Raw genomic sequence first — 144,179 nt, forward strand, 5'->3', positions numbered from 1 at the left:
AGCGTGCGGTCGCTGGCTTAACAGTGCCCGGAGGAGGGAGAAGGAGGAGCCGCCAGAGGCCCCAGCAATACCTCCGCCTACCCCCTTTAAGATGAACAGGTGACACAGCAAGAGACGTCATAAATGGTGAAAGCGCGCGGGAAGCTATCTTCTACCTCCATGATTGGCCAAAAGAATAAGACAACAACAGCGCCCGCCAAACTCAGCAACCCGCCCGGCCACTTTATAGCCCACCATAACGCCACGATGGTCCCGCCTCCTTCCTTCAGCGGCCCAATCAGCATCCGACCAGCTCCGTCGGAGCGACGCCCCTAGTGCAGGGCGGAGCATTGCCGCCGCTGGCCCGCGATCCCAAGAAGTTTCGAATTCTGTTGGCCGGAGAGCTCTCCCGCCAATGGCGGGGCCTGGATGTGACCGAGCTCCCCCCACATCCCGCCCCCGGGGGCGCGGCCGGCCATTTTCTCACAGGTGATTGCCTGAACTTGGCTGTCACTCCATTATATATCAACTGGATTCGGTGATTGGTTCCGCCCAGGCGCGAAATGTAACGCGGGAAAATCTTGGGCTCGGCAGGGGCCGGGCTGCCTGCAGGCTCGGAGGGGTTGCGGCGGCGGCTCGGGCTCTGTTGTGACCGAGGCCAGGTTGGGGAGCCGACGCCGCTGCAAACGAGAGAAGCACAGGTGTGGCCCCTTCTCCGCGGGCTGCTGCCATGGCCGGCGGCCGCCGCTGACACTGCGGCTCAGCAGGTCCGCGGCCGGAGCGGAAGGGGAGACCCGGAGAGGACCGGCCGGCGATGAGTGGCTGAGGCGGATCGGGCGGTGACAGGCGGCCGTAGGGTGAGATCTCGGCGCCCGGGAGAGCGGGCCTGAGCCGCCACAGAGATTCCCCGCCCCGCTGTCTGCGAGGGGCTCGCGATGGCGGAGAGGCCGCCCCCGGTGATCTTCTGCCAGGACTCCCCGAAGCGGGTCCTGGTCTCCGTTATTAAAACCACCCCGATTAAACCGTCCCGGGGGGGTGAGGAGCCGGCGCCCCCACCGCCCGTCCCCACCAGCCCCGGCTTCAGTGACTTCATGGTGTATCCCTGGCGCTGGGGGGAAAACGCGCACAACGTGACCCTCAGCCCCAGTAGCGCCGCCGCTCCCTCCTCCGTCCAGCAGCCTCGAGGGGGGGTGGTCAGAGCCTCCAGCGGGGAGGATGAGGAGGCGGGCAGCCCAGATAGCGGCGGCGGCGGCAGCCACCTGAAGGTGAGTTCGAAGGGAGCATGCCAGGGAGCTGGGCACGATGGGGTTAAACCCTCGCCGGGCCCATAGGATGGGGGAGGCGCTGCCGCCGCGGGGCGCTTGCGGGCATTGGTGAGGGCGGGCGCCGGGCGTCTGTCCGGTTTAAAGGGTGAATCTGTGGCCACCACCCCCGATTTAAAGTGAAGTCACTTCCGGGTGCAGCTCGTGCGCCGGTGACGACACATTCGCGCGCCAAAATTATACCCGCCAGACGCTCGCTCGCCGTTTGCCTGTGTCATATGCTGGCTGGGGAGGGCTCGACAGCGCTCCGGCTCCACTTTTGTGCGCAGGCGCGGTGCGGTATGTCAGCCTATAAGCCTAGGGTTCTGCTGGGGGCGGGGCTGCCTGCAGTCTGGGCATTCGGGGTCTGGGACGCGGAGGTCGGGGCTGGGATCCAGCTGCGGGGAGCGTGGCCCAGTGACTTGACACCCCTCTCAGTAAACTCTCGGGCATGGGGGTCGTTACAGTGGTAGAATTTCACCTGTTCGCAACTCGTGGCCCTTTGCAGCCTCTGCAGTGCAGCCCCACCCCGCACAGTGCTTCTGTACAAATGCTCCGTGAGACGCCAGCTGTGTCTCGCCGATTCTAAACCACGTGCTCAGCTTCCAAGTAAAAATGCTTCTCCAAACTGACAACCCAGCAAAGCCAGCCTGGCCCTGAGAGTCCAGCTGTGCTCTTACTTCCCACCCTCAGCCTTAGTAACAACTGAATCTGTATGGAAGGTAATGATCTCTGTTTTACCGCAACCCCAGCCAAGGTGTAGAGTGTGAGGAGGTAATTTGGTCGTTCAAACTTCCTCTAAACTCCTGGTTGCAGTTGAGGAAATGTAGATATTTAAATACACGATCCTTCTGCACATTGGCTAGCTGGCTGAGTTCTTTCAAGATTCAGGCCCCTCTAAAACAATCTTTTACTTCATTTATATCCCAGTGTTAAAATAGGAACCCTCCAAAAAGGGCATTACTAAAAATATTAGTGATAAGAATCAGAGGGGTAGCCGTGTTAGTCTGGATCTGTAAAAGCAGCAGAGTCCTGTGGCACCTTATAGACTAACAGACACATTGGAGCATAAGCTTTCATGGGTGAATACCCCCTTTGTCAGATGCATGTAGTGGAAATTTCCAGAGGCAGGTATAAATATGCAAGCAAGAATCAGGCTAGGGATAACGAGGTTAGTTCAATCAGGGAGGATAAGGCTCTCTTCTAGCAGTTGAGGTGTGAACACCAAGGGAGGAGAAACTGCTTTTGTAGTTGGCTAGCCATTCATAGTCTTTGATTACAGCGACTCTTTGCTGCCTTTAGTGATAAAAATGTAAATAGCAACTTAGCTGAGTTGTATAAGTCTCAGAACAATGCATTCCAAGACTTCTTGTGTATTACTTACATTCATACAAATGCTATTGCCATGTCTTTTCTGGACCTGAAGTTTAAAAATGTGCTCAAATCAATCTGTTAGCTGACAGAGGACTATGCATGATGTGGTAGTTCTCTTTCCTTTTCACAAGTAGAGCTGTTCAGTCCTGATAAATGTTGCCTCTTGTTCTGTTATGCGCAGTCTAACTGATCCAAAGTTGGAATGGCCTTTATACTTTCAATTATAACTTCATGGTGTCAGTAGTAGGGAAAGGGAGAAGTTTAGCGGGAGGAGACTCTCAATCCTGACACTCCATGAGCTAGGTGACTTAGTCTAACATATTTTAAAAGTTACAAAAAAAAAGTTTGGCTCTTTCCAAAATATTCTAGAATATCGTATAATAGTCTTCCCTCTGCCAAGATGATAGTGCTGTGCAAGTAGGTTTTATCATGGGAGGTGAAATCAGTGATGTTCTTATTTACACTGTATTCCTCAATCCTTGAACAAGAGTACTCAAGCAGCACACAGGTTTCAGAGTAGCAGACGTGTTAGTCTGTATTCGTAAAAAGAAAAGGAGTACTAGTGGCACCTTAGAGACTAACCAGTTTTTGAGCATAAGCTTTCGTGAGCTACAGCTCACTTCATCAGATGCATTCAGTGGCAGCACAAAGGCAATCCTCTTTTTCAGGAATCTAAGCCCAAACACCAATGCCTGGGACAGAGTTGCTCCCTGGAAACCAAGAATTCTCTTTCTTTAAAGAGATTAAGGCAGAGAGCAAATTGTGCTGCTGCTTGCAGTGGCTACCCCAAAAAGAAATTACATCACCAAATTAAGAACAATGTAACGTTTATTTGAAGATTGAACAGAGCTCATATGCTGAGAACATTTTTTTTTTTTTAAACTATGTAATAGGGCCATCTGGTGACTCCTACCATAAAATAATTTAGAGTGCCAGATATACCCTGACTTTGTATTTGTTGTGCTTTCATGATATACTTATTTTTAAACAATAAACTGGTTCAAGAGTTAATGTTAAATCGAGGTAATCCCTGGGTCCAGCTCTTTCACTCTTACGTGTGTGTGTGTGTGTATATATAACTTGAATGCTGTTGTTGTGTTTATGCAATGACATCATGTTTCTAGTATCTAATTACTTGTGTTCTTTAAAAATGACATTTAAGCTGGAGCTTTGTGATTAACTTGTTTTCAGGGAAGAATAGTTGCTATGGATTTAAATCTCTTGATGTGGTTCTTTTAATGTTTGAATAATTACGATGGAGGAAAATAAAAGCTATTAAACAACTGTATTTTCCTGATGTGTTGGTACATACTTTCGAGAAACAGAAAGTTCCTGTTTAGAAAAGGTTCCCTTGGACTGAATAATTTGTCTGCAAGTACTATATTGATATTTTTTAAACAAACTGCACAGTTTCTTAATAGTGTGGGTTTTTTGATAGGATGGTATTAGACGTGGCCGACCAAGAGCAGACACAGTGCGAGATCTAATAAGTGAAGGAGAGCATTCATCCAGCCGAATCCGTTGTAACATCTGCAACAGGGTGTTTCCACGAGAGAAATCTTTACAGGCACACAAAAGAACTCACACTGGTAAGTGAAAGGAATGTAATGTTGTGCATAGAAAAAATATTTATCAAGTAGTTAAGATTTTAGCTTGGAAGTTCTTCCATTCTTACAATTAGTATTCTGGTCTAGTTATTGAATGGACTACTTTTTTCCCTGAGGTCTGTTAGTGTGGTCAAGACATTGTTTAAATTTATCTTTGTGTAACTGCTTGTGTTTATACTGTAGTAATTGTGGCAGAGCAACCAGCATTGCTGCGATAAAAGGAAACATTTAGAGATTGTTTCCCTCTGCTTTAGTTACATGTTACACTTAGTAACTGAAAAAAAGGAGGATTTTTTTTCTTGGTTTTACTCTATATATGATGGTACTTTTCACTTTCTTTTCTCTGTTTCCCTCTTGTGTGGGTCTTTCACACAACAATGGAAGGGTGAGTGCAGAGAATGAAAATGTTAATAAATCCATAAAAATTGTCAGGGGAGCTTTAGGCCAGGTATTATATTTTGAGCTTTAAAAAAAAAAATTGACTAGATTTAAATAGACCTTGCCCTCTCTCATTTTCTTCATTACCACCCCTTCTTTTTGTGTTTATTATTTTGATGTAATATGTTTCTGGGTTAAATTTAAGGATAAAATTTCTTCCTAGGAGTAGTTATTTAATAATTATGTAGCTAAGATGCATTTAGATTAGGGGAGATCAGATTTTTTTTTTTAACTTTATCTGGATGCTCCGTTTTGCTCAGCTCTTGGCTGTTAGGGGGGAAAAAACTGCTGACTATTTTAACACAGACCTTTGACCACCTAACTGCATCTTTCTGGGGAAAAATAATGTAAGAGTGTTACAGAAAAATGGTTAATTCTTTGCTAAAACATTATGCATTGACAAACTGGACCCATCTTGCTTTTGAAAAGCGAGATTCATTGTTCCCTTATACTAAGCATAATTGAACAGATTTTTCGTATGTACATGACATTGTATTCTGCAATAAAATGTCACAATACTTGATAATACCTTCAAAATAACTTGCCTCCTGTGGTTTATTTTTCTGGATCAAATAAGGCAAGTCTGCCTGTCTGCCAGTATTAAACGCCAGTTTCTCTATTCTTTTTTGGTCACGCACAAGATGTCTTTGTATTTCATTTTCCTCGGTAACGTTAAACTTCCATCCCTGAAGTGCTAACCGATTCAGATTGTCTTAATGGAAAACTCGTTGGGTCAGATACATCCTTGGTGATGATACTCCATTGACTTATATAGATTTACTACGGTACTAGATTTGGCCAGTTAGATCTCACGAAAAGACTATTTGCCCATTTCATTTACTTTTGAAATTTCCCTGTAGAATAGGAAGGCAGAAATTATTAGCTCAATTTATTATTTGCAGATTTGTCTTCAGCTGACCTAATATTCTGCCTCTAAATCCTGATGTCCTTTCTTAGGCAAACTCCCATTGACTTTAGTGGTAGTTTGCCTGTATAACTGAAGGTCTTAACACATTTCTGTGGACAGCAGGCAGCAAATAGCTGGGAAGAGAAGAAAATCTGAAGTTCTTTTTGCAGCCTTCCTGGAACTGCCCCTCCTAGCCCTAGCTATTAGGGCTCTGTAAAGGACAGAAGCCTTCTTGGAGACATTCTACCATTGGTTGGGTCGCATATGACTGCTTAGTAGCTGCCAGAGGCTTTGGAGAGGCAGGAAATACAGCTTCACGCTGTAGTATTGCTTCCCCTAAACCTTCACAGTGAAATCTGAAGCAGGGCAAGGGTCATCACCATAATGAGTAGCATATTGCCAACCCCATTCACAAGTCACTATGATTCTCCATCCAAATCCATATCAAGCTCTTGCTTCTGTGCAAGTCCAGGAAATGCTAACAGTGTTGTGGAGGCAACAACCCCATTTTCTCTTGGAAAGGGTAGGATCTGTGGATTTCTGTGCATGGATCAAGGGTGAACTGGCTCCATTTATGGACCTCAGGATTTGGCCATAGGCTAAGGACTTAGGCCCAGATCCCCAAAGGTATTTAGACTCTTAACTTCCATTGTAATCAGAGCTTTATTTCTGAAATGTTAGCAATCCTGTTTCTTTTGGCCAGTATTCTTTTGGCCAAACAGTATTTGTTTAGTATCACCTAGTGGTGGAATTGTGAACAGTGCTACAGATTTTGAACATAACTTCAGCCAAGTGCCGTCCTTCATGTACTAGACAAGAGTGGCGGCTCCAGCCTCTTTCCAGTGGAGGGCTGAGGTTGGCTAGAATGAAAATTGAGAGGGTGGGGGCACTATACATGCTGTGGGCACACATGCTTGCTTATTTTTTAACAATATGCACTTAAATGTGTGTTTTTATCTGCTATCCTCAGAAGGGGAATAAAAATATAAACAGATTGATTTGGTTTTAAACTTCATCTGTAGCAGCTCACTTGTGCAACATTTATTTACAGAAAACCAATAGGAAAAATAATTAAGCCAATAAACTAATAACAAATGCAAACTTCTGGGGAAAAAAATCACTGGATAAATAATATTAATAGCTAATTACTTTAAATTGGAGAAAGTACTGTGTTACATTTTAAAATTCTGCCATTTGCACATGGCAAAGTAAGATATTTGGAGACTCAGAGCCATAATACAACTCACGCTGCAGTCAATCTGGAGCAGGGGGCCTCAGTGCAAGAAAGAGAGAACTGAACACACAGGTGCTATAGAAGGCATTACCTGGACACCTTCTGCTCTGTGCTCAGTCTTTAGCAACGGGAAGAGGCAGTGGGTGGGAAAGAGAATGGATGCTGGGTCTATGTGGCTCCTGAGCCCAAGCCAGATTGCAAACCGAAACGTTGTCGGCCTAAGCCAGAGCATGTGCAGCTGCAGCAGGCATGTGGCAGGGAGCCACACTGGGGATGTGAACCATGTAGGGAGGAAGCAGGGGTGGCATTTCAGATGGGGGGCAGACTTTTACTGTGATTCCAGGGGCTACTTAAGTACCCGAAAACTCCAGGGTTGTGTTTTTTTGCAGATAACTTAAAAATGAACTGATAGGAGCAGTGTATCTAATTCCTATATAAAGAAAGAAAAACATATTTAAAAGCCCCTATTAAAGCCATATTTTAAGTTTAGAAAAATCAGGAGATAATACAGCAAGATAATTCCAAACCTTGAGGTATAAATTTTGGAGCCTTAAGACAGATATCAGAAACACAAGTTAGATGCTTTGTACGCATCTATAGTAGAGATAAATAAAATCTGCTTATTTTCTCTAAAGACCTACTGTGTTACTGCCATTATTTACTCTATTTTAATCAATTATTTTTTTACTCCACTAAAAACATATTTAATTTTTAACGTGATTGTTTTTTTCCTTTTATTAAGGACAGGAATTTATTCTAATTATTTTGGCATTTATGTTTACTGATCACAATCATGTATGTGACTCACTAACATTAGACTCCATTACTATTAGTATCAGACTTGGAACTGCATTTATTTTCGTACACATTTTAAGTTATGTTATAAATATAATTAAAAATAAAAATTGAAAAAAGTGACCATCTGCACAATGTTTAAAGTTGAGTTCAGCTCATTTTTTTAAAACTTGTACTGCTAAAGTGAGTACAAGCTAAATTTGCTTTCTAGAAGGACACTATTTGATTGTACCATTTTAAATAATTAATGACAAAGCACAATACGGTAAAAGTAATAATTACTCCAGCCAGGGCAGGTTAGGTATTTTAGAACTCACTACTCAAAGGATTAAATTTAAGCATAAGAGAAATAAAATTATGAAATGCACAGTCCAGTCAAAAAACTAATTTAACAATACTGTAATCTTTAATGAACTTTGAAAGAATGAAATTACGGAGAATATATGTGCATTGTGCATTTTGACAGAAAGTACCAAGAAATAATAATAGTGTGTGTGTGTTGGGGGGAGTATATGAGAGACTGTGTGCCTGTGAGTGTGTCAGTGCACTGTCTCTTTAAGCTGAGCACTCAAGAGCCTGAACGATTGTTCAGTGCAGCAGCTGCAACTCCCACTCCTGAGCCAGAGGCACCAGCACAGACAGGCTCCCTGTCCCCCCAGCTCAGCGGAGATCTACTCAGGCACAGCCACCTCTAACATTGGGCAAGCTCCCACAGCATCCTGCCAGCCATGAATCAGCTTCCCAAAGAAGGGGAGACTGTCAAGACAGCAGCTGGGTGGCTGGAGATTGTCAGCTGCTGGCCAGGTGCCCAGTTCTGGGGGGAGGGGCTAAGCCAAATTTTGGAGTGGCTGTACCTCTGCAAGCCCCCCAAGCCCTCCTCCTGCTAGACAAAGATTAAATCAGTCACCCCATAATATAAACATTTGTGCTTATGCACAAGGATTTCTACATTTTACCACAACATAATCACTTCTGCTGTGTTAGGGACACTCAAATCTCTGTTTTGTTTGAAAATTACTTCTCTGTTATAAGTAACACCTAAGATTGTTGCAACTGAAAGTTACTAGAGAATATTTTTTTCTGTAGTCGCTGTTTACTTTGTGTTAGCTCAGTTTATTATTCCTTTATATTGTCACTTTTTCTCATTTGTGTGGGTCTTTTTACATAGTAACATGGGAAAGGCTGTGTAAATTGCAAAATATCATTGTAAAATCACAACTGTCAAGAGAATTAGGGCAAGTGTAGCACCTAAGACTACTTAAACACTAACTCAGTTGACTAAATTTCAATTTGATCTCCACGTGGAAGTGGATTTTTACAGTTTCTGGGCTACCATTATCTTTCCACAAAGGAATTGTTTTTTCATCATTGATTTAGGGGATCCTCAGCAGAAACACTGAGCCATGGACCATCACCAGATGGTGTCCAGACTTTCTGAATTTATAACTCTTAAAATTCTACTCAACTTTTTTTAGGTGAAAGGCCTTATTTGTGTGACTATCCAGATTGTGGGAAAGCCTTTGTTCAGAGTGGGCAGCTCAAAACACACCAACGTCTTCACACAGGAGAAAAGCCTTTTGTCTGCTCAGAAAATGGTAAGCCATCAGAAAATAACTGGCAGTATTTAGAGCATGGGCAAGTTTGGCAGTAATATTAGTACTACCATCTACATGTGCCCTGGATCTCCATTTTAGATAATCTTTTAAAAGGGGGGGAAATAAATCTGTGTGCAACCACATAAACATTTGTCAGTTTAAAAGCAAAGTTCTTAAAAGTATAAGCAGGTTGTTTAAAAAATTACTTAATTTTTTGATTATGGGGCATTCTATGGTGAATTGAATCCAGATTTTAGAGCAGGAAGAAAGTTAATTTAATAATGACTTAGTTTCTTAAATTTTGGGCTTACATGTTGGACAACTGCTTTTCTTGATTATTGTCCTTGCTTTTTTATTAAGGATGTTTAAGCAGATTCACACATGCAAACCGTCATTGCCCCAAGCATCCCTATGCAAGACTGAAGAGAGAAGAACCCACAGGCAGACTGAGTAAAAAACAAACCGCTGACAATAAAGCTGTTGCTGAGTGGCTAGCAAAGTAAGTTCTCTTAATAAATAATTCTAGATGGTCACAGTTTAAGATGCTGAGAGCACTGAGGTTTGAAATGTCAGTAGAAGCCAAAAACTTTTACACTCATGGTGTTTTTTGTCATCTCAGACTATTTTTAAATTCCTGTTGAATTATAATACTTTTTATACAACCTTTATGTGAAACAATTTTTAAAGACTCATTATTATTTCTCTGGGTCTTATTCACCTTGGCAGTTCTCGAATGTATCGATTCCTTCACACCTATGCCACGAGAGACTTAATCTAGCAAAGGGCGTATCCATAGAGCCTATAAGAGAATTAAAATTGTCATCAGTATCAAATACGGACTTTTCACTGGCACAACCACCCCAAGTCAGACTTCTTCTTTTAGGCATTTCTTGTGACATAGTTTCTCAGGAAGTTCTTAATATTCCCTCCGTGGTTACACAGATGTCTCATTTTGATGAATGTGCTACTGCATGCTGTATAAAAGCATTGTACTCCGAAGATGATACAACACACTTCCTCTGTTCTTCATTTTCTCTTCAGGTTGAATGATTCAGCTGTTCCCTAGTGTGCTATTTGTTTAAATTCCAGAGGTTAGAATTAACTTCTCTAGTGGTAGTTGCTTCTGTTTTTTTTCTCATTGAGATGGATTTTTGATTTTTTCCTTATCTGTTTTCCCTTCTCTATACAATTCTCCCTTTGAGTGGCTCTTTGCTTATTACAGCAGCTGTTAATACAGTGCTTTCCTTTGGTGCTGCAGTGTTCATGGTGTTGAATACGCATGTATGAGGGAAGGTGGTGGTAGGTGTATTAAGAGCTGACTGACTCTTTGGGGGGGGAGAGAGAGAGTGGTCTTGTAGTGGACTGGGACTTGAGATTTGAATTCAGTTTCTGACTGCCACAGACTTCTAGTCTTTTTTAATCTTAGTTTGAGACATTAAAATTTCTATCTGTAAAATGTGAATAACAATACTCCCTATCTTCCTGTCTTTGGAACAGTGTACATAGGGTTGTGGTGGATCCTCCATCACTAGCAACTTTTAAATCAAGATTGAGTGTTTTCTAAAAGATATACTCTAGTTCAAACAGGAACTATTTCAGGGAAATTCTCTGGTCTGTGTTTATTAAGGAGATCAGACTAAATTATCACAGTGGTCCTTCCAGGCCTTAGAATCTATGATGGAGGTGTGGGAACAACATATAAAAAGGATTGGGGTGGGGGGGGGTTGAAAAGGGAGCTGAATACTGCATCATCTTCCTGAGGTGGAAAGCTTTCTGTTTGTTTAAATACCACAAAATAGGGGCTGAGAAATTAGCAACTGGAATGAAATGAATGATCCAATCGTGTTTTAAGATACTGGTTTGGAAGATTCTTGTCAGCTTTCAATGAAACTTGTTGGTCAAGTTGGATGATGCTTATAAACTATGTAAAACTTTGACTTCACAGGTATTGGGAGACAAGAGAACAGCGCACTCCTACTCTGAAAAGCAAAACAGCTCAGAAAGCTGACCAGGAACAGCAAGATCCCATGGAATATCTTCAGTCTGATGAAGAGGATGATGAGGAAAAAAATAGTGCTCCCTCAGCTGCCCGCCGTCGTCTTCAGGAGCAGCGTGAACGCCTGCATGGTGCACTGGCTCTTATTGAGCTTGCAAACCTGGCTGGAGCACCACTGCGACAGTAGCATAGGAACTGAATCTGCCAGTATATAAAATGTACTGCCTGGTGGTACTTAAACAGTTAGATCCTGGGCATAAGCTAAGCACCTTATTTGCTTGTCATAGGCTGCTATTCTGTAGAATTTATGAAGAATGTTGTTGCCTCACAAGATGGGGTGAGAGAATTGCACTTTTTTGTATGGTAAAAGACAGATGTAAAGTTTTTAAGTATTTTGTAAATATGGGACTGCACAATGCAGGGTCGACAAATTGCATATTGTGGAAAGTTAGATTTTTTTGCAAGGTTAATTCATTCATTTGAAGCAGTTCTCACAGGAAGCACTTTCTGAACATAATGCTTGTATGAATAGGAGAATTGTACAGTTAACAAGAGGAGGATTATTTATCTGACTATTTAAACAAAATTACATTTAGTACGTTTGATGATACTGTAAGCGGTGATGCAACCAAGTCTTTAATGGCAATATATTTTATCTAGTATCACTGAGAAGAGGGCAAAGGTTCTAACTTGTGGCGGCGAAGAAAGTAGTTACATAGAAACTGTAAGAGTTCAGGATCTTCACTGTGACTGCCGACTGCCCAAAGTATGAGACTGACTTCGCTATCTATTTTAGACTTAAGATTTCAGTAGAATCTCTTGGTCTGAGTAGCACTTGTTATTCCTAGCACATGATGTTGGGAACTTTTGCACATTGTCAGGCTTATTTGAAAATGAATGATTAGTCTTGCAAAGTCTAGACATAAAGGTAACAATTGGTAATATTTCTCAGATATTTTGGACCCTGTAATGAGATTTGGCACTTGTTTTGTTAATAAAGTGGGTATTTACAGGGTGGTATTGATTTGTAGTAAACTATTTAGACCTCTTATTAGCTAACACTAAGTTTTAAAGTTCTGCTTTTATATGACTATTAGCAAATAGAAGCCTCCATATTCTTTTGTTTTAAGTGCATAAAGCCACCTTATTGCTTTACTTCAGGATAAGATGTCAAGTTTGTGTTCACTAAGTGTAGTACAGCTATCAGTTAAACACTGCAGAAGAATATTTGCTGTTCAACTAGAAAATAGGCTTCCAGAGATAGTTGCAAGTGTGTTTAAATTGTGTGGTTTCATATATCTTTCCCAAATAAATGAAGTTATAGAGCACTGCTTAGTGATCTCAAGCACAAACTGAAAAGTAAGGTTAGCAGTACATCCTCATCACCTCATGTTTTGTATTGGTTTTATCTGACTCACAATACAACAGGCTTGTCTCATGGTCTTATTTTGCCTTTCTTTTGAGCAGCATATAACCAGAGATGTGTAATATGCTAACAGATGATAAAAAATTTGTTGAATTGAGCATGCCCAATTCACCACATTTTTTATATATAAATATTTTAATGTTGGGCTGCTGGTTTAGTGGATAACAACTGGATTTTTTTGTTAATATCTTCCAAATTTATTGACCTACTGCTTCTGTAGTTCATAACATTACCCAGGCTATAGACTCTTCCCTCTTAATTTTTTTTTTTAAACTGATTAGATGAGGACAGATGTTTCACAAATATAACATGATTATAGTAGAGAATGCAACTCTTGAATTCAGTTTTTCTAATAACTAATTCCTATAATGGCATGAATTTTATTAACCTGGTACATGTCTACAATTGTGTTGGTGCACTTAACTAAACAGTGGTCAGAGAGATTCTAACTTTTAAGTGATGGTGATTTTTAGATTTACCAATGCAGTTCTTAATTTCTTGTGTTCATTTCCTTGTTAATTTATTTGGCCTCAAGCTTTTTTTAAAAAAAACATTAAATAAAGCAAAATACTCTTCTGTGGCCACCTGGGATATTCTAACTACATACAACTACTTGGCAATTCAAAGGCAGTAGCTGTAAAACCTCTAAGACTAACAGTGTTGGGCCCTAATCCTTCAAGTGGCTGGACATGGGCAGACCCCCTGTGCATGCCCACACAGAGCACTGCTGACTTTATAGGCACTCCATGTGGGCACAGGGATCTGTTAGTAGCCAGTTGCAGAAATCAGGACCATGTTTTGGGGTTGGGGAGGAGAACCTGTTTCCCCAATCAATCAATTGTAATAGGTTCGACACATTTATAGTACTGGAAGAAACTTTATACAAATTATTCAGTACATTGAATTTGGTCTAACTAAACATGTTCACGCAGCTTAATCTGTTTTGTATATGTTATACATTTTGGGAAAATACCAACTAGAATTGTTTGAGGTGTTGAAGACTGCTTTTGGAGTATTTCTTAACATAATTTTGAAATGTTCTGTGCTGCATAAGTGTCAGTTGTAGTTTGGCATGATTTAACAGCAAAAGAGTAAAAGTGCTGTAATTTTCATAGGTGCTCCAAATAAAAGTTCGTTTAATTTTAAGTTTAAAATCCAAGTGTTAGCAGTGGTAATTTTTGATGATGTTTTTAACTGTATTGTGTCAAGCTAGTTGCTCTTGACTCCCACAGTTCAATCACTTTATAACTGTTCCTTGACTCTTTAAGGGTTTATTGGCCTCACCAATACATTCTTGTTGTAGGAAAAAAAATTACTCTTGCTGTTTACTTCCTAATCTCCTAACCTGAAATTGGTTTCTGAACCTTATTACTGTACTTGATGAGTTCAAGATAATTCACTTGAATGAGAATCCTGTTTGGAGTAATTATGGTAGCCCAAAATGAATAAACATGGCAAGAACACATTTTTTTGAAGTAGTCCAAGCTAGTGAAGTGTCCTACTTCATGACCAACAATTCAGTTTGCAGTTGATCTGTTAATTTTTAAGTTCTTATTTTTTGTCAGACATGGTATGTGTGAAAGAGCTTATCAGCAGGGTGGATATGATTTAAATCAAATCTATTTAAATCACTAGGCAGGAAGACTCAATTGAATCATGGATTTCTACATAAAAGTGCATTCGTGTTGGTTGTTATAACCTAGAGAGAGATGTAGGTTTCATTTTTAGGAGGTACACACTATACATTTTTAAGTGATTTATTTTGAAAACTTTTTAGACTAGTTTTACAGCTATATCAGAAAATGAATGATTGTTTGGTTATTTCATTTACCAAAGGTAATTGAAGATATCTATGAAGTCATTGGGAGGTGAACTATCTCCAACAGGTTAATCAATATTTGGAGGATTTTCTTGCCATCCTGTATTAGGAGGAGAACATCACCAGACAGACCTTTTAATTTGTTTTATTTAACTAAAACAACAATATTATGTATTCAACAGCAAGCACAGAATTTTAACAAAACAAGCATGTGAATTTTTGAATTTAAACATTCAAGTTTTTTTAAATCGGGTTTGTTTTTGTTTAACTAAAATAGTTAAATGAAATATTAAAAAAAACAAACAAATTAAATGGACTGTCAGCTAAGTCAACATAAGAAACTTAAAATATTGGCTTCTGCAGCTAACTCAGTCACCTTCACCTTCATTTTCCTGTTCATAGTCTGGAAAAGAAAAAAAGAGCTTTCCTGCTTTTTCGGGTCCCAACCGATTTCTCAATTTGGAATGAATTAGTCCAAAGGAAGAAAATATTCTTTCTATACTGGTAGAAGAAGCAACTGCTGTTAAAAGTGAGACTTCAACAGTCTCTGAATCCAAATGCTTAAGTGACTTCCACTAGTTCACTGGTGAGACTTTCTCTAAAACATCAGCAAACAAATTTCCTGAATGGTTCTTATTCCCAAACTCTCTTTTACGGCCTGCTGCTATTATAGGTTTTCCCTTCTAGTGAGAGAACGGTATGCTAGATCTCAAATCAATGAAGGCTACACTCAGAAAGACCTCAAGACTCCTGGAACATGCTGCTCAAACGGTTTCACTTTTGTTTCTACTGCCTGTCCCTCCCTTCTCACGTTTTATCCCCCGACTTCTTCTCCTTGTCCAGATCTATTCTGCCCCAACAATCTTCTATTCATTGAACTCTTTGAAATTTTGCATTTTTAGAGAGAGGTAAGGGATTGATTGTGTACATAAATTTGCAGAGGGACAATAGAGTTGAGGTCTGTTATTTCTCACCTCTATATATTTTAAAACATTTTTGCTGTTAAAAAACATGTTATCTCTGGAGACACAAATCCAGTTTCAGAACTGCAAAACTAAGCATCTCTGATGGTATCTTCTAGACTGAGCACTGAGTCCCATTTGGTAGATAGAAAGATTAACCTAAATACAATCTATACAGAAGCCCCTGGAATCCCATAAAATTGGGTCCCTAATCCATGAACTATTGAAGCTCATTTACAAACCTTTTCTTAAAAACATTACATGGATATATTGTGTCATACTATAGAATTAGAATTTATAATCCCTATTCCATGATGAGATACATTATAGCTCAAATATTGCTAGATAGGTTTTTTCCTCAAAAAGCATTTTATCAAAAAAATCTGATTTAAATTAAAAAATCTTTTTTTTTTTTAAATTTAAAAAAAAACATTGATTTTTATCCACCCTGCTTATTAGTATTTTAGATTAAGGTAAACTATGGACACTAGAAAACTAATGATATACAACTGGAATTGTCCTGCAACATTGTCCAGAATACTTAAGTGGCAAGACTGGTTAATAACACAAACTATCATTTCATCAGACTTCTATACTTGGTTCTCTGAGGGGACAAAATTGGTAAATAAAAGCACTGTTAAGGAAAATGAAATATTTTATAAAGATGATTTCCTCTCCTGAATGAGCAGGAGGAAAGTTCATGGTACCTTGAAATGACTTTTTGTAGGTTATTAACAAGAGTGGCAATTGGCATGTGGCCTACCCACAAGAAACTGAATGGAGATCACTGAAGAATCTGATAGTAACCACTCCTATGCCCTACTGATCAAATCCATAGCTGAAACAATTACCTAAAATGAGCAATCTGTTTAGCTTTCTTACGAGGGGGCAGAACCTACCTAAAAGTCTAACCCTGGAATTTGTGTACGCTGTCTCTTTCTAACAGGTGCTCTTTTGTGAGAATCTTGCATTCCCATACAACAGGCTGTACAAATAGTGTACAGGAAATTGCAGAATTGAGTCTTATTTGCATGACAGTACCACCTGAAGAAGAGCTCTGTGTAAGCTCAAAAGCTTGTCTCTTACTCACAAAAATTGGTTTAATAAAAGATATTCGCTCACACGCTTTGTCTCTCTAGTACCACTTAATCACATTTGTGAAGGTACTGATACAATTTAGCATTATCAAATGCTTTAAGTGGACAAGAGAGTGCATGTAGATGAGCAGAGCAGTATATGAATGTCATCAGCATATTAGTATTCATATACCAGCAGCCCAATAGACAAGATTTCTTTCATATCTAATTAGCAAGAATGAAAGCCAAGAAGACTTGGAGATTTTGATTAAGTGTAATATACATGTTACACAATGAAAGTGGCCTATGCAGTTATACTGGGGATCAGTTTGGTAATGCAGAACGATGGCCTTCTGAAATAAAAGGGCTTTAGAACAAAGACCAGAGTAGCCCGCTGAAGCAGCATGTAAAGAAAGTCTGTTTCTGCAGACCTGGCCTCTATTCACGCTGTACTTTGAGGCAGCTGGTGGTATCACTGCTTTATTACATTAAGAATTATAAATGTTTACAATTTTGGTTTACCTCAATCTGTGCTCAGGGTAGTGAAAAGACTACCAGTGAGATGACCTGTTTTTAAAAAAGTTGAAATTGCTCATTAAACATATCAAAAAGTAATGGTAAGTGTAATTACTTTTTTGGAAACTTAAAGTATCTTTGACCTTCGAGAAGTATGACCTTATCTACCATGAGAAAGTTGCACTGATTTATCTTCAGAATGTTTTTAAACTGATTTAGTTAATGTGGTGCAAAGCCCCATGTTGATATTCTTATTTCAGTCTGAGTAGTTCATTCTGATTTAACTTAAAACAGATATTAAATAAACTTTCGCTAAACTGAAATAAGTGTCCCACACGCCGCCTTGGTTTAACTAAGGGCATGGCTACACTTGCAGATGTAGAGCGCTTTGAGTTAAACCCGCCTTTGGAGAGCACAGTAGGGAAAGTGCTGCAGTCTGTTCACACTGACAGGAATAAGCGCACTGGAATGGCCACATTTGCAGCACTTGCAGCAGCATTGGGAGCTGTGCATTATGGGCAGCTATCCCACAGAGCACCTTTTCCCATTCTGGTGCTGTGGCTTGTGGGAAAGGGTTGGGGGGTGCGGGGCATTCTGGGTCCTGTCCCAACACCCCGTGATCCATCGGTTCGCATCCCAGCAATCCCTGTGCTTCTGTCCACATTTGGCACCATCTTTCAACGGTTTTTGTACTGCATGCTCTGTCTTCCCTTTCACTCTGCGGGAATGGAGCCCGAACTGCTGAGGAATATGCTGACTAATCTCGCCAGCACTTCACGTTTGGCAGTTGAGTTATTCCTTATGATCCAAAGTGACAGTGAGGGCTCTGACGATATCGACTTGAGTAATGCATATGACACGAGTTTGCTTGTGGCATTCACAGACATTTTCACCACCGTGGAATGCCGCTTTCGGGCTCCGGAAACAAGCACTGAGTGGTGGGATCACGATGTCATGCAAATCTGGGATGACGAGCAGTGGCTGCAGAACTTTCGGATGAGAAAAACCACTTTCATGGGACTGTGTGAGGAGCTCACCCCCACCCTGCGGTGCAAGGACACGAGATTGAGAGCTTCCCTGACGGTGGAGAAGTGGGTGCAATCTGGAAGCTGACAACACCAGACAGCTAACGATTGGTCGCTAACCAGTTTGGAATGGGAAAGTCGACTGTTGGAATCGTGTTGATGCAAGTTTGGAGGGCCATTAATTGCATCCTGCTCAGAAGAACTGTGACTCTGGGTAACATGCATGACGTTGTGGCTGGCTTTGCACAAATGGGTTTCCCTAACTGCGGAGGGGCAATAGATGGCACACATATTCCAATTCTGGCACCAGCCCACCTAGCCTCCGAGTACGTTAATCAGAAGGGGTATTCCTCTATGGTTCTCCAGGCGTTTGTGGATCACCGTGGGCACTTCATTGATATTAACGCAGGGTGGCCCGGAAAGGTGCATGAGGCACGCATCTTTTGGAACACTGGGCTGTTCAGGAAGCTGCAAGCCGGGACTTTTTTCCCAGACCAGAAGATCACCGTAGGGGAAGTCGAAATGCCCATTGTGATCCTTGGAGACCCTGCTTACCCTTTAATTAAACCCTACACAGGGAGCCTTGACAGCAGCAAGGAGCGGTTCAACAACAGGCTGAGCCAGTGCAGAATGACTGTGGAGTGTGCTTTTGGCCGTTTAAAGGGCCACTGGCGCTCTCTGTATGGGAAGCTGGACCTGGCCAATGACAGCATCCCTGCAGTTATATCCACGTGCTGTACCTTCCATAACATTTGTGAAGGGAAGGGTGAATGATTCACTCAGGCATGGAATTCGGAGGTTCAACACCTGCAGGCTGAATTTGAACAGCCAGAGAGCAGGGCTATTAGAGGGGCCCAGCATGGGGCTGCAAGGATTAGGGATGCCTTGAGGGAGCAATTTGAGGCTGAAAGCCACCAGTAATGTCTGGTGCCCTGCACGTGAGTGAAGTGCAGCGGTTCCAATGTTAGTAGGAATCTGTGTTTGCTACGCTGACTTGCAGTGCCTGTTTCTTTCCTGGGCTAATGTATCTTTTACTTTATGCAATAATAAAGAATGTTTTCAAAGCCAAAAAATCCATTTATTGAAAAGAAACACAACTGCTTGAGAAACAGAAAGGGCAAGGGGGTGGGGTGGGGAACAGTACAATCACAGATTTGCATATGTCCTGTTATCATACTCAGCCTTCCGGTCTGGAGTGCTGTGCAATGAGTGCTGCACTTCAGGATGGCTATACTGCATGGTGATGGGGGTTGACTACAGCGGGTAAGGGTCATAGTTCTCAGGGCTGGGTGGTGAAGCTACAGGTGTTGGAGGCAGCTGGTGGCAGTAAGAACCCAGATGTTGGGGAAAGTGGGTTGGAGGTGACATGGGGGCACAAGGGAAAGAGTTTTGGGACAAGGGCTGCGGGTGGGGTGGGGGGGGGGGGTCAGGCACAGTAGTGCTCCGCCTGCATGGCTATCGAGTCCACTTGACGCTCCATTATGCTTATCAGCCGATCCGTGCTTTGCTGCCAGAGCACCGTGCTTTTGTGCCAGGGCACCTCATTCTGCTGGCGAATCCTCCTTTCACTGTCCCGCCACTCCTGCACTTTTCGATTTTCATTACTTGAATGCTGCATTACTCCATGAAACATGTCTTCCTTGCTTCTACGTGGCCTCTTTCTGATTCTTTGGAGTCTTTTGGCCGGTGATAACACGGGCTGAGATCTCAAGGTTGCATCTGTAAAGGCAGAACGCAACACTTAACAGAGGCAGCATTGTTCACACCAGACAGAGCAATGATTCCCCCGTACTTAAGGGCAAGCACAGTCTACACAATAGCATAATTTACCCATCCCAAAGCGAGCGCAAATAACCCATGGGAGCCCCAAAATGGTGAGTAAGCACAGGGTCAAGCGTGACTGATAGTTTCACAGCTGTACTGTCCTCTGGGTTTCTGTGCCTAGGGGAGAGCCAATAGCAGGGGGCCCCTATACTGAACACTGTCCCCACATTTTCCACAGGAGTTCGTCCTGGAAGATATCTCGCTGCTGAGGGTGACCTGGGAAGCAAGAGAGGGTCTTCTACAATGTGGATTCTGCCCTGGCCCATATACAGCTTGCCTGTGTGCAGCAATAGTCCCCCCGCCCCTCAAGGCACAGTGGCGACGACAAGTTACCCTTACTGGGACAAGGAACACAGTGGCTCTCCCGAGAAACCTGCGCAAGTGCATTGCCCAAGTTCTGGATGAGACCTTTGAAGAGATCACTGAGGCCAATTACTGCGATATGAGAGAGCACATCAACGCCCTATTCTGCTTCTAGGCATGCATGCAGCCCTAACCCTCCTTGCCCCAAGAGCCTGCACCGAATAACTTCCTTCCCAAAATAAAAGCCGCTTACCGGGAACCTCCTCTGGTGTTTGTCCTTCCCCAAGCACTGGCCGCAATGACTGGCTGCCTTCCTCCTGGCTTGAGAGCAGCTCCTGGCTGCATGCATCTAGGGATTCCGGGGTGTCTTCCTCTGCCGGAGCACCCTCGCTCCCGCTTTGCTCCTCCTCCTTCTCCTCCTGCCTTGATGCACTGGGCTCTGAGGTGTCCATGGTGGTACTCGGCATGGAGGTGGGGTCGCCCCCAAGTATCGCGTCCAGCTCTTTGTAGAAATGGCAGGTCACAGGGGCAGCACCGGAACGGCTATTTGCCTCACGGGCTTTGCAATAGGCATTCCACAGCTCCTTCACTTTAATCCTGCACTGCAGTGCATCCCAGTCGTGGCCCCTTTCCATCATGTCCCTTGATATCTGCCCGAAGGTATCATAATTCCTACAGCTGGAGCACAGCTGGGACTGGACAGCTTCCTCCCCCAAACACTGATGAGGTCCAGCACCTCGCTATTGTTCCATACTGGGGCTTGCCTGGCGCATGGAGGCCTGGTCACCTGGAAAGATTCACTGAGAGCACTTCACGCCTGGCTGAGCAAACAGGAAGGGGATTTTCAAAATTCCCAGAGAATTTAAAGGGCGGATCTGATGGTTGGTCACCTGAGGGCAGGGCAGTAGAGTTCAAAGTGATGACCAGAGTGGCTAGCACAGGCATTGTGGGATACTTCTGGAGGCCGATCACAGCGCACTATAGGACCAGGGCATCCACACTGGTGCCGCGGACGCTCCAGCGGGGGTGCAGCAAATGTTATTGCACTCGCCGAGGTGGAGTACCAGCGTCAGAGCGCTCTACGTACCTTGTCAATGTGGACGGGTACTGAGCTAGTGCGCCAGGGGCTCCTTTATTGCGCTGTCACTCGCAAGTATAGCAAAAATAAGTTTCAGAAACACACCTTAAGTTAAATGGGTGCAATTCTTGTGTAGAGAAAGCTTAAATATTCAATCATTGCTTTTCAAATTCTTTATATTTAATTCATGTTTAACACTGGTGAGTATGTACATAGTATATATTTCTAGCCACTCAATTCATCCTCAGAAACAAAAATTGCCGCAAATGTAAATAATAACAATCACTAAACTCTAGTTTTGCACGTCCTTTTCCATTGTGGGGTTTTGGGGTTTGTTTTTTTTAAATCATACCTACAGGCCCCATGCTTACATGCACCTTTATTTGCATCTCCCACAGACATAGGAGTGAACACGTATCTTCGAGAGAGAGGAACAAATTCGGAAGGCAAAGAAGCCCACCTGGCTGGGACGCGGGAGGAAACCACTCAGCTTGCGTCTCTCTCCAGTGCTGGGCCGGGACTGCTGAGGTGCGAGTCTACCCAACTTTTCCAGGCTACAGCCTACGAGCTGGCGCTGCTGTTCTCGGCACCTCCCTGCTGCTTGGCTCCCTCCACTCCGGGGCTCAGCCTGAATCGGTGCAGCGGGCATGGCTGGCATCCGGCAGCGCACCTGAACGATGGGACCGTGAGCCCGGGCGCGCCCTGCCCCAGCCACACGCCTCCGAGGCGTCAGCAGGAGCGAGACAGGGGCAGCAGCGAGCCGCCCGCCTGCTGAGGGAGGGGACTGGCTGGGCGCGAGCTCTTCCTGTCTCGCTGCCCTGGTGCTGAGGAAGGAGGGGCTGGGGCGGCGGCTCTTGCCCTGGGTGCTGCTGTGGGACTCTGCCCCCGGGCCGCGGGCATGTCCGGCGGCGCGCCTCGCCGCTCTCCAGGGGCTGGGTTTTGTTGTCCGCGTCCCAGACACGTTGCACGTACGAGGAGATGAGCGCCCAGCAGGCCGAGGAGAAGCCGGCTGGTGCCGCCCACCCGCCGCTGCCCAGGCTGCTTTCCGCCTTCTTCTATGGAACCTGCTCTTTCCTGATCGTCCTGGTGAACAAGACCGTGCTGACCACTTACCGGTGAGACGAGGGGCCAGGGCTCCCGTCCCTCTGTCCGGCTCCTCCCCAGCTTCACTTCCTCCGCCCCCCCTCGGAAAACGCCGCTCACGCACACGCGCAATTTGCCGGCTGCAAAAGGAATATTTATGCTGGGGCTGGCCCTGAATCCTCCAAAGTGGGCGCGGGAGCCAACCCCAATCCTAGCTGCTGCCCCCCCCGGCTTTCTTAGTTCTTCGTGCTGTCTGCAAATCCGTGGGTAGGAATAGCCAGCTTTTGGAGGGGCCCTGAAAAAAGACATTTTGCATTGGCCAATCACTACGACGCTGTCATTCTTAGGATTTAGACTGCAACTCATTTGTGTTATATGCTTGCTTGCTTGCTTTAACCTGTAAATAACTCTAATTTCTTTTTCTTAATAACCCTTCAGTTAGTTTATTACTGAATTGTCTACAAGGGTTGTCTTGGTGTGAGATCTAAGATACCAATTGACCTGGGATAAGTGACCTGTCTCTTGGGACTGGGAGCAACCTGAATGTTTTGTGCTTTTTGGTGTAAGTGACCATTTATCACTAAATCCAGCTTGCCTGGGTGGCAAGATAGACTGGAGTGCCTAAGGGGACTGTCTGTGACTCCATGGTAAGACAGTTATAGTGATTCAGGAGTTCAAATTATTTACCAGGTTGGTAAGAACTAATTATAGAACATACCACCAGTTTGGAGTGTCTGCCCAGTTTTTGACAGTCTGCCCTGAGGTAGGCACTCACAGTTGTGAGCCACTCCAGACAGCTTGACAATAGTAATAGACTTACAAATGGTCAAGCATTCCCTGAAACTGACATTTACAAAGATCCAGGCGGTGAGTGATTAATCCATTTAATTTTAGAGTAGATTTAGTTCCAATATGCACAAATAATTAAAGGAGTGCAGTAAAAAATAAGGGTTTTTTATTGCTTTTTCCCCCTCAAAATTTTATCATAATGTTTTTTCAGAAATGTCGACCATCTCCATAGCTGGTCAAAACCCACCTGAAACCGTCAGGCAAAATTTAGGCTCTTTTGAAAATTTCTGCTTAAGTGACTTATTTGAGGTCACAGAGGGAGTCTGAACCCAGATCTCCTGAATTCCAAAGCAGATCCTTACACATAAGATCATTCTTCTACCTACATGCTCACAAAAAACCTCAGGGCAAATTGAAGGCCTATGTCCTACATTGTGGCTCACTAACACAGATCACTGTGACCAATGGAATCCCATTGATTTGATTAGAAAACAAAATCAAATACAGAATTAAGCCCAGTTCAAGTAATAGAACAAGTCTAATAAAAAATTAGTAAAAAAAGTGAATAAAGTCAGCAAGTGAATATGATTATTAGTGTTGTAATCCCATCACCAGTAGCAGCACAGAAGTGAAACAACTACTGTTGTTAAATCTTTCCCTCTTAGGTATGGGGGGAAAATAAAGAAGCACTTTCCTGATTTGAAGATTCTTGACAGTTCAGCAGCAAAACCACTGTTCCGTCAGATACAAAAGATTGGTATTCCCCTAAACACCCATTTAGCGCCTAATTATCTGTATACCTGAAAGTCCAGCTATTTGTAGGAATCATTGTCTCTCACAGACTGATAGATAAATTCTGCAATCGAGAATCACAACAATATACAAAACTTTAAGTGTTTTGAACTAGGGATGGAAGAATTTTTTTTTATGTCCTGCATTTTAAGGTATACAAAGGAAAACAATTGTAAAACTAAAAACAGACTTCTTTAAATTAATAATAAACAAAAGATATTACATCTTTTGGCTTGAAACAATAATCACATTCAGTCACAGTCCTCTTGGCCAGATGTTACTTCCGGGATTCCTCACCCTTAGCTAAAGAATATTGCCGTCTTTACAGAGCCCAGTCTCTCTCTTTTAACTTTTTTATTCCAGTATTTATCAGAAGCTGAGGAAAAAAAGGTACACAATTTCTCCTGCATTTGCTAAAAGTTAGTGCTCTTTGAAACATACAACTACGGTCTCCCAGATCTTCATATAATACAAGCTTTCATTTGTTGTATATATGAATACAGACCATGTACTCATATAGTGATGAACAGAATATGTAATACATCTATCAGTAAATATCCTGTCTCTTCCTTTCTGTATTTCCTGAATCTCATCTCTATTTCCCAGAAGTTTTATCTCTTCTGGACCTTCTTGACCCTCTCTTTATATTATGATTTGAGTATAGTTATGACGTTCTTCCTGCTCTGTTCAGATTGTTTCTATTGCTAACACTACAGTCCTGGTCTGAGGTCACTCAGCTGAGAAGGGTGCTTCCTCGTACTTGCTCAGTGGTGCTTTAACAGTTTTTAGCAACCTCTGTGATTCATAATCACACTGTCATGGAGTGCTGGACACTGGATACCTGCACAGTTAGAAAGCTTGCCAAGAAATCAGATGCTTGCTTTCTTAAGCTACATGCAGACTTGCACCAAAATAGGGTCTAATTAAAATGTTTTGCTATTGTGGTGAAAGTTTGAGTGCAAACCAACCCTGGTGCTGACCAGACCTGCAAGATGCTAAGTGCCTCCTGGGAAGCAGTGCCCTATTAAATTCATGGAAAGTTGAGGTCTTTCAGCACTTAACAAGTTGGCACCCACAGATTCCAGCCTGTGTTGCTATGGGATAAGAAGCATCTGTAGGAACTTGTTGCTAGACCCATCTCCTAACATCAAGATACCCATGGAGAATTAGTGCCTTAATTTTTTTTTAAATTAATTTATTATGGATTAAAAAAAGATCCTTGGGGGCTTTATGATTCTACAAATATCCTACTCAAACTGCATCCCTTCCTTTGAAGTATCTTTGCTTTGGGCTGAAGCCAATCCAGAGGGTAGAGAAATAGGCTTTTTTTTAAGCAGCCAATGTATGTTTCTGCAACATTTATACAGCCTGTGATATATTGCATTTTGGGAGGTGGGGAGGAGGGAATTGCCTTTGACTAGAATAGTGCAAGATTACCTGTGACAGCTGCCAGTTGCTCAGCACTTTTGAAAATTTGGCCAGTCATGTAGGTATCTAACATGGACTTAGACACCCATTTTTCGTAAGCTTGGCTTAAGGGAATAGGAACCCTATTGCTTCCTCACACTTTTGTTGTTGTGATATGTATGTTTATAATTCTCTTTTCTTTTCAGATTCCCATCTCCAATGGTTCTTGGAATTGGACAGGTATGTTCAACAATAAAACTTAATATACTGCAGTTAAGATTGATAATAAAATTAAGTGCTTTCATCTTACAGTGCAATACTACTGTTATGGAAGAAATCACTCTTCCTCACAGTTTATCTGTTTTAATGCCCTGGAGGAAATTAGGATCCAATTCAACCCTTATGTGGGAAAACCCATGTAGAGGACTGGAAATGCCACAAACTTTTCGCTTGCAAAATTCAGTGAACAAGATGCTCAGCCCTCAAAATCTGCTAGTTCCCCAGATCCATATGGATCCCAGGGGATCCACTGAAGACCTGGAATGTATGTGTGGTGGCACTGTCTCTGCATTCCCTCACAGTTCTTTCTAATTCCCTTGCAGTTTGCTAATAGGGATCCACATAATTTTTATTCTTTGCCTACAGAGGCTGAGGGGACAATAAAGCTGAGGACAATGGTGTAGCAGGAGAAAGGGAGAAATCTTTGTTGAAACTGGTAAAAGAGATATCTAACCATTTGTCTACACTGGGAATGAAAAGAGTTGATTACTCAAAGAAGGAATGGGTGGGGAGAATAGAGCCCTAGAGGGAAGTCTTATTTGTTGTTAATTTAAACAATTTAAGAGAGAGCTGTGATTTTTAAATGAGGGCAAGAAGATGCTGAGCTCAGAGAACAAAAGGGAAACAGTGGGCCACAAGCACCTCTCTGCAAAGTGATATAGAGGGAAGCAAAATGGCCAGAAAAGAGCTCAGTTATGTGAAAGAAAAGAGCAGGACTGCAGTGGGATGCTCTCTACCTCCAGAGACTGTGGAAACATCTCCATACAACAAATGCATCTTTGGGGCTCCTCAGCCTTGAAATGGGAGTAGGGAACTCTTGTTCTCCATGGTATATTCTCCTCTGTACCATGCAGATTTCAGCTGGAAAGTTGGTGAGGTGATAATTTTTCCTATGTACGTAGCATAGTGGCTGATCTCCATGACCTCATTGAGGAGGTTGAAATGTAGAGGTGTCGGTGAAGTTCCAGTGATGCCATGGCTCCTAAGGGAGCCATGTTGCTGTTAAAGAGTAAAGAGCAGAAAAACCAGGGGAGCACTTCAGAGTGGGCCAAGTCCTGCACGGATGTAGCCAGATTTCCTCACAGAACCTAAGAATCCAGGGGGTTTCCATGCTTTCTCTCCATACATTCTCATTCTGACCATACATACATGGATTACTAGTTGCTTTGCCAATATACTGGTCCACTCACAGCCCTCTCTCTCACACATCATTAGGAAAGCTGTAGGACTGGGTCTTCTTCTATTCATCTGCATTCTGATTGGTTGAGAGAATCCACTAGTAATAAGAAATTTGCATGAATAGCATGGAACATTGATCATCTGTTTTATTTGCGCAGTTACCCAATGAGCATATACATATGTTAAGGTGTCCCGCATGTTCTCATGCCAGTAAAGCATGTCATATTTGTATTGTAGTTTCAACCAATATGGTTGGTAAAAAAGAAAAATATCCCAGCTGTTTCTTTGTATTCTGTTACTGTCCTTTGAAAGTAACACTTAATTGATATGCTGTCTAGTGTTGTACTTGTCTAATATGTGTAATGAACTTGTCTTGAAAACAGTTATTATATGTAAGTTTAAAATAGCTTTTGGCTCTTACATTGTGTCTTGCTTCTTTTCTTTTCTTTTCTTAGATGGCAACCACCATACTTATTCTGTATGTGTCAAAATTAAATAAGATTATTCACTTCCCTGATTTTGACAAAAGTATCCCTGTGAAGGTATGAAATGTCTGGATTTTGATTTAGAAGGAAATTGTACCTTTGTCAATAGTCTTCTTACTGTGGTTTTTCAAAAATGTTTTCTTTGGACAGAAGGTACAATGGAAAAATTGCAAACATTCTGATTTTTCCAGATGTTCCATGAAATTTTGATTTTGTGTCTTTATTTTATTAATTTGTTGTAAATAGATAATTTAATTTCACTATAACAATCTTGCATTTTATAGAGACAGAATTAAATTGCAGTTTGATTATGTAATTTGTGTTTGGCATGAGAGAGGATGCATTTGAGATGGTAGTGTCTAACAATAAAATTATCTTCTCAGATCAGCCCCACAGTTTGACTCCAGTATTCTGCAGTGGGAAAACACTATTATCATTATTATTTTATTTTATTTATTAATTATGTGCAAACAGGACCCATTGTACTACATTTTGCTACATACACATAGTAAGAGTGCTTATAGTCTGAAAAGGCAAGACAAAGAATAGGAGAAAGGATCTATTATCTCAATTTGTCATACTGGGAACTGAGACACAGACTGAATAAGGCACGGATCCTGCAGTGAAATGCACATATGCAGACTCTTGCACCACTGCAGAACTCCATGGAAGTCACTGGGACTTTGGATGGGTGCAGAGGTCTGCCCGTGTGCATCTTGAAGCAGGATCAGGGCCTAAGTGCTTTGCCCAAAGTCACACAAGAAGTCTGGGTTCAGTTCCCAGTTCTTCCATTGATCTCTTCTGTCCCAGCCTGGCACCTTAATTACAGAACCATCCTTCCTATAGGGCCTAAGAAGTTTTACCATGAACACACCTTACAACTAAAGAGCCTGATCCCATGAGCCCTATTTAGATGGAATTTCCATTGAAATCAATGGCCCTTCTATGTATAGAAGTCTTGCAGGAACAGCTATGACCATGGGGGACACCTGTTTTTCTCCTTAATGTGGTCAGGGAAGAAGTCTCAGTGGTTAGGTTGGTACTAAGGGGCAGTAGCGCAAATATCACAAACGTATCGGATCCTTGAGACCACCTTGTTCCCCATGCATACTGCTCCCCACATACATTCTTTCCTTGCTGTATCCTTGGTGCCAGGCGTTTCTTTTATATTTTTCAGTATTAATGCTTTGAAGGTTTTCTGGAACTATATCTTGAGCAATCAGTGTTGCAACATTTCAGCAGTTATGTACCAGCCATAATACCGGATTTTCCTAGTTTCAGCACATCAGTTGCGTTTATATTTGTTGATTCTTTTACTTTGTAAAGTGTATTTAGGCTGTAATTAACTGTAGCACAGTTAGATTCCCTTTCACTTTCAAGATCTCTTACGTCACTGTGGCTTCTCATTCCCAGTATAGAGTACTCTAGCATTGGTCTTATCCATCATGCTGAAGGAGAACCAGAGACCACAAAATGAAACAAAAAGGCCTCCTGCTAGATGCCAAGCACTCTCAGCTCCTCTAGAGTTGAGGGTGCTCAGCAGCTGGCATGACTGGACCCGCATTTGAGATGGAGAATCTTCAAATTACAGATAAATTTAATCTGAACTTTGAATTTGAGACCTGTACCTGCAAACTGCTGATTTCAGTGGGAGAAGCTCTTGGTATTTGGCTATTGTTCGGCAAATTTTTCACTGCCCTCTGGGATTGTGCTAGGTGAGCTGCAGTTGTCTGTGTTTTTTCACCATTACAATAAGTGAAAATATATTCTCTTTTCCATTGCACTCAGTTCCATTTTCACCCCATATCTAAAGTTCTCTTTCTGGATAAAATGCTGCAGCAGGGGGTTGTTATTGCTAAATGTTTGCAGGGTCATTTTATGAGAGATATATAGGCTGTAAATATACTGTCGCTCCATTCCGCCTGCATCTCCTTTGTTCTTCCCTTCCACTTGAGAGCAAATATGGCATACTTTTAAAAATAAATAAAATGTTCATGTCTATATGCTTTTGTCACATAGAGTTTTAAAAGCACATAATTCAATGTCTCTTGGGGAACACACACAGCAACACCAGGCATGGTTGTGGCATGTCCCTCCCCCATGCCGGTCCAGCTCTGCTAGCTCATGTAGAGCCAGGCCAGAGCTATGGCTCCTCTCTGTCCCCTCTGGTTACCTCAGTTGGCTTTAGACTCCCATGGTCTTTCTGTGTCAGGGATACATAGCTCCTTGCATGCTCTGTTTGGGCTAGATGCAATCTGTTGTTGTTATTTGTTTGTATTGTGGTAGGGCCCAAAGGCTCCTGTCAGAGTCATAGGGTTGTCAACTTTCTAATCACAGAAAACTGAACACTCCAGCCCCAAGGCCCCGCGTCCTGACCCGTCACTTCTCTGAGGCCCTGTCCCCACTCACTCCATCCCCCTCCCTCCTTCGCTTGCTCTCCCCCCTACCCCTCACACACTTTCACCGGGCTGGGGCTGGGGGTTGGGCTGTGCGTGGGGTCGGGTTTGAGGACTCTGGCTGGGGGGGTAGGCTCTGGGGTGGGGCCAGGCATAAGAGTTTTGGGGTGTAGGAGGGGGCTCAGGGCTGGGGCAGGATGTTGGGGTGTGCAGAGTGCAGGCTCCAGGAGGGAGTTTGGGTGCGGGAGGGGACTCCGACCTGGGATGGGGTTGGGGTGCGGGAGGGGCTTGGGATGCACAGTCCTGGCAGTGCTTACCGTGGCTCTCAGGAAGCGGCCACCAGGTCCCTGCTGTGCAGCCCCTAGGCACATGCGTGGTGAGGGAGGCTCCGTGCGCTGCCCTCGCACTCACAGGTGCTGCCTCCGCAGCTCCCATTGGTCGTGGTTCCTGGCCAGTGGGCACTGCAGAGCTGACACAAGGGGAGGGGGCAGCACCCGGAGTCTCCCTGGCTGCCCATGCGCCTAGGAGCCACAAGGACCTGGTGGCAACTTCTGGGAGCCGCGCGGAGCTAAGGCCAAAAACCAGACGTCTGGCAATCCTACAGTGTCAGGACCGCATTGTTATAGGTGCTGCCCTAAAGGGCCTACAGTCTAACCTAGCCCTAAACATCTAAATTTTCTTTTCAGCAGTCTGTATAATTTATATGATTGTTCACTAGGACTCCTCAATAGCTGTACTTAAAATAATCTCATTTTCCTATACATAGTAGTATATGCTCTTCTTTGTACTCTACTGTGTCCTTACAGAAGATCAGTCATGCTTTCATTCCACCTGCTCAATTGCTTTCTGTTTTAAATCTAAATAAAAACAGTAGGTCTAAGCTAATCAAGTATTAATTTTACAAAAGTGAAACCAGTCAAGTGCTGAGTATTTCTTTTTTAATCTATGTTGGGCCAGATCCTCAGCTAATGTAATTTAGTGTTGCTGTATTGGAGTCAATGGAGTTATGCCAATGAACACCAGTCGAGGATATTGTTTAATAAATTCAATGGATGTGGGGTTCTTTCCCCCCCCCTAAGAAAAATAATCTCTTTTAGGAATGAAGGAATTTTACACTAGTAAAATAACTCAAAGTTCCTCAACAGTAATTTAAAGCATAGGTCTAATCTGACTTGTGCTCTGACTTTATTGCAGTTGTTTCCTCTGCCTCTGCTTTATGTTGGAAATCACATAAGTGGATTAACAAGCACCAGCAAACTAAGGTACAGTAAGCACAGGTCATAGTAGACCATTTGGTTTTTATTATTTTATTCTTGTAGGTACAAAGTATAAGGTTAAAGGTTAAGATTTTCAAAGTAGTGCTGGGGATTTAGCTGCACATTAATTTTAATAGATGATGTATGACAAAACCCCCTGCACTGCTTTGAAAATCTCAACCAAAGCAGCTGATTAGTTTACAATCTCTGTGCTGCCTTTAGGAGGGATTAGCACAGTCTGTACCAACACAGAGTGTGAACGCAGTTTCACTGCAATAATAAATGTGTTTGTTAAATGTTTTCTTCTCTTCATGTGAATGGCCAGCATTCCATGGGTAGCCCAACAAGAGGGGTGAAACCTGTAAGAAAAATGCCTTTACATGCATATGAATAGTTTTGAAATCTATGGTGAAAAGTCCTATATAAGAGCTAGGTATTATTATTATTATTTATTTTTTTATTTATTTATTATTTTTCTTTGTATACAAAAGTCTTGCATGAGTTACGTAGACTGGTACAGGGGATGGATGGAATTCACATGTAGTGGAACCAGCTTGGTTTCACTGGATAGGAAGGACAGGCTGTGGAGAGGACATACAGAAGGCATACATACTTACATTTTCTGTATGCCCCTGAACACTACTCCATGGTGGTTGCCTTCACACCAGGGCTGCAGGTATAAGGATTATTGACAGGACTGAAATGACCTAGGATCTGCTATATGAATTGAGGGACCAAGCTCCCTGTGGAAAGGGATCATAGGCAGCATGGTAGTAGTAGCACCTGAGGCTGTAGTAGTGCCCATGGAGCAATTTCCAATGGTGTTATACTGGAGGGTCCCAAACTGTAGTCTGTGGAACTGGGGCTGATGGTCCTTGTTTCCAGCTGAGAGAAACAGAGTACATGTGAGAGGGAGATGAAGGAAAAAAGCAGGGGTTAAATTTTCTCCAATAGAACTAAATGCTTAATGCATAGAAGACAACTAAAAACCACAAATACTTTCCTTAATTAACTTTTCCTTGTGTAAGCAGTAGGTTTGTTTACCCGTAAATGGTATTCAGTTGTCATTGGAAGGGGAAGTGGTCTGTGTGAACATAAATGGGCAGGGCAAGTGCTCTGTGAGAGAACCTCTGGTAAAATGTGGACCACACTTTGAAAAAAACATGAAAACCCCCATCATAAACCTTTCTGTATTTTACAGTGTTTTAATGGTAAATTAAAATAGATTAAAATTAGGAATTAAAAATTAAAAAGGAATTAAATTTGGATGTGTGTTTTATATGTTTGAGAGGCTTTGGTGGCGTATATATCTTGTTTTTTTCTTTTTAAGATAACAAATTAATTTTCTATAATTTAAAGAGACTGAGGACCTGATTCTGAAACCCTTTACCCATGGTGTGTAGCATGTAATCACCAACAGTCCAATTAAAGTCACATGGCAATTTTCCAATGTGACTGATCCTTTTATAACTGATGTACGGCCGGCAACAATATGATAGTTAATAATTCATTTGCTCCTGTGAATTTGGAATTGCTTTCAGCTCAACAAAATCTAACAGTGAGTATTGTTGTAGTTTGGTTCACAAATTATTTTGAAATACAAAGGTATCGGTTTATTATAATTCCAAATGCAAGACACCCATCTTCCACTGCAAAAATATACTTTTAGATTTACTCATCACAATTTTTCTCCATGATTTCATATAATAAATTAAGGAATACTGCAGTGTTTTAATTGTTAATATGTAATTCACCACATGGAATTTTCCACTTCACATCTGGTTTTTGAAAGAATTTGTCCTGAAGACAAGATATAGATGTATAAATCCAAGATTTCAGTGAGTTGTAAGCCTGAAACTAGGATTTGTATAATTTTTTAACATGATCACTAGTCATCACCTTGTAAAAGGGCTTAATTGGTCCAGATGGCGGAGGTGTCTCATTTCAAAACATCAGCTGCAAAGGCATTATCATTAAACACACAAGACCCCAGAATGCATCATTCTGTGTATCCTAACAATCTGTTATTCAAATGCCACAATTTTTTTTAATAGATAGGGTTACTACCGACTTACATGTTTCTAGTTCCATCTTTTTGGTTATGTTTCATTTTTTAAACACAAAACCTGTTTGATGTTAAACACAATCCCTTTAATTATATTTCTTTTATTCATGTACAGAGCCACATTCACTGGTCATCTTTAAACTTTATAATAAAGGCCCTCATTATTTCTTATAACCAGGATTTCTACAGAAAACATCAGTTCATATGGGCTTCATTAGGTAGAATTTGAAAATAACGATTTCTATTCTTTTTCCTCTTTTCAAACTCTGAGGAGGTTTGTAACAGGTAGCCAGGTTTGGGGTTTTTTTGAAAAATTGGCAGGCCTCTTTATTTGCAGTGATTATGTTATCTAATCTGACTCTGGTGTCAGACTGACATTTTTATGTATGGTAACAGGCTGAGAATTTGTTTTGCTAACTTCTTAATGCTAGTCTGTTTAGTTCATCTTCTGCTTAGTGAAGTTAGGTAAGAATTAAACCAATAAAAATGCTTTGCATTTGACACAGTGCTTGGATCATTTTTTTCTTTTTTTCTTTTTTCCTTTTTTTGGACAGTTTGCCGATGTTTACAGTGCTCAGGAAGTTTACCATTCCACTTACATTACTGCTGGAAATCATCATACTTGGGTGATTTTTGTTTATTTGTTTGTTTGTTTCATTTGCAAAATACCTTTTATTTGATGTCATTACCAAGTGGAGGATTTGTCGTACTCAGTCAGGCTGTTGCATGGCTGATTTTCACTGATTAGAGAAACTCAGAGGAAAAAGTATAGAAACTAGTTAGAATTTATTTGTGAAAATAAAAAATATATACATTTTTGTGGATCTAGGACAAAATCCGCTCACTTTAATTCATATGAGTGAGTCTAGTGACTTCACTTCGCCTGAGTAAGATAAGCAGGGTTTGGTCCAAATTGTTGTTTGTTTGGTTAAGGTCTGCTCTTTTTAGACACCAATCCTGCAAACTGCTCCAAACAGGCAGAGCCTTGTGCCCACATGGAGCCCTGTTGAAATCAGTGGAGCTATGCAGGAGTTCTGTTCATGCAGAGCAGCTTGCTGGGTTGGGCCTTAAAATGTATCTGCTCAATAAGGCAAAGTGGGCATCTACCAATCTGTGTAAACAGCATTCTTTGGCCAAATTAATTAAAAATATATCATTAGCATTTTGTTACAATAACAATATCTGAAGAAAAACTATACTTAAATTATGACAAGATTAGCAAGTAAAACATTAATAAGAATCCTGTCAGACTGCAGATTTTATTACTTACTGGTTTTATATTTTCACAGGGTCAAATCCTGAAGGCCTTACAGGCAGAACTCTCCTTGATGTCAGAAAGAACTTTGCTTGCTTAGGGCCACCAAGATTTGTCCTTCTGTTAGCTATTTTCCAAATACTAATTGTTTCTGAAGCCTTTTAAATGGACTGGAAGCCAATTAGTTTCTCTTCTAATATTCTAAATATGAACTTGTCCGATTTTTGTTTACAGGAAACGATATTCACTGGGTATTATAGTCAGTGTATTTGCCATCATTCTTGGGGCTTTCATAGCCGCTGGGTAAGACTTTCACTTGATCTCATTAAGTAATGTTTAAAGTTTATTTTTTTCTTTGTTATTCAGGGGCTAATCTGCCCCTAGATGAATACAAATCCTAAATTAGAGAAGAGATCTACTTAAAGTGGATGGGGGTGGGGCGGAGTGGTGGTGGTGACAATCATATAAGGGCAAAATCTAGTTCTAACTGAACAATGTTTCTGTTAGCTACATTTTTACTAAGTTTTGCATATACATGCTAATATAAATAACACAGCAAGCCAAGAATACACAAGGGCAACTGTTTTTCCTTGATAAAATTCTAAATATAACATAATCAAACATAAGAACCCTTCCACCCCAATCCTTGATAGAAAGGGGGTGGTCTGTTGGTTGTCATGTAATTAGAGTAGACAGTGTACATAGTTCATATAATTTTGTACAAGTTTAAATTTGAGATGGATCACTTGGGCGGGGGGGAGCTGTATTCTGCTGTCTCCTCTGCCTTTCCTGTTAGAAAATTATTTTATTAGGATGGAATTCCATGAGAAATGTAGCATATTTTGGTTAGCTACATACAAAGTATAAAGCAGTTTGGTATAGTTGAGTGAATGATTTCCATCTGGCATGAATTTAATGGCTCCACCATCATTTAAACAAATTGCCCTATTTGAGAATAGTAACCAAACAAAACAGAAGAGACAGTTATTTCCTGTCGGATTCTACTTATAAAAATTGGTTAGATTCTAATCTGTAGTTACTGCTTGTGTGAAAAAGTTCAGTAAGTATTGACTTACGTGGAGAGGCTGAGGGAACTGGGATTATTTAGTCTACAGAAGAGAAGAATGAGAGGAGATTTGATAGCTGCTTTCAACTACCTGAAAGGTGGTTCCAAAGAGGATGGATCTAGACTATTCTCAGTGGTAGCGGATGACAGGACAAGGAGTAATGGTCTCAAGTTGCAGTGCGGGAGATTTAGGTTGGATATTAGGAAAAACTTTTTCACTAGGAGGGTGGTGAAACACTGGAATGTGTTACCTAGGGAGGTGGTAGAATCTCCTTCCTTAGAAGTTTTTAAGGTCAGGCTTGACAAAGCCCTGGCTGGGATGATTTAATTGGGGATCGGTCCTGCTTTGAGCAGGAGGTTGGACTAGATGACCTCCTGAGGTCCCCTCCGACCCTGATATTCTATGATCCTATGATTCTATGATTCTATGGTGTCAGAACTGAGCTAGATGGAAAAACAGGGCAAAAGTAGAATGGAATAGGACTGATAGTCCTTTATTGTATGAATTTCTGTGAAGAGCTGACTTGTTTGTAATATTGACATGTTTGTGGAAATGTAAAATAGTTCAGCATACAAAAAAGACTTAAGACAAAACCCTGAATTTGCTGGGGTTTTCAAGGTTTATATTCTTTTGTGTGTGCATGTATATGTGTGCGTGCGTGTGTGTGTGTATATATATATATATATTTATATATATATATATATATATATTTTTTTTTTCCAGATCAGATCTCTCTTTTAATTTGGAAGGCTACACCTTTGTGTTGCTAAACGATATCTTCACAGCAGCAAATGGAGTATACACTAAACAGAAAATGGATCCAAAGGTAATTTTGTGGTGATCAGGTTGCACTTAGTCATTTTGTGCATGTGATAATGGAAAGTCATCTACTGTTATGTGACTTCTTGCGTACGAGTGAGGTAACACCAAATTTAACAAATAGAGTTAATTTCATTTGCCTTCATGTTCCAGTTGACTTACATACTCTTAACATAGATTGGCTTAGGGAGAAGCTGTTAGGAATTTCTCAGCCTACGCATGGGTGAGTAACATATTTGATTTTCACCCAATTTAGCCTTTGAGGCAGAGAGTAACATAACCTTGTTTTACTAAAGAAGGAAAAAATAAACTTCGCTTTCTCAAAAAGTAATTATATCCAGAAACTAGAGTAAAAGCAAAATGTGTTTATGATACTATGCGTATCTAGAAGAGAACAGCTTTTTGGCCACAAATGATCTTTATCAAAGCAAAAGATTATATAAAATGAGCTGGGAATGATGTTAATCTCAATCCAGTTTTTAGTAGCCAAGTGTTTTATATCAGTAAATGTGCCAGCTGTTGTGGTGATGCTGGTATAATAGGTGGCATTGGAGAGCCCCAGAACTGAATGTGCATGAAAAATGAACCATCTTGCCCCAATGGGTGGTTCCACAATATCATGTTTGAAGCATATAAGTAAGGACTTTGTGGAAGGTTGCCTCTTTCCATGCTGTACCCACCTGGGTGGTATTGTGACTACATTAAGCAATTTAATCTCACAATCATTTTATACTTTTTTTCCCAAACTAACAAAATCTTTGAATTTTACTCTGTTACTTTTAAAAAGAAGCCATTTTGGAGTTATAATTCTTGTTTTCTTCAGTTTTTCTTGCTTTTTTCTAATGCAGAAATGACCAAAACAAAATGGTGCAAGAATAAACTAACACAAAAAGAAAAGATTATGCACTAATCCCTTGTAATTCAAGAAGCAATTTGCTCTTCAAAACAAGAAGTGCTATAAAACTGGCAGGTTATATAGCCTTAAACGCCAAGCATTAAACACCTTGGGTGAAATCCTGGCCCTACTGAAGTCGATGGGAGTTTTACCATTGACTTCACTGGGGCCAGGATTTCATCCCTACACTGATGATATGTCCTTTAGTAAACACAGAGGTCGAACTGAACTTATTCTGTGCATTGTACTCCATCTATTTCTGCAGAATTTAGGCTTTCATTTTAAACCAAAAATTAAAACCCAGATATTTGGCTACAGTCAGGGACCACACAGTGTAGCTAAAAGGTGACCTTTGGACTCCCCTGATTCTTGACTTCCCCTGTACCAGGCAAATCCGCCAACAAAATATACAGCAGCCCCAGGATTGCTCTAGGTTACATCAGTTGCCAGTGACTCAAAGCGCTCCATATTACCACCATGGGATCATCCCTTTTGTCCTTGTCATACCCACTACACTGGGACTCGGGAGGTAATATAGGAGCCACTGTGTCAGCCCTACACTACTGAAGATTTCCCCTATGGTAGATGTGGTGAGTTCTCTCATGGACAGCTATGTCAGGCTAAATTCTTCAGCTGTGTAACACAAAGCAGTTAAAGATTTAGGCCTAACTGAGTTTCTAACTATATGGTTATGGATATGTACGTTTGAATGTGAACTAGTACAGTGTTGCTTTACTGAGTCTGCAGACAGGCTAACTGAAATGGTAGGTCAGCTCAGTGTTTAGTTTTGAAACCTAGTGATAACAAATTTGTCAGTTAAATTGTATTGCATGAAGTTTTGCACATTCATAAATAGATTGCCTGAAGGGACATTACAGGGATGCTGGTTGTTATCAAATGGTCCAGGTTTCCAAAAGGTGCGTTTCATTTTTCACAGGAGCTGGGAACATATGGAGTCCTTTTCTATAATGCTTATTTTATGGTGATACCCACAATGATTCTTAGCTTCTCCACTGGAGACCTTCAGCAGGTGAGCAGCACCGTTAGACATCTTACACTAGTACACTACCCTAATTATTTCACCCCTTTTAGTTATTTTGCTGTATCTAGAGTTCCTTGAAACAAAATGCTCTAGCCCCGTTCTCCAAATTTAGGGCCACCTTCTGCCCAGAACTACATCCCTGGTCAATCCTGTTAATTTCATTCGGATTGCACATGATGTTAGTCCAGCTATGTTCTGGCCATGAATTTTTCAGCCAGCTAGGAAGATTTTTTTTTCAATGTAGTGAAGTTCAACGACATAAAGTGATGAGTAATCACATGGTAAATTCACTTTCTCATTTTTTCTCCATGATAAAGAACAAATAAAGCTACCCTAATTAGCACAACAGTCTTTCCTTTTGACCTTTTCCCATTACAGTTAGAATTATGAGATTACTGCTCTCAGTATCTCTCATTTTGACTCTCTGCTTCATGGGTTTTTACAAGGCACCTTCCCCTCTGTATCTGGAGGCCAGCATTTGGATTCCATATAGCTTGGGCTTTCTCTTCACCAGAAAGATCCTGCAAACCCTTACTATAATTAGTGGTCCTTAGCCATATTACTAGTCCTCTTCCAGTCAGTGTGTAAAACTTACTAATGACTAATGAATAGCAGCTGGAATTAGTGTGCCCAAAATAAGGTCCCAGCTGTGTCATGTGATTTATATGAGCTTTCAGTTTTGCCAAATGCTCGAAAATGAGGTTGAGAGTAGCCAAAGCAAGCAACTTCCCTGCCATCTAGTCTTCTATCAAAGAGAGAATATTCAGAGTTAGCTAGACCCCATTTCCACTTGTGACCTACATATAACTTAGTTATAAACCCATGATAGCTCAGTGGCCTTTCATAGATAATTATAGCACATCAGTGGAGGCAGTGTTGCACAGTGGATAGAATACTGGAGACCCACATTCTATTCCTGGCTCTGCCACTGGCCTGCTGGATGACCTTGGGTAAGTCACATTGTCACTGCTCTGTGCCTCAGTTTCCCCATCTGTAAAATGGGTTAATGATACTGACCTCCTTTGTAACGTGCTTTGCGATCTACAGCTGGAAAGTGCTATATAAGAGTTTATGTATTATCATTAATATTTATTATTATTCATTATATTGTTCTTTGCTGCATGTTGGACACTTAGTTCTTTGTGTCATTCATACTGGTGTGTTCTTAAAATTCTGCAGTTACCTGGAACATTGTCACCCACTACAAATATATTATGGCTTAGTTCAGTCCTCTGTGCAAAACATCATCTTGTGGCTTCAGTCCAGTGAACCTGTGTCCCCATCACAAAAAACACAACTTACCAGGGCCCTGGTTGGCAGTCTTAGTGGAGCCTAAGCTTATGTGGTTATAGGGATTGAACTGCTCTCTCACACTTAGATGTGATCCCTGTAAGCAGGGTTGAGGCATTTTGATGGGAATGCATGAGGAAGTCTGCTCTGCTGAAGTCTGCGCTATGCTTATTCTGTGACTAAATCAAGGATTTCATTGTCCTAGGCTGTTGCTCTGGCACCTTTCACGAGCAATTTCATGCACAGTTTGTTTTTAAAAAGACCCCACCCCACAAATATATCATGGCTATTGAGAACACATATTTGTACCTATTAGAATTAAGTTCTGTTACTATGAATAAGAGACACTTGTATAGCTGACCCAGCATGATGAATATACTTCAAATAATGGAAAATGCCATGGTAATGTAGAAACATTGATGAATGATCTGTAGATCAAGGGAGATACCTGTTTTTACCTGGTTGTCATGTAACAGAAATTTTTGTTGCTTTGGTGCTACATTACAAGGTTTTCTGCTGTAATCCAACATGGGCACTGTGCAGTCTGTGCCCTGTAATGAGAAGAAACAACCACATGCCAACCAAAATATTTGTGTTCAATCTGTGTGGAATGGAAACTGTTCCCACTCCTGCTGACTCATACAGATCTGGTAGAGTAAAGCATCCCGTAGGCTGCTGTGAGGAAGAGGTAATCTAGGAGTGTCTGTTATTAATTTGTCCTTTACACAGCTGGCTGATTAATTGTTAGTGGAGTATGAACTAACAAAACAGAAATGAAGTCTCTTCAGTAACTGTAACAATCATGATTCCAGTTTATCATCAAAATTAATGCAAATGAATCTTATTGACACATTTAGTAGAGACTGATATGTGAATTTTGTGTTTAGTTGTGTTTCTTCCCAAGGAACAACCTTCAGAGTGATATATGAGCCTTTTGTTTGACTAGATAAATGAAATTTTTGAGATATAGAGTAGTCCTGCCCCTGCACACTGGGAACAAATCTTGTTAACATAAGCAAGTGTTTTGATCTCCCCACACAACACACAATTGCATCTTTTTAGGGAGCAGAGTCAGGGCTTCTTTTCACCTCAAAGGCAAAAACGTGCACTTCCAAGAAAATATTGCCCAACACCCATATGTGAAAATGGTAGAAAAATGAGTGTTCAGTATAGCTAGCCCTCCCTTTTATACAGCTGTGCATAATGGGTGTTGAAAGGACAGAAGATCAAACAAATTATTGTTAATTCTCAAAGCAGCTACAGCTAAGAATCCAAACAAGTCACTTGCGGGGTCTGATTTTCAAAATATAGAGAGGCTAAACTGCAGTCCCTCTTTGCATGCACATTTACCATCCGTGCCCAGTAACTGGAGAACTGCATGTAAACAAGGCTAGCAGGTGCCTGCCTGCTTGTATGTGAGTAAATTCCTGCTTTGTATGCAACATGCAGTAAGTATGCCTGTAAAAGAAGGTGTGGATCTTAACTCCACTTATGAAAACCAATCCCTGGTTTACATCTGTAAAAGGTAGCATAAAAGAGGGTGGGGTATTTTAATTGTTGAGGAAGTTTCCAAAGGTTAAGATTTTCTCCCCCTCTAAATTATATTGTATCTGCATGCTGAATCCAGCAAACACTTCTTCATATGAGTAGTCCCATTGAATTGTCAATAGTCCTTATGTGGGTTGAGTAGAATGGGTCTAATTACGTGAATAAGGATGATTTGCACGATTGGGTCTATATAGTCCCTTCTGTCCAAGGATCTCCTCTAGTGCTTTACAAATATTTACATATTTTAGTCACAAAACACCCCTGTAAGATTAAGAATTATCATGTCCAGCTGTACAGGCAGAAATTGAGGCCCAGGCAGGTTAAGTGACTTGCCTTGGGTCACATCAGAAGCCTGTGGCAGAGAGGGGACTAGATCCCAGAGCTGTTTATATCTAATCTCATGCTTGAAAACCTTCTAAAAGACACACTAGTTTGTAAAATCTCACTGAAAAGAAGGATTAGGGTCTGATCCTGTATCCAGTAATACCTGTAGCAATGATCCCTTTGCTTTCAGTAGGTGCAGAATTAGGCCCTAAAAGCTGTAAATATGCAATACATTGATATAGAATAGGTGTCTTTTCTGGAGAAGGTTTAATTCTTTATCCTTTCACTAGTTTAGTGTAAATTCTAGTTTGTTGCATATTAATGATATGCACTATTAGGCAAGAGCATCCGTGAATGAGAGTTCAAACCAAGATTCTGTATAAAGAATTATTCATTTGTTGCATAGTATTTGCAACATGCAGTCTAATGTGACTGCTCTGTAAAGATTGCTATAACAGACAAAATTAAAGAATACGTTACAAATCAATTGGGCTGTTAGCCGGCTAAATGTATAAAACTATCTCCCATGTGAATATAAACCCTCCATAATACTAGCGTGATTTGTAATCCGTTGTTTTTCTTATTTTGAACATTTTCATTTTTAACAATGTTTCCATGAAAGTATATATTTAATTATACCGTATTTAATTGCATATTTCTTTCTTTTTAATAGGTTACAGATTTCAAGCACTGGACAAACTTTTTATTTCTCTTTCAGTTTCTTCTCTCCTGCTTCTTGGGGTAAGAAGGGCCGTGATAAATGAAGAGGTTTTGGCAGCAATTTTATTTCATCTCTCAGAAATTGTAGTTAGTTAGGCAGAAAACAGTAAATCCTCAAGATAGTTCTCTGGGAATTTCTAGGAGAAAGTACTTCATTGAAATGTAAGATGGTAAAGCTCAGGAGGTTTCTAAGAACATGGACTATTATCAGAACACTTGCTGGCATTTTTATCTTTTATTTTAACTGTGGTGGTCAGAAACATGAATCTAAAATGTCACCTCTCTCCAAATTATGAGTTTATTTCACTGAGTTTTATAGATTGTATACTCTTTAGGGCAGGAACCATGTTTGTTTATTCTTTAAAGCACCTAGCACAATCTGGGTGCTATAAAAATTCTGAATGTGAATAAAACATGAGCCTTTGCTACAGTTATCAGAGCAAATAAAAATATAGGAAAGTGAGCTGGATTCTATTATGTCTTACCTCATCACTAACCAGCATCAAGTAAGCACACGTAACAAAATTGGTACTACGGGTGGTGATTTAAGAGGCAGAGAAGATACAGCCTGATGCGTATTTCGGGTGGGGCTTGTACAGCTGACATTTATAAAAATCAATTTTAGACTTGTAATCTGAAAAAATTTGGTATGGGAGTCATTAAAAGAAACTAAACCATAACCCTACCATGTCTTCTTTTAGAGCTGTTTTTTCAGAATGTTAAATGCACTTTTAAGGAACTGATAAGTTTGAGGATTTCAGTAGGGATTTGATCATGCAAGGTCCTGAGCACTTCAAAGTGCTCAGGAGCATCCTAGACCCCCATTAATGTTAATAAGAGATAAGGATGCTTAGCATCTCTTAGAAGCTGTCAGTGCCTTGAAGGATCATTTAGGGGTCTAGGTCAGTTTAGGGGTAGTTCACAAACCTATGGACAGAGCTAGAAACACAATCTCTATAAAAGGAGCTATAGCACAATTTAGCACTAGAAGTGCTAATGTAAACCTCACTATCCTGGGTCACACTGAAGTGGGGCTATTCTGTATTGTATTTAACGTAACCCAGTGTCAGTCATATGTTTTTTTACTTTAAAAGTCATAAACCTTTTACTTTTGATTAACTGGAATACCATTGTGTAATGCTGAATTGTTTAATAGATTCATGTGGAATGAATTTACTAAGATTTGTTTCTTCGCCTTAGGTTTCTCTTAATGTATTCTACGGTCCTGTGCAGCCATTACAATTCTGCACTTACGACATCAGTGGTTGGTGCAATCAAGGTAAGTGGTAGCAGGAAAAAAGAGTGAGAACATTGAAATAGTGAAGAATATTCAGATGGTGAAGAGTATTCAGTCACCAAGTGTCTTGCTGATGTTGTGAGTGTCTGTATGAGCTGGAAACTCAACAAATGGCTAATCCATGTCTTGGTGGCAGTGCTACATTTTGTCAGTACAGGAGATCCACATTAGGAGAATGAGTATAATTTCTCCCAGAACGAAGTGAAGCTCAGATGTATTGTAGAAATGAACATGACTCAGGCCTTGGCTGCTTGATAAAGCTGCACCAGTGTAACTAAAGGCCTGATTTTAAACTGATTTAGTTATTCTGATGCAAGCTCCTGTGTGAACACATTTATTTCAGTTTGAGTGACTTATTTTGGTTTATCTTAAACTGATTCCTAATTGACTTAGGATAATACAAACAAAGCATTGTTTAACTAAACCAATTTAAAATAACAAAAATGCAACTCCCTCATGTAGATAAGGCCTGAGTGTCCATGTGAGAAGGTCACTGACTTCAGAAGCACCTCTTACCAGCCAATTCATGGAGGAGAACACAAGAGTTGTCAAATGAAAGAAGAGTACTGGTAAAAAAAAAAAAAAGCCTGTTAAAATGGTTCTCAGTCTCAACAAAGGAGAGAACACCCTAAGCATCTCCTTTAGAATGGCCTTGGTCGGACTGGCTGCAAAAGCTTAGAGAAGCCCCAGTTGGATGGCTCCAACATGTTTAAATTTGTCAGAGGAAGATTGAAGTCGCTGTCTTCTGAATGTTTTCTTTTCTAATTCTGGCAAGCATTGAAGTGGAAACCTTATCTCTCAGATATGATCCATGCATTGTTGTTTTAAATTTTGTACTTGTGCCCTGAGACATCTGGGTAGGGCACCTTACAAATCAGAAAATAACTAAATAAATGCAAATCATTATAGGCACAGTAAAATCAAAGCCACAGCCATGGCTTTCTGTACTGATTCACATATACCCACCCCAAATTTGCAGTGACATAAGAATCCTTTATGCATTCCATCATATTCAAGGGAACAAGGATCTTCCAATACATGAAGATGCAAATAACATACCAAAATTCTGGCTCAAATCTACTAAATCTTTTTGGCTTGCACTGCAAGAGCTCCGAAGACTTAGATTTTCCCTGGAAAATCACTGGTGAGCAAGGTGGAAGGATGCCAAAGTCCTGAACAAACACTTCATCAAGGACCCAGTGGTTTTTCACTCCCCTAGGAAATATGGTCCACTTTGAATGACATCCACACATCACAAGGCAGATGCTCCTACCTTCCCCATAAATGGGGACTGAGATGCAATCTTATTTGTGACTATGGAAACGGACTTCAAATTAGGGAACACATCATCAATTAATGTCCCAAATGATCTGATCCTATCTCTGCCATCCATTCCATGTCACGTGAAGCAATTAATTGGATTGCCAGTTGAGACTTGGATAGCTAACATTTCTGTTTTAAGCCACACGAAAGAAGACAACGACTAAATAAAAATAGCATAACTAATTTCTGAAAGGTTTTTTGAATTTTGAAAGGCACTTAATGACTCTAACTCCCGAGAGAAACAAGGTCATTGACCGTACTAGATGCCAAAACTTGTGAAACAAAAGTGTTGGCAAAATGAGCACAGTGCATAATACCTTTCCGTCTCCAGGAAAAAAATTCATTTTTTGAAACTTAAATTTTTTTTTATTAAAAGATGTGTTCATATTGACCTACAGCCAAATGGTCTGACTGCCTTTTAATTCTGCAGAGCAAAACACTGAACCTTGTAGAACAACAATAAATCATTTTTATTTTATTTTCCAACATTCCTCTCCCCCCCACCACCCTTTTTTGGAGGACATGAGACCTATTTTCAGGAAATTGGAGGTGAAATGAATCCTAGAGTATGTCTTCACTGCAAGAAAGAATGTGTGCTTAGCCTACCTAATCCATGTTAGCGAACTTGACTTAAAATGGCAGTGAAAACATGGCGATTTAGCTTTTAACTCAGGTTAGCAGTGCGAGTTAGAGCCTAAAGGGGAGGCTAGCATTGAACTTGAGCTTCTAGCCCAAATTAAAGGCTGAGTTGCTGCTGCATCTTCACTGCTATTTTAACCTGAGTTAAGAATACACCATTTTGTTGTGAAGAGGAACCCTCCTTATATCGCAAAAAGTAGCATCCATTTTTTTTGGGGGGGGGGGGGGGGGGGGGACAATTTGTGCCTACAGTTGAATAGCCAGTGCAAATCTGAATACCTGCACTTCTACACAATTGCAGACATAAATCAAGAAGCTATAGACACAGATGCTGAGATTTTCACCTGAAAAAGAGAGGTTGGGCTCAGCTGAAAATGCTCCTGCAAAAAAGGGACATAGCAAAGTATTAAAGAAATAGTCTTTGGAATTTCCAGTCCTTCAAAAACATTCTACCCGAATCAGCTTGTAGTGAATTGTCCCATATTTGGGAAAATGATGAATGTTTATTATATATTGTTTTTACATTATCAGTAAACTTGCCACACTGTGAAACTGATTTTAGTAATAGTTTTTGAAGTGAGAACAGCTAAATGTGTTCAAAAGCCAATTGACTTGATGACATTTAAGATCTCAGAGGCTAAAATTGTTTAGTAAATGCATGGCTTTTGATTTCTTTTCAGAATATATCCATCGCTTATATTGGAATGTTGGTTGGTGGAGACTACATATTCTCTATATTAAACTTTATAGGGCTAAATATTTGGTAAGTGGAATCTGAATGGTCTTCATTGGGTAAAACTGAGAAACTATTCCTTAATGAGGACCAGTGTGTTTTTGTTTCAGCTGGCCAATTTGGCTGAGGTAATTGTGAAACCTGTGACTGGGCAAGTGCTATATATTGCCTCAGGATGTAAAATTCATTAGGATCAGTTCTAATTTTTGTCTATTTATGTTTGTTTCTGTATATTTATTTTGTCATGTTAAGATTGTAATTATGTAGATATGCCTACCATTTTACTACTGGGAGCTGTAGCTCATTAGTTTTTATGAGCAGAGGTGGGTCTTGTCAGTTTGGGGAGAAGCCATCTAAGGAAACTCCAAGTATTGCAGGAAATGGGAATGTTGATTCAATGAGATGTGCTCATTCCTGTGACTTGTTACTGAATCTGTTTGCCAGGATGGTGTACTTTCAGTAGGAGTAATCATTCTTCATTTCCAGTTCTTAAAATCTGTTGTGTTACCTGCATCCCACCCCATATGGGTGCTATAGAGTGGTTGTTTATTGAGTTTCCCCCATATAGTCAAGGCCAGATTCTCTGCTCATGTAAATCAGTGTAGCTCTACACTATATAAATTTACACCAGCTGAGAATCTGGCTCTCTGTCTGTAAAGCACTTTGAAATCTTTTGGAAGGAAAGTTGTTATACATATATGATTTTTGTCAGCAAGTATCCCTGATCCTGTGTCTGCTCTCTCTTCTTTAGCATGGCAGGAGGACTGAGATATTCATTTTTAACATTACAAGACCACAACAAACCTAAGAAGCCTACAGATGAAGAAAACATGTCATGATTCAAAGAGCTAGCAAAAATGAATAATGTGAAAGGCAGTGAAGATGCAAGCCCACTAAACAGCACTGCCACAAAGTTAATCAAGCACCTGCAGCAGGAATGTATCTGAAATGAGAAAAATCTACCTCAGTTACCATTGTGCACACACATCTTATAGGCTCAGAAGTGTTCTTACACACAGTGTCACAACTTATTTTTGTTTTATAACCAAGCTTCACTTATAATATGGGAACATCTATCCAAAGTAATTGGCTAGTTGTGACCGTCTTTATTCTTGCTATTGACAATATTTGTACTCAGCCAAACCTTAAATTTCTTGCTCAGTTTTCATCAATCCTTGTGAGGCAAAACTCCCACAAAGACAATGGGGGCTTGATTCATTTCTGTCCAGTACTGTAGCAGATCACCAGCGTGGCGCCTCTTGCTGGTCGTCCAGGAATTAGCTCTCTCAGGACTGGAGCACTATCTATGGGCCGGTGGCTCGCCCTCTGTTACCTATTCTCTGCAGTCCCTTTATCTCCACCACATATAGGCCTCACGTCCCTCTCAGACCACAGTGCCCCTTATCTTGGGGTGCTGCCCCTCATCCAGAGAACCCCACTCCCCTGAGCCCACCTCGCCTCAGTGACCCACTGCCAGTCTTCATCTAGCCCCTTTACGCAGGGGCAAACTGCAGTGTGCAATGGCCACTCATCATTGGCTATGGGGCTGGACCTGCTCTCTTTTCCTGCAGCCCCTGTACCTCAGGCCTTCCTGTCAGGCCTCAGCCTAGGAGGTCACCAGGCCTGAGCTTCCCAGCTCAGCCTGCCCCTTCCCCAGCACTGCTCTGTTGAAGGTACCTTGTGCTTCCAGGCAGCCCAGTCCTTCCCACCCCAAGGCTGGAGTGAGACTGCCTGCCTCCTAGATCACAGTCCTTTTTATACCAGCCCTACGGGGCCCTGACAACAAGGCCTCTGCCTGGGGATTTGCCAGGCTGGAACTCCCCCAGCTCCTCCTGCCCTTCCCCAGCACTACACTGTCTAGGGTACCCTTTTCCTCTTTCAGGCAGCCAGATCCATCTCTCTCCAAGGCTGGAGAAAGACTGACTGCCTTCTGGCCCTGCAGCCCTTTTATAGGGCCCAGCCTGGCCCTGATTAGCTGCCTCGTAGCTACTCCTGGTTGGCTCTCAGCCCCAGCCCTCTCCAAGGGCTGGTTTTTAACCCTTTCAGGCCTGGAGCGGTGTGACCACCCTGCTACATGCACCTTGTGGACTTATTTACACCTACAAAGAGGGTGTACAATGCTACCAAATCAAAATGGTTTTACACCCACTTTGCACTAGTGTAAATGACTGCACAACTGGATCCTGGCTCACTACAAAAGCAATTTTTCCTCTCTTGGTATTGACACCTCCTCATCAATTATTGGGAGTGGACCAACCTGACTAAATTGGCCTTGTCAGCACCGGTTCTCCACTTGTAAGGTAACTCCCTTCTCTTCATATGCCAGTATACTGTATTTATGCCTGTATCTGCAATTTTCACTCCATGCATCTGAAGAAGTAGGGTTTTTTACCCAGAAAAGCTTATGCCCAAATAAATCTGTTAGTCTTTAAGGTGCCACCGGACTCCTCATTGTTTTTGTGGATACAGACTAACACAGCTACCCCTCTGATACTTGAATCCTGGGTGTTCCTGTATAAGGAGTGATTGAAAACTGAATAAGGAACTCAGGGTACAGTCCAGTATGTTTTGAAAAAGGAGTTCTCTCTTATCCTACCAATTCTCTGCTTCATTCTTCCAAAGAAGCTATCATCCTCGGTGGTATCACAGTCTTTTGCCACAATCATGATTGTTTTGTCATAAGTGGATTATTCTGACTTTCTGCTGGATCAAATGAAAGGAAGAGAAGGGCAGCGAGAGAAATATTTATTGTTTAAAGAGAAATACCTTGGCTGATTAGCCAGTACTGCATGGAAAAATCTGAGAGAGACCAGATCATTTCTGTTCAGGTATGCATACTTAGATATCAAAGGTTCCCCTCTGCACATTGTTTGTCAGCACGTAGCTTGGAACACTACACAGCAAATGCAATTACTGTGCACTGACTGGAGCAGAAAAAAATCAATGGCACACTGAAGACTGACTTTAAGCAATAATGTTTCATTGATGCAGAATTGTTGATGTTCCACGGTGTGCCATGTACATAATAATAGTTGAAATCACCTAGAATATCTGGTTTTGTTCTGTATTCTAAACTCAGACTGTGTTCCCAAAGATTCACTAAGGAGGGGAAGATAGTCCAGTAGTTGAAGTACAGAACTTGAAATTGGGTGAGCTGAGGTCTGTTCTTGCTTCTGTCATAGATGTTGGACAATAACATAACTGCTGTCTGTCTTTTCTTATCTGAAAAGGCAGAAAATATATATTTACCTACATCATATAGTTAAGTTCATCAATTTTTACAGAGCATTTGAGATCCTCAGATGGTGCCATAGGGTGTACAGTGATTATTAGGGTTCTCAATTTCAGATACGCATGAGCCAAGTTATGATTTTCTGTTGAAATCATGAGAAGTGTTGAAGTTTCACAAGATTTTGACATGGAACCAGGTAGATCTGGATAGTATTGATTGACTGAGTTTCAGTTTGAGATTTGAGGTTCAAACTCAGCAAAACTTGGGGAGTGCAAACCCATGTGGACCATAGGAAGTGGCATTCTGAGTCAGCAGCAGTCCAGTAGCCTCTCTGACAGTGGCCAGTACCAAATGTTTCAGAGGAAGTTGTCAGAATCCCACAGTCTGCAAATGTGGGATATCTGCCGGTCTCACCCTGATCTCTAATAGATAGAGGTTGGCTTAAGCACTGAAGCACAAAGTTCCTAAATGTTTGTTTGTCATTAATTATAACTCTGGATATTCTTGATAGCCATGTAATTATCCACTCTCTTTTTGAATCTTAAGTTCTTAGCCACAATGACTTCCTGCGGCAAGAAGTTCCACAGCTTAAATCAGGTGTTGTGTGAAAAAAGTATTTCCTTTTATTGGTTTGAATTTCCCACCTTTTTAGTTTCATTCACTGTCCCCTTGTTCTCGTGTCGTGAGATAGGGAGAACAGAAGCCCCCGTCTACCTTCTCTATACAACTTGCTCTTTTATACAGTATAATTCCAGTTATCCAAATACCGTTTTTCAAAAAATCCTAGTTTATCCGAATCCACAGTGTGGCCCCCCCATGTAGCCCTATCTTAGTGAATCACCCACTGATAAGTTCTCAATTAGCCTCTTAACACCCGCTAGCACTACTCAACAGCTTTATATCTGTATAGTGGTTCTTAGTGGTTATTGCAGCTAGTGAGATCTAATCTTGTTTGCACAGTTTGGCAGGACAATGTAAAAAAAAAATATGTGTGTGTGTTAGGATCTCAAGCAGCAAGTACACATTCTCAAGGTCCTAGGCCTGGCCTACACCTAAAACTTGGTCAACCTAGCAACATTGCCCAGGGCTGTGAAAATTTTCATGCCTTCAGCACCGTAGTTAGGTCAGCCTACCCCCCTATGTGGACGTGGCTAGGTCAACAGAAGGATTCTTCCATCCATCTACCTACTGCCTCTCGGAGGGGTGGATAACTACATAGATGGAAAAATCCATTCTGTTGATGTAGGAAGCATCCACACTATGGCACTACAGTGGCACAGCTGCAGCATTTCTACCCCTAGAAATATCAGCATTACTCCCTGTGTTCCCTGTATTTCTGTATCTGTGAAACTGCAGCTCAGAATAGCATTTCTGTTAATCTGAATGCCCAGTTATCTGAAAATTTTGGATGTACCCCAGGCCATTCAAATAAACGGGAGTGTATCGTATGCTTCATGCCCCCATTTATCCATTTCCTTTCTAAGGTCTGTGTGGATCAAACCAAAACTAGTGTTTGTGTGAAGCTTTGTAAAGTGAAACCACTGCATTTTGAACAGTTCAAAGAACGGCTTAAGAGCTAGTCTACTCAGTTAAGTCAATAAGTTTCACTATACTGGTATTATTATATTGGCATAGCTATCCCAGCAAATTTCCCTGTGCAGACAAGCCCTAATCCAGAAACCAGTATGTGATCTTTCCATCTCCATTCTGTGAACTATTAAAGAAAAGCAGAACAGGTATTGAAATGCCATTTTATCATTATAATGTTCAAACAACACCCTGGTATTTTGTTAGTATTAGAGAACCACGTATTATGAATGTAGATTTAAAACATCCTGAAGTTTGGGGGGCATTTGTTTCCATGGTTATGTTTCAGCCTAGAAAAACGGAGGCCATTTGCAAAAACCAAAGCCAGGTTTGGATTTTAAACCCCAGAGGTTGGGGGTGTCAGATGCAGCATTTGGACTCTGGTCCATCTCTAGTCAGTGTGTTTGCTAACTTAATTTAAAATATAAGCCATGCTGCTTGATTGTTGAAATCTTTTTTGCAGGGTATTTAACCTGCTGATGAATAGTTTTTAGCATGAAACTGAAAATTACCTCAAATTCTCACAGGTACTGTATAACCCTTTTCTGCCAGCCCTACATCTAGACTGGAGAGCAAAGAGCCTCTCCCCGCTCAAGATCAAACACATCCTTGCATTCCCAGGACCTGTACTGTCGTTAGGGCAAAATGAGGAGAGCAGAGACACTGCACCTTCTCCAAACGTGGCACAGTTGGTCTCTTTCTAGCTGTGGAAGGTATTTTGCCTGTTAGAGATACAATATCATTCATCACTGCTGCTGGGTGATGCAGCCCTGCACTTCCACTGTCTGCAGTTGAGGCTGCATGCCATGACCAAGCCCATATTGTAATTCTGCCTTTCATATCCCAATCCAGAAAGCAGCTATGACTAGATTGTTTTCTGGTTAAACTAATTTCCCTTAGGGCTTGTCGACCTGGTAGGTTACTGTGCAGAAACCAGGGTGTGGATCCACAGTTTCCAAGTTGATTGCACAGTAATGTCCCACATGGACACTCCTACAGTGCACGGAGGTTAAAATTAAAAGCCTGCGCCTGGCCCATGCCAGCTGACCTGGGCTCGGGCAAAGGAACTGTTTAACTGCAGTGTAGACCTTCGGGCTCAGGCTGGAGCCTGTGCTCTAGGCCTTGTGAGTGAAGAGGGTCCTAGAGCTCGGGCTGCAGCCCAAGCCTGAATGTCTACTTCACAATTAAATAGCCCCTTAGCCTGAGCCCTGTGAGCCCGAGTCAGTTGACCCAGGCAGCCACAGGTTTTCAGTTGCAGTGTAGACATACCCCAAAAGTCCCAGAGTGTGACTTGGTATACTACTACTTGAAAGCATGTTCATCACTTTCACTTTTACTTTCTGGCTATTATGATCTAGTACAATTCTGCCAATTCAGGGAAATACTTTAATTTTTAAAAATGTTTTCTTTTATATTTTAAAAAATTCTTGAACATTTTTCTGTTCTTGGTGTCTAGTAAAACTTCCTTTGCCCCATCACGACCACCAGAATTTTGGGGCCTAAACTACCTGACAATTCAACTTTAAGTAGGTGGCAGGATGGCTTTCACCGATAATCAGAGGGTTAGCACAGAAGTGGGATTACAGCAGTGCTTGATGTTTAGCAATTGCACCTACTGTAATGAGGCACACTTAGAAAGAGACCCTCAAGGAAAACAGCTATGTTCAACTTAGTATGTGGCTTAATTCTGCAATATTGTTTGCTGTATGCTTGTAAATAAATAAATGAAATTATTGTTACAATTTTTGTATTTTTATTATTGGGTGCAGAGGGAAGATACTTCTAAGTCACAAGTGAACCCTAGGTCAAATACATTACAGTAAAAAAACCCATCATCATAGCTGAAGTAATTTTAATTAGCCAATTATGCATACCAGGCTTTTGATAAAGGCTTTGAATTTTGGGTTGCTTAGCTAAAGTACAAACCTTGATCATTCTTATACATATATATGTTTTATTAATCAAAGTAGATGTAAAAGATTATTAAGAAATTAAGACAATAATGTAGGATGTCAAAACTTATCAAGAAGAAATCAAATCCCAAATCCAAAGTCTAATCACACAGTGGCAAACAATAATCTACTATTTTCTTTCTATATAGAAAATTTTTATCCCTAATTCTAGTGCTTATCCATTTGCCAGTCAAGTTTTAGATCAGTGAAAGCTACAGGAATGTCAGGGACTGTTCAATCAAATGTAATTCTTAAGTTAGAAATGTAAACAAATATTGAATTATTGAAATGCTAATTAAATTCAGAATTATTTTGACAGATATTGGTAACTTTACATACCTCACCCCAAAGTATCCATTTACGATATCAAAACTAATTCTAATGTCTCTTGCCACACACTAGTAGATAACCCTACTCTTAGTTTTATACAAACTCATAGGTTGTTTTAACCAAGCATTAAGGTGTTTTGTAAACTTTTAGAACTCACTGCTCTAATCTTTCTCTTTTTGTGGATAGGCCAAGATTTTAAAAAATAGGTGCCCAATTTTAGGCTTCTAAGTCCATATTTAGGTAGCTAAACAAATGGCCTGATTTTTCCAAAGTGCTAAGCAGCTGTATGCTTAGCACTTCTGAAAATCAGGCCACATGTTTAGGTAACTGTAGGAAAAGATTCTGTACACAGAGCTTGGATAAGCAGTGACTGGGTAAGGAAGGACATTATAATTGGACAAATATTTATAGGTTGTAAAGATCAAGGATGGATAAGAATTGATTGTCATAGTATTAGCAGTAATTGGATGAGAGCAAGAAAAGGAAAACTGATGCTGAATATCAGGAGACACTTTCTGACAGTACAACCTGTAAATAGTTGTTGTAAATTGAGTCCCAGAAAAGGGAAATCCCCAAGGTCACTGTCAGTCATTGGCAGAGCTGGAACTAGACCCTAAGAGTCCTGAGGCTCATGTTCCAGATCTGACAGCAAGAAAGACAGCATGTTTAAGAAGGATGAATTCAAACTGGAACAGGTACAGAGAAGGGCTACTAGGATGATCCGAGGAATGGAAAACCTCTCTTATGAAAGGAGACTCAAGGAGCTTGGCTTGTTTAGCCTATCCAAAAGAAGGTTGAGAGGAGAGATGATTGCTCTCTATGAATATATCAGAGGGATAAATACCGGAGAGGGAGAGGAATTATTTAAGCTCAGTACCAATGTGGACACAAGAACAAATGGATATAAACTGGCCATCAGGAAGTTTAGACTTGAAATTAGATGAAGGTTTCTAACCATCAGAGGAGTGAAGTTCTGGAATAGCCTTCCAAGGGAAGCAGTGGGGGCAAAAGACCTATCTGGCTTCAAGATTAAACTCGATAAGTTTATGGAGGAGATGGTATGATGGGATAACATGATTTTGGCAATTAATTGATCTTTAACTATTCATGGTAAATAGGCCCAATGGCCTGTGATGGGATGTTAGATGGGGTGGGATCTGAGTTACTACAGAGAATTCTTTCCTGGGTATCTGGCTGGTGAATCTTGCCCACATGCTCAGGGTTCAGCTGATTGCCATATTTGGGGTCGGGAAGGAATTTTCCTCCAGGGCAGATTGGAAGAGGCCCTGGGGGTTTTTCGCCTTCCTCTATAGCATAGGGCACTGGTCACTTGCTGGAGGATTCTCTGCACCTTGAAGTCTTTAAACCATGATTTGAGGACTTCAATAACTCAGACATAGGTGAGAGGTTTATTGCAGGAGTGGGTGGGTGAGATTCTGTGGCCTGTATTGTGCAGGAGGTCAGACTAGATTATCATAACAGTCCCTTCTGACCTTAATATCTGTGAGTGTATGAATCATTAGAATATCATAGAATCAAGGGACCTCAAAAGGTCATCTAGTCTAGTCCCCTAAATTCATGGCAGGACTAAGTATTATCTAGACTATCCCTGACAGGTGTTTGTCTAACCTGCTCTTAAAAATCTCCCATGATGGAGTTTCCACAACCTCCCTATGCAATTTATTCCAGTGCTTAACCACCCTGACAGTTAGGAACTTTTTCCTAATGTCCAACCTAAACCTCCCTTGCTGCAATTTAAGCCCATTGCGTCTTGTCCTATCCTCAGGGGTTAAGAGGAACAATTCTTCTCCCTCCTCCTTGTAACAACCTTTTATGTACTTGAATATGCTGTAGAAAACAATCTGCTTGGGTAGGGAGATAGTTTTGATAAAAAATTTCCATCTGTTGTTATGAAGATTCTGGTGGCAACTCCAAAGTCAAAGTTGTACTGAGATTTTGACTTAAAGAAGGGATTCAATCTCCTTGTTATGTATGAAGAACACTTTATCCTCTCCAAACTTACAGCACTCTGAGTACATAATGAATTTCATGAGAAATTGCAAGTATTTTTTAATAATTTTGAGTTGCAAGTTGTTAAAAAAGGAGTACTTTAGGAAATTTAGCACTCAGATTGTTTTTGAGAATGATCTGAATTGTGGAATAACACAAATATCAAACACTTCAAACTTTCCATTTTGGTAAAACTCACTGGAATCTCATGCACAGTTTACCTTTGAAGAAATCAGGTTGCAATTAAGTGAAATTATTAATTATTGTTATTGTTTTAATTAGAAACTAATAGACAGGGCCTGCAGTAAGACCATTGTGATCAGTCATCACCTTTCCTCTTTAACTAATCTGCATACTGCAATTCTCTTGGCAGAAAGTCAGCAGTGTGAGGGGAACTATGCACGTGCCAGGATTATTTGGCTAAAAGAGTTTTAAAATTTGTAAGTAATCCATGCAAGTTAAAATATGTAAATGCATAGTTCAGGTACATAAACAACCTTTATTCTGCTCTGTAATAAGCATATGATTAATGCAGTTTGGTGTTTCTGGTCCCAAATTAGATGAAACTGATATTTAAAGATTGGTTTTTCATTTCTTTTCCCTTCATGTTGTTGCTACAGAGGAGAGTTAAGGTTGTCTGAGTGCCTTAAGTGTGTATTTCCATACTTTAACATGTTTGGCTTTATAATAAGTTTAAACGTAACCCCGAATATTCTGTTTCTAGTGATTCTTCTTGGGATAATTACAACGTTCTTGTATATTTCTTATCCTTAAGTTACTGGTATACTCTCAGCCTCAAAAGCAATTTAACATAGAGGTTTTTGTCTGGGAATTTAGAGATGAGACCAGGCCACAGAGTAGGATCCTAGTTCAACATGAATATGCCCAATATTTTGAGGTGTCTGCATCGAAGATTTTAGTTTGTCCAGCAGCAAAAGATCTGGATGTGAATGTCCCCCAAATTTGAAGGTGTTCTCATCCAGGGTTTTGGGTTAGGCCCATCTTTAGTCTCTATGAAAATTCTTTTTTGTTCCTGGATGTTTTCCCAAAAAAAGAACCTTGTCTAAAACAGGTATTAGAAATCCTAGTTTGGTTTTATTTTTTCCAGTAATTTACCAATCTGAGTGTAGTATAGGGAAATTACTTTAATCTAAACCCTTGGCACTCAGTGGGGAAAAAAAAAATCACATGACCCAGTGGATTTGATTAGACTGTACACTTCTCTGCCAATGCTCAGAGAGTAGAAGTGAGCTAGGAGGCAGTTAAGGGGAAGATAGTGTCGGTATTTCATCCAATCTCACTGGCTATGTTCACCATGGGAGAGTTCCAACAGCACCTTCTCACTCTTTTTGGGGGTCTAATTTGTCTGTTTATTCTGGTGAAATGCATTAGATTTTTGAAGTATTTTTTCCCACGTGTATGGAATGCTTTGCCTCAGTCTTTCTTTCGGTCAATGGGAGAATGGGCAGGTAATGGAATTTTCTTCACATTTTTATTGCTATAATTGAGTGATGAATTTCTGTGTTACTAATCATGAGTGGTTCTCCCCCTAACCCTTTTAAGAACTAAGCTTGTAACTTTTGCTGGGGGGGGGGGGGGTTCCACTGATTTTAGTTTTTATGAACCAGACATTTCAGTGTACTTGGGAATACAAGAAAATAATCAGAATGGTATCAAACACCATATGTTCTTTTTTAAAATACATATATATGGAATTTAACTCCCTCCTCATCCTTCCCTATACTGCACACATCCCAGTTCTATCACCTTTTCTCTGCTGGAAGTGCTTTAGTTTTATAATATTGCCTATATCCTTAGTGTCCTGATATAGCATTTATGAAGCAACTAATTTACCATGAACATCTGTCCCCATCCTCTGAAAGTAGTTTCCTATGTTCATGGTAACTTGGTTCCTATGTAATTTGCCTGAATGGCTACCTGTCAATAATAATATCATTGACATCCACATTTACAGTAGACTCAAAACTTGGCTGCTCCATTTTAAAGGTACCACATGTCCTCAAAAGAAGAATATTGGTGTTTAAAAATAAAACATTTTCTTGATATTTAATGCAGAGATTATTTTTTAAGGTTGTTAAACTGCTAGCATTAAGCAGGATTGAGGATTTATTGCAGTTTCTGAATTCCTGTATTACAAGTGTCACAGATGAGGTTACTTAATAACAAGATGCCATCATTAGCATCAAATACCAACTTTGGTGTAAACACCTTCCCCTCCAGATTGCAGTCTCAAGAGCCTGGTCTCATTTACTTTAATGGGAGTAGATCACATCTCACTGTACATGTTACATTTTGTTATTGATGGGTGGCATCCACCCCTTTTCAGAAGGCCAGCACAATGCCCAGTCACTATTGAATAACCTGTAAACCCTATAATGAAGAATTAAGTGGGACTTCAGTGGGGGCACAAGTCTAGTGCTGACTCTCTGTGTGGGGAGTGGATTTCATTAAGTGGAAGTTCTCTGGTTGAAATCCTGACCCCATTTAAGTCAATGGGCTCAATGAAGATTGGTAGGTTTATTTAAACAGTTCATTGCATCACATGAAGCAGGATATTCTAAGGCACTAGAATTAAAATTGGCAGATCTAGACCTGTCAAGTCTGCTGCTCTGCCCAGAAGACTATGGCTTTTTAATTATTGGTCTACTGGGAAACCTAACCAATCACTGCTTGTTTTGTTGAAGGGCTCCTGGCTCCATATGACATAGGGGAGTGGTGTGTGTATTAACAGCTAATCTTGGCATTAAAAACTCTCTCTCATAATTCAGGCTACCCAAATTCATATTTTCCAGAGACTCTCACAAAACAAAATCCTTTAATGCTCACAGTGCCCATTTCATTCCATTTATTATGAAAACTTCTTGGGGCTACCTGGGAATTGTTCACTTTGTTCCCTATGGTCAGATTGTTTATATGGCACCCAACGCATTCTAGTTGCTGGGTCCCTGCACCAAGGATATTTCAAGCCAAATGAAGAGATGATGGGAGGTGTGAAGACAAAGTTGAAGAGAATGGGTAGGAGAGTGAAGGGAGAAGGGTTACACGTACATGAGGGCAAATTTGATTTGGTTGTGGTCTATGTATGTCCTGCTTGGGGATCGTAGCATCTTTAAAGTTGTTCTCTAAAAAATTAAGATATTGTATTTTAAGGTTTGGTGGGGTAGAAGTGGATTAGATGGGACTGGAGTGGTGGGGAAGGATTTGCCAGAGCAAAGGAGCATGGAGGAGACACTAAAGGGAAGATGGAGGCAAAAAGAGAGGGATGCAAGGGGACAGGGAGATGAGGATGAGGAACAAGAGAATGAATGGAAAGGGTCATAGTACTCAATGGTGCGGTCCGTGAGCAGAACATGATAGTGCAAGAGGGGTGGTCCAAGACACCAGTAGCTCCTCACTGGGCCGTGGGGAATAGTGGGGATTGGCAGGCCTGGATTCACTCCCTGCATCCTCTGCACTAGCTGGAGACTGGGGGAACTACACTTGCTACTGTGATTTACAGGCCACCTAGGCAGGGTATGTCTTACTGCAATGAATAATCCACAGCTGGCCTGGGTCAGCTAACTAAGGCTTAGGCTGCGGGGCTATAAAATTGTGCTGTAGTCATTCAGGCTTAAACTAGAGTCTGGGCTCTGAGACCCTGCAAGGCGGGACATGCCAGTGTCCAAACTGCTGCAGTGCAATTTTATAGCCCACAGCCTGAGTCCGAGTCAGCTGACCCAGGCCAGCTGCAGGGTGTTTTATTGCAGTTTAAACATACCTGTAGGCTGGTCTGAGCCATGTAGAGTGGGGAAGAGGCAAAGGGCCTCTACTCAGCTCCAGTTGTGTCTAGGGTGGGGAGAAGTCGAGAGGGGCAGGACCAGATTCATTCATTGCACCTTTTGGTTTTGCTACTAGTTGTGAGGAGGAAACTCTGTGGCATTTTTATAGGTCACCTGAAGACTCCTCCGGGCTGGTGGTATTCATGACAGGTACTTAAACATGGGATAAGGCTGGAATTTTCAAGAGATCCACCTCACATTACTTTCAAACAGGTTGTGCTCCTAACTGCCCCATTGTGCCACTGAAAAATCTCTTCCTGAGAGATTAGAACATTTTCCTCAAATTCTTTTACAGAAAAGAATTGAGTCCATTGTTTTGGTTTGGTATCCTGACTCAGTTTCTCCATCTATAATGGGGATAATACTGATCTAACTGTACCTAATAGGGTTTCTATAAGGATTAATCAGTCCATGTTATTAAAATACCTTGACATTGAAAAGAGCTAAATAAGGTGATAATTATACTTAGTTGAAAAAGTCACAATGCCAATAAATGAAATATCTAGAATGAAACACCATTGGTACAAATTATTGTTCTGCTTGCACTTTAAGGGGAATTATAAGCCATACTTTCTGTACAATGTGTTTAATCACTGATTAGTGGAAGCAGGTTCCTTGGAAAAAACTAAAAAGAGACTAAAGTTTGCACTTTTAGCCCAGCTCTTTGAGCACTGGACATTAGTGTTTAGGAAATTCTGAAACACAAAGATTGAATAATGAAAGGACGAACAAAAGGTTATAAATTTATTTTTCCCCCTAGTGGTCACAGGAGCAGGAGATGGAATTGGAAAAGCATATTCCCTTGAGGTAAGTAAAGCATCTATAAAATCAAATATTGGTGAATGGGAAATATTGGTGAATGGGAAATTTCCTCCCTTCCAACATTCTCTGCAACTTAGTAAACTGATTCTACAGTTAAGAACATTATATATGCTTAGGGACCTAATCTTTCTTCTGTGTATGTGCTTAACTCATGTTATCACTTAGAGATATGACATTCACTTTCAAAATTAGAAGAATGACATGAAATAGCCCCAACTGCTTCCATAGTGCCAAGAAAATCACAGGGAAGTACTGAGTGATCCTAAAGATTTAATGCATTCTGTAATAATTATATAGTATAAACTTTAAGAGACAGTATAGTCTAATAGACTAGGTTTGGGACTGGAAAATCTATTGACCTGGGTTCCATTCTCAATTAACCTGCTGTTTGGTTTTGAGCAAGTCACTTATGCCAAATATTTCAAACTTGGGTGCCTAACCTTAAACACAAATTTAAAAGTGTTGGCCTTAACCTTTTTGCCTCAGTTTCCCCAGTTTTAATACTGGGATAATAATATCTACCTCACAGGGGTGACTATTTAATAGCATTGCCAACTCTCACAATTTTATTGCAAGTTCCATGCTGGGTTACTTAATGCCCCTGCTCCTGGAAACAAATGTTTATGACAGAATCTCAGTTTTAATTGAAATTTTTTTTCTAGCCCTCATGGTTACAGAGAAAAGCTTGAAAATGTTATCTGATGGCACAAAAACCAGAAGGCATAGAAAAAACATATTAAAAACATTATTTTTAAGCCAATCTTAGGGCATTAAGGGCCTGATACATGGTTTTGAGCATTTGGGGTTGTCAGTATTGTAGTTTGTTTGAACATATAAACCATAAACAAAAGTGTCTAGTATTTATAATGTAATATTCATTGGTAATTATTATTATTGTGTCCAAACCAGTCTCCATGACCCATGGATCACACCCTTCTCATGCAGAAGAGTGGGTCAGTTTCATTCTCTGCAGCATTGCTCCCTCCCTTGTCTTTGGTCCAGTTCTCAGTGAATGGGCAGGTGTGGGGAGGGGATCATCTAGGAGAAGAATGTGCAGAATAGGAGGAATAAGTATGCATGCCCAATTGCAACTTCAAAACCACATTTATGAGTGCAAATGCCTACACGTGGAACTTGGGGATCAGTGCATATAAGTGAGTGTTTGGATGACATTTAACCAGTGTGTCGTTACAAATGCTGTGTTGTCCACACAAATGTGGGTTTTGCATGCATACAGAGGTACACCTGCAAATGTTATGTGTCAGACTCAGTGCACACTGCCTGTTTTGTGCTACTTGAGCAATAGAAAGCAACTGTAAACCTGGCTTAACAGGACAATTAAAACACATTTATGGCTGCTTTGTGTTACTGGGGAGGAGTAGAACAGCTTGAGTTTGGTTTTGGAAACTTTGGCTGTTACTGACCAGTTACTGTGGAGCATTTGTTAATTATTTTGGCTTTTGTTGTATGACTAAGAGTCAGATTCCACCATCTTTATTTATGCTGAATAGGACCTTACTCCACAAGTAGCCTTATTGATTTAAACCCTGCTCAGCTAATCTACAGGGCAGATGCCAGGCACAGGCCTCTGTGAGCTCACTGCTCAGCATCTTCATTTGGCTGGCCCAGGATTTTGTGAGGCTACTGGTTAAATACCTCTGACCCTTTGAAGTTTCTGTCATTGCTCCTCTGCCTTGCTGTACTGATATCAAAGTATAAACCCCTCTGAGGTTACTGACTCTGTGCCTCGTTCTCTGGGCAGATGTGAAGGTACAGGTCTCACTGATGTCTCCTCCTCAGCACCTCTAGTTTGCTGGGTTGAAGCCAAAAGGCCTTTATATGGGTATTGGCTCAACACCTCTGCACTTATGGGTTTATAACAGAGGACAGATCTCTGAACATAGGAATGGCCATACTGGGTCAGACCAGAGGTCCATCCAGTCCAGTGTCCTGTCTACCGCGAGTGGCCAATGCCAGGTGCCCCAGAGGGAGTGAATCTAACAGGTAATGATCAAGTGATCTCTCTTCTGCCATCCATCTCCACCCTCTGACAAACAGAGGCTAGGGACACCATTCCTTCCCATCCTGGCTAATAGCCATTAATGGACTTAACCTCCATGAATTTATCCAGTTCTCTTTTAAACCCTGTTATAGTCCTAGCCTTCACAACCTCCTCAGGCAAGGAGTTCCACAGGTTGACTGTATACTGAGTGAAGAAGAACTTCCCTTTATTTGTTTTAAACCTGCTACCCATTAATTTCATTTGGCGGCCCCCAGTTCTTATATTATGGGAAGAAGTAAATAACTTTTCCTTATTCACTTTCTCCACACCACTCATGATTTTATATACCTCTATCATATCCCCCCTTAGTCTCCTCTTTTCCAAGCTGAAAAGTCCTAGCCTCTTTAATCTCTCCTCATATGGGACCTGTTCCAAACCCCTAATAATTTTAGTTGCCCTTTTCTGAACCTTTTCTAATGCCAGTATGTCTTTTTTGAGATGATGGGACCACATCTGTACGCAGTATTCAAGATGTGGGCGTACCATGGATTTATATAAGGGCAATAAGATATTCTCCGTCTTATTCTCTATCCCTTTTTTAATGATTCCTAACATGCCGTTTACTTTTTTGACTGCCGCTGCACACTGCATGGACGTCTTCAGAGAACTATCCATGATGACTCCAAGATCTTTCTCCTGATTAGTTGTAGCTAAATTAGCCCCCATCGTATTGTATGTATAGTTGGGGTTATTTTTTCCAATGTGCATTACTTTACATTAAATTTCATTTGCCATTTTGTTGCCCAATCACTTAGTTTTGTGAGATCTTTTTGAAGTTCTTCACAGTCTGCTTTGGTCTTAACTCATCTGCAAACTTTGCCACCTCATTTTTTACCCCTTTCTCCAGATCATTTATGAATAAGTTGAATAGGATTGGTCCTAGGACTGACCCTTGGGGAACACCATTAGTTACCCCTCTCCATTCTGAAAATTTACCATTTATTCCTACCCTTTGTTCCCTATCTCTTAACCATGAAAGGATCTTCCATCTTGTCCCATGACAACTTAATTTACATAAGAGCCTTTGGTGAGGGACCTTTTCAAAGGCTTTCTGGAAATCTAAGTACACTATGTCCACTGGATCCCCCTTGTCCACATGTTTATTGACCCCCTCAAAGAACTCTAATAGATTAGTAAGACGTGATCTTCCTTTACAGAAACCATGTTGACTTTTGCACAACAATTTATGTTCTTCTATATGTTTGACAATTTTATTCTTTACTATTGTTTCAACTAATTTGCCTGGTACTGACATTATACTTACCGGTCTGTAATTGCCAGGATCACCTCTAGAGTCCTTTTTAAATATTGGCGTTACATTAGCTATCTTCCAGTCATTGTGTACAGGTGCTGATTTAAACGACAGGTTACAAACCATAGTTAATAGTTCCGCAATTTCACATTTGAGTTCTTTCAGAACTCTTGGGTGAATGCCATCTGGTCCTGGTGACTTGTTACTGTTAAGTTTCTCAATTAATTCCAAAACCTCCTCTAGTGACACTTCAATCTGTGACAATTCCTCAGATTTGTCACCTACAAAAGACGGCTCAGGTTTGGGAATCTCCCTAACATCCTCAGCCGTGAAGACTGAAGCAAAGAATTCATTTAGTTTCTCTGCAATGACTTTATCGTCTTTAAGTGCTCCTTTTGTATCTCAATCGTCCAGGGGCCCCACTGGTTGTTTAGCAGGCTTCCTGCTTCTGATGTACTTAAAAAACATTTTGTTATTACCTTTTGAGTTTTTGGCTAGCTGTTCTTCAAACTCCTTTTTGGCTTTTCTTATTACATTTTTACATTTAATTTGGCAGTGTTTATGCTCCTTCCTATTTACCTCACTAGGATTTGACTTCCAATTTTTAAAAGATGCCTTTTTATCTCTCACTGCTTCTTTTACATGGTTGTTAAGCCATGGTGACTCTTTTTTAGTTCTTTTACTGTGTTTTTTAATTTGGGGTATACACTTAAGTTGAGCCTCTATTATGGTGTCTTTGAAAAGTGTCCATGAAGCTTGCAGGGATTTCACTCTAGTCACTGTACCTTTTAATTTCTGTTTAACTAACCTCCTCATTTTTGCACAGTTCCCCTTTCTGAAATTAAATGCCACTGTGTTGGGCTGCTGAGGTGTTCTTTCCACCACAGGAATGTTAAATGTTATTATGTTATGGTCACTATTTCCAAGCGGTCCTGTTATAGTTACCTCTTGGACCAGATCCTGCACTCCACTCAGGACTAGATCGAGAGTTGCCTCTCCCCTTGTGGGTCCCTGTACCAGCTGCTCCAAGAAGCAGTCATTTACAGTATCGAGAAATTTTGTCTCTGCATTTTGTCCTGAGGTGACATGTACCCAGTAAATATGGGGATAATTGAAATCCCCCACTATTATTGAGTTCTTTATTTTGATAGCCTCTCTAATCTCCCTTAGCTTTTCTTCATCACTATCACTGTCCTGCTCAGGTGGTCGATAATAGATCCCTACTGTTTTATTCTTATTAGAGCATGGAATTACTATCCATAGAGATTCTATGGAATATGTGGATTCATTTAAGATTTTCATTTCATTTGATTCTACATTTTCTTTCGCATATAGTGCCTCCCCCCTACCCCCCGCACGACCTGTGCTGTCCTTCGATGTATTTTGTACCCCGGAATGATTGTGTCCCATTGATTGTCCTCACTCCACCAGGTTTCTGTGATGCCTATGATATCAATATCCTCCGTTAACACGAGGCACTCTAGTTCACCCATCTTATTATTTAGACTTCTAGCATTTGTGTACAAGCACTTTAAAAACTTGTCACTGTTTATTTGTCTGCCCTTTTCTGATGTGTCAGATTCTTTATGTGATTGTTTCTTGTCTGATCTGGCCCATACTTTATTCTCTTCCATCCTCTTCTCCTGACTAAAACCTAGAGAATCTCTATCAATCGACTCTCCTCTAAGAGAAGTCTCTATCTGATCCACGTGCGCCTCTGCAGCAATCGGCTTTCCCCCATCTCTTAGTTTAAAAATTGCTCTGCAAACTTTTTAATGTTAAGTGCCAGCAGTCTGGATCCACTTTGGTTTAGGTGGAGCCCATCCTTCCTGTATAGGCTTTCCCTATCCCAAAAGTTTCCCCAGTTCCTAATAAATCTAAACCCCTCCTCTCTACACCATCGTCTCATCCACGCATTGAGACTCTGAAGCTCTGCCTGCCTACCTGGCCCTGCACGTGGAACTGGAAGCATTTCTGAGAATGCCACCATAGAGGTCCTGGATTTCAGTCTCTTTCCTAGCAGCCTAAATTTGGCCTCCAGGACGTCTCTCCTACTTTTCCCTATGTCATTGGTACCTACATGTACCACGACCACCTGCTCTCCCCAGCACTACACATAAGTTTATCTAGATGCCTCAAGACATCCGCAACCTCTACGAGGGGCGGCCCCTGTGAGGGTTCCTGGCTCAGCATATCTAGTTTTCTGGGTTGATGTAAAGGCATAGTGTTACTGGCATGACAGTTATAGCTTGCTAATGTCACAGGGCTTGTGGAAGCAATTGACTCAGCACGTATAGTTTTCTGGATTTGTATTAAAGTTCAGGCCTCTGTGAGTCCACTGGATGAGCACTCTAGCGTGTTGGGCTGATGTGAAAGTCCAGACTTCCATGAGGTCTCTGAATCAGCATTTCCATCTTCTTGGGCATCTGTGACAATACTGGCTGAGTTCCTCAAGCTGACTTGTCTGATATCAAGGCAGAGACCGCTCTGAGGTTACTTGCTCTAGCTTGCTGACTGATTTCACGGAACAGATTTCTGTGAGGTCCTTTAGTTTGGGGGCTGATGTCAAGGCTTCAGACTTGCTAAACTGATCTCAAGGCACAGGTCTCTGAGAATTACTGGCTCAGCAGCCACAGCTTGCCAGGATTATGTTAAGTCTTAGGCCTCTATGAAGTCACTATGCTGCACTTTTAGCATTGGTACCTACATGTACCACTACGCTGCACTTTTAGCATGTCAATGCACTGGCCTTTGGCAATTTACAGGCTTGACACGTCTATCTTCCTGGAATGATGTCCAGGGACAGACTTCTGTGAGTATTACTGGCTGAGCATCTCTAGTTTGCTCGGCTAATATGAAGACCCATGTTTATGTAAGGCTTGTGGCTCAGCATTTCTAAACACCCTGAACTTGCTGAGCTGAAGTGAAAGCACAGGTCTCTGGAGGTCACTGGCTCAGCTGAACTGGGCAATTTTTGACTACAGCTTTCCTTGTTTATTAATAGCTTCATATCTTTAAACATTTAAGGTTGATTTGCTTAAATCAGGGTTTCATTAGATCATTTTTGAGAGTGAGGAATTTCATATAATACAAGCTTTGGTGTTTGGGAAAACCTTTGTGTGATTTGTTAAAACTTAGCATATTATTTACAATCTGGTGAAAATTAATTATGGCTTGAGTTGCCCTATTCCAGTTGATTCACTATTTTACAATGTTGCAGGAGTCTCCCATTACATTCTTCTGCAGACACAAATATTTTAGGTTTGTTTTAGCAGTAGCACCGGAGGAAACCTTTTAAAGCAGTTTTGCAGAATCCATTTCTCCTTTTGGTGAGCTTCATTTTTGCAATCCTGCTCTCCTATCCTACTTCCTCTGGGCTACATATTTGTTGAGAGATTTGAGTCAGACAGGTCTCACAGGGTTGAACCGCGAGAAATTAAAAGAAAAAAAAATGACTGGGGATGCCAGTCCTGCCAAAAATCCCACTATATAGACCTTAGGAAAAAAAAAAATCTAATAGCTTTTACAAACGTCTAGAAATCTAGAACAACTGTTCCATAAATCATAATCCTGCAATTTTAAGTTCTTATGATCTAGTCTGAGTATGGCCAGTTTGTGTGTGCAACGGCAGTAATAACATGCACAAATGAGGCCCAAAATCTGTGCAGTTTTGCATGTGGCTCTAGCTATTTGAAAACTTGGCTCATTCTGGAAGCTGCAAAAATGCACTATAAGGCATAGTGGTTTTTTTACTGGTTTGATGTGTGTGAAAGTCTTCTGTTGCACACTACAATGCGTGCCTAAGCCTTCTATTAACCTGTTTCAATATGCTTAGACATTTGTCACTGCTGGAAGTAGTCATGATGATCTTGCCTTTTAGGAATCCCAAAATTTCATGAGCATTTAAATCCTTTACCACTGGGAGTCAGGATTTCCTAATACAAACAGGTTTATGTTGCACAATGCTGGAAGCTGGGGCTTGCTCTCATCCGCAGTGGGAAATTCTATTCTCTAGCTGCATCACAGGCCTTGTCTGTACTAGGAAAATGCATTGTCTTAAAAAGTATTTTAACAAAGATGTTTTTACTAATAGAATGTTAAACATGACTTTGCCCTTCAACATGACTGATTAAAAATGAATTTTCTCAATACAGAAAAGGCCATAGTATACAAGCCCAAGTAGAGTGGTATTTTCCAACTCTCTTTTGCATTAAAAATTGGCCATCATCACGTCACATTTCCAGCCTGCTATAGAGAAGCTAAAATGATTCCTGCTCTTGTCTAATGATCACTGTTTACTAGGGTTTTATTAGCTGGCCATAAACATTTATTCTTGGCTGAAATTTGGCATGCAAGGTCTTAGCAATGAAAATCATTATCATTTACTTTTTTCAGCAAATTGCAATAAAAATCAGTGGAACGCATTTATTAAAACCAAAGTTCAGAAAAATAGCTCAGTTTTTGATGATGATACTTATATTACTAGCATGGATCTGAATGCTTAAAAAACCCATCTAAATGGTCCCCAAATTACAACTTGGAATGAGTGACCATGGAAACAGCGACCATGTCTCCGTAGCCTTCCGAATAGATTGGAAACAGCTTGAGTCAAGCCTAATGTGGACAAAGGGAAATTTGCCAGTACGTAGACAATTAGAGTTCTCTTCCTGAGTACTTCAAATGCAGCCCTTAAAATGAGCTTTCAAAACGCCACAGTGTCTAAGTGTTTGCATGTTTCTTTGTGGCACCGGACAATTATGTAAGAGTCTCCAAAAGCTCAGAACTGTGAGAATGGTCTTTGTGCTTAAAATGCAAATGGTTGTTTCCAATACATTTAGTGGACAATCTCCCCCTCATACTCTCGATGTAGCAAATTTTTAAACAAAGGTCCTCATTTCTTAACATTCTTTTCATTGTTTCAGGGAAGCTCAATGGGACAAACTGTTTTCCTCAAATAGATTTAGGGGGGAAAGCATTACAGGGAGTCAGTTACAGAAATGAATGCCTTTCCAGTGTGTGGGGTTTGTCAACTAGTTTCTTACTCTCTAAGTAAAACCTGGTACTTTCAGATGAAGTTGGCCTTATCTTTGTGCACATTCATTTAACTCCGCCTGTCCCTGCTTCTGTGGGCAGCTTTCTAGCTTCAGCTGAACTCTCTCCTCTGATCATGCACCCAAACTCTAGTGCAACTTCAGCTTGTTAAAAACATACACTCCACAAGCTGGGGCATATTTTCCTTTCAATCTGTGCACAAAGCTCTAACTGGGAGTGGAAATGTTTATGTTCATGATATATATGTACACACAGAGAGAAGTTAGATAAAAACATAAAATACTCTTGCTGGAAGGTTGCAACCCAACACTACTTTATTTCTTAGACTTCAGAATTATAACACACAAGACCCCAAAAACGGAGAGAGAAAGAGACAAAACAGGCTGCTCCTTAAAACAGAGAGCTACAAATTACCCCACTTTACTCTAGGCTGCCTGCCTGCAAACTGACTGCTGCTAGGCCAAGAATTACCACAAGAAGCCATAAGAATAAGGGGAGAATATGACTATTTGTTTTGCATTATTTTCACATTACCTCACCAACTATAAACAGACTTATGTTAAGAAGTGTTTGCATCTACAAACCTAAATTCTTGCCTACATTTTTATGGATGTGCTTCTGTGTGCACAAAAACTCTTGCTTGTTTATTTACTTCACTTTACTTAAAAATTCTCTCATTCAAGTTTTGGGGGCATGATATATATATTATATAATATAAATTCTAACCAAAGTCCAAAATATATAATCCTTTTAAAATTCATCCCAAAGTTAGGACCCTCCCACTATTCAATACAGCCCATTTAGCCCCTTTTCTCAGGGCGGGGCGGGGGGGGAGGGAAAGCATGTTGGAAAAAGATGAAATATTATAGAGTGACCTGGAGGTCAACAAATTCAGGTTCTGGTGAATTAATGGGGAAGTCAGTTCTACAGCAGAAGGCCCCTTATTGGAAATATCAGGTGGAATTGCTCTCCTTCTGTCAGTTAATTAGAGCCTTTCTGAGAAGGGCTCAAGGGACGTTGTTTTGGCAAATCTTTTGTTTGGCTATAGGTTGACGCTCAGAGGGTTTTGTTATGATGGGTCAGGATCATATAGGGAGGGGGATGTTTGTGCAGCTGCTATAAGCAGTTTAACTAATGTGTTGCTTGGTTTTAATTTTTGTCATGTCTCCAGATAGTACAGTGATGAGTATTTGAAAGTAAATGAAATATTAAATAAAATGCTTAATGTTGAAAGCTAAAAAAGTCATTTAATGTTCTCATCACCAGAATGTCATCGGTTTTAATCATTTTAAACACCTCTTTTGTAGCTTGCAAAACGTGGATTAAATATTGTTATGATAAGCAGAACACTTGAAAAACTGCAGAAAGTAGCCACTGAAATTGGTAAGTGTTTAAATCTGAAGAAGACTGTGACAGGCAGCAGGGTGTAATAGGGCACTGGATTCAGGAGACCCAGGATTCTGTTCCTAAAGTGTTTACAAAACATTAACTCTCATACCACTCTGTGAAGTAGATGAGTATCATTATCCACAACTGACGGCTAGAAATACTTTGCGAAGGCACAGAGATTAATTTTTAAACAGTCACATAAATGTGTGGCAGCGCTGGTTATTGAACCTACACCTCCTTATTCTCAGTCCAGTACTTTAACAAATAGCGAACATCTCCTCCTCCAGTATAGGAAGTGAGTTGGAAAGGATTACTCTTTTGACACATTCAGCCCCATGAATTATAGTTGTGCCATAGGAGTTCTCAGAATTGGAATTCTACATGGGCAGAAATCCAGAATTAAAAAAACATTTATCTCCAGTGTTGGAATGTAGAGTGAAATGTCCACCTATTCAGACAGGAAGGCCTTTAAAAAAATCAAGATAAGATTTGAGAGAAAAAAAGAGATGGAGTTTGTGCAAACAAGTAGAGCCGTTATGTCTATTAGGCTACTAATGTAACACATTTTGTGTCGTGTATGTAAAACATTGATCAAACCATAAAACGAAGGCTATGTTTACACTATAAACCATTGGATGGCAGTGTGTAAAGTATGTATAGCTAGATGTCACATAGGGTGCCAACTTTCTAACCGCAGAAAATCGAACACCCTTGCCCTGCCTGCCCCTTCCCCGAAGCCCCACCCCTACCCTGCCCCTTCTCTGAGGCTCCACCCCCCACTCACTCTATCCCCCCCTCTCTCTATCACTTGCTCTCCCCCACTGAGTTGGGGTGAGGGCTCTGGGGTGGGGCTGGGCATGAGGGGCTTGGGGTGAGGAGGGGGCTCCAGGCTGGGCCAAGGAGTTTGGAGTGCAGGAGGGAGCTCAAGGCTGAGACAGGGGTTTGGGGTGTGGGCTCCAGGAGGGAGTTTGGGTGCAGCAGGGGGTTCTGAGCTTGGGTAGGGGGTTGGGGTGCCGGAGGAGGTTTGGAGTGCGGGCTCCAGACGGTGTTTACCTTAGGTGGCTCCCAGACCCTCAGGGCAGAGGCACGTGGAGCCCCCAGGGCCGTTCCTGAGCCAGAGGGACATGCCAGTTTCTTCCTGGGAGCTGCATGGACCCTGGCAGGGAGCCAGCCAGCCCCGCTGTGGCCAAATGGACTTTTAATGGCCTGGTCAGCAGTGCTGACCAGAGTTGCCAGGGTCCCTTTCCACACTATGGTGTGCAGCTACGTCTGTCAGCGAAAGGTTCCGGAAGAGGGGAGGCAGCAGAGAAAGGCTTTGTCGGCTCCATGCCGCCCGAGACTTTCACTGTAGTGAGGAAAAGTGCTGCTGCTGGAGTCTTTCCCTGTACATTTAGGGCTAGATTCTGCAATTAGCTCAGGCTCCTTTGTTGTACTCAGGTGCAGGGATTCAGCTGGCACAAACCTGATGGAGCTGGCTCCTGCACCAGCCTTTTTCACTCCACAGCATACTGGGCGGGGGCAGGGAGGGAACAGGTTGGAGCTCTGCTCCACTTCATAACACTGGTTCTCTAACTCATGCCAGGCCTGGCACAGTCCGGCCCGCAGAATCACGGAGCCATAATTGGCTTCCTGACAGCCTCCCTGCTGTCCTGCCCCAAGCAGAGCTCAGATGTACAGAAGAAGCAAGCTCTTGCCAAATCTGAAGATATGCTGATAACTGAAGTGGAATTAGAAGCTTGCAATTTCTGGGGAAATTAGGGTCTCTCCCTTCTCCCCCCACCAAAAGGCCAAGCTCTGATGACACTAGCGGGTGACATAAAAGAAACACATAGGAAAGTTAGATACAAAGTCCAATTCCGTATAGCTATAGAATCAGTTTCCATTTCACCAAAGGAAGCTCCTAGACTTTCTGGAGTCTGTGTGCACCTGAAATGGTCTCTGCATTTCCATTGTTGACAAATGTGTGTGTTCAGATCACCGTTCAAGAAAGGGAGGAGGAGAAAGCCTTTCAACTGGTCCTAGATTCACTTAGCAAATCTTTCAACAAACCTGGTCGGAGGTTCAAGATGATCATGAAACCTGAAAGCAGGTTTAGTAGTAAATATTTTTCATGTGAGCCCCCTTGTTAGCAGAGTTATAATTTGAGCTCTGCAACAGAGAATTTCAGCTTTCATTTGTGAAGTCAGTCAGTCAGCCTCTCTTCTATGTGAAGACAGCATTGAAAATGTAAACGGGATATAAACCAAACAACTCAGAGACAGGATTCTGCAGCTGGATTCCACTTTTGCAGGAGGAGGGGTAGGTGTTGGGGAGGGGGAGAGATTATAGATTCTCCCATTTCCCTTTTATGTAAAATGAGTCAAAGTTGAGGTGTTGCCCAAAGAGTTGCCTCAATAATCCTTCCCAAAATCCTTAGGCTGACCCATTTTACAGTGGTGTGATTATGAATAACACAAATAGGCTATATTTCAGAGGGAGGCAGCAAAATATTGTTTCACAACCTGCACCCAAAATGCCAAGTCCAGTTCTGCTTGTTAAAATGTTCATCTTACAAAGAAGCAAACTTTTTAAATAATTGTATAAAACAGAGTTTACATCAAAGATCTGTCAGCATGTTCTTTTTCAATAAATTGCAACCCTTCTCTTATAAACATTAAAATAATCGGGGGAAACGTTAGAAGTTTTGCATTATTTATAGTTAGGGGGCTAAATTTTGTCTTGATATTTGGGCAGCGCTCCCACAGATTTCAGGGCAGAAATTGACCCTACATTTTCCTTAAAAAATGTGTTACAGAAAGTGCCTTTTGCTTATATTTTGATTACTGTTAAAAAGCAAGGGAGTTGAAACAGCTGCATGTAGTACAGAGTGCAATACACAAGGGTGAACCAAGTTCTTTGGCTCATTCCTCTTGATTGCAATTCTCTCTATTTATATATAAAGACATTTTGTGTTGTTAATTACAGAACAGGCCACAGGTAGAAATGTGAAGATCATACAAGCTGACTTTACAAAAGATTACATATATGAGAATATTGAAGAAAGTCTTCAAGGCTTAGAAATTGGCATTTTGGGTAAGTTAATTAGACCCATTAATTGAAGAGTATTTTGATAATACATTATATAAATACAATTGCATTTAAGTAATTACAGCTTACTATGGAACTACAAATTGGCATCACTTGTTTTAGAACATGGTGTACATGACACTAACAGCTGGTTTTAACATGCAGACGTTATTAAAACTAAGTGTGCACTTGCTTAATAAACTGGTTTTGGTTGTTTATTATACAGGTTGTAGAGGTGAATCAAGGCCCTCTCTGGGTTCCCTATTTCTCTAATAGGGTACAGTAATTTATTTACCATCTAAGCCAATCTACCACCTGCTGAGTAGTATCCATTTTATGTGGTAACTCTGGCTGTTTAGTCGCAATGAATTCATTTTCAGCATTTGTTTTACAGCTGTGTGGAATTCTTGCACTGAACCTGAAAGCCGCTAGAAATGAACTTTTTGTTAAAGCTAACTGGAGTGATATGAATAGGAACAAAGTATTTTTTAAGTATCCTTTAATGAATTAAAAAAATCCAGTAATAGCCTGGTTTTGCTTCTACTGAGGGCAATATCAATGGCTTTGGTTTCAGTGGGAACAAGATGGGTCACTAACATAGCATTTCTCTTCACATATAGCTTAAAAGCATCTTAAGGAGAAACCTTTTGTTTAACCAGCTAAACTATGCACTTCATCCAAATACAGTTCTTCTTGTTCTGTTTCCTTCCTGACTAGTTAACAATGTTGGAATGCTTCATAATTCTCTTCCATGCCGTTTCCTAAATGGAGCAGACACAGATGAGGTAGGATTACGTTGTAGTACTGTTGTTTTTTCTTGCAATGTAACAATTAGGGCCGGAGGTTCCATTTACTAAGGGACAGATCCTGCATCCATTGAGGTCTGTGGAAGTTGCACTGTTGAATTCAGTGGGAGGAGAACTGGGGCCTAACTAAACATACTTACAAATGAACATAGAATGACAAATGGATAATTGTGCAGGAAAATAGTTATTTGCATGTACAATCTTGGTAAATATGCATGCATTTTTGCACCCTCCTTTTGAATTACTTTTTACCCTGGATGTTTTGTTAGAAGTCTGTGCAAACTGAATCCTCATGTTATAAATGCCAGCTAAGTGACCCCTCAAAATGTGTTTAAATTTGCATTATTTTCTTGTTTTCAACAGAACCTCATCAACTGCAACATTGTCTCTGTTACCAAGGTATGTACAACACACATTCAGTGTATAAAGAAATAAATGTATTATACCAGAGAAAGATATTGTTTCAAACAGTGACAATGAGTTTTCTTATCTCCTTGCATTTTGGCTGGCTTCTTAGCTGCTCATCCTGAGCCATAATGGAAGCTTTATTTTAGGAGTCTAATTAACCTGCTAGGTTCTGCTACGTGTGAAACATTTTGATTAGAGCTGGTCAGAAAGTTCTCAACAAACTATTTTTGGTTGTCTAAATAGGCTGTTGTGGCAAAAACCAAAACGTTTTGCAAAAAGGTAACAATTTTGACAAAACCTTTGACAGGAAAGCTTCTTGTCCACATTGGTCGGAGAGAGAGAGAGATTGAAAATCTGACCTTTTTGCTTCAAAAATGGATGTGATGCAATTCCACCTTGTGAAAACATTCATTGCAGATTGAACAAACCTTTTGAAGACAGATTTCAAAACCTCATAAGTTGTTTCAAAACAAAACTGTTCTCTGGCAAGCTCTAATTTTGATTAGCTACTTCCCTTTCAAGCACAGTTAGTATTTCACCACCTCCCCAGCTCTGATTAAGGTTTGATTAAGGTTTGGGGCAACATGTTAACCTGAGCTACAACTAAATGCTTCATAGTTCATCTCAACCTTAGCTAATATCTTTATAAACATGACATGAGAGGCTTTTATCGACAGACTTTCCTCTTTAATTGTTGAGAGTTTCCTCCCCCTATCTAACATACCTACCTCCCACAGTTTGGCCTGTTTGATCACACCACATACTTTCTCAAAGGCTATGCTCTGAGAATTGCTTTGACTGCTTACCAAAGAATCTCTCTTCTTGAAAGGTGTCTGGATTTTAAAATAGAGCACAAACCCCAAAATAATTCTTGGGGGGGAGGGACAGCTAAAAGGCTAAATTTAAGTGTGTAGAAGTGGGACAAGCCAAAATAAGCCATGTTAGCTGGTTAGGTAAATGATTTCTTCTTCAAGGTTTGATGTATAAATCCTTTCATATTGTTCAACTAAAATAAACTATTTATTTCTGCCATTTCTTTCTATAAAACTTCCATAAAATCTGCCAATTCCTCTCTACCCCTCCACCACAATAATTCCCTTTCTTGGCCTGGATGATGCCTTCCCCTAATTACTGCAACCTCCACCTCTCTGGCCTCTCACAAAGCCACATGCCCCCTTCAGTCTATTCCAAATGCTGGTACAAGAATTAATCATGTCTCTGACTAGATCCATCCTCTCTTCAAATGTTTCTGCTGGTTTCTCATTTTTGTCCTGATCATATGTAAGCTCTTGACCTCCTGCAAGCTCTAAACATCCTGAGGTGAAATCCTGGCTCCAGTGAATTTAATGGGATTTTTGCCATTGTATTGGATAGGGGCAGGATGTCCCTTGTGGCATCTGCTTTCATTGATACTGTAGTCTCTCTCTTCTGCCCTCCTTGTTCCAGTGAAACTTCATGGCAAATTTCCATATTGATGTCTTCCAGCCACTCATCTCTCGACCTTTTTCCACTTTGTCCACTATGACTGGCACCGTCTCCCTTCACCCACTCGGACACGAAATGGCTCCATCCTTTCGTCCATAAATTCCAATTTGAAAATGAGGCTTAAACCCCCGAATGCACATTCTCACCCCCTTCACGCTACTGACCGGAACTAAGCACCAGTATGTTTATCTGCACTAGTTTACAGTGTTAGCCTTTTCTTTCTTTGTAAGTTGTCTATCAAGGCTCTTCTCCTTAAAAGCTAAGCACATGTGTAATTCTTTGAACACTGAGGAGTCCCATTGAGTTCAAAGGGACTCAAGTCCATACTTAATGTTAAGCATGTGCATAAGTGCTTCACTAAATAGGGATGGACTTGAGCACATAACTAAGTGCTTTGCTAAAACAGGGTTAGAGTGATAGAGATGGGTGACTGAATATTTAAGATCCAACACAAACCTTTGAAATTCAAAATGAACCTAAAGCTTTTATGCTGCGGCTTGAAAAAGTTGAAAAGATAAGGAAAAACATTGTGTTTTTGCACTTTCTGATCCTAGTTGGTACCAGAAGTGGAAATGCTGAAATACCAAGAAACAGATTGAGATATTTGATCCAATATTACAGACTCATGAAATTCAGATAGTTTGGAGAAGATTTGCATAAGCTGGAGAACATTGCATATCAAACTGACCCTTGGAAACTTTGGTCAACAATTCAACTTAATGTGTTCTAATCTGTGCCATTAAAATTTCTAGTCTTTCCCCAAAATTTCAAAGTATTTTTTTTAACCTACCTGCTCTGGCTCAGACCCCCCGTACTCTTAAAGAACTTAAGGTGTTAGCACATTTTCTCTGTTTAAAAAAAACAACAACAAAACAAAAACATAAAAAAAAAGACACAAAGCACAGGGAGAGGGAATGTAACTCATAGCCGTTTTATTTCTTGTAGATGACACAGATAATTTTGAAACAAATGGAGCCAAGGTAAAACTACATTTTTTCCCTTAAGCTTTCTGTGGGTTCTAATTATAGCAAATACTTGCTAGCTCCAATTAGTTCTGCAATAACTACTCAAGTTCTGGTGTGTCGATGCTCAGTATAATTTATTTCTCCCATTGCTGTGTGAACAACTGATAGGAACTGTAACAAAAAAGTAAAATAAAAGGCAGATCAGAAGATGTAATATACTGGGTTAAGCTTACAAAAAAGATATGCTTGTATAGCATATGTAAACCTACCTTTTATGAGTCTAATTAAGCATGCAAATGTCTTTACACACATAAGTATTTTTTAAAGGTAGCTGTAGAGTTTGGAATAATAGTATTTAAGTGTTAAAGATAAGTTACAATAACTGGATTTACTAAGAGCAATTAATTCAGCTCCATGAGTAAAGGGTTCCTTTTCTTATCTGTTTCAAGGGAACATATATTTAAGACATAATTTTGATAACTAAATTTCCATCTGTTAGAATTTAAAAAGGGTGAGGAGAAAATTTTTATTTTAGGGTACAGTAAACTTTTCTTTCAGCAACAATAAAGACAAGCTTTTACCTTTTACTAGTTTTCCCTTTGGTTATTATGAAAATAGCTGAGAGATGCTTTTTACTGCGTATAGGGAAAATTAAGGTACAAATGAAGGAAGTAGGAAGAGGAATGGTTTGGTTAAGGAGCAGTTATAAACATAAATTCTTTTCTCTGAATTTTTCAAATATCTGACAATATTCATGCTCAGATGTAAAACGCCATGAGCAAAATCCCCCATGGTTCCAGTTGCACTATTCACTTAAATTACACTTCTACAATTTTCTGTCTGTGTATTTGCTGGTGCCTAATTAAGCTCTAAAGACTCGCTTTGAGAATGTAGCCTATTCTGTTTGTATAATAGAAAAGTTCTGCCTTCTAGAGGAAAAGACTGCAGTTTTAATCTTGTGCAGGACCCAGATCCTACTGTAATATAGCAAAAGGAAAATTTAATTTAACAATTTAATTTGAATTTCAGACGAAAAGGACTTATTCTGAACCTTTCTTCTGGTTTGGGCACCTTTCCTTGTCCATTATATACTATATATTCAGCTTCTAAAGTAAGTCTTTCATATTGCTTTGTAAATCAGTGTTGCTGAAATGTTTTACACCTCAGCTGGTGTAAATCAGTGTAGCTCCATTGAAGTCTATGGAAGCAATGCACTAGCTGCGAATCTGACTAATAATATTGATATTTTCAGATGCAATTAAACACCACCACCACAATATTCATAGTATCCCTCTAAACTAAGGCAGAGAATAGGGCAATGGTGAACTTCTGTAGGGACAGGCTAACTGGTGTACTCAAGACTGAAGATGCACAAAATGTGACAGATTTTGTGGAGGGTAAAATTTTGTGTAGTGGAAGGATGGAGATGGGAGATGCGTGATGGGGGACGGCGGGCAGGGTCGGCCCCCCAGTTTCCCTCACTCAGCCGCCCCACCATCAGCAGGTAGGGGTTGCCTTGCCTGTGTTTCATTTGGAGGCTTCACTTTGAGTTAAAACTCCCAAAATTTTAACTTCATACTGATAGGATTCACTTTGATGATTTCCATTCAAAACCATAAAATGCTGAAACTCAGCTCTTGTTTGGGTGACGTTCCACCCAAGCTCCCTCAAAACCCAGACAAAACTCACACAAATCTAGCCCAAGTTTCAGCTACATTGAAACCTGAGTTTTTAGGTGGGGTTTTTTGGTTGCCTAAGTTTCTCATGGCTCTACTCAAAAGTGAAATCAAATTCAATAAAATATTTTTAGATTGAAAAAAACATGGTCAGCATTATATAAAAATTTCTGATGACAGACTGACATGTCTCTTTTTAGGTACTTATTATGGAAACAATGACCATATATCTGAGAACCTCGCACTCCAATATATTAATACTCACAAGATCCGATGAAGTGAGCTGTAGCTCACGAAAGCTTATGCTCAAATAAATTTGTTAGTCTCTAAGGTGCCACCAGTACTCCTTTTCTTTTTGTGAATACAGACTAACATGGCTGCTACTCTGAAACTTGTAAGACAGCATTTCCCTATTATCCCCATTTTATAGATGAGAAACTGAGGCACAGAGAGGCTGTGAGGTGCCCATTGTTACACGGATGTCTGTGGTGAAGCAGGGACTTGGACCCAGATCAAGTCCTAGGCTAGTATCCTAAAAACCAAACCATCCGTCATCTCTACTTGCACTTTGCATAGTCATTGATCTGTGCAAAGTGGATGTAAAAATGTTACCATTGATGTAAATGAATGGAGAATTCTGACCTGATAGTATTTTACACCCAGTTTTGCTCAGTTTGTACAGGAGTAACATACCATACAAGGTGCAAGGCAGATAATCAGGCCCAAAGTTTCCAGACTAGAGATGGTCCCAACAGGAACAATATTGAACTGTGGGTACATTGGGATCTAGATTCATCTGTGGAGCTTAATTTTGCAATTTGGGTCCATGAAATATGGATCTCAATCCAGAGCCACACTTCCAGGCTTGGGTTCTTCTCTACTCCAGAGTTTTTGAATTTGGCTCTTGTCACTGTTGCAAGATAAAGAGCACTGCAATATGTGACAGAAAATGGAGAGGAACTAAAAGGCTAACACTCGTCTATCTTTAATTTTCAGGTTTTTTTCCAGTCCCTTCTCTTGTTTTTCAGAGGGCCTGTCTACCAGCCTCTACTTGAGAATCACACACACAAAATGCAACCCTTATTCTCTGGTGCCTAGAATGGCTAATTCAGCTGTCTAGCCTTTTGGTGATTTTAATTTTTTAAATAAAGTGAACCTCAATTCTATTTAGGGATTAAAATGGCATTATGGGCCAAAAAAAGCATACAGATGATTTATCTTCTACCACTATATAGTTAATTCCAGTTTAAAAAGGGACCTTTCCTCTCACTGCTCATAGTATATTTTCAGATGCTGGAATGAGAATATTGAGGTGTAAAACACCAGTTGCCCTCTGCATAATATCTAAAAAGCACCAGAAAGCATTATCTTCAACACTGATTTTGTGCATCTAATTACTGATGAACGACTCAGTGTTGCCGAGTCACTTGATATTTGGTGTGTCTCCATGCCCCAGCTCCTGAAGTCATAAGACTACTCTGAAACCTGAGATTATGTGAGACTCTTACTACTTTTTTTTAAAAATGAAAGCCAAGTTTCTAGCCCTTCTGGTGTGGAGAGAAGCCTGGAAACACTAAAGGATCAAGCAACAGAAAGTATCTATCTCTCTTTCCTCTGCCAAACGTACTGTTTTTAAAAGTCTAATTATTTGTAAGCCAGGCTCATGATGTTATGGGGCCTGACTCATGATTTTTGGCAAGACATTTGAACAGCAGCAATACAAATATGTCCAAATTCCAGCCCTGATTCGGATTTCACTCACAACAGTAAATTGGGACTAACTCGAGTGGAATCAGTGGTTACTCTCCTGTGAGTGCATTGGCCCAGGGACTGCACTACTCACCACTTGGCAGTGCCTCCTTGTGGCTCAGATGGGGAATTAGGTCTGCTATCTGGTCTTAAAACCCTTCCTGTAGTTAGTTACTCAGTCGTTGTTCTCACTCACTCACTAGCCTCTCATGCTCCTGGAGCTGCGGCACTTTCCTCTTCATAGCTTAACCTGCCAGTCATCTCACATTAAAGTTCTCCCCCTATCTAAGCTACTGTAAGGCAAACTGTCGCAGGTGCAGTCTGCTCCTCACTGCCTGGTCTGTGCCACTCCTCCAGTGGCTGGTAGGGGAACCTGGGCCTACCCTCTACACTGGGTTCCAGTCCAGGGACCCTCAACCCAGCAGCTCTGGGCTTTTACTCGTCCAGCCCTTACTGCTTCTTCCCTGGACTGCTTCCTACTCTCTCCTTGCAGCTTCCCACTCTTCCCCCTTGTATAGGGTTGCCAACTTTCTAATCGCACAAAACCAAACACCCTTGCCCCAACTCCTGCCCTGGGAACTCACCCCTGCTCTGACCCTTCTCTGAGATCCCACCCCTGCTCACTCCATCCCTTCTCCCTCCATCGTTTGCTCTCCTCCACCCTCACTGGGCTGGGATAGGGGGTTGGCTAATAGCCATTAATGGACTTAACCTCCATGAATTTATCCAGTTCTCTTTTAAACCCTGTTGTAGTCCTAGCCTTCACAACCTCCTCAGGCAAGGAGTTCCACAGTGCGCTGTGTGCTGAGTGAAGAAGAACTTCCTTTTATTTGTTTTAAACCTGCTGGCAGGGTGCAGGAGGGAGTTTGGATGCGAGACAGGACTCAGGGCTGGGGATGAGGGGTTGGGATGCAGAAGAGCGTTCTAAGCTGGGGCAGGGGATTGGGATGCAGGAAGGATTTTTTCAAAGTGGGGGCTCTGGCCAGGCGGCGCTTACCTCAGGTGGCTCCTGAAAATGGCCAGTATATCTGGCTCCTAGGCAGAGAAACCAGGGGATTCCGCATGCTGCCCACGCCTGCAGGCATCACCCCCGCAGCTCCCATTGGCTGCAGTTCCTGGCCAAAGGGAGCTGCAGAGCCGGCGCTTGGGGCAGGGGCAGCATGCAAAGCCACCATGGCTGCCCCTGTGCCTAGGAATCAGACATGCCGGCTGCTTCTGGGAGCCGTGTGGAGCTATGTCAGGCAGCCTGCCTTAGCCCCACTGTGCTGCCGACCAGACTTTTAGCAGTCGGGCATTCCAGTCAAAAACCAGATGCCTGGCAACCCTACCCTTGTATCAGGAAATGCAACTGCAGGTTACCCACCCCACCCACCTCCTTCCTTTCTTTATAGATCCTGCCCAGCTCCTCCCCCGAGCTGGACTTATCTGCAAGTAGGCCCTTGTACACCCTAGGTTTCCTCCAGGTGCAGCCTATAGGTTATTGGCCTAATTTCCCCCTGCAGGCCTGGTGTGGGGTGGATGTCTCAGCACATGTGTCAAAAGAAGAATGTGTTATATTCCAGCAATGGTACAACTGCACCTGTGCTAGCAACTGGTGTAAACACAGCTCAGGCTTTTTTACCACTGTATCCTCAAAACTGCATTTTCATAACCTGGGATATTTTTGAGTCCCTTGTACACTAGCTCTTGTTTCATGTCTGACTTGTGCTGGAATATGGGTACAACTTTTTCTGTGTAGAAGATCCTGTGGGATCAGATTCAGGCCCTCCTTTTCTAAATGTGGTACAGCAGGTGGATGCACTAAATAACTCATTGCTAGGTTTTGCAGACATGTTTGTGCTCTAACTTGGATGATAGTTGGGTCATTTTGGTAAGGGGTATGTGTGTATATGCATGCATGTGTGCACACAAGTAATTTCAGTTCCTTATGACTAAGTTTATTCAATTTTGTTATTCTAGGCTTTTGTATGCACATTCTCCAGAGCACTTCAAGCAGAATATAAGGCAAAGGGAATTATCATACAGGTGATATAGTATCTTTGTTATTTGCCTTCATTTTCATGAATATTTGAAGTCCAGTCACAGAGCCCAATCCCATGAAGTGCTGGACACCTGTGTGGAAGCGTTGGGTGGCCCAGTGTCCCTGCTAAAATTTCCTCCTCACTGTTGTGAAACAAAAGCTTCCTTTCCTCACTCCACCCGAGAGGTGGCTGCCCTTTCACTGATGCTCCATATACTTTCTATAATGTGTTAAGGACCCTTCTAAATGAAAGGCTCTAATTATTGTCAATAATGATCTTTTATTTCAGGTGGTGGCTCCTTTTGCTGTTTCTACTCCAATGACAATGTACCAAAAACCCAATCTCATAACAAAGACTGCGGAGGAGTTTGTTAGAGAATCACTGATGTATGTAACTGTTGGAGAGGAGACATTTGGTTGTTTAGCCCATGAGATCTTGGTAATTAAATTTAATAATTATTACAGGGCTCCCAGGGACTGATCCCAAAGCCCATTGAAGTCAACTGGAGTCTTCCCATTGATTTCATGGGGTTTTGGATCAGGCCCCAAATGAAAAATTCTGTACAGGCTTAATGCTGATTGTGAATTGTTGATGCTTATATATGTCACCAATTAACCGTAGTGGGAGTTAGGTACAAGCACTGATAAGAGTAGATTCCATCAGTTGGAAACTGAAAAAAAAAAACCCTCCCCCCACTGAAATATTGACTGTAGCAATATCACAAAAGTTTTCAATGCTAATTATTATAACCTACATGAACACTGATTTGATTTCTTTATAGCTTCCTGTAATGACTTTTTTTTTAACCCCCCCTCCCCTTTTTGTTTGTTTGTTTTTCCTTTTTGTTCCACTGTTTGTAAGGCATGCATCGTGCAGCTCATTCCATTGTGGGTATTCCACAGTGACAGACTTCAAGAGGTGTTCCTGAACACATTTTCGACTTACCTGAAAAGGAACTGGAAGAGGCCCTAACAAAATCAACTTTTTAGACCATGTGAAATTGTGAATCCTAGCTTCATACACTATAATTCTGGGGTCTAAATTCAGCTCTGGATGAATTTGGCCCAGCATGCTTACTGAAGAAGTTTGCTAAGGGCCTGATCCAAAGGCCATTGAAGTCAATGTTTTTCCACTGACTTCAATGGGCTTTGGATCAGTTACAGAGGGATGGGATGCTACAGCTGCTTTTGCTTCTTTAAACTGAGCTTGCAAATGGTGGGTAGCTACAGCTGTTTAATGTTTACAAATAAGACAATTTGCATTAATTCCAAACATAGGTTTGTTTGCTTTGATGCTTTTAGGAAGATTCACCTGTTCTGTGAAGGGGCTTTGGATTTTTGTGGTAGGACACAGAGATTTTTCTAGAGGAGGAGGAGATAGTGGGAAGAGGTTTTAGACGTTGGAGGGAATCTGTGCATAGGGGCTTTGGAAGTTTGCTGGAACAGAGTTTATTAGTGGAAAGGGCTTTGGAGTCCTCCAAAGCATCTTATATGAATCACTGTCAGACAGGATACTGGACAAAGTGGACCTCCAGTATGGTAACTTCTATTCCTGTGTTTGTAGGAAGATGAAAGCTGAAGGTGAAGACTTTGAATCTAGATAGTTATTTGGAAAACATTACACATTCAGAACTTCTCTTTATTTTGTGCAGAATTAGGAAGTGAGAATCTTTGCACTTTGCAACGTTGTTTTGTTTGTGCGTTCCAAAAAGCTATTCAATAAAGAAACAGTCAAATATCAGAAGTCTTATTTAAACCAGCAGGAGTGAATATATATTTGCATTTGTTGGCCAAATGTGATCTGAGGATGTCCCTGTAGTGTAAACAAGATAGGAGGTAAAGCTGTGCTCCCACTTAATTCAACCACTAAATAGATCCTAATGACTCCTGCAGTTCCTTTAAGATGCCATGTGACAAAAAGCTATATAATGACATATGCCAGATACTGCCAACGCACTGACATAGTATAGCATAGCAGCTCCTTGCCATAAAATACAATGTTAAAATCTCATTGTAAGTCTGACTTATATCAGAAGGACGAGACAGGAAAGATTCTAACTCTCCGCATATGTCAGCACAGAAACCAAATTATGACTGTTCTGAATCTTCATTCAAAGACACATTAGGGAACACCGCAAAGCATACTACATGTTATGGTGTTTGTGTGTGTGCGCGTGCACATACGTGTTTAGAAATAGTTGATTCTGACGTTTACATACTAATATCTATTTTTAACCCCTCTCACACTGAACATCATCATTAAAATAATTACTTCAACCTCCAGGAAACAATGAGCATTCTTCATGGTCATGTAATACCCACCACACCTCCTGTAAGGTACAACGAACTATGTTCTATGGAAATTGTAAAGCAAGGCCTCACAGAAGCATGCTAGTAACTCTGTGTAAATAAGTCATTCCACTGGGTTCAGTGGGGCTATTTCACATGCTTAAATTTACGCATGTGCATAAGGGTTTGCAGGATCAGGGGCTAAGGTAGTAATAAGTCACCCAGGTCAGGATTGCCAACTCCAAAGCATTCAAAAAAACCATGAGCCAACCCCCCAAAACCATAGAGGAAACTCCACAATTGTGGCACTTGGCAACACTGCTAGGTCCTTCCTACTTTGACTGCTGAAAATGAAACACTGAGAGAAAAGTGAGTCAGATTCCTTAAGAACAGCAGAAACACAGTTAAGACATGAGAGCACTAGCTATGAATTTTGGCATCTCCCATTGTTTGGACTTCTCTTGAAAGGAATAGTTACATTTCAGTAAGAGATTTGGGGTTAGTAGATTTGAATTTCTAACTCCAGAAAAAGTTTTGCCAAAGTTTTAGGAATGCAGATAACAGTTGTACAAAAGGCACTGTGTATTAAAAGATCACTCTGCTGTTTTGTGAAGAAAAACAAGTGATAAATTTAATTAAAAACAGTACTATATGTAGGGTGCTTAATAACTGTTAAAAAAAATCTAGAGAGACATTTTCCAAAGCACCTACATGACTTAGCTGTTAAGTCCCATTAGGACTTCGAAGTCACTTAGGCCCAGATCTTCAAAGGTATGTTGGCTCCTAGCTACTGATTTCAATGGCAGTTCTATATCCATGTATTCTGTGACCAGCTCAGTCGTAGGGGCATCATTTCATGATGTTTCAATGGGTGATATTATTCTAGCAGTCCCTGTCTTCTCTGGGATCCCTTACAGATAGGGAACTAAGGCATAGACAGCCTAAGTGACTTGTCCAACACAGGCAGTCCATGGCAGAGCAAGGAATTAAACATGGGTCTCCTATGTCTCCCCAACTGCTGGGTCATCCTTTCTCCCCTCAGTGGCAGTTAGGAGCCTAATTACTTTTGAGGAGCTGGGACATAAGTGCTTTTGAAAATGTTACACAATATCATAACACAACCCAAAATGAATGTTTCTCCTGTTTATGAAATTTACATACTGTACATTGGAACTGAATACCTTGTCTGTCTTTCTGAGTACCCTGTTATATGGAAAATGTTTCCTACATTTTATGCCCATTGAACTTGCTCAGTTTGTAAATTAAACAGTCTTTCTACATTACTTATTTGGTTGTTTCATAGTTGTGTTAAACAATTCATAGAATATAAACTACTAAATATTCACACCCAGTATAAAAAACATCTGCAACTGGCAATGTGACACTGGTGTTATACATATTAACTTTGTTTGAAAAAATGAGGAATGGACATGGTTTGGTCGTCATTTCGTAAATTACCATTTTATATAGATTAAAAGATATTCTCTAAAGTATGCTACTTGTACAGCTTTACAATAAACCAAACAATACATGATAAATATTACATGTGAGCGAAAGCCTATAGGCCTTTGGGAAATCCCCTGTTCAATTCAACAATTGAGGGTGACAGACTGACTGACACACTCTCTCTCTTGAGATATCAGATTAAGTCTGGGCAAGATAAGGAAATAAATAATATTCTTTCTCTAGCCCTACATCCATCTAGAGCCACAAGTAATTATATACATGCTTAGTTTTATGCACGTGAGTAGGCCCATTGGCTTACTCATGTGAGCAATGGGACTGTGTTTTAGTGTCTAGTCCTGACCCATCGAAGTCAATGGATGCTCTGTATTCACTTCAATGGTGCGGAATGAAGCAGAGAGGCCATTTCGCCTTTAATTTGATCTACTAACCTATATGAAAACTCCAAGCTGCTTTAGGATTATTCCTCGAGGTAGCTAATGAGATAACATACTTTTTTCCTCAATGAGGACAAAGCCTAAATGCTTGCAGGACTGCAGCCTCAGAGTATGTCTACACTCTACAAATAAATCCCTGCAGCAAGTCTTGGAGCCCAAGTCAACTGCCTTGTGCTCGTACTACAGGGCTAAAAATAGGAGTGTTGACATTTGGGCTTGGGCTGGAGCCCAGGCTCTGAGACCCTGGGAAAGTCTACACTGCATTATCACTCAGGCCTTCAGTTTCCTCTAGCGATGACAGTGTTTTTTGCTTGTTGGTAAATCAAATACTGCCTTATTCAGTAACACAAGGACCCGCCCCCACACACATGCTGCTGGAAAAGGGTGGGACAGAAATGGATATTTTGGGAAATTGAGTGACCTGTTCAGGAGGTGACTAGAGCATCAATAAAATTAACATATCAAGTTCTCCAGGAGTGTATAATGCAAGAAGAAATATTTGCTTCTAGCAGATAGGATTTAAATTAGAAAAATTTGGATATTTGGCAAATTCCCTATTGAGTTTCAAAAGTGAAAATGATCAATCTAGTTTTGTTACCCAAGCAGAGCGAAAATAGAAAGCTAGATAAGATGGGCATATGACAAGAAGAAAATAAGGTTTAAAAAAAAAAAGGTAGTTTTAAGAAACATGGGTAAAGAAGAATGTGTGTTTGTATGCACAAACACCAAGTCATTAGTCATCTTGGGTGCCTTAAATTCTGGGTGTCCAAATTGAGGCATTTTAAAGGGCCTTTACTTCCACAGGGTGGGTGCTCAGCACTTGCTGAGAATCAGACCCCATTAAAGTGTCTCAATTTGGACAAAATCAGTCTAGGCCATACTATTTTATCTGGACAGACTTTCCTTAATAGTAAGATTGTGGCCTTTGATAGCTCCTGCTCTCAGTTAATGAGTGAAATGCTGACTGGCTCTACTGAGTCTGGTCTACTGACCTAAAAATGTAATACACAGTCTTGAAAATGTGAACAACCCTTACTTACAAAACATTTCAGTTATTGAATTAGCCTCATGCATGTTTGTACAGGCAAAGGGGACATTGTTTCGGTAACAAAAAGTGCAGCCAGTCACCAAGAGTACTACATTAAGGAAAAAAGAAGCAGTTCAGGGCACGATTCCTTTTAACAATAACGATGTAATCCACTGACTGAGTATATCAGTGGCATAGCACTAAATCACAGTCTTACTTTTAAAGAGATTGGAACTGCAAATCTGTCTAGACAAGCCATTTAGAGCACAGTACAAAAAATCAAAACCCTTGAATCCCAATGTTGTAAACACTATTATCAAGACTGGTAATACTGACAGGACCCTACTGTTCTTAAGGACCACCCGCAACAGAAACAATTTTATGTGGCAGCCTGCCCAAAATATTTATTTGAGATATATTACTATGTGGCAACAATGTAAAAGAGCTGTAGGAGTGAGGAGTGCTTACTGGCGAGCAGCTGATGGGGTTGGCCTTGACAATGGCTGCAATACATATTTCAGAAAGTGATACAGTCGTGCTAAATGAGCAACATTGCAAACACGCTCTCTCAGGCTATTCTGACAGATTAGGTTGTCTTCCCATCCCAGCAGAAGGGCAAGACTCACACATTGATGGGGAAAATGCATGCAGGGGTCAGTTATCCAAATCTTATTGTGAGGAACATCTTTAGTTATAAACACTCTCGCATATTCTATTCATGATCCTTAAATTCTTGCACCACATCCACTTGCACTTTTGGGGTGCTGGGAGGGAGGCCAGGCTAAGAATTCAATACCATGTCCAGGAGTTTCCAAACAGTGGCAGCTGATGGAGCAGAAGTGAGAGACTGGACTACAGCTTGATGCATTAATCAGTACCCTTCTCCCCTCTCTATGGGGAGCTGTGGGACAGTGAGATCTGTCTAAGCCCAGTTTTCAGTCTTTCAGATGCCTAAAATTATGTACCTAATTCTGTATTTAGAAACCTACATTCTCATTTTATAACTATAGATGGAGTTTAGGGTCAAATTTTTGTCCTGCTTGAACAGTGGCACAAGGGATTAAGGGGTCTGCAAGGCATCCGCCTGCTCGCCCCCTTCTCCCCATCCCCGCCCCCCGCCTCCCCATGCACTGCGTGGCCAGAGACAACTGGAGGCTTGTGGGGGCTTTAGCTTCTCTGAAGATTTAGGGATTGTATTAATAAATAAAGGAAGCACTGAGTTTGGAAAAAAAACTCATTTATCACACTTTAGTAAAACGGAGATTTAGTTATGGTACCAAACTACTCATTAAAGTGCTAGCCAACAGAGAGAGAGAGAGAGAGAGAGAGAGAGAGAGTGTGTGTGTGTGTGTTGTGTTTAAACTCTAGTCTCCCAAATGAAAAAAGTTGTCCAGGCCCTTGCACTAGCTACCCACGTCTTGGGGCACAGAAGAGGAAGCAGGTTCTGCAGAGCTGGTACATGCCATCCCTTCCTTCACAGGGGGAGGCAGGAGATGGGCCGGAACCTGGATTTCCACATCCATGAGCCCAGCAGCATAGCTGTGCCAACATGCTGAGGAGCATCTGTTGTACTGGATATAGACCCAATGTAGTTTACTCCCTCTCCAGAGCAGGAGGCAGATGGTTACTCTCCACAAACCTATTCATTTCATCCACATTAAAATGAGGCAATTATCTAAGATGATAATATGAAAACTATTCCAGTGAAAGCAGACACTCTATTGCAAGGTTCTCTCCTTGAAGCAAACACGTCTGATGCAAAAAAACTTTTGCTACACATTGCCAGCACTCATGAGGGTTATGATAACCATTCATTGCAGAAGTGCCCTATGTGGAAACCAAATTAACTAAGCAAATGGATGCCACAGGAGATGTTATACAAAGTAAGTTGTAGAAATGGTTAATGGTAAGAGGATATTAATGTAGTAATAGTTAGCAAGGAAAGGGAGAAGTCAAAAGGAAGAATTATGTTGGACCAGAATAAGTACTCGAGGTAGCAAGATACTCTGCTGTCTTAGAGGCCTGGAAGTCAGGAGGCCTGGGCTATATTTAACTTTAGCCATGAGTGATGGTCTGACCTTTGATGAGTCCCTTAAGCCTCTCTGGACCTCAGTTTCCCCAGTTTCTCTATTTTACATCTACCGCATAGGTGAGAGAGAAAAACCCTTCTTCCCCCCAGTTTGGAGGCTTTTATTAATGTGTCTCAAGAATTGAGATCCTTATATAAGAGGTGCTATGTCATTATGAAGCCATATTATTATTGCTATTTGATTATTTAGATTGCAGTAGTACCCCAAAGGCGTGGCACTTTCTAAACAGAAAAGCGTACCTGAAGAATGCACAGTCTAAAAAGAGTACATACTAATATTCTAACTTACTTCCATTCAAGGTAGCAGGCCCTACTGAGACCCCCAACAATGCTACAGGAACTAGTATCAAAACCATGGGCAGTTATTTCTGAGACCTCAGAACAAGTGAGGTCCTAAGGAGCAAAGCCCACTGAAGTCAATGGAAAGACTCCCATTGATTGCAGTGGGCTTTGCACTGGTCCCATAGTGACCAAGGGACTACTTGTGGAAGAAGGAACTGCTCAAGAGGCGTATAGCTGGCAGAATCTGACCCTTGATTTCTATTTATGACAGGCTATAAAGCCTGTTCAGTAGTTCTCGGTGTTAACAGAGTATTTGAGATAGTTCCACGTAACTTGCTCAGAGGGAGCCAGGTAACGATAGATTCAATGGAACTGCTCTATGATTCAGGCCCGTAAGGGTGGTTAAAAGGCAACTGCTTAAAGAAAAACAAAACAGTGCCTCAGTTTCAAGAGAAAGTCAGGGCCACTGGACCATTTTGCTCACCCACAGTTTGGATATTATCCCTGCCACCTTGGGTGGACCTACAAATAGCTAGAATAATTAAATCCCTGGATCAGGGGTTCTCAATCTTTTTCTTTCTGACCTCTCCCCCTCCCCACTATAAAAACTCCATGGCCCAGCTGCGCCATAACAATTGTTTTGCTGCATATAAAAGCCAGGGCTGGCATTAGGGGGCAGCAAGCAGGGCAATTGCCCAGGGCCCCACACCATAGGGGGCACTGTGAAGCTAAGTTGCTCAGGCTTTGGCTTCAGCCCCAGGTGGTGGCGCTTGGTGTCCCAGGCTGCAGTCCCATGCAGCAGGACTTCTGCCTTCTGCCCTGAGCCCTAGCGAGTCTAACACTGGCCATGATGGCTCAAAGTAGCTGAATATTGCAGAGAAGGCTTTTGTGCAATAGGTCATGTACAGTAATCTGATTTCTCTGGTGTCATTCTGAAATGTATGAATGTTGCTTGCTGCTCAGAGTCCCCCCGTTGTGTAACAATAACTAAAGGTAAATTCACCACTAAGGGGCACTAAAGGAGTGCTTAATTATAATATCCCTGCAGTACCTGTTTAGGAGAAATACCAGTAGTGTGTGGATAAGAACTGCAAAAATGATGCCTTAAAGTAATTGAAGATCTGACTTAACTGTAAAAAAACCCAAGAGAATTCAGGATTATGGCTGAAAACTCAGACCTTTTACGTTGTGTGCTCAGTACTTTAGAGTTATTAACTAATAAATATTATGGCAACAATTGAGAATCATGTTTAGGAGATATTCTAAACACAATGGACATATTTATACACTAGCTTTTGGCTTGTCTGCCTTTCAATAGCTCCTACACTGCAAATAAAATGAGTTTTCTGCTGGCTGATTGTGGGATTATTTCTCAGATGCCAAAGCATAGCAGTTCCAATCAGCCCAAAGTTTTATGTTCAGGAAGACAGGATTTTCTTATTTTAACATGTTTATTATTTACAGGCTGCATAGTCAGCTGTGTAGGTTCACTCTCTCCCCAAAGAGAAAAAGTTATTCTATTAATTTCACGGAACATGTCAGGCTTACTCTTGCAGCTAGCCTACTAAAGGAAAAGCAGTCTAGCTACTGGTTAATCTTAGAGTGCTGTTAGGGATGGTACAGCAGCATGAATTGGCTTAGATATACTGCACCCAAGGCTGTTGTAAGAACCTGAATACAGTAGTGTAGTCTTGTAGAAGAGGCGCAGGATTAGCAGTCATGAACTGAGTTCTGTTGTAAGGCCTTAGGCTAATAACCTAAACTCTGTAAAATCGGGATAATACTTACCTTCTTGGATGGATGCATTCATTAATAGTTGTATAGTCCTCTGAAGATGTCAACTACTATTTAAGAGTAAGCATGTTATGTTGTGTTCAATAAGACCATTGCCTGAACTAACTAAAGTGAATGTTAGGCTCATATTTTTGAAAATCTCAGTACTGTTTTTTTCATTTGTGGTTAGACGTTTGCCCAGTGGAATGGGCACTGCAGACATATCATATTTTAAGGTTTCCTTTGCCTGGCATTATGAATGTAGGTAGACATTCTCCATTCATTCAATACCAGTATGCCTAAATTAGCATGCAGTTACTGCCAGTGGTGTACAAATGGCAGTTTGCATGCACAATCACAGTAAATCCATATACAATTCCGTATATATTTTCCATACAGACATTGGGCCTCTGAGAATTTTACCCTAGGAGTGCCAACATCAGCTTCTAGGAGCAAAGTTTTTAATATTGATCCCTATTAGCTTTAAAACCCAGGGGAAAGCCATGTTTCAACAAACAACAAATATGTGTAATTCCTTTAACAGATATTTTTATATTACTCCAAACATTACCAGAAGAGGGCACTATTGCCTCATTCTAACAAATTCCAGTGGGATTTTGCTATCACGATCTATCCCTTCCCTGTATGTCATGCTAACTTTTGTAGGTTCATCTAGCTTATCTTTCTGAGTTCAAATGTCCAAGAGTAGATAAAGTCAAATCTTAACTTCAGTGGGTATTTTGCTTGTATAAGGACAGAGTAAAGACACTGGGATTTGAAATCCAGATTTTATGTCCCGTCCTCTGCAGAACTCAGACATCAGCACTTTCTGGCACTTTTCAATTCAGTGCTACAGCAGAGTATTAAGTGCTAGCGTTAATATACCTATCAAAAGAATTTAGTTCACCCTAATGTCAGAATGAGCCAACTGAGCATGCTCAGACAGAAAGACCACCGATATCAACACAATACTGAGGAATGACCAACACTGCAGGAACTCCACCTGTAGGGAAACACATGGTTCTGGTTTATGTCTGTTCCGCTAGCAGGCTCTGGTCTAAATCCCCTATCAGACTTGCTCCTATCTGTGGACTACCATGGCTGACTCTGCACTTCTCTTTCACTATGCTTCACATAAACAGAAGTACTTAAAGATCTGGGAGAACAAACAAAGGTGTAAATGGAATTATATAAATACTGTATCTCTGCCTTTGAACAACATGAAGGAACACTGTATACCTGGGTGGTGATCAAATAGGGTTATGTTGCCCCTTCTACTGTAGACGTTTTATTATTTACAGTATGTAGTGCTGCTTAAATCCATCTTCTTTCTGGCTATGGTTTTGGCAGCCTCTGCCCTGATGTGTGGCTAGTAACTGAATGTTCACCACCCTGATATAGTCTAGTCCAGGGGTCTGCAACCTTTCAGAAGTGGTGTGCCGAGTCTTCATTTATTCACTCTAATTTAAGGTTTTGTGTGCCAGTAATACATTTTAACGTTTTTAGAAGGTTTCTTTCTATAAGTCTATAATATATAACTAAGCTATTGTTGTATGTAAAGTAAATAAGGTTTTAAAAATGTTTAAGAAGCTTCATTTAAAATTAAATTAAAATGCAGATCTTATCAGTTTAGCGTGATCCTTGCCCTTGCTTTTCCTTGCTGAGTTTTCCAATGTCTGGCACGTATTTGGATACTTTAAGCTGCACACAGGTTTCTGAGTGATCAGTTGTTAACTGGCTCTGGGAGGGACAGAGGACAGATTTCATGTGTGAAAATACCTGTTCACACAGGTATGTGGATCCAAATGCTGAAAGCATTGCAAACGCAATTTTCTTCAAACAGTTAAATTTCACTGGCAGGAACGTCCAGCAGGTCAGAATAGCGGCCCCAGGATCTCTCTCGGTAGCTTCAAGTGCACTCTGTAGATCTACAAACTTTGATGCCCACAGTTCTGAGCTTTTTAACTGAATGAGCTGCATTTCGAAATCTTCAACACCCATCCACTGAAATACAGACAAATCCAAGTCGCTTTCGTTGAACTTTTCAGGTTTAATTAGAAAAGAAAGCATTGGGCCAAATTGCTGGAAATCTGTCAGAAAATTCTGATTCCAGTTCTTGCACGTACAGCCTAATCTCAACATCAAACGCAGTGCGCTGTTCCAGGTGGCGTGACAGTGATGTAAGCAACAAATCAGGACTTAAAAATATCCCAGTACAGTTGCGCTGGAACAATTTTTAAGGTGGGGGTGCTGAGCTGCGCTCCCTCTTGCCCTGTCTGCACCCCAGGACCCCAGGCCGGCAGTGGGCTAAGCGGGGCCGGTGGATGGAACCCCGGCAGGCAGGGGGTTGGTGGCCGGTCCCCCAGGCCAGCAGCGGAGCCCCCAGGACTAGTGGCCGGGACCCAGGGAGTGTGAGTGCCACTGAAAATCAGCTCACATGCCACCTTTGGCACGCGTGCCATAGGTTGCCTACCCCTGGTCTAGTCAAAGGCTGAAATGTTCTCATATGCAGTGAACATATCTCCTTTCTCTATATTATGGATGCATTACTAGTAACTTCCATAGTTAAGGTTCATTAAACTTTGCGGGATCTCCTTTTCATTTAAGGACATACGGGCAGAGTGGTGTTCCCTGTGGTGAACGTGGCAGTGTAGGTGAAGGGCTAGCTGCTGATTGATAGGAGACAGTGCCCAGGCAGCCCATCAGTTGCAGAGCACTATGACAGCTCAGCTAGGCAAGGATAAGGAGGCAGGATATCAAAGACCTGGGAGCATGGCTTCATCCTGCCCTCTCACTCCCCACCAGCATAGCCTTGAAGGCACAGACCTCAGGGTTCATTTTAGAAATGCCTGGTCCCAAATATTCATAATTAAAACTACTGAGCTAGCTGTCTACAAACATGACTCGAGTTCCAAGTCTCCGTGAGATCTATAAAACAGGCAAAGTTTGAAGCTTATCACATGAGCCAATTCTGAGTCATTTAAGGGCAAGGTTTCTATTCTGAACATGTAGGGGCTGATTTCCCAGTATGCTGGGGCAAAGCAGCCCTAAGGTCAGTTTCACCAGACACAGGAGCATTGCTCCAATGTAAGGACACAGTAGCAGTGGCTACAACTGCTGCTGATTTGGGAATTATGTGACCCTAGCAACATCCCGGTATAATTAAGCAAGGGGTTTACTGCTACCTGGGAGTAAGTTTCAGCTGGCCTGACCAATTCACTGTACCCCAACTTACTGAAGTTTCGTATCTGAAAGGTGGCATGTAAGATATTACTGGAAAACTAGTAACTCACTGATCACATATAATCATGCATGATCATGCATAGGCTATGTACAAGAAAAAAAAAGTGGTATCAAAAATGTGTTTGGCAAGCAATGCATAAGCCCAGTATGCCCTAGCCAAATGGGCCATGTATTGGGTTTCTTTATCCAGCCTGGTTCTCAGTCAGAAACAATGAAGGTCTATTTACTTATAAAGTAAACAAAGCCATCAAGTAGGAAGGAAGACAGAATGGTGTCCTCGCCTCAGCAAGAGAAACATTATCTGGACTATAAAGACAGCAGGTCTGAACCTCAAATAAGTAATTGAATCAGCTGATTGTATACAATATTACTGTATTAGAAAAGTTTATCAAGTGAGGTCTTTTCTGAAAGTTAAAGGCACACTGGTGATTAATATCATTGTGAATGTTTTTATTAACACTATATGAGGAAATATGGATACTTAATGATATAATGCTTTAAAGGCTGTGACCAAACACAGGGAGAAATGGGTCTCTCTTCCCCCTCTCCCCCCAAACAAGAGGAAATGCAGCTACCTACGTGTCTCCAATGAAATTAACTCAGGTGTGACCAAAAAACAAACAATGGAAACTCCATTTATATACATATCAGGAAGGAAATTGGAAGGAAGAAAAGCATGAGGTCATCCTTAGTCTGGGGACAAAACAGTATGTTTGTGAAGATATAAGAGAGTGGAGAAGCCATCTTGGCATCCACTACCGGGCAGACAAAAGGTCAGAGCCAGAGGTGAAAGTGGGCTGGTACGGGCCGGTACGGCACACTGGTAAGAAGTGGCTGCCGGTACCAGCCCATACACAACCAACGTTAAATCATTGCCGCGGCAACGCTTTAACGTTGCTGCCCCTTTTTCCGCCCCCTGCCAGGACTGCTGCCAGGGTGGGGGTGAAAAAGTGGCAGCTGCCCTGGGGCTCGTCGATTTAAAAGGGCCCGGCCTCCCAGCCGCCACTACTGCGGCAGCGGCCAGAGCCCCGGGTCCTTTTTAATTGCCACCAGAGCCCCAGGCTGCACGGACTGGGCAGCCTGGAAGGGCTGGCTGGGTGAGGCTGACCTCCCCAGCCCCGCTCCTTCCGCCGAAGGCCCCACCCCTTCCAGGGTCCTGGAGCCGGGCCTCCATCCCAGTAAGTATTTTATCTTACTTTCACCCCTGGTCAGAGCTCTTGCAAGCTGAGAAAGATGGGCCCTTCAACCAAGGAGGCTGAAGTCTCTGGGAAAACAAGACCAGTAAAGACTTTGAACAAAGACTGTAGCTTGTTAAGTTAGGTCTTAGCCACCATGCAACAGAAAGTGTATTTTACTTTTGTTTGTAACCCTTTCTAACTGTATTCCTTCTACTTGGTATCACTTAACCCGATGTCCTCTGATTAACAAAAATGTCTGATAAACCAACTCAGTGCTGTGTTTGAAGGGAAGGGTGTATTTACCCCATGGGTAACCAGACTGTGGCTGAGGTGGAACAAGCCAGCTGCTGGAATCAGAATTGCTGAGTCATAGAGTTGCTTACCTCACAGACACTCAGTGCAGGTCTGTATGCTGGCTGGGAGCATCCAGACAAGAGAACCACAGCAGCCGAGTCTTGTGAAGCACTCAGGGTTATAGGGCCAGTGGTGAAAACTCCTCACCAGCCTGGATTGCACCTCAGAATGTGACAGCATCTGACTGGGGTAAAGGTTGTTTTGGAGGCCTAAAAGTGGCTTAAGGAGAGGTGTGTACAAAAGGTACTTTATCTGTGTCAGCACTTCTTGGTCATAGCCAGTATGTGAGCCATCATGGGGCTTTTTTGCCTTTTTTTCTTCATGGTCAAATAACTTAAGTTGCTCAAGCTTGCCCTGAAGAGACCACTCTAGGGATGACGGTGTAGTTCATATTTCATCCTTGATCTTGCAGCTTTGCCAACCAGATTGCTACTTAGTGCCAGTTGCAACACTGGTATTTGTGATGTAGACAACAGTCTACTACTTACCCATTCTAGAAAGACCACCAAACGGTAATGATCAATACTGACCTGGGCTGTATTTGAAGTAATGATCTGTAAGTGAAAGACTCCTGAACCGTCCAGTCGCCCTCCATCAGCATTGTCAATGTGTGACCTCACAACGCATGTGTATTAAGTAACATGAACTGCTAGAACTTATCAGTTCTAAAGACAATGATATCTTTAACTTCTCCACCCACATAAGCAGAATACAGAGCACAATGGTTATGTATTATTAACATTAGAGCTGGTTGAAAGTGGTAAGTATTTTCTGCTAAAGATTTCAAGAAAAGAAATCCCTTCCCCCAGATTTTTACAAAAATGTTTCAGCCTTTGGTTTTCATGTTCTATAAACCTTTTAAAAGTTTTGTATTTTGAAAACTTTTTTCATTAAAAACAAAAATTTGAAAAGAGTTTGCTTGAAGATTTTCACTTTGAAAAAAGGCCATTTTTCATCCAAGATGTTGTTTTGAATACAACATTATAACCAACTCTGTTCAAGATGGTTTAATGCATTGGACAGTCTGTGGCAAATCAAAGTCAGAAGATACAGGGCTAAGCTTAGGATCATGATAGACATCGTGCACCCAATCTGGGGGTGCTTCTGTGACACCTTTCCCTGTGTTCAGACAGGAGCATCTCCCACCAGAAAAACCTAGCCCTCTAAAATGACATACTGTCACATAGCATGTGCTGAGTGGAGATTGCAAGGGCAGGGATTCCTCTTGAACTCTCAGTCTCCTTACTTTTAATGGTTTATGCTAACCCCTTCTTACTGTTAAATGTACCTTTTCATGTGATTCCGGGGTGGTGCCATTTTCATCAATGATTATAACACATCCACAGGTCTTAATTAAAAACTTGTCATTTTTTGGTATGGAAGTTATTCAGACTCTGGTGATTGAAAGTAAAAACCTTCAGAAGTTATCACTCTTAATCACTTGCCTCCAAATCCAATACATGATCTGTTCTGAATGGGTAAGCAAGGCATTCCACTTAATTTCCAAAGGGAATGACAAAAGTTTTGAAAGGGATGTTTAATGACATTCTGTACAAAGAAATATCAGAAACCAAGGACTGCTGCTCTAAGTGTTCACAGAGCAGCCTCTAACTATCATCATATGTTGATGATATACATACAGGCTTTAGAAGACAGTTTTCTTCCAAACAGCCCACCCACCTCATAAATCAATACATAGATCAATAAAGTGACAAAATGTCTCTGCTGCCGCTGCACAGTAGATGCCAATTCTGCTTCATGTTCTATCTGGCAGATCCCAATGAATGGCACTATGTGGGTGGCCTGTAGGAGAACACCTTGATTTTCAGAGCTGCCTGCCTTACTAAACCATGTCACCCACCCCATCTGGATCACAGAAACCAGTGTACTGATGAAATCACAGAGGATGTCAGTAAGAGTTGAATAATATTCTTTTAATACTGAATAACCATGTAGGCCTGGCAGAACTTACAACATATGCATATGGCAAACACATGATCAACATATTATACTCTGAATCAATTGCTTTAGTTTGTTTTCAGCACAATTTCAGTCTGAGAAAATCCATTGCCAGTAAGTGATGTATGACAGTTTGTTGGAAGAAAGATATCACAGTAGAAAAAAGAGAGCTGTAATCAAGTCAATATTAAATAGAGGCTGTACTTTTACACAAACAGTTTATAATTAAAAGAGGGCATTTGCATGACAAAACTGAAAATGCATAATGAATTCAAGTGCCTGCAGGACAGTTTACTTGTTAGAGCTGGTTGAAAAATTTAGCAGAGATTTTTTTTTGGACAGGGACACATTTTCAGTGACAATTTTTGCCAGAAAAGTGACCCTTTTTTCAAGCCACCTCTGATCTTTTACACTGCCCACAACAGAGTTAGGGGCTTTACAATAAAAATGAAATAAAAAAGTTCATTCCCTGGAGTGGTTACATTCTGCCATGGAAGATAAATTACACATACACACATCAGGAGAGCTGTGCTAAGATTCTGGTCATTCACTACCGAAACCATTTGCCTCCTCTTCTTGAGAAACTGGCCTCTCCCATAATGGAGCAGACCCCTTATCCTCTCTCTGGAGCAGTCACTAGACTATATCACGCCCGCCCCCACAATGTTTTCGATCATACAGAGGAGACAGTATTTTCAGCTAGGTAAGGCCAGAGACTAGGAGGCAGAACTATGGCCTGGTTGTAGGAAAGTGGATCTTAGCACAGCTAGATGCTGAGGTTTACCCATCCTACTCTTTCACTTTGGTATTGTGAGGCTTAACAGCCCATCTCATGTACCACCACTCACCAGAAAACCTGCCCCAGTGGGGAATGAGAAGAACAGGTCAGAAGACATCCAGTCTTCTACATAATGACCTTTGGGGAGGTTTGGGGGAGAGGCTGTCGAGGCATCCTCAGACACAATACACCCAAGCAGTTAAGTTGGTTAAAGAAAAATATGTACTTACGTTTTATGCTTCTGTCTCTCCATTTCCATCACATTCATTACACCCTAATGCACAGTCCCATGACTCACCTCTCTCTTCCCTCAACTCTTCACTATCCACTCCTTCACTAGGGTGGTCATAAGTACAGCAAGCTAGAGATGATTGACCTTGTAGCTGAACAGGCACCTTCATTGGCTTCTGCTCTCTCTCCATAAAAATAGCAGTGGGATTAGGGGAGACAATAGGGAAACTGTACGGTAGAGACTCAAGTTCTTTAGGCTGCTACCACAGGGCAGTCTGGGGGATTCCTGGCTTTCCTCTCTCAGGTATATCCCTGAGTCAGTAGTCAATGCTGACCCTTTGTATAGGGAAGAACATGCAGGGGTTTGCAGCAATTTTACCTAACTGGGCTTTAAGCTGGTTTAAGGAGGCTAAATCTTGACTCCTTGTACATTCTTTTCTTCACTTAAGAGTGCAGGGACACCAAGGCTGAATATAGGCTAATCTAGACAAGGCCTCTTCCTATTTCACTGTCCTCTAAATACTTCTGAAGCCATCACTTCCAGCACAAAATGGTCCCTCCATACCCAGCCAAGCAATCCCAATAGGGCTCTCCATCCCCAGCCTGGCTACAGTGATTTCAGCATGGTTCAGTCATCCAGCATGGACCCATCCACAGAGACTGGCTAAACAGTGTCAGCCATGTCCACTTCAAGACATGCTTGCCTTACAAATAAGAGAAAGGCTTTTAGAAGCTCCATCTATCTCCATCTCAGCTAGTGGTCTGCCTCTCCATAGGAAGGCCCATTTCAGCTATCTGCACTGGAGATTAGGCTAGGGTTAACTTGGAAGAGGGCAAATGTGTGCCTATGTTTTACCTGGGATGAAACAGCCTCATAAAAGCATTTTTAAAGAGGGCTTCAGGCAAGCATACCTAAGGAGTGAGCTAAGGATTAGAGATGCAGTCCAGATAAGCACTCAAAAGTCTAGATCTGATCCAAAGCTTTCTAAGTGCTCCAAACCTCATCATGGGTCCATAAAACATTGGATGACATTCACATCACCTGCACTAAGCCCTTGCAACCAGTATGTTGATAAAGTATAGGATGCTGGGAAACAAAATTCACCTCCCCAACCCAGAGCCAGGCTGTGGAGTTCCAGCTCATTGCTTTGGAGCCACTACTGCCCACTACGGGCTGGAGAAGTGGTTACAGCCCCTCCATACATTTGCACACTGTGCAAGGAGCATCAGATCTATATAAACATGGATCCCATAGCCCATCCCCTGGCTATGGAGGAAGGCCCTTTTCCACACCATGTGTGGGCTGGTGCAGAGGCCCACTCTGCAATGGGCACATACCTGTGTGCAACTACTTCACCTACGACTCCCCCCTTCCCTACAGCCCCAATATGGTGCCTAAGTATAGGGTGTAGAGGGCCTTGTTCTGGCTCTGTGCACCAAAGTGAATTTCACCTACTCTCAAAACAGATTATCTTGTGGTACAGCACTATATCCCTTCTATACGGGGAAATGGGGGAACCTGGATGTGCAGAGGCATGTAGACATGACACATTGAAAGTCAGTCTATGGTTCACATTGAACCATATCAGACTCACTGTCCTCCCGCTAGCTACAAACAGACCAAGCCACTGTGACTGAACCAACTGGGTTAGTGAAAGAGTAATTCAGCCTCCATGCCCCTTCAGACACTGCTATCTGCTGAGGTTACTAATTGTAGTAGTGTATGGTAATGCTCAATTACAGAATCAGTGATTTATTGGTATACTGCAAGTACTAACTCCAGCATGCATAGGAATAACTCAACTTCCTGCTAAAACCCTGATCAGACAACATATAAGATACCACTAATGGCTTGTCTACATGAACATTTAGCTTACTGCATGTTAGGGGTGAATCTACCTCATACTAGCCTACCAGGGACTAACTGTCTGTGTGGACCCTGCTGATGTGCATTAACTATTTGGTTTGCTTTGAGCTAGTCCTCATTGCTTTGATCTAGTTCTTTCAAACTAATGAACAGTTAATTCATGGCAAGCTAGTGCAGGGCAGATTCATACCTCAGCTGGCCATGCATTAAGTGTTCATGTAGACAAACCCTAAGAGAAAGGCAGAGCATCATATAGTGGTACAGGTGCCATCTGCACTATTGATTACAGTATTTTGTGATGTAGGGACATATCCACCAGACAGCTGATCTGTCTAATTTGAGACAGCTAACTCATTTCATGTACCAGTAGGTTAATGAACAGCCATCATCTGGTAATGACTGTTGGTTACTATGTCTGGCAGGCCTGCATTCACAGGAATGAGCCAAAGGTAGTCTTATGCCACCTTTCTCTCGTCAATTCTGGCATAAGTTAGAGCAGCCCTCTGGCTGTGTTACTCTCTTTCCTCTTCTGAAAGCACACACACGTGTTGTTGGGGGAGTAAATTTCTTAGAATTCACAGGAATAAAGGTGTGAATATGTATTGTACTCCCCTTTTCCCCCTTCCGCCCCCCTCAGCCCATCCACACACACTCAGGATACAATATCCGGAATAAAAGTGAATACTCTGAGGCAGTTTTCTGATGGTGTCAAGTCATTTACAATGCCTTTTGGTATTTATTACTAAACATACACAAAATTATTCCTGTACATATCTTGCATGTTCATAAATGACTTTCAGCTGCTTTAAGGTAATAAAATACTTCCATGCACCTGGTCACAATTACAGTGCAGTTCATACTCCATTTGCCTTCCTCCTATCATTTTCTTTAAAAATACAGTGCTGTAAACTTTTAAACTTTGGAAACCAGTGTCTAAACAAGCAAGCTCCCCCCTACCCCCCCAAAAAAGACTTAGCTGGAGAAAACTATAAACTCACTTAACACATCCCACAAACAGCTATCACTTATTAAAGAATGCCTTAGACTGCTAACCTATGGGACTCAACTTTTTTTTCCTGTCAGAACTGTCTTATCTCCTTGATTTGATTGTTAGCTACGGGGGCCATCCATACTTATGGCACACCATAATCAATACAATTGCTAGTAATGCTATCAGAAATAAAGACTATAATGCTATAGAATATTTGGAGAAAAAAGTCTTTTGAAAGAAGAGAAATTGTCTGACGAAATAAAAGAAGTGCTATCAAAGGAGTTTAAAAAGATGAGTGACAAATCCTGCTGATCTGCAGGAGTAAGATTGTGACATAATAGAAAACAAATTTATAGTCTTGAATTTTTTTTGTTTAAAGTATCCTGCTTGCACAAGAAAAAATTAAGTATAAACACCCTTTCTTTAGGACCACACATACTGTAGCATTTATCAAATCTAGAATTCAAAAAGATTGGAATCTGACTTGCCACTGCAGTATCTGGAGTGATTATGTACTGCCACTGTTTACCATTTAGTAACCCAATGGATGCTTCTATGCAAAGTAGTGTCAGTGAATTACAGGTGCCTTTGTTTGAAGCTTCATTTCTACTAGTACACGTGTGGTTTTTAATGCTTTTAATTAGCTGTTGCTGGAAAGAGAACAACTCATGTTATTCTAACCAAATGTTTTCCATTGTGGCTACTCCAAGGTATGCATGAAGTTTTCAAACAAAAATGAAGTGGCCCTACTGTGGTACCAATACAAGATAACATATTGTATTCATGACTGTTCAATATTGTACAGTAATTCACAAATGCAGTGCATGTTAAAACTGCCATTTCTCACAGGGGTATGTTCCTAGCCTCTCTCATCCACCGTGGATTGCATCCTGCATTGTGCACTGAAGTTAGCTGGGAATTGTGGGCACTCAGCACTGCACAGGAGGCATCCATCACCTTGCGGGATTGAGCCATAAGTGTCAGACAGGTAGCCTTTTCAATTGCCAAGTTCTGATGCCAGAAAAAAAATGGAGAGAACACATCTTACACCGATACAATTACTAGAGAGTGAAGTAGTATGATCTACTGAGAAAGTTCAAGGTATTTCATCTCCCTCATGTCCTTTGCTTTGACTTTAATTACTCTTGGTGTGAACTCTCTTCATTTTTGGATGAAACAATGAGTCTGAAACATCATGCACACATGACCTGGATAACACTTATCAGCAGACAGGAAAGCAGGACAATTCTGAGAGTATGAATTGTACTCTGAGCGATCAATATCAAACATTTACTCTTGTAGGAAAGGGAAATTTACTTAGCCTCCAACACAGTAAGTCAAAGATACCTTAAAACTGTCAAACTGATTGATATCAAACCTTGTCCCATGTGGGTTAGTCAAGGAGAACAATATTTTAGAAGTGGTATTTGTAAGCTAATATGAGGTGAAGATACAAATCCCTCAATTTATGAGCCTGGATATGAAGGCCAAGAATGACCTTTTGGCAGTAACCTAATAGCAAGGAGGATTATGGTGGATTAGAATAAGAGCTAGAATACCAGTCAGGGTACTTTTGACTCCTGCTTTCCTGTCAAGGCCACATCATCCCATTTGCCAGGACGGATGTTGTTGCATTAGAAATACTGAATGGCTGTTACTATTCCACCATTGCCATAGTAGGATATTCTAGAAATGGTTCCTGTAGAGGGCATGGGCCATCCCAATGCAACCCTCATAGGCAGGTGTAGTATTGCATGTATACCTCACCCTGGTTTATTCCAACTGGGTGACAACAACTGGTCTTGCTCAAATCAGGGCAATAAGAAACCAAACACACTAATTAACATAAGTACATCTCCCTTTAACAAAGCCCCATGAAAGGAGCACTTGGAAAACCATTTAAAGGGCCTCACTTCAGGATCCAGGTTCAGAACTCCCACAACTTAAAAGTCCAAAACAAAAGTCTTTGTATCTGGCCAGGACAGCCGTCAGAGAGCTGAAGAGCACTCACCACCCCTGGCCAGCTCTACAGCTTCTTACTCCCTACTCAGCTTCCTCTTCCTGTTTAAATAGGTCAGTCCTAGTGTGGAGCAGGGAGCCTCCTTGATTCTATGCAGGTGGTTCTGACTGTGGCTTTTGGCTGGCTCCTAAAGTGGTAATACACTCCATCACACTCCTTCTGGAAAGTAACAGCACAGTGTGACTATTCTGTTTGTCTGAAGATATGATGATACCTTGGAGTGCTCATGCAGCAAGTTATGGTGCATCTGTAGTAAAATCAATATGCACAGAAGTTGATGGCATGAGGCCCAAATATAAAAGAGACCCAATGTATTGAACACCAGAAATGAGATGAAGAGAATACATATGAAAAGACCTAGCTGGAAAAATAAGAATGATCAAGAGACTACCAAAGCTGGTAAATAGAAGGATGTGATGTTACTGACAGGTCAATAGATGTCAATGGTAAGTTTAATTAAAACCCTGACTGACTGATCACCATGACATACCAAAAGGAAAATGCAGAGACTTGATGAGTTCTGCCAGAGTGCTTTACAACACAAATTTACCAAGGGAATGATAAAGTGTTAAGGGGAATGAAGGCCAAGGACTGAATGGGAATGGATACTGAACTATCTTCTCTCCATTAGAAATGGTCTCCGCAGAACCGTTCTGAAGCACATTGTGGAGAAGCTGAACTACTGCTGCTAGTACGGTCCCTGTCATGTGGCTGGAGGATCTCAGGCTCCACAACTTTAATCTCACACCTTTTTGTCAATACGAATTTGAAAACTGTTGTAAAGAACAGCAACAAAAGCCAAAGCAAAATGACTAAGGCCTTCTAGTTTGCACTGTTTGCCTTCTACATGCCGTGCTCCCAATAATTGCTGTGCTGTTCAATCAGTGAACTCCTGGATTATTCACAATTTCTGAATATGAACTAACCACCAATGATCTGATTAGGGGGATTATTTATCATCTGTGGTGATTCTCAGGGAGAAGACCATTGGTGTCTGCTCTTACAAAACTCAACTGCAGGATTTTGTCTCCTCTGGCCACAGAGCCACTAATGGAAGCCCAACCCTGAACAGAATGTAGCCTTTTGGCAAGTGATGGAATGAGTGGCGCAACCTAGGGAGGAGAGCAAAAAGCAGGAAAAAAAGAAAAATGAATAAAAACTGAAAGCACATGAAGATTAAAAAAACAGATAAGGGGGAAAGAATGGAGACAGGAAAGAGACATGACGGTAAGAGAGAATGAAGAGAGCCAAGTATAGAGATGGCAATTGTGCAGGGGCCAGGTGCAAGATGGGTATGTGTGGGTGGGACCCATTCACCAACATATTGCAGGAAGGGCTCCATTAAAAAAATTGGCAATCTCTTGCACTATCCAATTCCTCCATGTCTCTCAATATCAACTTGGGAAAAAAAGCCGCCTAGAAAACTGTACTTCTGGGAATGTCATCTTGGGGCAATGGCAAGACTCAGTGGTAATTCATGTGTAATTTATGCTTACTCAGCATGGTTCTATCCCCCTTTAGCGTTGAATGGACCGCTTAGAAGTTTATGAGTCTGCTACAGCCTTTGAGCTAACAGAATGGGATATTACCACAGCAAGAATCATTGGCAAATACTTTGTGACATTATACTATTTTCAGAGGCCATGTCTTCTAGAACCCATGCTCTGCATGTCTATAATCCAGCATAACGACTCAGTGTGGTTTCTGTGGGAGCCTATTGTTCAGAAGAGTCACATGCAAAACTCCTCAGTCTCTGCATTACAGAGCAGTACAGGGTTAACTGCATGTAAGTATTCAGAGTATATTCAACTGCGTTTCACAGCTGTGAATGCTCCAAATGCTGGGGAATTATGTTTATACAAGATATTCTAACCCCCAGGTGTGCTACAAATGCCTTTTAAATAGTTTCCTCAAATACATTCCCAGCTTGATCTCCGAAGAAAGAAACAAATAAAAAAAATCTGTATCAGCTCTAGATAGGAGATGAAGATCTTAAAAATACTCTTTCACCCCAGTCTCACTTTTCTGTAAACACAAGAGGATTTCTAGCTGTTGTATGGACATGCTCTCAGATACTATGGTGATGAGGGTGATGAAAGAACCTGTGTAGAGTAGAATGCCAGGACTAGATTAGTGTGATGTCATTCAAATAAATTCTAGCTGATTGACTTTTGGAGGGGATGAGACAAATTCTACTATTACACCAGCTTAATCTGGCCAATTCCTCCTAAACCAGTGGTACCCAAACTGGGGTTCGTGAACCCCTGGAAGTTCGCAGAACGTTATAGGGGCTTCACCAGAAAAATATCACTAATGGTGGCCAGAGGACCCTGGGCATTGGAGGTAGCAGGTGGGACCCTGCTGCAGGGCAGACAGCCTGAGCCCCAGGGAGAGCGGGGCAGGGCAGTTGGGGCTGGCAGTCCGAGCCCCGGCGATTAGCGGGACCTACAGCCTGAGCTCAGTGGAGCTCAGTTGACCGAGGCGGTCAACGGGGTCCAGCAGCAGGAGCCCCACGGAGTGCGGAGTGTGGAGGAAATTTAAACTTAAATCCCTGGAAATATTCATTTTTAGGAGGGGTTTCACGAGATTTCACAATTTAGTGAAAGGGGTTCACGGGCTGTTAAAGTTTGGGAACCACTGTCCTAAACTGATAGAGTTGGTCCAGCTTTGCACCTGTGTAACTAGGAGCAGATTTTGGACCCCTGGAGCAACTGCCAACCACCCAAGGCCAGGCTGTGGTTGTCCTTTGTGTGACAAGTCTTGCCTATATAGATGCTGATCATAATAATAGATAATACTTAGTCCTGCCTTGAGTGCAGGGGACTGGACTAGAAGACCTCTAGAGGTCCTTTCCAGTCCTACAATTGTTACAGCAGCAGCAGGAGAGAGTCCTAACATCTTACTGTGGGGAAAGCCCAACCTGCAGAAGTGAGCAGGCACTGACTTATGTATATGTGGGAACAAATTCAGCCATGGTGTAGCTTAACTGGAGCTCAATGGAGCTACTGCACACATGAATTGGGAAGTTCCCTGGTTTCCCAAAATTATATTATGACCATGGGATGACTTCTTCTGGGTCATGTCTCCCCAACACTCCAGAGCATGAGACTACATATGACAAAAAGTATGCACACTTCTAAATTTGCCAATACACCACTGTCCTTATATATATTTCCTTCTAGGGCTAAATACTTGGTTTTGAAATGTTTAAATAACCCTGACTGCTCCCGTTGAAAGAGTCTGATGCTTTGGATGACTGGCTAATACTAATAGTCTTTTAAAATATCTCTTTACTAAGTTTTCCAAATTAATTAAAACAAAATCAACAGCAAGAAAACTCAGTGTTTGTATCAAGCGTTATACTTCTAAAAGATGCTTACAATGGGCCAAATGGGCTGTGCAGGCCTCTTAACCCTACAGATCTGAGTTCTGGGGCAGGCCACACCAATCCTGAGGAGGTCAGGCTGGTGCAGCTGGGTGCAGAGAAGCCGCTCCATGTTCAAGCTCCATGAAGGCTTAACATGAGTTTCCTATGTTTGCCATTCTGTCCCCTCTCTCTCTTCTGCTCAGTATACCGTAGCTGTTGTGGTGCAGCAGGCCCCATGGAGCACTGCCTCTGGTAACATCGCTCCTCGGCAACCTCACTGCCATACACAGCGGCAGCAGGGGGCTGAGGCACAGACTTCACCTGTGGGAGAAGGGTCAATGCTGTACAGCTGCCAGCACCTCCGGAGCAGTGCACCTTGCTGAGAGTGGCGGTGACCCTTTTCCATCAGAATTCCGCTGGTTCAGTGCCATTCCAGGCTGCAGAATTCTGGCTGATCTACACACTTCTCAGCAGGAGAGTCAGGATTTGGTCACATAGTTGTATAAAATATGTTAACATGGAACCTAACCTTGTTTATCCAAACAAACTCTCATTTGCACCTGGGGCTTGATTTCAGCACATAACATTTCCCGTGTTGGGATGACCACTTAATACTGCACAGTATATTACACACACACAAAATACTTTTTCCCAAATTTTTTTATAAACTATGGATCCTTTTCGTCTGCAGAGCTTATGACTCAGTCTCCTGAAACCAAAAAGATGATTGTTATATTAATGTGATTGTCCGCAGTAATTTCATATCCCATGTTGGATCATCAAGTTTGTTTTGTATTCTCACAAGTCAAAGGAGTCAGTTTAGAATATGTTTCAGTGTAGCAGCCGTGTTAGTCTGTATCCGCAAAAAGAAAAGGAGTACTTGTGGCACCTTAGAGACTAACAAATTTATTTGAGCGTAAGCTTTCGTGAGCTACAGCTCACTTCATCAGATGCATGAAGTAAGCTGTAGATCACGAAAGCTTATGCTCAAATAAATTTCTTAGTCTCTAAGGTGCCACAAGTTTAGTTTAGAATATGTAGTCTGAGAAGCAGAGGAAAAAGAGGATGAATCCTTAAATCCTAACTCCGTGGAAGGAGTCCTACTGACCAAAATTTCATTTCTGCTTTAAGTTGTATCTGTGTCCTGGTAGTAGCAATAGCAGAAGCTCCAGTGCAGACAAGGTCAGGCAAGGCATTTATATCACTATTATCTAACCCTGCTCAAAACAAGACTAGATGACATGGTGGTGAAAACATGGATGGTCACTAGCGCTTCCACTGTTGTTGGTACCATTAGTGGAATTGCAGCTGTGGTAGTGCAATGGTAGGAAATTTTAAGTAAAAGTTCAGTGTAGACAGGGCTACTGTTTCTGGAGAATGTCCAGACCTACTGAGATGAAATTCTTGATAATGCAACTACTGACAAAGTAGAAGACATCCACTCACCACCAGCAGCTTCTATAAAGTACATACAAAAGTTAATCAAACTGAGAATTTTTTCCTCTAATTTCTTTTTCCTTTTTAGAACAGCTAAATCCATGCCAAGCCTTTTGTTTTTCCAGTACCTGAAAGATGAGAAAGCTTCTTAGAGCACAGCTTAATCTGTGGAGAAATGGGGAACTCAGCTCACCCACTTCATAAAGAAACCTCGAAGGAAACATTCCTTGTTAAAATTCCTCTTGTTAAAAAGCTGTGAAGTCATAAAATTTTACCGAACAATGGCTTCCCATACAAAAGGGCTCTTCAGTCAATAGTTTCCCTCTAAGCTGTTCCAAATCACCCTGGCTTCAATAAACTCAGCTCCTCGAACAATCAATGCAGGAAACAGTGTGGCTTCTATAGGTTTAGCAGCTGTTCAACATGCTCTGTTGTGGGTCTGTCTGTCTCTGTGCAATTTTGCCATGTTTTTCCACAGCCTTTTATTATCTTGCTTATTAGAAAGAGACAGGAAAAATCAATTTTAAAAATAGTTTTTTTGGGACCATCTTAGATTCTCTTTCCTTCTCTATGTAGTATGTTACTCAAGTTGGAAGTGGCTGATCAGGAGTATGGTGATTTAAAAAAAAGGAGTTTAAGCACTGAACTGAAATAGAGAAGTGATTTGCAATCCAATAGCACTATTTAGATCAGTGTTATTTGTTTATTTCTAGAACACCCCTGTGAATTCCAAAAATGCAACACAGGGTGTTCTATAGAACCTGCCTGTGTCTAATTTCTTTCAACAGGAAAAAAAATTCCAGTGTGTGTGTGTGTGTGTGTGTGTGTGTGAAGTAGAAATACAGTTGATATGTATTTCCACTGCATACAGTTGCCTTGCTTTCTCAATGTGCCTAATGGAAACGGCACGTGCAGTAGATCTGACTAGCATTCTGGCAATCTATGAAATAGGTTATTATTTTTTGCTATGAGTGTAGTCTGACATACTACTACACTGGCAGTTTTATTTCCTAGGGCAACATCCCTTCTATTACACAGGTAGGGTTTTTGTTGTTGCAGTTCAGATGTTTTATTAACATGCAGCATATGTCATTGCACTCCCATTTTAGATCCATACAGACTCACAGGTTTTAAGGCCAGAAGGGACCATTCTATGTAATCAGGCCATATAATTCTCCACAGTAATTCCATCATCAGTTCCAATATGTTCCCAGGGCTTGAGAATCTTCACTTATAGGGAAAAAAGATCTGTAAATTACACCTTAACTGTAAGAAGATTCTAGTGTAGTGAGTTAATGATTCTCCACAATTGTTTAAAGATTCACAGCACAGAATAGCAAAATAGCTATGGTGAAATGGGTGTTTGAGCATACAACAGTTATATATATAAATAGTAGAGGTAGGTGGGCTTTATCTCTGACTGTAGGGGCTTGGAAAAAATGTAATACATTTTGCAGCAAATTTTCATGTACTGTGGGCCCTGAATACACATGCTGTCTCCATGGTAATGTAGTACAGGTACACCCGGATTATCCAAATGCTGGTTAACCAAATTTCAGGGTATCCAAAATTCAGATATGTCCCTTGACTCGAAACTTCATGTGGAGATCAGTTTCATTTGGCTGAAACTTTGAGCACTGGATTATTTTGAATGTTTCCTGAGCTATTTGGCTCATTGGGATTTACTTGCTTTCTAACTATGCCCGTTGCTGGTTCCTATAAGCATTTTGTCTCATGACTAGATGGCAAGTTACATATTAATTTATGTAGCTCTGTTTTGCTCTGAACATGTGAGGCTTTAAGCCCTTTCTTCTACTTTTCATTACACAGGGGAGGATATGGCTCTTTTTCATGTGTCTGTATCTATGATAGTATTTTTCTTCAGATTTCCCACTGTTACACCGGTGCATCTCCACTCTGTTGTGTAATCAAGTTCAGAGAAAATGTAGACAACATGGGGTTAAAACATCAGAAGACTGTCTACACTGGTTCTCCCACTGTTGTTGCCACCAATGGAGCTGTACCAATAGTAATACAATGGTGAGAAATTTGAAGGAAAATGCTAGTGTAGACAAGGCCACGCTGCATTTAATGGTCTATCCATCTTGGAAGATGTGGGCATGCAGAAATCAATAGTTAAGCTTTTGTGTATACAGATTTCCAAGCGCTACCTACCTCACCACTCCTTGATAACAGGTATTCACAACACCACTGCAGTCTCTCCTGTACTAGGCCTTGAAATTAGCTCTGCTAATTTGGAGGTTCATTTTTCACTTCAGGTTTGTGAACAGGATTCCAGTTGCTCCTCATATGATCACTTTTAGATTGGCCAAAGTTTATCAAGTAAAACATGAGCCAATTGGTAATTGTTTGGACTCAGTTGTTTTTTGTCTAATATGAGCTTCTTCCCACTGATGCAAAGTGCAGAAGAAATGTGTATTTAAAAATCTGGACTAGTTTCCTCTTCCCCAGGGATAATATAATACTCTGATTATAATCCTACCAGCGGAATGTTTGTGCTAAGATTTATTAATGAATCGTAGAAGAGCTTATTTGCCACAGTTCAACTATCTGACCACTTAAGATGCTTGCATGGTAAGTGCTCAGAGCAAATGTTTTAGCAGGGGAGACAAAGCAAGGTAATGATGGTTTATAAATGCCCTTTACTCATGAATTTTGAGGCAAGCATTTAGCAGTTGGCTGGTGCTTCACTGATGCTGTGTAGGAGAGAGTATCCATTGCACAACAAACAGTAGCAGTGATGAGAGAAGTTCTGGCAGCAGCATAACCTAAATGCTCTTTGCCTGCTGCAGGTCTGAGTTAGGGCTACATCTCTCAGGCAGACATCTTGGTAATGCATATAAAATTCTTTGCATGGAGAGAGCAGGAGAGATTTATTAATGCAACTGATATTGTAGAAAGAGGGGAAGACAGCAGCTTCAACTATCATCCCATTTACTGGTTTCAGTAAACAAACCAATGAAAATTGGCTGGCATTAAAAATCATGCACCATTCTTAAAAAGCAACCGGCTCTGGGGTGGAAGCAAACCATGAGTGTTCAGCACACTGTGCAACATTGTAACCTGGAGATATTTTGTCCAGGGTTTTGGAGCAAACCTCTGCTCTTACAAAAAGATCAAAGGGATCTTTAATGTCCATGCAAAATAGATGGGACCTTGTTGTTCAAGGTCTCATTTGAAAGACCCATATATACTAAACTGTAGGGTACTGCATTCTGTCCAGCATCATCTGACAAGAATAATTTTGTCAATAAACATATGGGGTCTGTATGTATATTATTATTGTTTTATTTAACATGTATATTACAATAGCAACTAAAGCCCTCTACCCAGTTGGGCTCCCATTGTGCTAGGCACTGTAGATTGATATTGACAAGGGATTCCTCATACACACTATGAGGAATCATCACAGACTCCTCCCTTTTTACTTCATACTCTAAAGTCTTTTCACAGGGTTTATCCTCAGCTGAACAGTAACTTTTAGTACTTGGCCATTGTAGCACCACTCCCCTTTGAATGGCCGGTCTTATGTGCCAACTACCTATGCTAAACAATCTGTTCTACCTTAATTTAGCTGTGCCGCTCAGAGTACCTTTCTCAGACCTGAAGAAGAGCTCGGTGTAGCTTGAAGGCTTGTCTCTCTCATCAACAGAAGTTTATCAACAGAAGGTCCAATAAAAGATATTACCTTACCCACCTTGTCTCTCTAATATCCTGGGACCAACGCACCTACAACAACACTGTATACACATAGATATATACACAGTGATGAGCTGCCAAAATCTGAAGAACCGGTTCCTTCAGTTGCCCCAGGTCTTCGGCGGCACTTCGGTGGCACGTCCTTCACTCGCTCCGGGTCTTCGGCTGCACTGAGGGACCCGCCGCTGAAGTGCTGCTGAAGACCTGGAGCGAGTGAAGGACCTGCTGCTGAAGTGCCGCTGAAGACCCGGAGTGCCGCCGAGTGAGTAAAAAGGGATTCTCAAGGGGAGCCTCCCCAGCTGGGAACTCAGGTGGGCCGGACAGGATGGTCCTGCAGGCCAGATGTGGCCCGCAGGCTGGAATTTGCCCAACCCTTTAACAACCGGTTCTAAACCAGCTTCTAAATTTAACAACCGGTTCACGCGAACCGGTGCAAACCAGCTCCAGTTCACTACTGTATATACATACATGGCCTAGTGACCTAACCACAGTGCTCTTATGGGTCTGTTCCCAGTTCTGCCACTGACTGTCACTTTTTCCTTTGCAGGTATATTCATGTGCACAATCGACCAATTTGCACACAGAGTTGTGGTAATGACACATACACACATAAGTATAGAAGAGTGTATATGTTTCTGTGCCCAGATATCAGACTTTCCTTTCCAAAAATGTGCTGTCTGTAACTCAGATTCACCATCCGTAAAATTGTGTAAAAATATTTACCTACGTTACAAGGGTGTTGTGAGAATAAGATGGTTAATCTCTGAAGGTATAAAGCACTATAGAAGTGCTAACTCTTTGGGCTGGTCTCCACTTACCGTGCATCAACTCTGCAGCAATCGATCCACCAGGGGTCAATTTAGCGGGTCTAGTGAAGACCCGCTATATCGACCGCCAATCGCTCTCCCATCGACTCTGGTACTTCACCGGAATGAGAAGCATGAGGTAAGTTGATGGGAGAGTTTCTCCTGTCGACCCAGCGCGGTGTAGACCCCGCAATAAGTCAACCTAAGATACGTTGACTCCAGCTACGTGAATAACGTAGCTGGAGTTGGTAACTTAGGTTGACTTAGCCCCGTAATGTAGACTTGCCCTTTGTTAGCACTCTGTAATATTTGTTATGGCAGGATAAGACACAATGGTTCCAACTTCAGGAGCTGTTTTCAGACAACCTGTAATGGGGTCAGCACCCACCTCTCGCAAGCGGCCCCTCTGGTTGGGTGTGTCCCCGGTCTTCAAACCAGTCCCAGCTCTACCAACAGGCCATACCCCCAGGGCTTCCTCCCTGGAGGCAATGGTTTTCCCCTCTTCGTCTGTTTTAGCCTCAGTCTTCAACTGGGCCTTCTGACAGTTCAGTCCCTTTCTCGGGGTTTACTGATGTCCAACTGTAGGCCCCAGTGGTCTAGGGTGGGGGGAGACCCAGGCCCACCCACTACTCTGGTTCTCAGCCCAGGAACCCTAAGAATAGCATGTCCCTTTTGTAAAAAGGTCTTCAGTTCTTTGGGCCATTTCCCCATGACCCCAGCCTTCACCAATGCCTCACCCTTATCTCAGTGCTGTTTTAAGGGCCCAGTAGCCAGCCAGGAGCTCTTCCTTGCTCCCTCAATCCCTACTAGCACTAGGCTGTCCATTGTGTTGCAGTTCCCTGAGCCATCCACACTCCTCCAGTGCTAGCGAGGCACTGAACTGTCACTGACGCTGTAGCTCCTTTTTATAGGGCCCTCCTCAGCCCTGACTGGCTGCTTCCCCTGCAGCCACTCTAGCCTGCTTAGAGGACCTCTCCATTGCTCCTTATCTGGGATGCGTGTGGCAGCACCCTGAAGCCTCCAGCTATTGTCCACGCTATCATACAACCCAATGAACTCTATTCTAATGTCACATACAAGGGGTCACTTTCATGGCTCACCCACAAAAATCAAGAATAAATGTGGGCCAGATCTGGTCTAACAGCTTTCTCAAGAATTGCCTCTGTGCGGGGAAAGGGAAGTAATATTTATTTATCAGCACCGCAGCTCCCTGAGAATCTATTATCACACCAGTGAAGAGTGGATTGCATCTTTGCATGCGTTCAAATTTCCTGGGCCTATAACTGGCTGTCGGGTGGGTCAGAAGGTTTGTGTCTTGGGGAGTAAGTGTTTAGGGCAGAAAAAGAGCATTAAAAAACGATCAAAAATGTCCTGGAAAAGGAGCAGCATGGTGGAAAGTTGTTCTGTTTATAAGGGTGAGGGAAAAATAAAGTCACTGGGTTGCTTGTTAAGTATACATAGTTCCCTTTGGTTAAAACTCTAGAGGGAAAAGGGTGTTACGCTTTCTACCCTTTGTCTGTCTTGTTTATTTAGATTATAAATTCTTCAGAGTAGCGACTGTCTCTTGCCATATACTTCTACAGTTCCTAGCATAGTCAGGCCCTGATCTCAGCTGATGCTTCTACATGCTACAGTTTTCTGGGCAAAAGCAATAGAAATAACCCTTCCACCCTCACTGCCTGCTAGTTCCACAGATTTATCATCTACGCATTTTTTTAGATGAAGCTGTCCATTGCCACTGTGAATTGGGGGCACTGGCTCAACCTCTTGATCTTTTTAAAATATAAGCTTGATTTTTCAAAGGAATCTAAGGAAGCAAGGCTCCAAAATCCTATTGAAATTCACAGGGAGCTGAGTGCCTCTTTCCTATAGATGCTTTTGAAAATCCAAGGCATACAAGTGAAAGAAAGGTCCCTTCTGCCAGAGACACTAGTGGACTTGAGCAATGGTGGGAACTTAGCCATCCCAGCTAAGATGAAGTTTAAAAGACACAGAGCGTGATTCAGTCCTGTTGGTGCAGAGGCAAGGAGTTTGCACCTCCTGTCCTCTCGCACTGTTAGGGACAGTTTCACTGGAGGGGGAAATCACTGCTGGTAATGAGCAGGTGGTCGGCCTGCCTGCATGCACCCTCCCAATGTGTTTCTGACAGGAGTGCACAGCTCTAACCTATGGCTGCTTTTTTATAGGAGGCCCACTGATGGAGGTGGCCTAGGGGATCCTCTCTGACACAGCACATCTACTGGTGCCCTGGTCTGGTCCACTCCCTTAGCTGGTCCTATTCCCTTTCTGGGCTATGTCTGGCAGCTCCAAGACCCAGGCAGAATGGAAGCTTGCATTACTGTGCCACCTCCAGGCAGACTTGCAGCATGTCCCAGAGGTCAAGAGACCAGAGGTATTTTGGACTGGGCAGCGGGGAGCAGCTTATTCCACAGTCCAGGCCCTTCACAGAGACAGCTCTTCCACCAGCCACCTTTCTTTTAAATGGAGACAGACCTGTCTGGAGCACCTTTGCTGGCATGAGGAGAAAGTCTTTCAAGTAGGAAAGTCGCAAGTCATTTCAGCTTTGTAGGTCAAAACCAACACCTTAAACTCAATCTGGAAAACCAGCAGGCATCAGTGCTGATCCTGGAGCACTGGTGTCATGCTTTGCCATTCTGAGGAGCTGTCAGCACAAATCCCAAATCCAGGGCTTACTAGAAAAACAGTGGAATATTAAGGTTATTTTGCTTCAATTACAGCTGGGTTGAGAGGTTACCAGCCTTTGCACAGTGAGGATGATGACTGTGGTATACATTTTTATAGTCCAGCGGAGTTCAGAGCCCTGGTAAAAATCAAGGCCCTGCATGGTCCGCTACACACAGACACAAGAGTTTAAAGGTTACTGTTTATCCCCCTCTCATTTCATTTAGTTTCCCAAGAGCCTCTTTGTTAATTTTTGCTGTTAAGACAAAAGGTCAGTTTTGATGTTGCTCCTAGAAATGTTCTTGTTGCTTTGTTTGTTTTGTTTATATACTCCCCCCCTCCTTTCAAGGAGGAATGCTAGACTCCCCTCTGCTGCTTAGTGCCAGCTGCAAGCAGGATGGCGAGAAGAATGAGCGCTCTAAAGAAGTGGGTGGGAGGAAAGAGGGAGGAGGAAGAGAAATAAAGGAAAATAAGGAGCAGTGTTTTGCCTCTAGCCATTTGCAAACAGCTTGTGGGATCCTCACATCACACACATTGTTGGGCAGCCTGTGACGTTTCTGAACACACAAGCTGTCATTTCCTTGCAAGAAGTCAGCTCTGTTAAACCCTTCAGTCTACGTGGGTGGGCGCCTGCAAAGACACACTGTCTCATCCCATTCAGGAACTGCCCTCTGTCACTGCACTCATGGCAGGCTGGATGTTTGTTGTTTAAGTAAATAAACTGGTCAGTGTCTCAGGCTAGCTGTGAATGTGCTGTCCTCCCACCCACCGCTGCTTCCCGGCCACTCTGGGGGAAGAAGAAAAAAAACAACAACCAAAAGCAATAACAAGATGAAAAAGTTCACAGAGAGATCCAATGCCACCCACTAAGCCCTAACCTTCAAATAATCACTGACCAAATGGTGTCAGTGTAGACCCCTGCATCCTGTCAGCACTCAGCTTTCCAATGAGGAGTGCATCATAGAGATGACTTTTAAAGCATCTTTCCTCAAAAGGGAGACTGGGAAAGTGCAGTCCCAGGACACTTTGATTTTCCTTGTTCCTGTAAAGCCTCCAGGTTTGGATCTGGAGATGAACTTCCCCAACGTTCAGGGTTTTAGTTCAGGTTCCTTGATGCGCTTGGCCCATGATCAGTCTGTCTCTCTTCTAGACTAGAGGCCAGATTCAGTCCTGGTGTAAGAAGGTGCAAAACCATGAATCTGCACTTGTTAACACAAGCCTATCCTTGACCCTCAGTACGTAAGTGAGATTTTAAGCCAATTTATTTCCCATTTATTCTGTTGCATCCACCAAGCCTTTGTTTCTCGACCATGTACCATTCCACAGCAGGGAGAAGAGATTTGTACCACAGGAAAGACTACCAAAAACTGCTAAGAGGATCACTTTCAAAAGCATCCAGGATGGCTCCGGTCTACATATCGTCAAGTACCTCTCACTGAAGTGGGGAATCAAAATAAAATTTTTGTCTCGCTGGTGCCTCTGACCAGTGTTTCTCAATTAAAACATTATTTTTGGGGAAATGGCTGAGAATTCATGGTTAAAACCAGAGTTAATTAGGGTGAGAAATTGAGCATAAAGACACAAATACCGCAAGATTCAGCCATATGTACATCCAGATCCCGTCACTTTGCCAACTAACAAAATGCAGCCACCTGTTTTACAGAGAATACGCTACAGGCATTGTGAGCCTCAGCCCCAATGGAGGTAGAACTGTACCACCAGAAACAACGAGGAGTCCTTGTGGCACCTGAGAGACGAACAAATTTATTTGGGCATAAGCTTTCGTGGGCTAGAACCCACTTCATCAGATGCATGGAGTGAAAAATTCAGTAGGCAGGTATAAATATACAGCACATGAAAAGATGGGAGTTGCCTTGCCAAGTGTGGGGTCAGTGCTAACGATGCAAGTTCAATCATGGTGGATGTGGCCCATTCCCAACAGTTGACAAGAAGGTGACCCAGCCACTCCCAGTCTTTATTCAGGCCTAATTTGATGGTGTCAAGTTTGCAAAGTAGTTCCAGTTCTGCAGTTTCTCGATGAAGTCTGCTTTTGAAGTTTTTTTGTTGAAGAATGAAGTTTACAGACTAACACGGCTATCCCTCTGACACCTGTACCACCACGAGCATTATATATGTCGGGGAACACAATCACTCAGACTACCCCACACTCCGCACTTGGGAAAGTGCAGTGTTAATGCCCCCTATGTTGACTGCAGTCATCATGGGGCGGGGGGGAATCTATGATTTAATACAGTTGTTTACAAATAATCTGATCTAGAACAAAGACTTTGCCACAGCCCCACACACAAGCCAATTATCATGTGAGTAATCTTTCCAATCTTTCTTTACCAAGAATTACCTCGTGTTTAGTGAGACCATCAGGCCCTGCCTGGGTGTCTGGGAGATAACCCTAAAAATACATCGTGTCTTTTCAAAGCTCAGATATCCATTCCTGTTAGTAATGACACAGCAGCTGGCTTTAGGATAATAACAAGTGGTGTGAATTAAGACATTCCATAAAGTGCACATTCTATTTAGAGGCAGGCCTGCTGTCCGAATGATTTATTTTCCCACATTCCTTAGCTTTCCTGCCCATTTACGTGTATTTCTGTGTCCCATCTTCAGAGAAGCAACGTAAAAGAAGATCAGTTTATCCCCTGATTTAGGACACAGTGTAGGAAAGCACACATAGTGACTGAACAGAGGTTTGGCTGCTCAGTAGCAGTCTCTTTGATGGTTTCACTAGGGCTGTGTTCACCAAATGTTCACAAGAGAACCTAAGCTAAATTCCGGGCAAGTTTTGGGTAATGGGGCAAGACGGGAAGAGGAGATTTACAGGGGAAAATGGGACACTTTTATATGGGATTTTGACCTGTCCCAAAACAGGCAAAGCTTAATATTTCAGTTGAGATCACCTTAATTGAACCAAATTACAAAGCAAAAATGGATCCAGACCAAAAGGTGTTTCACTAAATGTCCTGTGAACCAAAACTTCCAAGGTACCTGAACAACTATAGTAGGGCCCAAAGCAAAACTCAGCTCCAGGATTCCCTTTCTCTCAGCTGGCACGGTAAGCCACCATTTTAGCCCCTATGCACTAATGGAGCAGTACAAATAAGCAACCGCAGACCAGAGACTCTGGCCCAATGTAGTTTAAAGTACTTAGAAATAACACGGGCTATAGGAATCAGGATTCCATAGTTGTGGTTACAAATAGCTGGAATAGGCTGCCCCTTCCTTTGAAACAGGAGTCCATTTTGTTTGGTTTTAAGACAGTTTTTATGCTTTATTTTAAGAAATCTGTGTGAAATGAACTGAAATGGACTGTTCAGATGTTTTCTGTTATTTTAGACTGAGTAGCCTACGTTACATAGTGTTGTACTGAAGTATGTTGGCCTACTGGTGCCTCCTGAGGAGCCCCACAAGAATAAGATGCATCGCTCATGAGACTCTTCCAGAGAGCAACATTTTAAATCAATCGAGGGAAACCTTCCATAGGACAATTCAGGCTTGCCCAAAGAGAGGAGTTTGTGGAAAGGTGGGTGGTAGATCACTCATATCTCATGTTCAGGGGTTTGTTTCAACCCATGGCTGAATCCTGACAAGAGAGAGAACGTAAAAGGAATATTAGGTTCCTGTCTGAGCACCTCAGGATGATTGCCAGCATATGAAGGGCCTTGAAGAAATTAAGGGGTCCCAGTCAACGGATATATAACGAGGAGTGGTGGCAACATCATATACGGGCGGAGACATCTGGTGCTTCTCTGATCGATCGCACTACTAATCCCACAAGAAGAGACTGAAGCTAAAGCTTTGAAAATCTCAAAAATTTTAGGAGGTAGCTGTCAGACCCAAATCCAATGCATTTGTGTACCAGATACTAAATGCACAACTGGTTGCAAGTGGCTGGTGACTCTGCTCGCAACAGGATAGACGATTCATTCTATGATGGCTTGTTGAGAGCAATCTAAGGGTATGTCTACACTGTATAGCCAGATCCTGGATGCAGATTTGCACCCAGGCCCCTTCTGTCCACATACAAATCAGCCTGACTCGGGTCAGCAAGCATGTAGGATCTGGGTCCAAGATCCTCTGAGGGGTGGATCAGCGACCAAGTCCTGTTCTGAATCAGATCCAAGCCCTGTTATTTTGCAGTGTGGAAGCAGCTCAAGCCACAGACCTGAGTCAGAAGTTTTGAGTAGTGCAGTATGGATGCATTAACATGGCTGTGAGACCCAGGTCCAATTATTGTAAACCCAGGTTTACAATACAGTGTGGATGCTCAAGCACAGGCTTGGATATACTGAGTCCACAAGACCTGGGTTTACAAAGCAGTTCCCTGCTCTAATCACTCAATAACACACTCTACACCGTAGAAGGATGTTCTTATAAATATAGCACTGTTAGCCATGGCATGGTCATTCAGATTCTCTTCTTTTTCCTTAGTTCAGTAGAGAAACAACATGTTTCTTTGTATGTTTGTGTTACAAGGGAGGTGGTTTTCACTTAAGGTACATCTCTGCTTTGATAAATGACTGTGAAAATGGCATGGTGGATGTGCATGTCAAAATCAAATTTGCAGCATCTTTATTGGTGCTGATGTCCTGTGAGAAGATCCCCCCCAAAGCACAGATTGGGTTAGCCAAGCAGGCATTTAGGAAAATTATTCTATTTATGTGTAGACTGAATAAACTTGACCTGGAATAATTTCAAAACATGGTGCCCCATAATGCCATGTTCACAGAGTTACTTTTCAGAATAGAACTTCTTCAAAGACAGTGGCAGTGATGTTGAATACTGATGAATGTTTGGGCTATTCGTCATCTGAACCATAATATTTCAGTAATAAAATGTCAGGTTACACACTGATCCATGGCTCACAGACAGTTGGACTATTGTACTTGTGGTAAATTTCTAATGAAAAAGCAAAGTCACACACGGGACCATTACAAAATATTTTAGCTGGTGTGCTGTCTTTTTGTGACGTGCTCCAAGCACAATGGTGGTGTTCATCTAATACGGAATAGCATTTAAATTGTGACATGAAAAATAAAATGAAATGAGGCCCTCCAAAACTTAGCTTCATAGAAGGACCAAACCAAGGCAGAAAGTATGTCTGTGAATCTATTTCAATGTAATTAACATTACACTAGTTACAAATGCAAACAGGTTCCCAAGCATGCTGTTTGGCTGCCCTCCACTCTGTGGACTCAAGTTTGACTCCTTGTTTTGTTCTAAGGGAACAAAGACGGCAAAGAACAATGTGACCCTGACCCGTCTTTACCCCCTCACAGACAAATGAGCCCTTTTAATATGCAGACAAGCTGTGACATGAAGAGAACCCATGAGAACAAACACCTGTCATTTCTCTGGACAGCACTTTGACCAGACTTTGCCTATCTAGTTCTTAAACAACTTTTATATTCCTGTGGCTGTGTTGAAAAGAATATGTTACTATTTTCTTTCTCGGGACATGGTCTGTAACTCAACACAGACATGCACAAATGCATGTTCCCTTCCCAGCGCACCACACACACATATCCTACACCTGCAAAATCAGCAGCATTATTTTTCTGCTTGATGAACCCAATGGCAAACATGAATATTGATGGCCCCAACACTGGTGCCCCCAAATCCTAACACATGTATCCACACACATTTTGGGAGTGTTTGCATGTATGTTAACATATCCAGTCTGTGCCCTGCAGTTTTGAATTCCACCCAGATCCAAATACTCACTGCTGCTTCCCTCCCCCTCTGCTTAGGGGGTGCAGGCTATGGTAGGGGTGTGGGGGAGGAAATATGGCTTTCAGCTTCGGTGGATAAAAGAGGGTGTCTCAGAGGTGTGGGTCTGAATGGGAGAGAGGGTGATGAGGGAATGTATCACAGGTGCAGGCCAGGGTAGGAGGGAGGGTGCAGGGCGACAGGGGCTTCATGGATAAAAAGCTGCTTGTTAGTTTCTTTCATGCTCCTGGAGAAAACACAACAATAGAGACTTTGCCAAAGCCAATACATTGTTGTCCAATTTCATCTCTGCTCTGATGTGGTTTCCTCAGGGATCACAAGGAGCATTTTCTGCAGCTCTTCAATCTAGCGTAAGCACTTGTTTTCCTTCAAGGTTTTTCTCCCAAAAAAGTATTTATGTTGCCACGTTTTACTGGCTGGAGGAGCAGGGGACAGAAGGCCCAAGATGAATACTGACAAAACACTGCAGGGTTACATTCCATTTCCTGCCAGTCAACGGGAGACATAGTCTAGGGGATTTTGAGTGTGAAGCCCTGAGTGGAATGGATTTCTTCTGAGTCCATTTGTTGAGGAGAGCGCAGTTGTCCATGTTCAACAGTAACCAAACCAAATATTTTATATGATGGTTAATTTTTGCTGAGCACAGCAAGTTTCAGCGCTGTAAAGCACCAGTGTAGAGAGTGCACCAGCACTGGTAGCCACGCCCCTCGTCGAGGTGGGATATTTTGGCACGCTGGGAGAGCTCTCTCCCAGTGCTCTGCCGCGACTACACAAGCCATGTTAAAGTGCTGGAGCAGCGCTTTAACGTTGCCAGTGTAGACTAGCCCCTGAATCTAATATATTTTTAGCTGGATAGGAATGTAGCGAGGACCTGTAATCGGGTGTTCAGTATAAGTGAGGGGGCCAGATAGGCACAAGTAGTCAGAATGCTGGACACAGACTCAACTACTTGCTATTTCTCCTGTTGCTATTAATACTAGCTGCTTCTTCAGGCATGGTTCTCAGCAGGTGATGCAGAAGCCTCCAGGCTAGGGGGGTGGGACCAGCAAACACTTATGAGTTGCAAAAGCAATGGTCAGACTCCCTGCATTGCCATGAGAACAAGGTTCTCACTTGAGGATGGAATGTCTGGAGTCTTGTTTAAAGGGGCAGCTCATCCACTGCCCTGAGGTGAATGAGCAGATTAACTGTTCACCTCAGAAAAGACGGCAGCCATATATTTTTGTGAGCTGCCCAGCTAATCAGTTCCAAAGCCCCCCCCAATCTTGGAGGCAGAGCAGCTGTCAGACAGTCCATCCAAGAAGACCTGCCACCAAGTAAGAAATGTGCATGGGATGAAGGAGGGTATAGGGAGGGTGAATATACTAAGAGATTATAGGGACCAATTCCTTCTCCTTCATAGTGGGGAACCTCAACCAAACGTTTCATAATGTTTGAGGAATAGCATCTGTGGCCTGACTTTGGTCCTTTTGCACCGCTCCAGAGGCCAAAAGGGAGAAGTAGGGCTCATATCTTCCCAGCTGGGACGAGTGTCACTCTTGCAATCTGGCTCCTAGCGTGAATACTTATGCTTACAAAATCAGAATGTGGTCACCATGAATAGTTGGGGAATTTTTTTTAATAAAAATTGTTGCTTCTATGAAAATTCCCACCAATAAACTCGTTCTCCAGAATATTTATAGCAAATTGCTATAAAAGGGATGCAAATACATTTGAAACAAATTTGTTTAACAATTCAAAGGACTAGAAGTGGGATTTTTTTGGCAGTATTCATCAGGGTCTGTTTTGCTTAGTATTTTCTGCTCCCATGCCTGGCTGAAATTGGCAACTATGTCAGAGCGCTTAATACATTTTACTGACTTTTTAAAACCACAGCATTAATGACACTAACACTTAAGAGTTTTAAAGCACTTTATCTATTCAAAGTACTGTATTTTCTTTACCCAATTTGTTCTCCTATTTCTCATAGCGCCCCTGGCAGGTAGGTCCGAACTATTGTCTTCATTTTACAGATCAGGAAGCTGTGGTGAAGTGAAGTAACTGGCTGAAAAAAATCTACATTGGAGACAGGATTAGGACTTACGAGTGCTTGACTCTCACTCCTCTAGACAACAATGCTGTCTCTCAACAAAGGTTCAGGGTCAGATTCACCCTGAGGTTTAGATGGAGTTTTGGGCTGGAATTGTAAATGATTTACTTCTCTGTAGAGGGAGGGTCCTGCTGAGCATCTGAAGATGTGCATCGGTGGGGCATCAAGGAGTTTTGAACTCAGCATGTGTCTCAGATGCTTAAATTCTGGTCTGTGTTCTCAAATGTCCACTAAAATTTGGTGGGGCTACACTCATTCTTTGTGGGGATAATCTGCACCAGACCCTGGGTGGTGTTACAGGCAGTATACACATTCCTTCAGAAATCTAAAACATGTAAATACACTGACAGAAATCGTCAAAGGGATGTGAGAAACTTGTAAATTAACAACAAATGCAGGGAGAGAAAGGCCAGAACAAACACACTGATGTTTTCCACAATGATGGAGGAGTTTAATCCACTGTCTTCAAAAACATGTGGCGCACTAAGCACTAGATGGGTAAAAGGTTGAGAGATACTTGGCAGTGAACCATGGAAATATAAACGCATCACATTTTGTTTCATTGTGTTTTTTTCTTTAAATATTTACGTTTTGTGTTTTGCCAGGGTACAGTTTTCCATCGCATATGCATGACAGGCAATCTTTTTGAACGGGATTTGGGAGCAGGACTGGATGCTCAGGGGTTTGGCAATGGGACCTGGAACCTTCCCCTCTATGTTGCCAGTTTGACTCCAGCCTGGTTTGCTGATGATACTGGCTGATGGCTCTTTGGTGACCTAGGTCTGGAGCCTAACAGCTGTATGTTCCCCTCCTTTTTTTTTTCTTTTTTTTTTTTTTTACAAGGCATGGTGGGAAACTGAAAGGCCTAAATCCTGTGGCAGAGTGCTGAGGGGAGGGCTGTATGGAGTGGAAAGGTAATACTTGTTATGTTCTCTCTTCACCATAGAGAGCTGCTTCTCTGATCTCTGCAGCTGCTACGATAGAGCTCAGCTTCATAGCTGGAATGTTACAGAGGACAGGAGGTCAAAGGTACTGGTACTTTAAGACAGCATGTTCTTCAATCCCATGATGTATAATGCATTATAAATGATAAGTTAACAGTGGTAAGTCCAGATCCCTGGGTTTTTAATACTTTAGAAGAGGCCTGGGTGTGCTATGTGGCAATGCTATTGGAGTGAGGTGGGGATGTCAGGAGAGTTGTGGAAGCATGTTACTGCTACAAAGAAAGCCAGGAAGCCATAGGGTTTTCCTCTATAGTTCCAGGACTCCACCCTTTTTGATGGCCCTTCCCAGACATGCTCTATGCAGACCTGGGGCTGAATTCATTTTCAGCATATGAATACAGTTTCAGCTGAGTCAACTGAGTTGTACCTGCCAAGGGCAGTAGTGAATTTGGCATCACGTCACCAAGAGGAAATGGTGCAATGGAGCAGCAGCTTGGGAGCCCCAGATCTCCCTTCTCCGTGTACACCTTCAAAGTTGTGAATTGGAAGATTTAGCACTTTATGACCATCTCACATCTAGGTTGGTCTCTGCGGGCCACACATGAGAAACATGTTTTTTGGTGGGGGGCAGGGGGCATTCCACTGCTGCCTTTGCTCTACTGTTTCTGTGAAAAGTAAAGGACTTCAATCTCCAGGGCTTTCAGCCCTGTCTACATTAAGGAAATACCATAGAACTACACTGAAGTAATTATACTAGGGCAGCAGTTCTGAGGCCCCTTGGGGGGCCGCAAGCAGGTATCAGGGGGGTCCGCCAAGCAGAGCCAGCATTAGACTGATTGGGGCCCAGGGCCGAAAGCTCAAACCCTGCGACCAAGGGCTGAAGCCAAAGCCTAAGCCTGAGCAACTGCTGTAGGGCCATGGGCAATTGCCCTGCTTGCTACCCCTTAATACCGGCCCTGGCTTTTATATGCAGGAAAACAGTTGTTGTGGCGCAGGTGGGCTGTGGAGTTTTTATAGCGTGTTGGCGGGGCCTCAGAAAGAAAAAGGTTGAGAGCCCCTGTACTAGGGCAAACCCCCAAACAGGGCCGGCTCTACCTTTTTTGCTGCCCCAAGCAGTGAAGCAAAAAAAAAAAAAAAATGAAGAAAAAGTGGCCGCCAGAGAAGAAAAAATAAACCAAAGTGCCACCGAAGAAGGGAAAATGAAGAAGTTGCCGCTGAGGAAGGAGTGCGCCCCAAGAACGGCCGAAGTGTCCCCCCCAGGCACCAGCTTCCTGAGCTGGTGCCTAGAACCGGCCCTACCCCCAAAGCCGATACACTGTGCTGACCTAAAGTGGGGCTTACACCAGGGCAGTGGTGGGGGGACAGGAAGCGAGACTACTGACAGGCCAATTATATATATATATATGTGTGTGTGTGTGTGTATGTGATTATAATAGAAGTGTTTTTTAAAAAAAAACTCGGGAATGGGCAATGCGTTGTGCTTGACCCAAAGTAGAAATACACCAATCTACTTACTCTCTTATTAATGTACATTTCCAAACACTTTTCCAAGCAGAAGATTAAGTGTTTACAATAATTGGATATGATCAAGGCACTGTGCACTTCACTTACAGGAAACACACTGTTACAATGGACAATAAGGTTTAGCAGAGAAATGCAGATGTCCCAAACCAAGGGCCAGCTCCCCAATGTGCAATCAGCATAGCTCTATAGACTTCAATGGAATTATGTCAGCTTACATCAGCTGACGAGCTGGCCCTTGTTGGAAAAGTGTAAAATTCAAGACATTTTAGACTGATTATAATGGAGAGCAATTGTGAATATAACACACTCCAAAGACATTTCTGAAGTTTCCCTATTGCTCTGTGTGAGCAAGTGTTGCAATTAGATGGAGGAACTTCATTCATTTTCTCCATCAAATGATTCTGTAAGTACTATGCAAACCTTCATTAGTTAACTACATTCTTCTAAAGGACTAGTTGACATTTTTCAATGCAACATAGTTTCCTTTGTTTTTTACTGTCCAGGAGGCTTAAACAACATTTAACATTTACATGTTACCTTCTTGTTTCAGCAATAAAATACAACCTGTGCTGTGACTGGGAAGTAAACGGAAGATAAACAAACACAGAAGAAACTGATTTATTAACGCTTGCTCTAGCCCTCCTTTAGTCCCCCATCTCATCTATTGCAAGGGCGGGTGAGAAACTAAAAAACTTGTAGAAAATGTTCGCTTTGCTGGAGAGGATTTATTCACTCCTATTCCACATTTCAGCTGTATCTCATTTTAAAACAGTGCAAGATGCACTAGGTTCTGCTTTTATTAAATTTAGGGACTATTGCAGGGAGAAAAGCAAGAGCAGTTTGGCCAGTGGAGAGTCAAATACTGCATTGTTCAGAAGTTGGTGGAAGGAGCTGGAAGGAACCTACATCCAAGTGACATGCATGAGCACTTATGTATGGGGACATTAAGAGCTCCCTCCTTATTCTTGACTCATCTTCATCCCAGTTCTCCTCCTCACTCAGAAAGCATGCTTGCATTCATCATGAATATTTGTGGTAGGATGAACTAACTGATGCACTGATATATTGCATCATTCTGCCTTTAAAATCTCATATGAACTAATAAAACAAACTGACATTTAATAAAACTTTTTAATTCAAACATTTAAAGGGGCCTCTTTCCAAGGACGTGCGTCTGTCTTTTGTTAAGAAAAAGAAAATAACTTGGAAACAGGTATATTTAGTTATATAAACAACAATAACTGTGGTATTGGATCACAACTTGCACATCTACTGTACTCTCGTGTGAAGATGGAGTGGGCTTTTACATCCTCACTTCTGTCTAATAAGGCCCCAAACCATGTGCAGAAACATAGCAGGAAAAAACCCCACACACTTGGCTATTACGAAGAAAATAATTTAACCTCTCTAGGAGCCTGTTCTTGCACAATTGACTTCAATGAGAGTTTTGCCCTATATGTGTATATATATAAAAAATAGATATACCTTCCATGGAAACCATGTAAAGGGAATGGTTGGTTGAAGAGATCTGTACTGGGATTAGAGCCTTCCATGGGTAAATTGCCTATTTTAAACTAGCCCTGAGTGGTATGACTTTGTAACAGGCAGTAGTTATCATCTGAAGGCTGCTTGGCTGTATAAGTGAAATAAGTTGAATGTCTCAGTCTAATACCTACAGAGCCTGAAGCGCACATCACCACAACTGACAGTGTTTTGACACCCCTACAACTCACAGTCTCAGCAGGGGCCAGTGACTGAATATGTGTGGGACTGAATTACCCTCTCATCTCTTGAGGTGGTCCTTACATCTCAGGGTTGAGATATTTTGGCGGGGGGGGGGTGGATAAACTCTCTTACGGGCTCACTTTGGTTACCACCCATCTTGAAATTCACAGGTTCATCATTTGCAGACTTGGCATGATTGCACTGGGGAAACCCTATGTCCTGTAAGCACTGCTTGAGGAATACAAACAAGTCTAAAATTCACTTTCCATGCCCATGGAACATCTCATGCTACAACACAATGCCATTTTGTCTCAGCATCATTACACTGCCTCTCAGTAGAAAGATCATAATCTCGCAACATGGACAATATGAAAGCACAGTGGAGGTGTCTGTCCCACTGGGATAAATTCTAAACTTGGCAGCTGTTTGGGAGAGACAAAGTGTGTGAGGTAATAGCTTTTACTGGACCAACTTCTATTGTTCTGCTGTTAGTGACAGTCCAGCTGCTTTAAAAAATACTAAATTCACTTTGAAAATGTAAACTCTTTAACCAGAGCTACATTCTTAGTATCTTTAAAAACAATTCCACATGGCTTAATTGAATCATTATTCACTCTTACATAAATGACTGAGGTGTAAATTCAAACCATAAAAAGTTGTATTTAGTATGCAAATGATGCAACTTTTAGCACAAATTAAATGTCATTTTTTTCTTTGATCAGCTTCGTTTCTGGAGCTCATTGGGATCATATACAGAAAGCCTAAATATAAACCCCCTCAGAGAGATTAACACAATATAAATTGTCAAAAGGGGGAAGATTGAAGAATGTGCCAATAAGGATGAGATGGCTAACCATTGTCATAAGGGCAAGGAATGACTGAAGCACTTACAGAACCAGGCTCATACAGTTTTTTCCCAAAATAAATTGATTCTGTCCCCCAGACTGCCATCAACTTCCACCTTTCTTCATGAGAAACAGTCTCTGGGAAAGGGCCTTTCTTAAAGAAACGTATAAAAGACAGCAAAAAATAATTCCACTCCTAGACATCATTGACTGGCAGACGCTTTCTGTGGGGAACTCATGCAGTACTTGTAGATGCTCTTCGCACGCTGCTATTGCCAATCCATCTGCATTCTGATAAGGGCAGCTTGTGAATGTCAGCCTAATTAGCCAAGGCTAATGTCTGGTTTCCTGTAGAGAGCTTTTGTGGAGTAATTACCTTCCTCTAGGTCAAACTGCTGTAATTATAGGTCTTTAACTAATCGAGATAAACAGTCTTTGAATTCTTGCAATAAATAAGCCAATCACAGTGAGGCACTTTCATCTAGACCTACAACAATACAGGATATTATGACAGGTGATAGCAATGCCATGCATTTCTATACATTTTTGGCTGTGGTCTAGGCATTAACATCTCTTAATAAAACCTTACAAATGATTAACATATATAAACTCGGTGCCCAGGCTAATAGAGTCATTGTTATGCTTTTGTCACAGGGGATATTATTTTTTATAAACAAAAAGTGTATGTTTGAACAGAATTATACAATATGGAGACATTAAAAATGGGAGAGACCTATTTGGAAGGCTAGCTGCTTACTCCCCATCAACCCCCCGTTTCCCTCCTCTCCACCAAAGTTCCCTCCTCTCCTCCTGGAAGTATAACATCCTGTTCAGTTTAATTAATGAGGCTTCCCTTTGAAGACTGTTTCTCATACTAATAGATCTCCCTTCAAAGATTTTTTTTCCTGATATTTTACATATTTGGTGGGCTAACAAGCTGACTTCTACCATTCATGTTCAATAATAATCTACAGGAATCCTGGAATGTGGTCAAGTGTTGAGCCACCATCACACCCATTACCAGTCTTGTTGAGTCTACTGGATGTTATTTCCCCTTCCACAGTGGCTCAGGCTAAAGGGAACTCCACTATAAAATCCCTGTTTTATAGTAGTTGTTCTTTGGCATAAGTAAATTTTCATTCACACAAGAGGATCACTTGTGGCACAAGTACTCCTTTTCTTTTTGCGGATACAGACTAACACGGCTACTACTCTGAAACAAGAGGATCAGAAGACCACAGGGAAACAGAAAACATATATGGAAAAAAAGTCTTGTACACAGTACATGCACACATATTGTATATAGTGTGTGAAATGTATTGTAAGAAACATGCTAATAGCTCATTTAGAGGAAAGGACGTGAGCGGACATTTGATATTCATTGACTTCAGTGGGCTTTAGATCAGGGCTGTAGAATGTGAACCATGTTTGGGTGACTTAACTCTTCTAGTCTACATTCTACTAAACAATAAGAAAATCATGTAGATCAAGCATGGATTTGCCTATTACAGATCAAAACTGATATTTAGAGCTAATCGTTATCATACTGTAATCTATCAGCCAATGCCATTGCAGGACAAAGAACAATCCAGAGCTTCCAGGATCTCATATAGCTATTGAGATCTGATTTTTGAGAGACAATCAATAGAAGTTTGCACTAACTCAGAATTGGCATTTGGCTTTTACTGTGAATGCCTGGAACTGTGGGTTGAAAATGGCTTTTTTAAAAGCCTGTCTTGCTTGATAATCATTCATTTCTGTCATTCCGTTACTAGGTGAGTTTGACTTACTTAGCTTTCAGTTCCTCATTTAGGTAGGAAGCTTCTTGGGGCAGGAACCAGATCCTCCTCTCTGACTTGCTATTAACATTGTAAGATCTTTTCTCAGACTGTAAACTCTTCAGGGCAGGGACTGTGTCATTATATGTGGTTGTACAGCATTGAGCACAGTGGGGCCTGGGCTCTGATTGGAGCCTCAGGATGTTGCTGTAATATAAATCTGAAATAAGAAAATAACAATTGTAAGAGTGTTTAAAGAGCTCTGAATGAAAGACTCTTGAATGCAAAGTTCATAAATAAATAATAATCATATGGCTTATTTGTATTACTATAGTACTTCATAGTCCTACTCATGGACCAGAACCTCATCGCAGTAGGTGCTTTGTATGTTCTTATAAGCTGCACTGTCTAGCCCAGTGGGTAAATTCTCCTCTCTGACTCATACTGCAGATCTCTTGCATAGTCTGAACCACTAACAACTCTATCAAAAACATATTTAGATGTCAAATGGATTTCCATGTTAGGAACTATAATATTTACCAGACACTCACGAATCAGGTTTGTCAGGAACAGTACTTTATTTTTATTAACTCCTTGAACACATAGATCAGTCTGAGTCTGTTCAGGCTTCTGGTAACATCTCTCTCTAATTGGGCATGCTCAAAGGCTTAACAGACCAATGAAAATAGTCATTTTCATATTAACATTACATCACCTCTATTTGTATAATTGTGCCAAGTAACTTTGTGGGTATCTGAGAGCCACTTATGGTAAAATAAGAACCAACTTATATCTATGTTCAACCCCAGAATCAAACCTAAACTCTTTTGATTTTTACAAAGAGAAGAGATGAGAAGAGACATACTTCTTGTTGGGAGTAGAAGGAAGAATCTGAATTTTTTTTTTGTCAGCATATTTCTCTGAGATTTACAGACTGATATTTTAGACACAAATATTAATTTAATAAGATCTGGATAAACAACTGAACCATTGAGCAGAACCTGGGGAGTTTTTGCAGATCTCCCATTCTGACTCAGTGTGTTTCATTATCTATGAAGTTCAGGTTCAATTTTGATTAGACAAAATCCTGGGAAACTAGCTGAACTGAGACTAGTAGTAGTAGCCTGTAATACCTTTCATATTTAGGCCCTCTTTTCAACTTTGCTGTGTTTGCAGGGGAGAGTGGCATCAGTTTATTTAAAAAGAATCAGGATGGCAGAATCAGGCAGAGTCTGCAAGATCAGTTGCATTGATGGAAAACATCGTTTCAAGATGCTCCTCAGGTGTCTGCCACCTGGAGTCCCTCTTGCATTTGAAGAAGGGCAAGAAGTCCCAGTAGAACCATCTTCCTTTAACCAAGAAAAGATCCAGGTCATAATCCATGAACTGAAGCCTGGGAAGGCATGAGGGGTTTGTAACATGACACCTGAGTTGCTGAAGACAGGTGAGAGCACTGTTGTACTGCAGCTGCATAGGCTTTTCCAGACCATTTGGTGCACTAATATCATCCCCGATGACTGGAAGAAGGGAGTTATTCAGTCTCTGTTCAAAAAAGGTGAGAAGGCCAAATGTAGCAATTATAGAGGTATTATGATGTTGTCAGTCCCATCGAAAGCCTTTGTTTCCATATCAGTGTCTCAAATCAACTATCTACTTCATGGCAAAGGTCAGGAAACTGACTGTGGCCTTAGACCTGGTTGTTCTACTGCTGACCAGATCTTTACCTTGAGACAACTTCTTCGACAAGGTAGCTAAATTTAATAAACCAAGCACAGCGCTTTTTGTAGACTTCCTTCAGGCCTTTCACTCAGTGCAATGAGCAAGCTTGTGAGGTCTGACGAGGTGACTCAGAGTCTCTGGAAAGAGAGTATCATTGACAGAAGAGCTCTATAATGGGACAGAAAGCTGTGTTCGAGTCATGATAGCTACGCAGTGTGGTTTCTCCACAGGAGCTCAGCAAGGCTGCGTTCTGTCACCATTGTTTTTCAATACAGTCATTGATTGGTTGGTGGATAAGCTTGAAGAGGCAGCTGGTGGTGGTATTGAGCTGCTTTGAGTTCTCAAATCCACTGATTACATTGTCTTGTTGGCTCAGTTTGGTGAATCACTGCAGCTGATGTCAGACATGGTCAGGCAAGAAGCACTGTGTATTAGTCTGGTTATTAGTCTGTTATTAGTGTGGTTATTAAAACTAAGTCCCTCACCATCACCATCAAGCAGTCTCCAGCTCCAGATTACAACCAGCTCAGTATTAACCTGTCCGCATGGGGCCATCAAGCAGGTGGTAACGGTACAATATTTGGGCAACGTAACAGACAGTTCTGGAGGACACTCAAAAGATGTGGACACTTGTACAGCACCAGCTACTGTCATGTTTCAGTCTCTTCAGTGGCCTCCATAAGGAAGTTGTGCCATCAAGCTTGATAGGAAGCTGCAGATCCATTGAACAAGGGTTATACCAAGTATTGTACAGAAGTGAAATATGGCTGCTGAAGCAGGCTGAAGAATACTAGATTTATGTTTTTGATTTTCATAATTTTTAGCAGCTGCTCCACATCAAGTAGCAGGGCTAAACCAGAAATGAGGATATTCGAAGCTGAACCCAGAAACCACCTCAATCAGCACTAGTTTGGTTTTGATGTTTCTTGGTTTGGACATATTATTAGAATGAACAACCCATGAATTCTGAAACATGTTTACCATGGAATGCCGCTACACAGCCAGTGATCACATGCGTGCCAAAAACTTCAATGGTGCTATAAAATTGCCAGCGATGACTGTAACTGGTAATAGCCACTGTAACTGGTAATAGCTCACCTTACCTGATCACTCTTGTTACAGTGTGTATGGTAACACCCATTGTTTCTTGTTCTCTGTGTATATAAATCTCCCCACTGTATTTTCCGCTGAATGCATCCGATGAAGTGAACTGTAGCTCACAAAAGCTTATGCTCTAATAAATTTGTTAGTCTCTAAGGTGCCACAAGTACTCCTTTTCTTTTTGCGGATACAGACTAACATGGCTGCTACTCTGAAACCTAAAAACAGAATGAAATCCTCAAGGACAAAAGCCCAACATAAACCAAACCTTTAATTGCCTTTATACAACTGCAGGTTTTAATTTACAGGGTGATATCATATGAGAGGTAGTAGACTTTAGGCATATGAACAATGTTCCAATTTGCTTAGGTTATAAAGTGCTTAGTGTAACAGTCTATGGCACAGGCAGGAGCTGGGCACTTATGACAGCAGACAAGTGCTCTTAAAGAGACAGGAAATCCACAAGAGACAGCTATGCAAGGCACCAATGAAATGGAGAAAATCAGAGATAATATTTCCCAACTGCATATCAGAACCGTAGTCACTGGAAATGGGTTTGATTACTAAGTGCCAAACACAAGATTTTTGTGCATGACAAATATGACTCGTCCACATAACAAACATGCTCCTGTTCTTTGTAGATTATGAGTGGCAGAGGATGAAGTACTGGCCATAGTCAGTGTGATTGCAAGAGCAGAAATTGCTCCAGCATTTTCAAGAGCCTGGAAATGTGGGAAATTATTTCACCAGGATGACACCAAAAAGCTCTAAGGGTGATGCATTGCATTCCCTGAATTTACCAATTTGAGCAGATGGGAAAGCAATATCTCACAGTATTTTGGGGTACCAGGTTTTTCCCCCCAATCTGATTGTGCAAGTCTAAAAAGTTCCATAAATCTGTTCTCCTTCAGAGAGCTCTGGGAAACTATAGTAAAAACATATTCAACAAATAGATCCATTAGATGCTTATATAGCTTTAATGGACCCAGGACTCTGATCAGAGGGAGCACTTTTAACATGGGAAAGAGCGAAAATTAGTGGTTTCAGCAGCAAACTGGAAGTGAGGCGAACCAGGTTTTATTCTTCATGTCTGCAACTGTCTGTCTGTCCTTGGGAATGTAACAGCCTATCTGTGCCTCAGTTTACCATGTGCAACACTTACTTACCTCCCCTAGGGGTGTTGAGAGACTTCATTCTCCAGTGACTACTAAGTGCTTTGAGCTTCTCAGATGAAAGATGGCATATATGCAAAGTATTATAATTGGAAGAAACAAAACTGGTGACTCACTTGCTCTTTAGCAGCAAGAAGTGCTATTGTTTAACACTGAAACAGTGTCTGTGCCATTTTAGGGTAGCATGTCAGTTTAGTGACATGTTGTGATCGAGAAAAAAGCTTGGACAAACATGCCCTCCTAATTAAACAGAAATCAAGGGCTGCAATAAAATTTTAAAAATACATATAGTTGCCTTATCCTATTCATACACAGTACTTGGACTTATTAATTTGAAACTTTTTGCATCTGGCTTTAGTGTTCCCCCCAAATATTTACCTTTTACAACCGTGTTTGTTTATGTAAAGAGGGTGGATTTAAGGACTGTTTTTTAAAGCCACCAACACTAGGGTTTTTTCCTCTCATTGGCAAGACTTATCTGTAGCTTCCACTTCTTTCTAGCAAGAAATCAATGTCTGATGACATTTTGCAGTTAAGAGGATATTTTGGTACCCATAATGTTAAAGTATTGATTGTAATTTTAAAAGAAAAGAAATGTACAAAGTAAAAATGTATACCCACAATGTTATCTGTGGAACACGTCATACATGCAAGTGCTAAACAAACAACACTAATACCCAGAGTGCTCGTATTTTGAGATGATGTAGCAGTTCAAGGTGGAATGTGTGGGGAATGCTTCTGTTCCTTCTAGCTGATACCACAGACCAGCCTCCACTGGGCCACTTCTTATCTGCCCTCCCACTGTGTTCTCCTCCAATTGGGCCATGGTCACAGCCCTCTGCTTCCCTCACAGAAGGGTTGTTCAAGCAGCTTCAGTGATTCAGATAGTCTACTGGAGCTTCCCAGCTCCCTTTACAGTGATTTCTCCCTTGTGAGGGAGAAGGAAAGAGAAACAGAGTTCAGGCCTCTGGCTGCCCGGTTGAGCTTTACCCACAGTCTAGGTCCTTCCCCTTTGGATTCCTCTGTCCCAGAAGGTACTAACTGACTTCCTACCTGTAGATAGCCTCTCCTTCACTCTCCCCCCACTTGATTGTCAGAGTCCTATTTTAAGCAGGTCCTTCCTTTGGATCATGCTTTGCAGCTGCTGAGGGATGGACCTTCTTGGCTCAGCACTGCTCCCTCACCCCTTTAGTTTTGGTCAGGGGTGAACCCCATCGTAGATGAGGAAACCAATTTGGGTGAAGTCAAGACCTCCCAGAATCACCTTGTGAAATTCAAATTGAATCTGTCTGAAAGCCTGATAATGTTTGGTTAAGGGTTTCCACGTCAATCACCTGGAGTGACAATACTCTTGGACAGGACAATCCTTCTGGTGGCAGGTCTCCTCTTACAACCTGATCCCAGATTAAGCAGTAGATATTTTAGCATAGTGAACAATCCTGTACTGATCCCTGGGAATAGTCCAGCTGGCCTAATAGGTCTTTTCCATTTCTAATTTCTGTGATAAGGTAGCAATTAAAAGTAATGGTCAGTGAATCAACCATCAGAAGCATGGAATCATTTTTCAATGATCACAACTCAGACACAGCATACAGTTAGGACTGTACTTATATATTGTGACAAAGTTGATCCTCCCCTACCTTGGTTAGTCTTGCACTTATTGGAGGATTTGCTCGCCTTGGAGCTTCACGGCAGCTCTCAGTCTGGCCATTTTTCTGAACCCACAGTCCAGGTCGACTCCTCCTGTGTCTGACCAGGAGTTGGGAGGATTTGGGGGGAAACCCGGGCCTGCCCTCTACTCCGGGTTCCAGCCCAGGGCCCTGTGGAATGCAGCTGTCTAGAGTGCCTCCTGGAACAGCTGTGCGGCAGCTACAACTCCCTGGGCTACTTCCCCATGGCCTCCTCCCAAAACCTTCTTTATCCTCACCATAGGACCTTCCTCCTGGTGTCTGATAATGCTTGTACTCCTCAGTCCTTCAACAGTACGTGTTCTCACTCTCAGCTCCTAGCACCTCTTGCTCCCAGCTCCTCACACGCACCACAAACTGAAGTGAGCTCCTTTTTAAACCCAGGTGCCCTGATTAGCCTGCCTTAATTGATTCTAACAGCTTCTTGATTGGCTGCAGGTGTTCTAATCAGCCTGTCTGTCTTAATTGTCTCCAGAAGGTTCCTGATTGTTCTGGAACCTTCCCTGTTACTTTACCCAGGGAAAAGGGACCTACTTAACATGGGGCTAATATATCTGCCTTCCGTTACTCTCCTGTAGCCATCTGGCCCGACCCTGTCACACAATGATGTATGAGACTATGATGTTCCTCGTCCACCTCCACTGGGTAGTTTGGAGTGAGAGTGGGTTGGGAAGAAAACAGTACTGACACAAAGATGGATACTACCATCGCATTTTAACAGTAGTTTACCATGGAGAAGTACAGGATAGCGCACAAGAAGTATCCAGCTCTCTGGGTGGGCCGCCCAGCACCACACATAGTTTTACTGTGTAGGACTGCAAAGTTCAAAGGAAGCTTTGGGTTCAGAGAACTGTGAATCTCAGTGTTGTGCCCAATATGCTGGACCACACATGGCTAAAGTACACAGTATCACAAGAAGGACTTCCCTGAAAGTACAAATGGTGCTGGGGTTACTATAAATATCCTGAGAAACAGCAATGTTTCCCTTTCAGTTGTAGGATCAACTCCACCTCCTATGTAGCTTGCAAGTGTTCCCTTAGTTTTAATAGTCCCCATCATCATGTGCATTACATAGCAAAAAGGATTCATAGCAAAAGAGCAAAACACATGTGGTCAGATCCTCAGCAATGGTTGAACTGTTCACAGCCCCTGCTGCAGTTGTATGTGAGCCAGTTCTCCTACTGCGGATAACAACCCCAAGGGGTTAAAATTGTAGCCAGCGATCCACCTGGTATGGGGGCATCCTAGCCCCCTTTCTTCTGGCTCTGCAACCTTTTCCATGCTATGCAGACATCAGGGAAAAGAAATAATCTAAGAGCCTGTAGGCTGGCTATACACCAGAGGATTTTCATTGCACTGGAATGATCTTCTTAGGGCTGGATGTGGCCCTTTCGGTCCAGATCATGTTGATGATGTAGCATAAAAAGATCATGCTACATAGAATAATCTGGCCCAACATCTCACCAATAATTTTTAGAATGAGCTCAGTAAAACTATATTAGAACTCAACAGCAGTCTGATCTGAAATTAATTTTAAACAATGCAAAGCACCAACAGAGCATGAAATATGAAACAGGTTTGCCTACAGATATACATGGTTTCTCTCAAATAGAGAGGAAGCCCAGCATCTTTGTTTTTCAATTTCCTTAAAGAAAGGAAAATTCAGTATCCATTTTGCATCTACAGGAACAAATTTAAATCAGATGGTTAATATGTTAGGACACCCTGAAACAAAGAACAACAAATACTTTGTGGTCTATAAACACACCAATTTATGATCTGTTACTTGAATCAGGCAACAACTTAGGAGACCCACCACTACACATTTTCATCCGTAATTTGAAATCTTATTTCTACCTGTGTATGACTCAAACATGTTCTTTACCAGTGACTCAACTTTAGGTAACTCCTGAGCTGCATCATGGAAAAGGCACCAGGGAATGAAGAGATCCAAGTTCTGTTCCTGGTTCAGTTGCTGACATGCTGTGTGACTTTGAGCAAGTTACTTAATCTCTTCATGAGTCAGTTTCCACATCTGTAAAAAGAGGATATTGATACTTACACAACTTTTTACAGTGCTTTGAGATCTATGGAGAAACACTGATATGTAAGGGCATGCACTACTACTAAAACCTGGATCAGTTTTAAACAAAAGCTCTATATTCCATTGCAGAGCATCTGACCCATCCTCTCTATTTATGAAATGTTAGGTTATTATTAGAGGTGGGCTTAAACTGCAAGCCTGAATATGCACCCTACTGAATGTTTTGGGAAGGGAGTGGAAAAAACATGCTCTCGTGGAAAAGGTGTCTAAAAAGTAATAGAGGATTTTTAAATCATCCTATAAAACTTATTAGTGAATTGTATCTCTGCTACAGAATAGGATGGTTCAAAACACTATGGAAGGAGATCAAACTTTCCCATAGGACTATATCAAATTGATATAGAACCCTACTGCCTTCATTCCTATTGAATTCTATAGGACTTTTCCATAAGAGTTGGATTGATCTGAGGGGTAGAGAGAGTGGGATGAATCCCTAGATCCGAATCTGACCCATGGTTCTGCGTCACATCCAAAACCCGAAGGGGCCTATTTTTTTCTTTGGGGTTAGGATATAGAGAACATTCCCTGATGATGGCTATACTTGTGATATTCTGGCCCGAGACAATGGAAATCTCACAAGAACAACTGTTATCTTGCATGAGATTTCCACTATTAGAAGTTGCAGAAATTTTGCAAGATCAGCAATCTCAAGCTTTCTACACTACTGAGCAGTGAGGGAGATTTCACTGTGACCTTGAATTTGAACATGACTCCAGGCCCTGATTTTGATTTGAACACAATCCTATCCCTAATTGAAATCTGTATACCACCTCCACAGTCCACCCCTACCTCTTTAGGCTCCAATTCTCATGCTTAATTTTACACCCCAGGAATAATCCTGTTGAACTCAATGGAACTAGTCACAGTGTATAAAGTTAAGCATGTGTGTAAGTCTTTGTAGGATTGTGGCCTTATACTTTAAAAATATGCCCCTCACATAGGCTTTGGGTGCATTTACCCTTTTAAAACACCATGGGCCAAAGTCATCTATGATATACCTCCTTTTAACCCATAGCCTTGTAAATAATACTGTAATGCACTGAAATTCCGTAATCATTTCCCCCTGCTTTTATATCAGTTTAGTACTTTAAAAAGATAGAGTTGATAAAGACAATGAGGACCTCTAAGGTTTCCTGCAGACATACTTTACAGGTTTGATCATGATGTACTTTTCAGGTATGATTACCCTTTTCCTCCATGACCCTGATGTTATCTTCACCCTGCTGTAGACTCTTATTGTTGCGAGATGAAATATCAGTTTAGTTTCCTGCAAGAATTACATGCTCTGTCTTTTTTCAAAGAAGGAACCTGGCTATGACTTATTCTTTATGAATGACTTTCTGTCATAAATATAAAGGGAAGGGTAACCATCTTTCTGTATACAGAACTATAAAATCCCTCCTGGCCAGAGGCAAAACCCTTTCACCTGTAAAGGGTTAAGAAGCTAAGATAACCTCACTGGCACCTGACCAAAATGACCAGTGAGGAGACAAGATACTTTCAAAGCGGTTGGGGGGGCGGGGACGGGGACGACAAAGGGTCTGTCTGTCTGTGTGATGCTTTTGCCAGGAACAGATCGGGAACGCTCTTCATAACTCCGTAAGTTAGTAAGTAATCTAGCTAGAAATGAGTTAGATTTCCTTTTGTTTAATGGTTGGTAAAATAGCTGTGCTGAATGGAATGTATATTCCTGTTTTTGTGTCTTTTTGTAACTTAAGGTTTTGCCTAGAGGGATTCTCTGTGTTTGGAATCTGATTACCCTGTAAGGTATTTACCATCCTGATTTTACAGAGGTGATTCTTTTACCTTTTCTTTAATTAAAATTCTTCTTCTAAGAACCTGATTGCTTTTTCATTGTTCTTAAGATCCAAAGGTTTGGGTCTGTGTTCACCTATGCAAATTGGTGAGGATTTTTATCAAGCCTTCACCAGGAAAGGGGGTGTAGGGCTTGGGGGGATATTTTGGGGGAAGATGTCTCCAAGCGGGCTCTTTCCCTGTTCTTTGTTTAACATGCTTGGTGGTGGCAGCATAGGGTTCAAGGACAAGGCAAAGTTTGTACCTTGGGGAAGTTTTTAACCTAAGCTGGTAAGAATAAGCTTAGGGAGTCTTTCATGCAGGTCCCCACATCTGTACCCTAGAGTTCAGAGTGGGGAAGGAAACTTGACACTTTCTAACATGGAAACAGCATGTGGTGAGCAAATAGAATTAAATGGGTTATCTTCAGCTCATGCTGATAAAAGAAAATAAAGGTAGTATTAGATATATCCATCAGTGTGTTTTGGGTTTTTCTTTTAGAAATCTGCTATGATGGACAAGAAAGAGAATTTTAACCCTAGCTTTACCATTTACTACAGTTTTCCTGAAGAAGGCCTCATAATTCTGAATTCACTTTGGAATAAAAGTCTGAATTCCTAGGGACACTGTTAACTTAGCCTCAAAATTTAGGTTAATTTTAAAATAAATCAAATCAAATCATTGAAACATTTCTCATTTTGGGTTTGGATTTAAATATTCTTTTGTAGTATTACAGTTCAATCACAGAATAAAACTCACTAGTAAAAACTAAAGCCGACTGGACTATTTTCATTTACCGAATGTAATGAAATGGATAAATACATGAACACAGTGAACAGTAAATTTGATTTTTAAAATTCCTTTTATTTTTACAATCTGTGGTATATTAGTCATCAGGAAAGAAAATATTTTTCTTTTAACTTGCATATGGATTTTTAAACTGACATTTTCCCTTTAATGCAAATTCTCTTGTTCCATTTGCAGTGTCACTTGATTGGTAAAGTACCAAGCACGCTGCAGTTCTAACACAACAATAATAAGCATCCAGCTCAAAATGCACTATCATGTGGGGTTCTTCCTCGAACCGGATGCATGTGAAGACACTGATTTGATTTAGGGCTTAGGCCCCCTTAAACTATTAGCTCGTTGTGTAATAGACAGCCATCCTGGACCGACTTGTGCATATACTGTATGCTTCATTTTGCTCACTTAGCACTGGATTCACGAACCACTAAAGTCAATGAGAGTCTTTTCATTGATTTAAATGGGCTTTATAGCAAGCTCTTAGACCCAGATCCTCAAAGGTATTTAGGTGCCTAACTATTAACCTTTGAGGGTCTGGTCCTTAGTGCCTCCTTTTTGTATCTATGTGCAGAGATCTCATTAGATAGCTGTGTTCTAATGCTATCTTGTTTTAGGAAAATATAAAAGAAATTCACCAAGGGAAGCAGTGGATCTCCATCTCTTGAAGTCTTCATACCAAGATGGGATGCCTCTCAGGAAGAAGCGTTAGTCAAGCCCTCCAGCAGCAATACTACCTACCTGCGGCAAGGTGTTATTTCCAGCTTAAACGTTTCTTGAAGGACATATTTGGTCCTGCGGTACTTGGCGCACCAGAGACTCCAGGATAGTCGTTGATGTGGAAGGAGCTTTATAGGGCACCTAACCACTTGTAGCCTGTTACAACTTCCTGGCCCAAAAGACCTTCCCTAATTTATATTGCCTGCATCAGGCCTGGAACAAAGATTTGTCTAGATCCTTTAACCCTAGCCAATGGGAAAGTGCCTTGTGAAATATTAAAACTCTACTGTTGACCTATGATTAAGGCTGATCCACCAGAAAAATTTATTTTATTCACAATGGTCCTCACTTAGATTACAGTCCATGGGCCTTGCCAAAGACTTGCTGCTGTAGATAAGGGTCACCCAGAGCCATTCTGGCTTACATGTTTTGGGACTGTCCCAGGATACAATCCTTTTGGCTAGAAGTAGGTAGGAGAGTTAATATATTAATGGACATAGCCCTAAAAATGACTTCCCAGAACTGTGTTTTGGGATATATCCCATCAGCTTGGAAAGCCATGGAAAGCTTGGTTCTAGAACAATACTTGTAACCAAACGACTCATCTTGCATCAAGGGAAGAGCAGCTTGCCTCCAGGGACAGAAATTATCACAGCATCTTAAATCAGAGGGGTAGCCATGTTAGTCTGTATCCACAAAAATAACAAGGAGTCCAGTGGTACCTTAAAGAGTAACAAATTTATTTGGGCATAAGCTTTTGTGGATAAAAAACCCACTTCTTCAGATGCATGGAGTGAAAATTACAGATACAGGCATGAATATATATTGGCACATGAAGCATCTTGGCTGATCTCGCAGCTGAAGAGTGGGAAACATTTTGGAGAAGACGGAACTCAGACAAATTTTAAGAGATTTGGTCTGACTTTTTAGAAATCTTAGTTTTCATCCCCTAGGAATTAATCAAAGATGCCCCTATCCTTTCCCCTCTCTGCCTCCCCTTCCTTTCCTTCCCTTCCCTTCCCTTCCCATTCTTCTGTTTAGTTTTCTGTTCTTCCCTTATTTTGGGGGAGGAAAATTTCAATAAAAGAAAAAGAAGGAGAAAAGAAAAGCATGCTTTAGTCAAACACACATTATTAGGCTGAATATATTGGAGTAACTGGATGAAATTCTCTGGTCTGTGTTAATCAGGTCATACTTTGACCAAAAGGCCACTTCTGGCTTTTAAAATCTATGTTTTAAATGGTGGATAGCACTTCATTATAATTGTAGTCTGAGCAAGCATAGTCTCCGTAATGCAGTTCCCCATTCAGTGACATGGGGGTACTTAAAAATGGCACTTTCTTCAGAAAATGCTTTGTGATCCTTAGATGAAAAATACTATATAAGCACCAATTACTGTAACTATCATGGACACAACAGCTGTTGCTGCAGTGGATATTATCCTCTTCTGGGGTTTGCACCTCAGATATTCCAGTAAAGTCATTACTTTCAAATCTTCACATTGCCAGAGTATTTTAAAATATCTTCCGCATATAAAAAAGCATCTCTATTCAGGAAGGGAACACCAGCATGTGCTTAACGCTAAGCATGAGCTTAGTTTGCTGTAGGTACTTTTAGAGTTTGCCAAGTATACAACTTGTCATAACAGGGCTTATTATTCATACTGAGTCATCATAAAGAAATCTGTTTGAAAACAAAAACATCCCCCAGTGCGTTCACACAAGCTTAGTTTTACTTCCATCATCACCAACAATTATTATTTTTCTATTATTATAAAGAACATGATTTCTGTGAGCACAATCAAGAGATTTGCTGCAGCTGTACCACCTTGGGCTATAATTTTCTCAAATCTCACAAACAAAGCAGAGTGAAACCTGCTCAGCACTTAGAGAGACTTTTAAGAAAAATACAGAGTGCAGCTTGGAAGTAGATTATTCACTTGGTTCCTCCCTTCCCTTCTGCATAGAATTAGGGGCCACCATGCTGGACGTTTGGTTTTTCTGAAGAAGTCATAAAACTGATGTCCTGACAGCATGCTAAAATTAAAAGGCCCTTTGGCACTTTTTGCAAGAACTGGGGTGTTGCCCAGGTCAGATTACTATTCGCATAATTACATTCTGCCTAATTAAAGCCCCTCTGTAGTTTCAAATGGATACATTATTTTCACTTTCCACTTTAAAATGCAAAAATGTTGTATGCTTTTAAACAGCTGTGCTCCACCCCACAGGTGACTGCACTTCTCTGACGGGTAAAGGCATTTCTGTATACAGAAAAGGCAGCTTTTATAGATTGTAAATGTGTTTAGGATCCTTTGGGAGGAAAGGCATGGCATAAAAATGTAAGCTATTTTGATTATTGTTATAGAGATAGACAAAAAAGCTATTGGAACAAAATCAAAACTGAAATCCTATAAAAATCTCCAGGTGTAAAATCTCTAAGTGTAAATACAGAGCACTAATAAAATGAGTGGCTGTGATTTTAAGGTCAGTTTTGTAGCTTTAAGATGCTAAAAGATGGCAGAAAATGAACTCAAATGAGATTTTTGGTAACCAGAAAGACCCACCTTCCAGCATTTACATGAAAGCAAGAAACTCTCTGAAGTGCTGACAACTTGGCTGAGAATGTTCCCATGTTACAATCTAGGGTCAATTCTCCTCGAGACCATTTGGCTAGAACTATATATACACAACATTTCCTCTAGGACTGAGGTGGTATTCATCAAATTGTGATCCACTGGGATTTATTGTCCTGAAGATGATAATTGAGGTCTCATTTACCATGCAAGGCAAACACAGA

At 41.5% G+C, this 144,179-nt stretch overlaps 3 protein-coding genes across 5 annotated transcripts; all 3 read left to right on the top strand.

Annotated features, from left to right (window-relative positions):
- Positions 1–566: 566 nt before the first annotated feature.
- On the top strand, positions 567–13,806 carry ZNF367 (zinc finger protein 367). The gene is made up of 5 exons (XM_037901712.2): positions 567–1,244; positions 4,093–4,243; positions 9,111–9,230; positions 9,591–9,729; positions 11,176–13,806. Exons 1-5 carry the CDS (start codon positions 915–917, stop codon positions 11,411–11,413), a joined length of 978 nt encoding a protein of 325 aa, XP_037757640.1. The 5' UTR covers positions 567–914; the 3' UTR covers positions 11,414–13,806.
- Positions 13,807–21,851: 8,045 nt separating this feature from the next.
- Positions 21,852–52,497, top strand: SLC35D2 (solute carrier family 35 member D2). 3 transcript variants are annotated; one of them, XM_007072809.4, is made up of 12 exons: positions 21,852–22,370; positions 25,533–25,566; positions 27,240–27,326; positions 30,860–30,927; positions 33,541–33,612; positions 34,476–34,544; positions 36,032–36,134; positions 37,960–38,052; positions 41,900–41,967; positions 43,147–43,225; positions 45,886–45,968; positions 46,690–52,497. In XM_007072809.4, the coding sequence occupies exons 1-12, from the start codon at positions 22,234–22,236 to the stop codon at positions 46,775–46,777; spliced, it is 981 nt and encodes a 326-aa protein (XP_007072871.2). In that variant the 5' UTR covers positions 21,852–22,233; the 3' UTR covers positions 46,778–52,497. The 3 variants fall into 3 exon arrangements, with proteins under 3 accessions (XP_007072871.2, XP_043403453.1, XP_043403454.1); XM_043547518.1 differs by lacking the exon at positions 33,541–33,612 and having other exon boundaries at positions 22,030–22,370; XM_043547519.1 differs by lacking the exons at positions 33,541–33,612; positions 34,476–34,544 and having other exon boundaries at positions 22,064–22,370.
- On the top strand, positions 46,796–83,370 carry HSD17B3 (hydroxysteroid 17-beta dehydrogenase 3). Its single transcript, XM_043546243.1, has 12 exons — positions 46,796–46,877; positions 48,752–48,766; positions 59,649–59,695; positions 69,384–69,459; positions 72,430–72,537; positions 73,249–73,316; positions 73,701–73,736; positions 76,176–76,210; positions 77,225–77,306; positions 81,580–81,645; positions 81,930–82,079; positions 82,503–83,370. The coding sequence occupies exons 1-12, from the start codon at positions 46,796–46,798 to the stop codon at positions 82,611–82,613; spliced, it is 876 nt and encodes a 291-aa protein (XP_043402178.1). The 3' UTR covers positions 82,614–83,370.
- Positions 83,371–144,179: the final 60,809 nt, after the last annotated feature.

Source organism: Chelonia mydas, chromosome 5 (assembly GCF_015237465.2).
Source record: "Chelonia mydas isolate rCheMyd1 chromosome 5, rCheMyd1.pri.v2, whole genome shotgun sequence".
Classification (NCBI taxonomy): Eukaryota; Metazoa; Chordata; order Testudines; family Cheloniidae; genus Chelonia; species Chelonia mydas.

Coding starts and splice junctions, on each gene's coding strand:
- ZNF367 (XM_037901712.2), top strand. CDS start 915: ATGGCGGAGAGGCCGCCCCCGGTGATCTTCTGCCAGGACTCCCCGAAG. Junction 4,244..9,110: donor ACACAAAAGAACTCACACTG/GTAAGTGAAAGG, acceptor AACTTTTTTTAG/GTGAAAGGCCTTATTTGTGT. Junction 9,730..11,175: donor GTTGCTGAGTGGCTAGCAAA/GTAAGTTCTCTT, acceptor TTGACTTCACAG/GTATTGGGAGACAAGAGAAC.
- SLC35D2 (XM_007072809.4), top strand. CDS start 22,234: ATGAGCGCCCAGCAGGCCGAGGAGAAGCCGGCTGGTGCCGCCCACCCG. Junction 43,226..45,885: donor CAGTGGTTGGTGCAATCAAG/GTAAGTGGTAGC, acceptor ATTTCTTTTCAG/AATATATCCATCGCTTATAT. Junction 45,969..46,689: donor TTTATAGGGCTAAATATTTG/GTAAGTGGAATC, acceptor TCTCTTCTTTAG/CATGGCAGGAGGACTGAGAT.
- HSD17B3 (XM_043546243.1), top strand. CDS start 46,796: ATGAATAATGTGAAAGGCAGTGAAGATGCAAGCCCACTAAACAGCACT. Junction 73,737..76,175: donor ACATTGTCTCTGTTACCAAG/GTATGTACAACA, acceptor TATTTCTTGTAG/ATGACACAGATAATTTTGAA. Junction 82,080..82,502: donor GTTTAGCCCATGAGATCTTG/GTAATTAAATTT, acceptor ACTGTTTGTAAG/GCATGCATCGTGCAGCTCAT.